This window comes from Larimichthys crocea, chromosome III, assembly GCF_000972845.2.
Source record: "Larimichthys crocea isolate SSNF chromosome III, L_crocea_2.0, whole genome shotgun sequence".
NCBI lineage: Eukaryota > Metazoa > Chordata > Actinopteri > Sciaenidae > Larimichthys > Larimichthys crocea.
In genome coordinates this window covers 42,302,117-42,420,019 of record NC_040013.1, presented here as the reverse complement: position 1 = coordinate 42,420,019, position 117,903 = coordinate 42,302,117, and the positions used below count along the sequence as shown (strand labels likewise).

At 39.5% G+C, this 117,903-nt stretch overlaps 1 protein-coding gene across 2 annotated transcripts; it reads left to right on the top strand.

The window, feature by feature from the left end:
• Positions 1-29,638: 29,638 nt before the first annotated feature.
• Positions 29,639-99,923, top strand: antxr2a (ANTXR cell adhesion molecule 2a). 2 transcript variants are annotated; one of them, XM_010750877.3, is made up of 17 exons: positions 29,639-30,208; positions 34,375-34,446; positions 37,459-37,530; positions 38,678-38,759; positions 38,875-38,979; positions 39,202-39,270; positions 40,730-40,810; positions 43,953-44,013; positions 44,916-45,008; positions 48,093-48,162; positions 55,622-55,700; positions 56,360-56,455; positions 62,327-62,377; positions 62,962-63,051; positions 64,650-64,820; positions 65,212-65,292; positions 97,173-99,923. In XM_010750877.3, the coding sequence occupies exons 1-17, from the start codon at positions 30,036-30,038 to the stop codon at positions 97,206-97,208; spliced, it is 1,482 nt and encodes a 493-aa protein (XP_010749179.2). In that variant the 5' UTR covers positions 29,639-30,035; the 3' UTR covers positions 97,209-99,923. The 2 variants fall into 2 exon arrangements, with proteins under 2 accessions (XP_010749179.2, XP_019127975.2); XM_019272430.2 differs by lacking the exons at positions 29,639-30,208; positions 34,375-34,446 and adding an exon at positions 35,554-35,631.
• The last annotated feature ends 17,980 nt before the right edge of the window (positions 99,924-117,903 follow it).

Here is a 117,903-nt window from a genome sequence, read left to right as displayed (position 1 = left end):
ACTTGCGGTGTAATACGTGACCTAAGAGGTCAAAGGTCACAGTCAACTACAGAAGAGTAACCCCTAGAATGTGGATGCTGACAGTGACCTGCACCTCAGAGGGCTGAGGGCCAAACTGCTGCACCTCAAACTGCACTGCTGGTCTGTTTTTTACTGGATCGTGGCTGTAAGTCACTTCACAGCAGTGGATGACAATGAAGTCATTAAAAGTCGTAAAGTGATGCAGCCGCAAGAAACATGGAGCGAAATCATCTAACAAATCCTCCTCACTTCCTTCTGCTCAAGAGAAAAGCTGAATGATGAACCTTGACAACAACTGATGATATTCAAATGTTATTTCACAATCAAATGCTTCTACCTTAAAAGACAAATATCAGGATAAAATATTTTTCAAAATGTCTCTATTCTATTTGGGCTCATGGCCAAATAGTTGAAGAGGTGTTCTTGTTTTGACAATTTATTGAATTTCTTTTTCTTGCCTGTTTCTTCTGTGTTGCAGCTCCATCCTCAGAGAGAGAAACTCCCACACTGTATGGTCTGCAAAAGAAAGAAAGCAAGAAAGAAAGCAAGAAAGAAAAAAAGGCAAGCAAGAAAGAAAGAAAGACGTTTGCGTGTCATAGGTAAATTTGAGGTGACAGATCAGTTGAACCATTCTGTCATAGTCACAATAAAAACCCAGGAATGGTAAAACACACTCGTCACAGCTTGCTGAGAGATGCTGGTCCTGCACTGCTTGTGTGAAATTGTACACACTTACTTTTTATCTGGTTCAATGAAAAAAATGTCATTGTTAAGGAATGCATTTGTGTAGATCAAGGAAGCGTAATATTGACATCTGAATCTACATTTTATAGGCATTTTCTTGATTATATATACTAAAAGAATTCTAGAAGCCTCATTTTACCAGAAATAAATATTCATGTTATGTGAAACGCGAAACAGTGTGCAGTAGAAATACATTTTTCATTTCAAAATAATATAATATTGGAATTTACAGTGAAATCAGCTTTCAGGCAGTTCATTTGATCACTGTTCTATTGTGAGACATTTGTTTGATTGTCATTCTAATAGTGATTTTTTTATTTCAGATTAGTTTCTGCACCAAAATCTTGAGGGAGAAGAAAAGCTGCGCAGCAAACAAGTTCAAATATCTGTCATGCAAGAAATGTAAGGGAAGGAGAGGATAGTTGTGTGTGAGAGAGCGTATTCACAGAGAGGGAGTGTGCGATGTTGCTGGGAGGGTTTGTATGTGTGTGTGTGTGTGTGTGTGTGTGTGTGTGTGTGTGTTTTCAAAGCTAGAAATTCACAGTTGCGGGTGAGTGTGTCTGTGAATCATCTGGATAATTTGACAGCTGTATTGTTTCCTGAACACCACTCCCTTCGGTCCACATTCACATTTTAGATCGATTCCAGGCACAGACTATGAAGTCAATACTCTCGTGTTTCATTACCGAGGAAATGAAATTTGGTTCAGACAAAGATGGGAAACAGAGAGACTGAAGTTTTTAGGTATGAAACAAAAGAAGTGGAAATGCTTTTCCCATCAGTGATCATTGTGACGATTAGGATTAAAAATCAAGAGCTTATAAAAAGAGATGATGTATAGTCACTACAGTCTTAGCAGTCCTTAGCATTGATCTTAGCTCGATGCTAACGGCAGCATGCGAACTGTCACCATTTGAATGTTCGACATGTCCGAATGACTTATTGTTATTAAATGAATATTAAGCATGAAGCATAGTGTTTAGCAATGTACACACTAACATTTAGAAAAAGACAAAGACATAGCCATGGTAAAGGACCAGTGTGTGCATGAAGGAGAAACTGTAGAAACATTGTGGTGCTACATGGCAGACTTGCCAAGAATATGGTGACGAGTGTGATTGAGATCAACACAGATATACAGTATCCCTGAGAATTAGCCGACATTCATATTCATTCATTCACATAACGATTCAAATCCAGCATTAACGTTCAGTGCAAAAGGTAAGGGTGCAGGTTTTTGGTTCAAATGTTTTAGTTGCCTAACTCTAACTGCACCTTAACTATAAAGCAGTTCTTTGCCGTAATTATAATGTATTATGTAAACATCAGAATTACAGTTACAATTACAGCATTGTCATTGAATGTAGATTTTCTGTTCTTATAAAATGTATCCATGACTGATGTATTTTGATTGGCTCGCATTGCATTTTCCTTTGAGAAAAGTGACTACATGTTCACAGCTTGTCTTATCTTGCAGCTGTGACCTGTTACAAGGGTCACAACTGTTATTTTACTGAGCTTCCTCATAAGGTTTCTTTGTCTCTAGTCATGAGAACTTCCTTTGAGGAGTTTTTGTTGATAACCTTCGTGGCTAAGATAAGGGTCATATTCCTCATTATAAGAAGACTTCTGAGTGATAACTGAACTTCCGCTTAGTCAGGTGCAGGGCAGGATCTGTATAAATATTTGACAATTTCTTTCCCTTCAGATGTATGAGCTATACATGGTGCTGTAAGACAAATTAAAGATGTAACAACTCTATTGTATCAATTGTAAATTATTGTATTGTATCCATTTACGTGATGAAAGTTAACTGCTCTGAGTGGCTGGTACCCCTGTGGTAACCAACTGGACTTCCTATCTGATCAGCGGTACTACCTGTTAACACTTTATGAGGAAAGCAGGTTGATGCCCACACCATGATTAATTCACAGTCATCGTGCAAAGTCTTGTGGAAACGAGCCATCAATTATAGAGAGAGTTTCTGACAGGATCATATTTTTATCATGGATCAACAGGCATTCTTGAATATTTCCTCACAAAAAAAACCAAACAACTTCCAAACTAAACTTTATCTTTTATCTTCTCCTTGTGGTGCAATGATAATGATAAGTTAATTCCCCTCCGTTTCATTTAACATATCACAAGAATGACAACAAAAGCTTTTACAATTGGATTTCAGCAGACAGACATTGGCAACGCTGCGTCCCAGACGTACTGTCATCGCATCTCATCAAATATTAGGCATGTTTTGTGCTTCTGAAAAAAAAAATCAGCTTAGGAGACTAATGCATTGATCTTTGATGGGTAAACACATCACAGGAAATACACATATTCACGAAGAAGTCCTCAGCAGTGACGGTTATTGTTTCAAACAAAGCTTTTTAATAAATGTCTCCACTTTGATACGTGGAGTGGAATATGTCTTTTTAATGGTCCAACACACCCATATGCACACTGTACACCCATACACACACATAAATAAAAGAAAAGGAACATAGAACACTTTTTTCCTTTATAAAACTGAAAACTTTTCCATCTGTATCTGGATCTTCCCGACATTCTGTCACTGGGTGCCTTTTAGCTGTAGGCAATAAACCCTCAGGTGAACCACTGCCTTGCAGCTCCCACGGTAAATGTGTGTATCTGAATACATGTGAAGCAATAGAGATATAGAAGGCATTTAATTAAACTGCATACATTCAGATATTGTTGATATTGTTATTAATTTACTATCTTCGGCTAGTTGTAATGTAGACATGCACTCGTTCCAGTTAACTTTAAATGAAATCACTATTTGATATCTATGTTAACATTTGGTGTTAATATTTTCATTTAGCCTCTTTGAATGGTTGGAATAGGAAGGTGTAGGGTACAGCGTGGAGTATAAAAGAGGTGTTTGTTTACACATTCTGACATAAAAACTTGACGAAAAAATGTTGTATTTTGATTGGCTCATATTGCATTTTCCTTTGAGAAAAGTGACTATGTGTTCACAGCTTGTCCTATCTTGCAGCTGTGACCTATTACAAGGGTCAGCCGTACATAACTCTGTTTACTCAGCTTTGAATTATGTCAAATTATGACTGGTTTGTCTCGTATATAGGCTGATGGTCTGTATCAGTGTTTTGGTATTTGAAATGATGTGTGGAAAATGTGGAGATGCAGAAAATGAGGGGAAAAGGAAAACATAAAGGGTATAGCTTTGCAAGAAAATCACATGAATCAGCATGGACTATATTTAATCAATTTCTGTTGTGTAAGATCTTTTCTAAGATCTATTGTCACTGCCTGCTGTAAATGCTTATCTAAGTGGTCGCTCAATGTAAATTTATTCCTTATTTGCCGCCTGGTGTATATAACGTACATTTATGTTCCATTTAATTTGAGTTTCTAAGTTTTAATCGTAACATTCGTGCACCCTATTGCCTTGAATAATTCTCACAAAGAGGAGAAAGATGTGGTGTCCGTAGCATGTTCTCTTCTTTTTCCAAATACGTGCCTTGCCTTTGATAAATGAAAGTGTGAGACAGCTCAGTATCCTGAGTGGGCATGCTCTTGTGTGCACAGCCATAGCCTCATCCATATAACCGTGCTGAGTGCTTCATTCTCAGCATGACTATAACACCAGGGCTAGAGTGTTCATGTGAAGAGCCTCCACTGAATAATGTAGCCAGAAGATGCTTTTTTTTTTACTTGCGCTATGTTGTGGAAATTAAATATGAAGTTGTTGTGAAGTGATGAAGTTGGTGGTTATTAATGAAATCTGACTTGGGCCGTTGTTTTCTTTTTGCATTTAGCTGTCTATATCATTGATTTTTGTTTAGTTTTTACTGATATAATTTGAGTTTTAAAGATGTTACTATTCACATGTTTAATGTCTGTCTTTTACTGTCCTGGGACAATGTTAGAAATATGTGGAAATCAAAACAACAGTTTCAATTCTCAATCACAAAATCTCAATTTAATGCTACCTATAGATTGAACCATTCCCACACAAAGATCAGATGAAATTTCAATATCGCAGGGTGATTCTGAAGATATTCTGCACCACAAAACTGAAATATCATTGTGGTTGACCCGCTCACAGCTCACAATCTTTACTGGTTTTACTGTTTGTTACAGTGTGTAGTGAATAAGTTATCAAGGGAGGGATTTTGCCTCCAGCCCCTGTATCTTCTGATTGTGTATTAATGACAACATCATTGTTTCATCGATGAATGTACAAGAAGACCCTGGCATTGAGTAGAGGTGTGTAAACGCAGTGCAGATGCAATGAAGAAGAGTTACAAAGGAAAAGCTGACATAATGATGGACAAGCAGCAATGCTGAGACAGGACTGTGAATGAGAGAATCAGGTAGACCTTCCAGTCTCTTTCCAATGGAGGGCAGAAGAGGAGAGGGAAGAGACAGGCAGCGACTCTGAGGCAAAAGCAAAAAGGAAGTGTGAGATGTTTGTGTGCGAGTGTCAAAGAAAGACAGAGAGACACACGCAAGGACACAACTCAAATAGTGGAAGAGAAATGTGTAAGCTGCTCATGTGAGAGAGAGGAGGAAGCAGCAGTATGAAAAATAGGTTTTGTCTAATTTAATCACAAGTTTTTCTAAATAAATCTCAGCACTGCTACTCACTGTCTGTGATATAACACAAGAATGACTCAACCTTCAGCCAGTTCAGGATCGTTCTTAAATTAGCTGTTTGAATCCTCTGCAGTCATAGAGGAAGTGATGTGTTGTTTTTTTTGGCACATATGTGGAACGCACAAGAACTGGATGATGAAGTAAAAGACAGAAAAAACACACACAAAATAAAATGCAATAAAAAGCATTTTAAAGAAGTATGAGGTTGATGATATATGGAAACAAATAAAAAGACCAACACTAAATATATCATTCTAAAAAGTAATGTATACCCAAAGCCTGTTATATCTTATTCCTCTGTGCCACAAAGCTCCAATGTTGTCCAAAAACTATTAAAAACACATCAATGAGGCGCACTGTTACTCCTTCATTACTATGAACACACACACACACACACACACACACACACACACACTGTAGTTGATTTTGACTCAATCCCACTTACACAGTCCTGCTGCCAGAGATACCCACCAGAGCACCATTGTATTAATGGTGCTGAAAATAATTCCCAAGAAATGCACTATTTAGTACTGCTTGAATAATGTTTCCAAAAAACTACAATGCCCAGGTATTTTAGGAAATTAATGAGGCTTTTTTTTTTTTTTTTTTTTTTTGAAGATCGAGTTGTAAAGTGTTATTACAGATTTATGTCTTCAGTGTGAACCAGTGGGCTTGGAGCTGAGAGTCACAGACAGGGTAGAGAAAAGTAGAGATGGACTAACACAGATTAGAAGAACACAGACACCAGTCCTTTAACAAATTCTGCATGTTGGCTGAATTAATTGAAGAAATAATCTATAAAATGACTTTTTTCCCAGACAATAATGTCATAAGAGTTGAGTTTGTTCTTACAATAAAATCAATTTAGTTCTGATGTAAAGCATTTAAAAGCTCATTTGTGCTATAGAGGTGCAGAATACAAACAAGATTAATGCATGAAGATGGACTTCCACACTGGCAGTAATCCCCACATTTAGCTTTGAATTAACCAGGCGATTTAATCCCCACACTGCACGTTAAATTAACTTGTCGTTCCTGTCCTCATAGACATCAAATGTATCTGGATGAAAAATGAAGGAGAATGAGAAAAAACACAGAGGGGAACTGAAAAGGGGAAAAAAAAAACTGGGAAGGAATGAATTAATAATGAGCCACTTTTATACCGGATCCAGCGATTATACAAATGGGGGAAACGGCCAAAAAATATTCTGTATGGCATATGGCACTTCAGCTGCCATATGTGCCAGTTTTCACAAAAATTGGCAATGACGTTCATGATGGTCAGTAGTAACTGCCAAAAACACAGCAAGGCCTGAACAGAGGGAGAGAGAGAGACAGAGAGAGAGACAGAGAAAGAGAGAGAGAAAGAGAGAGAGAGAGAGAGGAATGGATAGAGAGAGAGGGGGGGGAGTAATGCTTCAATAGCTTTGTTGGCTGGCTTGGACTCTTCTCTCCACAGCTTCTGGTCCTCTAACTACAAAGAGAAAGAGACAGAGAGAGAGAGAGAGAGAGAGAGAGAGAGAGAGAGAGAGAGAGAGAGAGACAGAAGAAGGGGAAAAAAGAGAAACTAAGGCTGCGTTCAGATTGAGGAACATTTTCTACCTCTGTTCAGTTTGCTTGGTCAAGTGTGAACAGTGCCACTCACTCCCACGGCCTCCAAACTTCTGAGTGGGGCGGGCTGGTGGACGTGTTTGATTGACAGTTGAGCCACAATTGTCCCTTTTTAACCAAATTGGGTGTTAAGGAGACCCAAGAGATAAACTCAAAAAACAACATCAAGAACTCGAATTCACTTTTGCACATTTCCTTTTGTTTCACCACATCTGGCGTGCAGTGAAAATAAGTCTGATAATGGTTGATATAGATGTTGATCTAATTTGTGAAGACGATAACCTGAGGGTTGAGACTCAGAGAGAGAACACTGGAGCGTTTTCTTCCAGAAATATCGGTACCAGTGAGCTGATTGAGCGTGGTTTCCTAGCCATTTCTATTTGGCGTAAAAACAGCACATGCCAGCTTGAAATCACGTCTTTGTGCAGGCGCTAAATCAAATATCACATGCATCGACGGCATTGTAAACAATACAGACTAATAAAGACATAAAAAAAAAGGGCACCGTATCGTTTACACTCATAAGGTGTAAAAAGATTCAAGTTTATCATGTAGCGTCTTCTGATAAGAGCTCCAACATCTTATCTGACAAACTGAGCGCATGCTGTAGAGGCAAAGTTTGGTTTTGACCGGTTAAGGCTCCTGAGTTCTTAAAATGGTCCTTGGGCCAGTAACACATTTTGTCAGCACTGACTGTGACGTATAAAAAAAACACATCTTGACATTTGCAAAAAAAAAACAAAAAACCTAGCTATCAATAGGTGTTTGTTTGTTAACCCATTTTCCAGACCATGGTGCAACACGAGACATTTCTTCATGCATGTAGATAAGAGAGAAACATTAGCTGGGAAGCTGTTGATCAGTGACCATCTTACCTTGTGGAACAGGTTATTAAAACTCTTATAGGTCTCTAAATGACTTTGTTCTCAAGCTTCGGTTAAGGAATCAAACACACAAATGTAACGTCAGTTAACTCTTCCCAGAAAATACAGTGGAGTTGTGACGGCTTTCTAAGGGCGTTTTCACACTCAGGCTGTCAGAAACTCAGGCTGTTCACCCTGAGAATTTGGTCCAATTGTTTAAGTGTGAAATCTGCTGTCACACCTGGGTGGAGTCCAGGAGAATGGACTTGGGTCCATCACAGTTTTTACAGATACTTAAAATCTATACACAGGATCTTCAAATGTTTGAGGAGGGAAATACTTGCTGCATTATCTATGCTCTGAAAACATACAGAATAATCGACGTTTCTTTGTTTATTCTTTATACTCTCCCTGATGCATATAAATATTCCAGAATATAAATGACTTTTGACCATTTTGTGTTGTAATATTTCCCTTTACTACATCACATCTAATTCCTGGCTGCAGTATGGAATGGTTGGCTTTTGTGTTCGGTGCAGGTCACGTAGCTCAATCCAAGTGAGCCCCAGATCACCGTTTTGACCACCCAAAACAGATTCTTTTGGACCACATCCATGACTCACTCTGTACTGAATCTTGTGTGTTTGTGTGCTCCCCCCTATGCCTCTCAGTTTTTATCCTCCTCTGCTCTATGAACTGTTACAGCGTGTAATCACAGGTTTTACATTGTTTCCCGGTTTCATTCAGTTTCATCAGCTATAGTGTCTCTGTGCCATCTGTGTTCATATTTGATACTGTGACCCTGCTTCGCCCTTATACCACTAGAGATAGACTTGGAGGGCAAAGCCAAAATGAGATCTTATTTAAATACAGTAACACCGATTGTCTGGTTTCAGCTCAACTCATACAAAAGGTGGGACCACTTACCATGTAGTAAGTCTAAAATTAGACTAAACTTAAAGACTAAAAGTCTTTAGTCTTGTGTGAGTGCGAGTGAGGGATGAATCCACTAGCGATGGCCTTAGAGGGCTATGCCTATACTCATGGAATCTGGATTTATGGTATGCAACTATCACTCTTCAGTTTGAAAGAACAGTCAGTGTGAAAATCTAACACTGACTGTCCGATGACTTCATGATTCACTCAGTCAGACTGAGCCCCAATATATCCAGGAGGTTGCTATTATGATCAGCCTTCCATAAGACTGGAAGCACAAAGTGATGATTCTTTTGAAGCGGATGATGTGAGGTTGATTGGAAACTTGACACAAATTCTCAGAATCTTTAAAAACGACCTGGCCAGTGGCGACTCTATACAGCTCCGGTTTGCAGTGACCGTGCAGCACGCAAACACGGCGCTGACCTTGCCTCCTTTTGATGACTTTCTGTCATGTAAATCCTGTTTGTTTGTAGCTTTTCAGCTCAATTCCCAGGAGCCGAGACCAACCTGGCAACTGCTCCATCGGCCATTATTTTGGGACGTTTTCAAAGGGACGATGACACGTTTTTTTGTCTGCATCATGAAGACAGTCCAACAAATGAACACGACCTTGTAATTTGCATCCCTCTTTTAAAATGTTTTAATTCTTGCTGTTCTCTGTTCTGGATGAACACGGTCAAACAAAGGCCACATAGGCCAACTTTCCCTTCTGTGGCGTCTGTGATTCCAAAAATAAAGTAACAAAAACATTTCCATCGGCTTGCACATGGAGAGGGGTTGTGTGTCCCAGAAGAGTGAAGAGGAGCGAGCAGGGGGGCCTTTCCAAACCTGTGCCACCCCTGCCACCTCTACCCAAGGCAAACTGCCAGAGCAGCTCAGGGCTCAGAGCTGCGCTGAGCCACCATGGCAAGGCTTAATGTTCCAGGTTCCTCTGCCCTCAGGGCGTCCTCCCATACACAACCCAACAAACAAAAAAAAAGAAAGAGCGCCACGTCTGCCTCTGTCTGGGCAGGGCAACGTCCTCCAAACTCTTCAAATGCTCTACTTGGCTGTGCTCGCCTTATCTCACATAACTGGGCTAATTCAAACAGACTGAATTCCCCAGTTTGAAAAGTTTGTTAATATATCCCAAATTTGATCCTTGCAGGATGTGATGTGAGTGTAACTTCATAATGACGTAGTAAAGTGTTCCCATAAGTAAATCTTTATCTTATGTAGCAACAACAACAACAACAACAACAACAACAAACACAACACATCTGGTTCTCATTCTTAATTCTTCTTGTATTCTCATGAGGGTTTACAAATGGTTTCCTCGGGTGTAATAATGACAGAATGAGTCAAAACTTGTTTGTGATTACAGAGCTGTAAAAAATAATCTTTTTGAGGGAGTAAAATCAGAAGTATGAATTGAAATTCTGAAAGTTATCCTCTGGCCTTTGAGGTTGTCGTATTCAAAAATGCTGAGAAGATAAATGGATTGGAGATGGTGGAAAGTGAGCCCAAATTATGTTATACTGTGTTAAAATTTGAAATATTCTGACGAGAGATAGTTAAAAATGAAAAAAAAAATGGATGTGGACTGACTCTATTATCAAAATTGTTTGAAATTGACCTCTCCAAAAAAAATATTTTCCATGCAATGTTTCACAGTGCTGAAGCCGCATGGGGCCAGGATTCATGTTTATTTCACTCTGTGCACATGCATCACATAGTTTGTAGGATAATGCATGAATTGCATGAGGTCTCCACATCATTCTCATCCTGTGTGAATACAGCTCATGTCACCAATTTTAATGTTGAACCTCTGTTTGAAAAATGTTGGAGAGCGGAGGGTTGGGGGCTGTTTTGATGTAGCAGAGAACAAAAAAAAAGGAAAAAAAAAACATGTGAGATGAAGATGACAAATGATGTGGAATACCTTGAGGAGAAGCTGTCAGCAGCACAACACCCGCATCCCCCCAACCAACCCCCATTTACACCCCTCCAAACCTGTAGTGACCCAGGACAACTGCACACACGACCGCCGCACAAAACAGCAAATCAAAGCCAGCAGCGGCAAGCACACAGTCGGGTCCCGATGGAGCAGGGCAGCGAGCAGATCAGTGTGTATGTGTGTGTGTGTGGGTGTGTGTGTGTGTGTGTGTGTGTGTGTGTATGTGTGTGTGAGGCTTCCTTTAAAGCAAACAGTGGGACACAGCTGCTGCTGAGTGGAAGGCAGGTTGTGTTTGCGGGTGTGTGGCCCCTCTCAGACTCCCTGAGCAGGGAGAGCTCTGCATTCCATAAGTGCGTCAAAGTTTCATCTCAAAGAGACAAAAACACACAGAGACAAAAAAGAGAATGAGAATTCAGGGGCGCTGAGGGTTAGCTGGCAGATAAAAAAAAAAAAAAAAGAAAACCCATGCAGAATGTTTTTGAGGGATTTTGTCCGCTGAGAACTATTCAAAAGGTGGATTCAAAAAGTTTCTGAGCGCTAACGAAGCGTTATGACAGTGACATGAAAGACGCCTCAGTGAAGAGGACCTCCATCATGGACGCTGTTGAGCAGCAAGTGCAAAAAAATTGCCATTGAAAACGCACGTGGCAACAGATATAGAGATATGTAGCACAGATGTAGCTGTGGTTGAAGTGACACGTTTTTGCCACATTGCTGCTTTTGGCTGTGACCCTAACAGGAACCCATGGAGGAATTCATGCAGTTCGGAATGCAGTCATATTTGACTGTTTTCAAGCTCAGTTGTTTTAATTCATATGACAGACTTGGATAATATATGATTACTTACACCACATTCACATTAACACTCTTAATCTTTAACATAATGCAAACTTAAAAAGCTGTAAAAAAAAAAGAAATAAAAAAAAGCAGCTGTAAAAACTCTGACATAAGTAATGACTTTTAGTTTTCTTCCTCAGTCATTTAATTTGAAGCCTAAATGCTGTTGTGTTTTATCACACAATAAAAGGCTTTTTATTGCTATAGTTGATCATAATATTATATATATAAGTATTTTTCCATGTCTTATATTTCATTTTATAACTATGGAGTGTTTAAAGGGATCTAAACTGTAGGGGGAGAGCCACAATAAAAACCAAACTCACTCCTTTCTTACAAATTGTTTTAGTACCATATGGTTTGCAGGATTTGAGTGGTGGCATTAATGAAAGAGAAAATAAATCCCTCTGGACTTCCAGTGCCTCACAGGAAGCTAAAAGGGGGTGGGGGGCACCATCCTGGGAGATACCGGCAGTCAACAGGGATCCTTTAACTTCTGACCCTTGTTGACATGGATAACCATGTCTGACCATAATCACTCTGAAGCCCCCCTCTCCTTCAAGACGTTTAAGCTGAAGGAAGGATCCCACCCTTAACAAGTGACCCCTGGTTTTAACGAAGCACTGCATCGCCCCCGGCACCTTATTCCCTGGACTTACTCAGGGGTCATGCACCCGGGGTACATCGACCTCATTCTTGTCACGTCAGGGCTAAGCAGACGGCGTTGTCCTCCGCACATTCTACACGGGGGAGATTTCACAGCAGATTTACCTCATAACCACCACCATCCTCCCCTCTGCTCTCTAGGGAATCCTCTAATTCCCACTGTGATCTCCTTTGTCTTTGTTGTTGCACGTCTGAGCCTGGCACGCACCCCGAGCCACCAGTCCTCGTTTGTCTTATGTGGTTTTGGGAAACGGGGTGGGGAGCGTGAGGCTTACTGGAGCAAAGAATGTGCAACGTGTTACCAGGACGCCTGCCAGGAGAGAGGATGGACCCTGCTCCGAGTTTTAATTGGTCTCATATTCTTGGCCTCAAGCATGCAGGGATTGAAAGAGAGTGTGCGAAAGAAGAAGAAAAAAAAAAGGCATCAGAGTGTGGAAGTGGATGTGACACAACTCATTTCAAATCCTGACGGTTTTAAGAGAAATTTGGTAGCCATAAAGAGTTCAGAATTAAACCCAACACATTATCAGATAAAACAATTATACAATGCTGACAAATGTTAAGATCAGACTGGAAGCCATCAGTCAATGCTGGGTAAAAAAAGAAAAAATAGAGTAGTTGTTACACCGGCACAAGAGGCTTCCTAATTTCATGTGCAAATTAAGCAATCTGCTGTAATTGCAGCGGGGGATGAATGAGTCCCTGGTTATTTAACTCCAGCGTTTAGAAAACCAAAACAGCACTCAGGTGTATCCACTCAAACTGCCTGAGGACGTTGGAGCAAAAGACTTTGGGAAGCAGCAAATGTTTTTCTGCTAAGCCAAGTATGTGACCCATTGAAATGTTTGGCCTCGGCTTGAGTCTAAGCTTCTAACGGAGCGTCACACACACACAGACATGTACACACACCTCCCCAACCCCCTTGTATTTGAGTGGCGTTTGGTGTTAAGCTAACATGACTTGAGGCTCAGGCACTACAGCTCAACGTCCGGCTAAATATTGCTGAGATTGGCCCGAGTTTACTGGTATTGTAACTGCGTCCATTTAATGCTGCAGCCTCGGACCACACATCCTCAGCGCTCATTACTGTCACAGCCCCTTAATATTAGATTGGTGACCCTTAAATTAGAGGATGACCAGAGAAGGAGGCTAGAGTGATTGCCAGGAGGGTATTTGCCCACCATCCATCCAAACCTCTTATGTTCGCTTTGGGAAAACGGACGCCGTGACCTGGACTCATGTCATCCTATGTGGCCGGTAATCGCATTAAAAGTTCACACAGTAGTCCGAGATGAAAAAACTGTGCTATGCTGTGGCTGTCCTCAAAGGCATCCCATGTGAAGGGAGATGGTGTACATTACACGGACATGACTCCAGGCTTAAATTGAGCTTGTTAGCTGATGGTCCTATGGATACTCAGAATGATGTAAAGACACTGGGGGGACTTTAACAGGAAATACAGATGCCTGCTGAACTGAAAATTTCTCTGACAGCATCAAACTTTGTTCAAATGACTTTTGTCAATCTATCAACTAGGTGTCACAAGTTAGATAAACACTTGAGTTTGATACTTGAATTAATGAGAAATCTGATAAATGGTTAGCATACAATAGTTGTGAACAACTTCTTGTGATAGTTGATATCAAATTTGGAGGAAATGTCAGAAAAGTAACTGTTTAATATAATGTAATTTGTCCAGGAAACTGATGGAAAATATCTTTATTCACTTTATTTCCATAGACAGAGCCAGGAGACGATTAGTCTAGCTCAACACAATGACTGTAAGCAGTTATCCTGAAAACCTCTTTTGGTTTGCTCTCTGAGCAGCTTCGTACCCCACATGGGACATTTCAGAAGCGTTTTGCCCGCCAGACTTTGTTAACTTGCTCAGACCTGGTCATTTTTCCTTGATTTATGTGCTTCTATCATACATATGTAGCCTACATAGCTAAATACTTTGTTTTATGTCTGAAAATTGACCAAATTCTCCCTATGGTATTTCTGTGTCCGACTTCCAACCAGCTCAATCTGCTCTGTGCTGCATGATTCGTCTGGTCACGACATCCATCAAAAATAGAACAGCCACATGTTCTTTGTTCTTTTTTTAATTTGGAGTTCACATCAATGAGGGGTATGCTATGCTAACTTGGTTCTGCCTAAAATCACCAGAGACTCTTTATATTATTTCCTTTACTGTTGGTCCACACAGTAAAGTATTTCCTCTCCAGACAGCAGTCAGCATGGACTAATTACAGCACTTTCTAACATCTGACATAATTCACGTTACAGGGTTAGGGTTCCTGAAATTCAAATGAACCAGTCTAACACTTTGACCAATCACAAGACATTGTGACATCTGATGTTGACATTTTAATGACCTCTGACCTTCTGTATAGCACCACTGTCCATTCAAAATTTTGACTACCACCAGTTTTGGTCACAGGGAAGGTGAATTCCAAGTAAAAGTTTAAATATTTTGGATATAAGGGGTCCCCAGATGAGTAACTATAATGTTGTGACCTGCTGGCTATTGTTCTATTTTATTAATCATTAGGTCAAAATGAAACACAGCAGCATTGAACACATATCATAGATTCAAAATAATTGGATGAAAAAGATCTAAAACAGCTAGAACATTATATAAATGAGTCCAATAAACTGTAGACAATGAGAACCTGAGGTGAAGAGAGGAGTAACAATTTCATGCCACTGCAGCTCAAATAAAATAAAACTTCCTGAAGGAAAACAAGCAACATGATTCCCATCATGCCACCACCTCCCAAGATTCCAGGTGAGTGACAGTACTGTTTGTCATGGTGTTTTCGGTTTGTTTTTCTGCTTTCTAGGTTACAAGAGTTGATGTTAGGTGAATCTCTGTGTTCTCTGTCCTCCAAACAATAGGTTTCCTAAACAACGGCTGAATTCACTTATGTGGTCAGGCCCGAGATGATTATTCATGAATGCTCTGATACTTGTACAATAACATGTGTTTTCTCTCACTCGGGCTTGGCGAGGAGGGAATGTGCTGAGGTTATTGATTACACTTCTGAGAACTATAGGGAGCAGAGACTCAGCCAGTTTGTCTTAGCTCATATGAGTAGTAACTCTCCTAATCAACACTGTCAGTTTGTCACGGCATGGGGAATTTTCTGTGAAATTTGGCCCAATCTTATACTCAGTTCTTGGCTTGGTCTTTTACTTTTGAGCATCAGGAAATGAAATAAATGCAGAAACAAATATCTGCTTTCAAACTTTTTTTTACATTTCCAGACACATCTGTTGCATCACTTCTTGATTCATGTGTAAGCAGTTATCTGTTTAAAAAAAATATGTATTATTGATTGACAGTGGGCAACCATGCTAATAGCTTTGTGAGGCTACTCAGGCACAACCCTGCTTTGAGCTACGAATGCTAACATGCTAATGATAGGCAGGTATAACATTTACCCTATTCACCATCTCAGTTCAGTGTGTTAGCATGATAATATTCGCTAATTAGTGCCAAACATGAAGTTAAGCTGAGGCTGATGAGAATGTCATGTTGCAAATATGCTATTTGGTCATCAACCAAAGAATCATTTGCAACTTGTGAACTTGTGTATACAAGTGGCTTGAAGTGATCAGATGGGCCAACTTGCGTGTATCCTGGGCTTTGTGAATCTGTTAAATAAATAAAAAAATAATAAAAAAACGGAGAGAGAGTTTCTGGTGAGTCCTGAGTTACAAAGACACACTCACACAGACACTGTTAGTTGACACATCAGGCACACCTGTGATGCAAATAAACACAAATGGTTCAGTGGTTAAATTACACAAATGATGCTTTGCATTCTAACTGAACACACGTTGAAAGCACAGGGGGAAAAAAAGAAAATTGCAAATGAGCAAACTCCATCTGCTGAGGAAAGCTTCAGAAGAGATACTCAACAAACCTTGTCGGGTTTTGTCCAAAACCCACAGATGTTTGTGTCCATCAGAAGACTCTTTATTGATTCTCTGTGGTAGTTTTATTGTTATTAAAAAATACAAATTGGAGGACGGCTTCGGTCCTCTGAAAATAATTCTGTTTGATTTGAACTTGAAGAGGGACGTCTTCTAGTTCAATTAATCATAATCTAGCTTCAGAATTTAACATACATGTAATACAGAATGATACAAATTCATAATAAAACTTTAAATATACTTCTGCAGTAATTTTAGTTCTAGATTTGACAAAAGACATTGTGTGTTGTATGTTTTAGTCACACCAGCTTTTTGATCTTGCCAGTCATCACATCAGCATCTATTGAGCACCAGGCAGAACACCCTCTCCATCTTAGCTTCATTTTTAACTCTGCATAAAGTTCAGGATGTTTTTCATTTCAGTTTTGTGTCTTCTCCAGCTATCACTGAGGGTCGGGCGGAGGCCTGCTGGCCCTCAAGCTAACGCTGCTAATATTTGGTGACACTGCGCCAACTCCCTCCGCTGTCTCCAGTCTGCACTCTGGAAACCTGAACAGGAAAAGGCGGCGAGAAAGCAAAGTTGATGGGGACTTGGCAGTCGGCTGGCTACGAGGGCGAAGCACGGTTCTGAAAATGGCAGCTGTCAAGAGAGGTGACGCTGAGGCGGAGCAGGCAAGGTCCAACCCCCCTCCACCCATTACCGCCCTGGTCTGTCTGACGACTTTGTCACATGCGTTAAATACTCCTGGTCTTCAGAGTAAATGCGGACCGGCAAGCTTGTCAAGTTGAGTGAGGAGGTATGTCTGTGCGTGAACTCAAGTGTGACTGTTTAGGTAAATCCAGCACTGAAAACAGGCGAGAATTTTTTATTGATTCAGCCAAAAGCCAAGGGAACCATTATACAAATATCTCATCACATTTAACGTCTTGCACCTAAATAACTGCAGATTACAAATATGTAACAGTAAAATGAACACTGACTTGACAAGAGATGAAGAATAACATGTAAAAAAAAAGCAGAAATAGCGACAAATGTTGAAAGGTTATGAAATCTTTTTTTTTTAAATAATCCCAGGATTTGCAACAAAATCAAAACACATGTTCCCTGTTGACGGACCTGTTCACAAGGTCCATTTATTAGCTCTGTTCATCAGCAGATGGAGTTTGAATTTCCATTTTTCCGAGCACTTTCAGGGTTTCTTTATTTATTTTGGCCTAATAGCTAAAGTTCTAATAACACCTGAAATAGTAAACATCAACAGAGAAAAACAGAAATGTAAATGTATGACACATGTACTACACTAGATACAGAAACAATAATATAAGCAAGAGAAACTAAAAAAGGCTAGAGGATATCTTAATAATACACATAGTGATTAAAAATAGTACATGTAGCAGATTTGTTTTTATCCAAGCAAGTATAGTCAGTCACAAGAATAAAGTTCAGGAAACTCCTGGATCAGCACCAAAAACTTGGTCCTTGGCAAATTGTCTAACATTGTCAAATTTAACAAAAATCTGTTATTCTCATTCTCCTGCTGCCAAACAAACAAATTGGACTGAAAATATAATCTCTTTGCAAAGAGGGAAAATGGATGATAATCTTTCAATTCTAATTTAGCAGCAATGCAAGAGGATCATGGTTGTCAGATACAATATGGCCTGAAAACTAAGATGAAAAATGAGAGTTAAAACAGAACAGGACTGTTGCTGAAAGGTTAAGGATGATCAAAAGGCCTACAGTGTATCCATTCTTCAGCCATGCATGTGATCCATGCTTTAAACCAATGTTAAAGTTTAATGGTAACCATTCATACTGCATGTTGCGTTGCTATACATTCATTGAAGCACCAGTCCCCGTGTGAGGTCATGTGAAGTCAAAACCTCTCCCAAGCCACGAGAAAACAACAATGTGCCAGCAAGTTTTCTTCTAACGCTGAAAAAGTGCAAAGACTCCCATGACAGGCTGGAAAAAACATCGGCAAGATGAACTGTGAACACAGCAATTGTTTTTCGCTGTCTTGCTCCAAGCACCCGGGGCAGTTTGAACCAGGGCTGGTGGAACAAGGGGGGAGAGGATTGTGGGTTGCACTGGAGGTGACGAGGTTGGATGGATTATTTTCTGCCAACTTAAGTGACAGCAAGGCTCATAGACTTCCTTCTTCTTTAAAAAAGTGTTTCTCCCCCCCGAGGGACAGGGTCCTGTGGAACAATTATTAAGCTGTGAAGAGATGGTCCTCACCAATCAGCCACCGTCAGTGTTCAGCAGGCTGACATGTGAAGCAACAGCTAATCGAAAGCCTCGTCCTCTTTGGTTTCACATCAGTGGCTGCACTCTTTCTGTTTGTTCTCTTTGTCTTTCTTTGTTCCACTCACTGTTTCTCTGCTTCTAATGTACCCATTCAGTCAAACACATAAGTGACCCTAACCCTACTTTATCCATTAACTACTTACATAACAGAACTTAACTCTAAACAACACATTTCCAAGATGAACCTTCAAATCAATTGTAGTTTTGAATCCAAACTGAAAGAGGCAGTCACAAATCCTAAAACAGCGCCAACATAATGAATCTGCACAGGGACTATTTTACTCAAATTTAAAACTTTCAGCACTGATTGCCCAGCCTGTGCTCATCTTTGTAAGAAAAAAATTTGGACCAAAAAATTTGAAGATTCTGCCAATTTTAGCGTGAGAAGGCTTGTAAGTCTCACAGGGTTGTTGCAATTCTAACTGTTTGCCAATAGAGGTTGATAAAGGTTGTATATTACTTAATGTCCCTATAACTCATTGTCCTGTAAACTCATTCTACTGTACTGAGTTGTGAAATGTGCTGTTTCTCATCGTTTGAAAAAGCAAAGTCAGTCATCAACTACGTAGTTGGGACGTGTATGATCTATTCAGGATCCTGAAAATAGAGGAAAAAGGGGAAGTTCAGGACCCCAGAGTTAAGAAACAAATTCTGCATGAGGGTATTTTGTGTTTGTTTTCCCACCACTTCTCATGCTTGTGACGATTAGGCCCCATATTGTAGGAGGAAGTGCAACTGTTATCATCAATGACTATTGGGTCATCTGTCTATCTAGTGTCTGCGTTCTCCTTTATTTAAAGCTCCTTTTCCTGTTATGTTTCAGCTGCCTGTGCATAAAACTGGAACTTGTACTCACATTTGACCAGCCAGTAATGTTCTGCACCGCTAACTCTTCTTATTCATGCCTCAATAAGCATACTAATTTGATCACAATGCCTTCATTTGGAGCACAAATGTTCCACTGCTTTAGATGACAAATAGAGCTTGTGTGCGATGCAACACAAGACAAGTGTCTGAAGAAATGTAAGGAGAGCATGTGTTATCACGTACAACATGTGCAATATCCTCAACCATTGCACCAACATTCTCACCACTGAAATTAAAAGCAATCTCTTCCATTTGAGCTTTTAGACCTAATTCCTTTTAAAACAAGCCACTGAGATGCTTATAACTTCACACTTTTATAAATGAGGAAACACAAAAAATAGACCTTTTCCAGAGTAGCTGGACTTCTTACCTTTTAATGTGATTAATGTGCCAAAATTCATCTCTAATCTGTTTCTTGGTATACTGTATATCCTAATTAGAGTTTTTAAAGAAATGCCAAAATGTAATCGTTCATTAATACATTTTTACCATAGAGAACTCGTCCACTCAACACTCAAGAAAAAGATGAACCAATTTTGACAGAAAAGGCCCCTTAACGGTACATGACTGACAGTTGTGAGTTCGCCTTATAGTCAGTCGCATATTGCCTCATGAATGCTACTTCCAAAAATATAAGTCATACTTATGGTGTAAAGAAATGAGGCAATGCATTGCCCTCTGGATATGTTTTCTACAACCTGTGTTGAGCAGACGAGTTTGATTTCAGAGGGTGTCTTGTACCTGGAATTTCACAGGATCAGCTTTGCAATAATAAGCAGTGTGTCAATCAACAGTCCTACGTTGTGAAATGTCCTTGAGCAAGACTCTGAATTCCCACTTCACACACTCATGCAGAGTCTTAACAAAATACCTCCAAAAATGTGGTAAACGTAATGCAGTGATGAAAGTGACTTTTCCAGAGATGAACATGCCTCAGGATGTTGCGCTGACCTGATCTCTGCACAAGCGGCCCTTCAGCCTGAAAGACATTTCATCGGAGTGGAAGAAAAGAAAAACAACAAAAAAGATGGTGAGAGCAAAACACTGCTGACACTCATCTGTAGTGCTCTGGACAGGAAGGTGAGCAAGGAATCACCAGGAGCAGGTGCCTTTTGATGGACAAAGCTGCCAGCGCGAAGGAAGGCTGCATGTCAGCCAAGTAAATAAAGCTCAGAGAGGGGAGGGGAAAGAGAGAAGGGGGGGAGGCAGTGGGAGAGTGAGACAGAGAACCAAGATGGATGCAAATTGATGGTTTTGTTTTTACAGAATAGCAGCAGCGTCTGAACCGGAAGGGAAATGTAGTCATACATACTCAAACTGTTATAAAACATAATTTTTCTTTACATTTTGACAAGACAAGATTTTGTTAAAGAAAATAGACTGTACTTTTTTCAACCCAATATACTGCAATACTAAAAGTATCCCCTATCGAAACTCAGGACTGCGACACCAAACTCACAAAGTCTCTGTTTATTCAGATGCTTGAAATATCTGATTACTTTGTCCCCCTGATGATTATTCCAGGATGGCACCAAAGTGTCAACCATCCAACACCGTGACAGGAAGCAGGAGTAGCATTCGTGTTATGTGAGATATGAAATGAAATATGAAATCTGTGTGACATGGTCTGTCTCTGAGCATGAGTCTGACCAGTTATGGACTTTGGAAACATTTTGTGGAAATCTGTTACCCAACTGTTGTGATTTTATGACACCGCTGTGGAAATAACTTACATCAAGTGTCAACTCATGTCAAGTATATAAATGGTTCTGCTCCTGCCACAACAGTCAATCCAATAAATATTTTAATTCATTGTTTACTTTTTCCTTCTAGAATTATATGAAAATTAAAATTTTGGGGAATATTCTATGGGGAAAAAAATTCCGCAAGATTTTTTCCAGGACAGAATTTTTCTTTTCATTTTTTTAACCCAAACAAATATTTGACTGTTGTCTGACTTACTGTGATATTTTATTATTGATATTTGTTGCATAGTCCGTATGCCAGACAAGTTTTTTTCTTTGTTACTTGATTATTGTTACATTTGATTGTTTGCTAAATGGGAACATTTAAGGCAATTACAAATATGGTTAAATAGTAGATCAGTAAGATTTTTTTTTGAAGTTATTCATTTTGGACAACTGAAATTTTTTAATTTTTAATTGAAAATTTCAAAGGAAATAAAAAAAAAAATGTCAGTGAAAACATTTTGAAAAAAAAGTCTTTAGCCAAACTAGCCTTGGCTCTACTCACGCAAGGCAGTGCTTTGAGCTAAATGCTAATATTAGCATGCTAACATTCAATGACAATGCTAGCATGCAACATTTCCATGACCTAGTTTAGCACGTTAGCATGCTGACATTTATGTAGTATAGCTGAGGCTTATTGAGATCACAAAAGTGTTCTACAGTTCATCCAATCGGGAACAGCAATACCTTTACCAAAATGTGTTCAAAGGATCAGTGTGTAGAATTTAGTGGCATCTTATGGTCAGGGCCGGTCCTAGCTATGGGCGATGTGGGCGGCCGCCCAGGGCGCATTCTCCGTGGGGGGCGCACGAACGCCCGAAAAAGCAAAAAAACGGTAATTTTCGATACCGCTCATTAAGTTAGCGGAGCGGGCGCCCCGGGAGCGGGGTGTTGACAAGGCAGAGGGGGGCGTCGGACAGACCGATGGGGGCGCACGCATCCAGGGGCGCACGGCGCATCCAGGGGCGCACGGGCGGCCGTTAGGGCGCACGAGAAAATGTTCGCCTCGGGGGAGGGGGGGGGTTCGCCCAGGGCGCAAATGTGGCCAGGACCGGCGCTGCTTATGGTTGTCATTAATTGCAACCCCCTCACCTGAACCTCTCCTGCCTAGCATGAAGGACAATCTATGGTGGTGACAAACACGTGAAAGGCCTTATCACCTTATCAAGAGCCAGTGTTTACTTTGTCTGTTTGTCTGGGCTACTGTAGACACATGGCAGACCAAATGGAAGAGGACCCGCATCACTGGTTATATAAAAGGCTCATTCTAAGGTAACAAAAACTAAATGATTCTGGTGTATACACTCAAGAAAATATGTTATATATTCCATTCTTCTGTACCTTTAAATTCATCCAATACCTGCCTTGATATTTAACCTAAAAGTACCAATGTAAACCTTACAATGGAACTCAATGAAAAGTCAAGGAACTGCCAAAGTCAGTAGGACTGATTATTTAGGGACCATCAATGTCTCTATGAATTTGCATGGCAGCTGATTTAAAAGATGCTGAGATGTTTTCTTCTTTTTTGTTAAACTGTCTGACAGACTTCTGGCATGGTGGAAAAATGCAGTACTCTTATCAGATAGCAACATAAAGTCAGACTTTAAAGATAATAACCAACAATGCAAAACATCCCATCATGTTCAGTCTTAGACTGTCTCAGCCAGAGAATTTAATAGAATCTTACACTGCCCCATCCCTACTGCTGAACATCAGGGAACCACTCAATGTTCCTGCTGTGACATTAATCGGTTCAGTCTAATGTTTCCTGAAATTAATCCATACGCCCTCACACAGGCTTTCACTTCCTCCCATGATACTCCACGCCAAAGAAATCTCTGACATCTTAACAGCACAGTGAAAGAAGTTGAAAGGGTAATTCTGAAACGACTTCATCACCTGTTTTTCCCTTATCCGGCCCTCCCTGCTGCCCTGTCTGAGAGTGTATTTATCCCGATTTCCCTCTAATCCAATTAAACATGGGAGCAGAGGTGCTGTCACTGCCAAACATGTTTCTGCAGGAGCCAACTGAAAAAAAGCCTCGAGACAGATTAAGGCAAAGAAGATCCTTAATTTGTTAATCACTGAACTCTGCTGTCACTGATAGGGGGAACGAGCATGTCTTCATACACTGGCCCTGATATGAATGGGGAGTCAAGCGTGAAACACAAAGGGAAAATCAAGAACAATTACCAGGAGACGATGGGGGGATGAAACGTGGATTCATTTCATTATCTGGACGACGCCTTGCTGCCTGTCCTCTAAATGCTAACGTCTGCCTCAGAGTAGCATGGAGTCAGTGCAGATGTGTGCTTTAAATGAGGGCATGCAGGATGTAGTCGAGGGTAAACCTAGAGGCGGTCAGTTCAAACATACATGGTCATAATATGTAAAAAAAAAAAAAAACTATAAAAACAGCCTTGAAAGAACCTTTTGCAATTCAGATTCAGCAAGTGCATCTTAAAACCTGCATAAAGGGAATTCAGAGATTTATTTCAAATCACATTTCATTGAAAGTTTACCCAGTAAACCGTTTCACCTGTTTGAATTCAAGGTTTTTTGGGTGGACCTTAAATCATGGTTCGATGACAGACTGAAGCCGTACATACATACATTTTTCTTGGATTGTTTGAACATATTATAACCACAGTAGTTAAGTGTCTGATCTGTACCAACAGAAAACGATTAAGCTTACAGTATGTGGAGCAGCTGAACAAAAGATGGTCACTGTGTGCATTATCACCATTCACATTACTCAGGCAGATGTAGGTGCTGTCTAACTCCCCAAAACACCACACTCATTACACACACACATACGCACATTTTTGGCTTTTGTGCGTTTTGACTCTTGGCCTCAAGTCATGATTGATAGATGCTGTTTACTTGTGGGCAAGGCACTCAATTTCAACTTAAGATGCCATTAGTGACAAACAATGCTTTCTCAAAGGAGGAAAAACAAGCTAAAATAACTGTTATTAAGGTAATTATGAGTTATAGATGCTATTAGGGCTCGATGGATCTTTATTATTGTGACCAATATTTCCTTGGTAGCTTTTTTCCAGGTGCCTTGATATTCTGACGCCTCTCCAATTATCGATAACAAGTTTTTTCTCTCTTGATGAAGAATCATCAACAGTAGCAGTTCTGAACTCCAAGGACCTTCAGAGGACAAAGCTGTACAATCAGTAACAGTAAAGAAACATTTACTGTGCACTAAACCACATTGGTCACAGAGCATAGGTAATGTTATCAGTTGGTTTCATCAGTTCTTATAACAAAGAAAACATCTTCTGTATTATCACTGTGATTAAGTACTTGAAATGTACTTGAAAGAGGCCTTAGCAGTTTTTGCTGCTTTCTGTCAGTTAGAGTGGATCACCTCCTCTTGGCTCTCTCTCTCTCTCCCTCCCTCTGTGTGTCTGTCTCCTTTTTCCATGAAGTAGTCTGTTCTCTTCCAGTTTTCCATGCTGGAGTGGAGTTTGTGGTTTAGGTCTGTTGGACAACACCTGAATTTGCTCAACATCTTCCTGGATCCATATTATTTATTATTTATTGTTTATAATCTATTCAATTTATATCATCAATATATTATATTATATTTACAATATTGGTTCATTTTGTGACATAATTTGAACACCATATTAAAATGTCCAACTTTCATAGCAGAAAAAAAAGAAGTTTAAGGCCTGGTACATAAAACATATAGCTAATTTTTCCAATCACTACAATTGTACAGGCTAAACCTAAACTAACAGTTGTATGCCAGCCTACTTTAGCTCTACACTGGGGGCAGGTGGAAACAGTTATCCTCTGTACAAACTAAACATGTCTTTTAACAAATCTTAAATTCACTTAGTTTTCTGTTTATTTTTTGTAGCTAAAAAGATGGCCATCAATTTACTAGATCGTCTGAATTTTGTTCAAACTTCAAGAAGACAAAGAAGATGAAATTCTCCAACTTGTCATTGGGCCTAGCTGTGTCTAATGTGTAAATCAGTTAGCTTTTAAGTTATTGGAAAGCATTTAAGAGCTAGCAGTTTCCCCCTGAATCCAGCATTTGTGCTAAGCTAGGCTAAATACATCCCCTGTTGGATACACAAAAGAGTTAGTTTCAGGAGGTACAGTGTATTTGTTTCTCAATTTTTTGGTTTCTTTGAGAAACAGGTGTGTACAGGTGTGCTGTTTACATTTATGCTCAACCTTATGGTGAACCATTTTGTTTTATCTCATAGTACAATTCAAATGAGTTAGTCATTCTGTGATTCATAGTTGTTCAGGATGAAGGCAATTTTTCAAAAGATCTAAAGATACATTAACGGGAATTAGAAAGAAAAAGGTCAAAGGTTTAGTGGTGTTCCCTATGATCCATTCCATTTTAGGGTAGACTGCTAGAAATGTGGCTAAGCTTCTTAACTATCAACAATATTTGTTTGTTCTTGCACTTTTGCATTTTGTCATGGGTTTATCTCTTGATGAGCTTCAGCACTTCACTGCATCCATAAATTACTGTTTTGTTTTAACTGTCAGTTTCGATTACTCCTCTAGCTTAAAAGCCCCATGACAAATTCATGCACTACAACTATTTTCGCAAGCCACTGGATTCAAGTAAACATGTACATTTGCCAAATAATGGGAAATACATGCTTGTTTGAAATACTTAAAATACATGCTCCTGCACAGGATACACCAAGTTAGGTAGCATATACGGAAACCAAACGGCGTGCAAAAGAATTAACATTCTAATTAAAATCTAATTAGACTTTGATTTGCCAGATAATTATACTCGTGTGTCGCTGTTCTCTGGACTATTCAGATTTGATGAGGTGTGTTAGTGATAATTACCTTGCTGATATGGAGTTGTGTGGCAGTGCAGTTTTCACACTGAGGCAAAACAAAAGAAAATAGATTTAGTTCCTTTGTATGATCTGTGTTTTATTAGAAGCTGTGATCTGGGTAATTGGTTCTCTAAGGTGACAGTACTTCCTTAAGAAATGGCAAAATAAGAGCTTAAAACAATCAGAATTTAAACAAAGTGCAGGCAAATATGGACGTGTTTTTGTGTTAACATTAGACAGTTTCCAATTTTCAGTGTTTACACGGGTGTATATATATATATATATATAGCTCCAGCTAGGTGCATAGTGGAAAATGAACTGGAAACTCATCTGAATAGAAAATAGATAATAGGCTTTAATGCTGGAAGATCACATTCCCAGAATCATCTTGAGATCATCTTTGGCACACATGTATTGTATTTTAGGAGCAGTAAAGTGCAGGAGAAGACCAAGTTCACTGTCTAAGCAGACAACCAGACCAGTATCGACTGGAGTCACATGAATTTACTGACAAAACTTGCAGCCTGACTAACATTTTATCTAATGATTCGTAACTTGGACTTGGGCCTTTTCATTCCGGATGTTTAAATGATGTTATCAAACTAAGCTTAGTGGAAATCTTTTTCTGACTATAAAACAGCACTGAAATCCATCTGATAACAAACATGTGTGAACAGGAGTGGAAACTGTTTGGTGGTGCAGATGAGCATAATGACTGCAACATACAAACCATTCTGCTGAAATATTACAGTTGCTTGTTGCATTACAGGAATAAAACACCAAAGAACACTTTACTAAATTAAAAATACTTAATAATAATAAAAATGTAATATGATGAAACACAAAATGACATGCACGGCCTCAAAAGACAAAATGTAGGACTTGGCATAATTAAAGTCAAAGCAGTTAGGGATATATTAATTTTCAAATTAGAAATAGGCATTGATTTCATCAACAATTACAGTCAATGTCTCCAAATAAACTACTAACAATTTTATTGCTGGATTTACATGGATTTAAATTCTGGTGCCAGCTGTTGCATCACGTCATATGTTGTAAAACCAGTACATTAATACACCTATATGTATAACAGAGATTGCAATAAATATATAAAAGCCTTTAACCGCACCTTTATTGAGAACATATGTTACAGCAGATACGGGTAAATCAGGTAGAGTTTAACAGCAGCTGTGCTGTTTCCACTTTGGGTGCCTGTCAGTGTTTTTACCTAATTCCATAGCCTGAAGTCATATCCTCTACCTGCAACATACACCTTGTTTAAACAAATAATGAGATAAAATCAAGTGTGGAATTTCCTGTATGCTCCTGTATGGAAAATACCACTTTAAGGTATCATTAGTCTTTATTGTAACTCAACGTAGTAGTGAGACACACAGGAAATTATGAAACGTAATTACGCATAGAGTCAATAGATACAACTGTGAGAACATTTGACAAGATAAGGAAGGCTTCAGTTCCATGTGTAAAGCTCTGTGGCACATTGCCAATTTTAGAGGTTCAGCTCCCTGTGTAGATCAACAAGTAGAGACATGCGCTAAGTATGCCAGGTTTGGAGATTTAAATCCCATGCTGATGATGGAGGCACCTGCAGTTTGTGTTAGTGTGCCTGGAATAAAAAAGCTAATTTAATTGAATGCCTAGTAGAGAATTCCTCTTTCACTCTTGTGTTTCTGTATATCAGATCTGTGATGTTCAATGCTTTCAAAGAGTTATTTTTAATTAAAATTGTACATTAAGATACAACTGATCAACTGCTCTGAATCACTGCAGGGAATAGTAAACAGCAGGTAACCATATCCATGATACATTAACCTATGGTGATACCAGATAGCTTTAAGGAATCGTTCAAGAGTTTTACTGTGTTCTGATGTCTGTTACTGAAGGAGCACCAAGTTATTCTTGGTTACATATGAAGGTCATGAAGTCACACTTTTTGTACATTATAAAACTGAAAAAGAAAAACACAATCTTCATAAGACAAGAAACACAAAGAGGCTAACAAGAACACATCACACTAAAAAAAATAGATTTGTAAGAAAAACTACACTTCAGGCTTTGCCCTTATCTAATATCTTCTCTGAAATCAGATCTTTGATTCCAAAGGCCTTTCATATGCAGCCTCTTCCTGTTCTCCTGTTCCCAATGGACTGAGCTACTGCCGCCAGTAGCTTCCCAAGACCTGGCTTGGGAACTGGAGGGTGGTCGGTTCATACGGTTCAAGTCCCGCCTGGACTAAAAACATGAAAGGTGGAAGTTGGAGTGGTGCCAGCCAGTCCTTGCTCAAGGGCACTGCCGAGGTGCCCTTGAGCAAGCCCCCAACTGCTCGCTGGGCGCTGCTCAGGGGGGCTGCCCATCACTTCACCATCTCTCTCCACATTGCATATGAGCCCTTGTACTGCATGTGTGTGTGTGTCTAGGTTAAAATGCATGTACAAAAAATTAATAAATAAAGAGTGAAAAAAGAATTTCCCTATCGAGGGATTAATAAAGTATATCATCTTCTTCTTCAACAGACTTTTCTGTTTCCCCTAGAGTGACTCTTTTTTTGTGTGTGTATTGGGGAAAGAGCTTTGGATGTCTGTTTGCCACATGTGTTCATTCTATTTCAAATAGTGTCTGAAGCCAAGCTGATATCAGTGGTTCAATGAGAGGCTTTCAACTTGGATGCCAAAAGAATATTTAGGGAAATTGTGAAATAATGTGAAAAGGAGAAGCTGCCTGCCTAAGCAACTTGTGTGGTTTCACTGAATTTAAACAGTTACAATAGGTTGAAAAATGGGAAATGGAAATCATCTTTTAGTAAGAAACGTTAGCGTGCAGGCCAAAAGTTAACAAGAACCGTAGGAAGTACAACACAAATGCAAAAAGTTGCCATAGGCACAACATGTTTTTAAACAACATTTCTAGAGATACAATAATTCTTTTAACAAGATATATTAGGTATGCAACATTGGCTGTGGATGTATGGAATATCAGTAGTAGTCTAAGTATTGCCCAATATGGACCCATAATGAATCAAACCCCTAACCCCTGAAGACATAGTGCCTTGCTATTTAGCTACACAGACATACTCTAAATTTGTACAGTCTGAAGAAAACGAAACAAAACAATGACGTGCAGCTTTAACCTGTGTGAACACTGTTAACATAACATTATTAAATGAGGTAACCTTGAACAAAAGATGGTGCAGAAGTTGTTGGGTGTGTGCACCGAGACCACCAGCTCTGCAGAAGTCTAACAGCTGGTTTCATCTCAGACATGCGCACTGGATTGGAAACCGATGAGGCCTTTAAGTGCTATCGGACAGATTGTATTGGTACTTGAGCAAACAATTTGTGAACGCTATGTCGCCACTTTGTTTAGACGTTTAGGTGCATGAGAGTGATTTAAACAGAGAACATGTGAGCTATGTAGTGTCAGAATATGGGGTAACGGGATGGCCAAGTGGGTTTCTGCGTTTGGTAAAACATTTCTCACATTTAGGTACGTTTATATCACTTAATTATTTATTTATGTAATGTATGAATAATCCTAACGTTAAATGCAAATAAAAAAAACCACCGAAGTGATATGACTCCTCATTTTAGGATAATTAAAACTACAGTAAAGAAATGTGACGCCTGCGGCGGTCAGAAGTGCGAACTTCCGAGGAGCCATGAAGGCAGCCCAACTTTTCCCCGAGTGTGTGCGTTAGCACGGTGAAGTTTACAGTCAGCGGTGTGTTTAGGTTATATTTGCTAATAAATAGTCAGTGTGAAGGCAGGGATTTGTTTTATGGAGGATGTGAGTGAGTGAACGGTGAGTCAACAACATGAAGAAACCACACAGCTGGTGACTACTGCACGGTGATTTCCCTGATTTCGCAGGTCGATCAATAAACTTAAGTTGTTGAGGAGGAACTTTGACATGTAGCTAGTTGCTCTCACTGAGGGATGTACACATCGTATTCATCTGCGCGCTGACAAACTCTCTAAAGGCTATTTATTGTTGTTGTTTTTTTTAACACGAGACTTCACTCTTGACTTACTTTGGGGGCTTTGTGGCAAAATAATGTTGGAAAAGTTGTCACGTTATTTCCCCGCGGAGGGTGAACTTTTCCACGGGAAGAGTCGGTGGACTTCGGCGGCGGTTGCTGTGATCCTCCTGGGGTTGTTTTCATCGTCTTGCTGGGCAGAAGAGGCGTCGTGTCACGGCGCTTACGACCTCTACTTTGTTTTGGACAGGTAAGTAAGACAAAAGGGAAAAAAAAACAGTTTGCCAGCCTTTGTTTCAAACCGTGACCATGGCAGTAATGATAATGCTGCACTCTACAGGTCTTGAAATTTAGTTATTTTGCTGGAGGGAGAAGAAAGAGAGTGAGGAGGGGACACACGGGTTGCACCGTCTCTTCTTTTTAGCGACCTCACACTGCAACTTTAGAATTTGCCAAAAGTATGTGGACAGTCCTCTCCATACATGGCAACCATGTGGACAGAGGAGACTACATACGGACCATATGCTCTTAATAAAGGGACACCAGTGCTGTAGTATAGAGTGGCATTTAAGATGATGATTGCAATAGTCTTTTTTTCACAGGAGCCATTTTGACATGAACTAGTAGGTAAACACAGGTGTTTCTAATGTTGCTAATTAAGGTTCAGTTCCATTTATTGGAGCAGAGACTTTCCAGTGAGTCAACATGCAGCACAGCGGCTCTCTGACTCTGTCTGACCTGAATGGAACTGAACCTTAATTAGTATCATTGCTAACACCTGTGTAATAAGGCCTGCTATTTCATATTAAAATGGCTGCTGTGAAAAAAGGTCATAGTTTTGACAATGTTTCAACATGACAGCATCCATGTGCACAAAGCCAGGTCCACGAAGTAATGATTTCCCAGTTTGGTGTTGAACTTAAGTGGACCCCAAACCCATCCAACACCTTTTGGAGCTACACCTTATCACCAAACAGCTGCCTTGTTGGACCTCACTGATGCTCTCTTTGGCTGAATAGGAGCTAATCTGATCCCTGCAGTCAGGTTCTGAAATCTGGTGGAAAGCCTGAAACCAGAAGATCCATAGTTGACCCTCTCTGTGTCACAGATTCCAGTGTAAGATCTCTTGCACATGTTGGATGTGTGAGTCCCTGTACTTCATTAAGAAGTTGCACTGAAGCAAGCTGCAGCTGGGAGCTGAATGACATGTTTCATTGAAAAGACCAAACTGAATTTGGCTGACTGGCTCCAGGTTTTGGTTTAATTTAATAATGCTTTTGCAAAAAAATATACACAACACAAAGAGGATGGATGCAACACAGTAACGGTTATGTAGATACAAAAAGTAACAATAAAACAATAAAAACAATGAATTCTGTAAAACAGCATGGTACAATATAAAACGGTAAAGGGTCATCTTATTCACATAATGGATCCACCACTGTGGTATAGGTCTTCGAAAAAGTTGTGTTGCTCAGTTGTTACATGGGAGAAAGATAATACTGTGACAAACCTGAAACAACCACACAAGTCTCACCATAACCACACTTGCCTTAACAGAGTAGAGTAGTATTATACACATATGGTTAGTCAAGCCTTAACCATGCTGTCTTTGAGCAACAGATCATATAGTGTCATAAGGTTTATCTATGTTGTGACCATGAAAAAGGAAGCATAGACATTTGTCATTTCCTCTCTCACGATAACAAGAGGAGATAAAAATAGCCATGATCCGTCCTATAGGATCAACTAGCAGGAATTTTACCATATCACCTTAACATATGACCTTTTGAGCCCTTTAACGTTACCAAAAAGAAAACACCTTTAAGATGTCCTTGAATGTTGTGCGCTAATCATAGAAGCAAGCAAGAACGTACCACTTCCTGTGTCTTTTATGCAGTGCTGCCTCAGACATTAAACATACAGATACTACACAGCCAGATTCAGTCAGTTCAGCAAAACTTTGTAGCGTTGCAGTAGCGGCATGCAAAAAGGCCTCCAATATCTTATGAGAGTTTACAGCTTTGAGAGCAACTGCAACTGTAATCGTGTCCTCCCCCAGCTTGGAAACGTGCCATCACTCGGGGCCGTAGAATTAAAGCACTGCTCCCCTGACCTGTTTTCAAACTACCCCACCCTCGTGTAAATTGCAAAATTACAGGATGATGACAGAGATTATTGGCAGAAGTTAGACAAAGTGCATAGGCCTTAGTTTGCTCTGCATTTTTGCATTTGTAGGTTTGGGGTCTGTTTGGTTTACATATGCATTTGTGAAATAAAAAAAAAACTAATCACTGCAGTTTAGGTGGTCAGTTGCATGTCTCTTTGCCAAAAGTTCACATGGTCACTGAAGATAAAATACTCCACTGAAGGATTTCCGGATTGGACTGATAAGATTAAGTTCCTGACATCAGCAGTTTGTGCTGCAAGATTTGTTTTAACAGTAATCAGCAACATTTCTGTACAAAGAAATGTCCATTTTGGTGATGGTCTGAGGCCAGTTCATGTAAAGCTTTTTTATTTTCTAAGCTTTCGTAAATACAGCTCTTTCCAAGGAAATACCCTGTCTAGTGATGCTTTCACTATGCCTTTTATTTAGGAAGCCAAGGTCCCCCTTTTTTAGGACACAAATTCACAAGAAGAAGCTGACCAGTACAACCCCAGTCTCATGCTGGTCACTAATCTCCAGTTGAGAGCTAAAGAGCCTTGCTCAAGAGCTCCTTGGTGGTGGTAATGAGGAACGGGCAAGTGCTTCTCTTCCTGTCAGTCCTAATCTCAATGACGACCATCTGGTCACAATAACCTCTTTTATCTTAGAATATATATTTTAATATCACAACAACAATATGCATTTGCTGCAAATTAAGTAGAATATTTGTAATCAACAGGTAAACATCTGGCTACTTGGCATTAGCAATGATAGCCATTGAGCAACAGAGTGAGATCCTAGTGGGATGGAATGTTATGGAAATGAGGAAGTTGAAACGGCAGAATGACTCTGCTGATCACTAACTACGTCAACACAATACAGACATGTCCTCGAGCAGTAAAATTTAATTGTTGCACATACTATATGTAACCACAATTAACCACGGCTAATTGCCCGCTGGTACTTGGGTGTTGTTGTCAAAGTGCAATGGAACTTTCGTTTCCACTCACAGTCGTGTCTTCCCTTCGCTGTGTGACCTTGTCTTTGGACAGCAGGGAGGAGAGAGAGGTGGCATGAAAGATGAGCCTCCTAATGGTCAAACTCTTCTGTTTTATGTTCTCCGCACATACATTGAATTGTAATTATTGGTTTAATTACCTCTCTGTCGTTACATCAAGGGCACATTTTACACACTGTGTTCATTGTGGTCAGATTGACTTATCGAAGGGTGAGAAGGGCCAAGGGCTACAGGTTGACACCCACCTAACATTGGTTTGTCCTTGGTTACTGGGAGAAATTTATGTATAGTTTTCGACAATTACTGAGTCATAATTAGTTTTAATGAGACAAGACAGAGGTGGAAAAAGTCGTTGGTGCTGTTGCTAAAATATAAATGGCAATACCTCAAAGGAAAACCTGATATTTTCAGGCATATACAAACTGAAGAATGGAAAGAAAGAAGGATTAAAGGAAGAACACATGGAAGGACTGAAGAAATGAAGAGAAATACATAAAATAGGACAAGAAAGAGTTGTTAAGATGTGAGTGAAGAAGAAAATAATTAAAGAAGAAGAGCAGGAATAAAACATAGTCTGATAACCCTAACAACTATGAACCTACGAATACATTCTATGGAATTGTGCTGAATACTTTCTTTAATGTTTTTTTTTCTATTTTGGGAAGTCATAGATTGGATTTAGTTCATTATGTATATGGCTGTTTGTGTTTTTTCATGTTACGCATTTCCTGATCATCTTCGTTTCTTGTTCATGGCACCTGTCTGTATAGGTAACATTTGTTCTTTTTTTTATTTGAAGAGTTGTTTATTGTTCTTTTTAAAGAGCTTGGCTGGATTGTGTATCTAGTATTGGCCTCTAAGCCCATTGAGAGCATGCATGTGTTACTGAGTTGTACAGATGAACTTGAATCAACTCAGAACTGTATGAGAAGTACACTAGTTAGTCACCTCCAGCGCTGTCTAACTACTTCTTGTTCATTAGATGTACTTTGATTTTCTGTTAAACATTTTAACTCTACTAGCCAACCCGATTTGTCGAAAGCGCCTGTGAACATTTGAGGATTGTAACAGCTGAAGTGGCTGCAATAGAACACAGACTTATCAGCACAATTATCCAGCATGTGGCTGGTGTTAATGTCCAACTATGGTTGTGGTACAAAGCACAAATACTGTACAGTATTTTACTCCCCAGCACACAATCTGCTGCCACTGACGAGCTTGCAAACTGACTGTTGTTTTCTTCTTTCAGGTCTGGAAGTGTCGCTGATAACTGGATCGAGATTTACTCGTTTGTGAAGAACCTTACAGACAGATTTGTGAGGTCAGTACAAAGTCGCCAGTTACAGGGTTTCATTTCAAGGTTTCATAATGTTCATATTTTGAAATAAGAAAAAACATGAAGTGAAATGAAGCTCCCCAGAACTGCAGCGATTACATGGAAGATTTAATGACATCTAGCAACATTGAGCAATATCCCACACTGAAAAAATAAAGCAACAAAAGTGGAATGTGGGAGAAGAATGATCTTCCAAATAAAGATATTTACCATTTCTTAAACATGACAGTATTGGTTTGTGAAAAATTGCCATCCATGACAAAACACGTTTATTTTACATTATATTGTTTACATTTTATTAGATAAGTGTCTATAAATAAAGAAGCTACAATGTCACTTGCAGCCAGTTACACAGATTTAAAACACTTCCCACCTATTTTACAAACTATCAAAATTGCAAAATCAATGACATCCTTTTTGCACATAATTCATTAAAAAGATGAAACCAGAGAAACCGGCTTGAAACGTTCAGCTTGCATAACGTTTGAGTCAAACAGCGCCTGCCAGCACAGTACAGACGGTAGCGACCCAGCCAGAATGAAGTGGTTGGTTGAAGAAAATAGCAAAGGCACCAGGTGGGAGTGGGTGGCAGAGAGGAGCAGTCTTCTGGGCTGTGAGAATGGCCATTTGCACCGGGGGGGTCCGGCTCCACACTTATCCCCTGCTTCCACCACAGAACGGCTGACAGGCAGACAATGTACAGTAAAGCAAAAGAACACTGGAAGGCGACGAGGACAATCTGCTAAACAATGCTCGCTCACCAAGAGCTCTTCTGTTCCGCCATGTGGAGCAAACTGGACTACTTCATCAACCCCCCCGCCCCCCAGTCCCTCTAAAAGAAAAAAAAAATCCCACCACCACCCTCTGATTTGTCCTTGGCATCACTGCTGCTTTATCTGTACTCTTCCTTTGAAACAGAAAATATCTCAGCACTGCTTAAGAGGTAACATCTACACTCCACTGAACACCTAAAGTTCGCCGTTAAGTCAACACCCACGATTTAGCGTCTGTGACTTGGGCGTGGTTAGTTTTTAGTCCACATATGACTCTGAAACTTGCAGACAGGATGTGGATGTATATGGCTGCTACTGCTCCCTGCCAAATCTGGCCGTGTGGCTTAAAGATTGTGCTATGTTTGCGGGGGAGGATCGCGACTGGGCCGTGTGTCATGTGGGTGAGAAATATCGGCACCTCTCCTTATGCTCCGAAGGCTTCGGATCTCTGAAGGAAACACTTGTGTGCTTAATTATCTGAAGTTTAACTCGCTCTGTGGGATGGCATCCGTGTGCTCTGTGTTTGTAACGGAGGTGGGAAGTAACTGAGTACATTCACACAAGTCCTGTCCTTCAGTACTTTAGTGCTTTATTTGATACTTTACTTGAGTATTTCCATTTTAGGAGACTTTTTCCTTTAGGGGGAACACAAAGCTCTAATGGTGTAGCTGGAGATGTTCATCCAGTTTCTTATTTTATATTAAGTGCAACATAAGCTAATAAAATAGGGCTATAGTCTGGTAAAAAACCATTAAGTAAGATTGATTTCAGGAACTTTCTACATGTCATCTTGAATCTTAAAGTTATCTGAAGGGAATTTTATTGATACAAGAGCATTGACTCCTTATTAATTATGTCAAGTTAGTTGTTTTTATACAGCCCAAAAGGGTTATCATAATCCTCAGGAAACCTCAGGAGAATCTGTCCCCCCAAGCAATACTTGGGGGGGACAGATTCTCTGCAGATATGTTGTGAACTGAGTAGACTGAAATGACAAGGATAGAATTATAATAAGAAGAAACAGGATGACAATATTAGTAGATAGATTGTAAACATGTAAGAAGAATAAACAGAAATGTAATGCCGCTTAGTTCTGGGTTACTTTTTGAGCATGGATTAAAATGTGTCAGTAGCACACAGTATTGGAAACTATCATGTACTGAAGCTGGCACTCAGTGCTTGTTAAATGCTTCTTTAGATCATAATTTTGTTAATTAATTAAATTTGTCTTAACTTGGCAAAATTGTTGTGCAACATTTTTGTGTTAAGAACAAATTGAAGACTAAAAAATGCTTATTGAATATTGAAAAAAGTTTTTAGCAAAACTCAGGTATATTGTCTATCCAGATTGTTATTTAAAAACCTTTTCGTATGCATCTCAGTTTAGTTCATTATTTGTTAAATTGTCTATACTTTTTCTCGTTTTGGAATATTTTCTTTGTGGTGTGTTTCCTTTGGTGGTGTAGTTCTCAAGAACAGTTTTATAGTGGGAGTTGGACATTTTACTCCTCTCTGTGCTGATTTTAGTTTTCACAAATTTCAGCAAAATATTGGCTCTGAAACCAGCTGTGTTTGCAAAAAAAAAAAAAAAAAAATGTTGATATTCAAAAAAAAAAAAAAAAAAATGTTGATATTCATAGGAAAGTGGGTAACACAGAAACACTGAACATAATCAGTACAGGTTGTACAGAGAAGAGTCTGATGCCGCACTGATGTGGTCATAGACACACCAGTGTTCACACCCTTTTAAAAGTCACAGGTACAAAGTATATATCTGTGTAACAGGATGTGTGTGTGTATGTGTGTGTGCGTGTGTTTATGTGTGACTCATCACCACAACATGTTTCCTGTGAATTGATTAATCACTTCCTTTAGTCCCACAGAAGATGCTTTAAGTCACACACTAATATTAGTTGACATTAAAACAGCCCCTTCTGTTTGGTTAATTACTTATGCCTTTTTCATTCTCCTGAACTGAACTGAGCTCATGGAAAAGCTTTATATAAAACAGACAGTCACACTGACTCGTGTACAGCTATTCTGAGTGTTTTACATATTGTGTGGGTGGTTGATAAGGAGGATCAAGGACATAAGTGATGATATTAAGGAGAACACCTGAACAAATGGTACAATATTGTAATATATTGTCTAAGTTCAGTGCTTTTGAATTTTAAGGATGAGAAAATGTAATATTTCTCATGTGTTTTTTTGTTTTTCTCTTCAGCCCCAGAATGAGAGTCTCATTCATCGTTTTTTCAGCCAGAGCACAAATCCTGCTGCCCCTCACCGGAGACAGGTACTATGACACTGTTGTGTTGTGTGTCTGTATTAGCAACAATCTTGCAGTACAATGCTGCTTCCAGGTTATTGTACCTCACCTTAAGAAGTCTCATAGTGTAAATAGGGTTGTCTGAAGGTGTCTTGTCATAAGAAGAGGAGAGGCAAGGCAGAACAATTTTGTCTTTTTACATTTTGTTTTACATTTTATGTTTTAACACACTTTTTGCTGTGATCCTTCAAATATAGTTGGTAAACATCTATAACAAAGATATGGTATGGTAGGATATTTTACAGTTAAACAATAAACCTTATTGTCCAAAATGACAAGTGTATTGAAATAGTAATCCTCACTGGGATCTAATAATAACAATGATAACTTTCCTTTAAAAAAAAAAAACGTAATTAGTTTTTATTGTAATAAAAAACAAAAAACTTCATATCTTCACATATCAGACACCACATATACTGATATATCTGTGTGAATAGGCTAATATCTTCAGATTAAAATTGGCATATGTATGTTTGGCAGCAATACTAGATTTTTCAATGATTTTTGTGTCATTGTAATTAAGTAACTTTAGTTCAGTTGCAAGATTAGCCAAAACACACATCCCTTAACACATTAACAGCCTAAACTGAACTAAATTTTAAATCAAATGTTCACAATACACAATGATATTGCGAAATTAAATAAATAAATATGTTTTTTTCCCCCCTTATTGGCCAGTCTTACCACTTGATCGTGATATAGATGTGTGTTAATTTGTGTGATGATTCATTATTTCCATTTTAAACCCAGCAGACAAAGGTTCTGGCTAATAACCTTAAGTATCTTTGCTTTGACATCAAAGTGTATTGGTATATTTGTGTATCTTAGATTCCTGTAACTTACTTCTAGAACCATAAATGAACTGAGAAATAATAAGAAATGATCAAATAAATAACATAAAATAGAAATAGTGCAAAGATTGTTTCCTAACCAGTTTAAGCTCAGGGTAAAATGTATACACAGTATATTGGGGAATAAGTTTTTTTTTTTTTTTTTTTTTGTCTCTTTGTGTTACTTTTTGAGATTTTTCAAGAAAACAGAATATTGTAGTCTGGTACTGCATGTGTGGAGCAAAATGTAAATCATTTTCTTAATGATTTCTTTTCTTTTTAAGATACGAGATAGAAGAGGGTCTAAAACGCTTACGGGAAGTGAAACCTGCAGGTGAAACATATATGCATGAGGGAATAAAACAGGTGAGATTACCCTCTCAAATAAATCAGTTAACAGCTCAGTAACTTTTTACAAACATTTACATTATCGTGAAATTGAGATCTAATTAAATGTTTGTCATTCGTCTCAAACCTGTAGGCCACAGAGCAGATACAGAAACAAACAACCAAGTCCTCCAGCATCATCCTGGCTTTGACCGACGGCAAGCTTGAAGTTTACATTCATGAGCTCACAGTGACAGAGGTGAGACTCATATCATCAAACTGTTGTCAGCATGCTGATTACTGTACCTCACTTTAGTTTTACGTCTAGTGAGATTAATTTGACTGCAAATATAAATTTGAAATCTCAATATTGTTTTTTAACATTTAAGAAATGTGACTTGTTGCCTGTACATCCTGCATTCTCTTTATTTATTCATACTCAACCTGTTGCACATCATGTACACACTTGTTTGATTTGCAGGCTAATGAGGCAAGAAAATATGGAGCCCGTGTTTACTGTGTGGGTATCAAGGACTTTGACGAGCAGCAGGTAAGAAAGCTTTAGTCTTAATCTGCAGCAGTCAAACACTAGCAAGGTCTGTAACTGAATGTGTGCTGATTGATTACATTTTATAAGAGGAGGCACCATGTTGGAAGGTTTTCAAGAAAGGTAAACACATGTAATGTGTAATATGTGAGTGATTGATTTTCCCCCTAAATTTAACCCTTTCTATTTTGTAAGAGCCATGGGCAGGTTTTAAATCACAATAGTTATATTTTATTTAAATGACATGCAGGTAAATAAAAATGAATCAATAAAAACTCCTGCAGTATAACAGTATAATCCATGTTTCAGATGTTGTTATCTGCATTCTCAGTATACTCCAAATAGTCAATTTTTTTGCCAAAATAAGATGAAATATGCTGCTCTCAGTGGAGTTATGGAATTTCCAGGGAAGTGTGTCTCAGCTAAATATAAACATTATTTTTAATTTAATTACTTTAGAATGACTTTTATATCTGCAGACACCATAGATCCTTTTGCATGGAGTCCGACAAGCTAAACACTGGCTCGAGATAGCGTCTTTAGCTATTTGCGCTGCTAATGGCGACTGTGGTTTCTCCATTACACTAGGAAGGAAATGGTGAGGCGAGAGGGTTGCAAACAGTGATTACATTGTTAGATGCAACTAAATCCTACACACTGATTCTCTAACCATTTAGCCACAGGGGCACTCCATGATTAGCGGTTGCAAATTTTCAATTTTCAAAAATGTATTTCAGCATATGAAGTAATAATCTAAACTAAACATAAGATTTCATCAGTTAGATAAAAACAAAAAATAAATAATAATTCTAGTTGTTTGTGTTGGATATTATTTGTACAGGTCAGTAGGTTTATGTTACCAGGAATCTGTTGAACACTAAGCAGGGGAGTGTGACCGCAGTGAACATTTGTACTGTATACTGTTGAAGGCAGAAACTATGGGTTAAAGGCATAATTAACACTGGCTGATAAATCAGTTATGGCGCCATCACACTGTTCACACTTCAATAAATTTAATTGATCACATAAAATCTGATCACCACTTTATTTATTTATCTTCATATCAGATATTCTTCATATCAGAGTGAATGTTCATGTCACAAAATGAGCTGCATCAAAGTCACAATCTTTCCTTGTTATGTCTGTGATTTTTGCAGTTTTACTGTCTTTCTTCCAACATGGTGGCCTGTCCCTTGTAACCATTGGTAACCACACTGTGATGCGCTCTTATTAAGTCAAAAACAAAAGGCAATATTGCTCCCAGTTTGTGCTGCAATGATTTTTTTTTTTTTATGGTTGAGCAAAGTGTTTGCCACAGTCATGCCATCTGCTATGTCTCCTCCTGCCCATGATATGAAAGGAAAGACAGTGCTCAGTCATAAAGAGGAAAAGAGAAAAAGAAGAAAGCAGCATTAAATCAGCAGTACTTCTTGTTTACTCAAAACCTTCATGATACCAACAGCTTGCTGATATTGCGGACACCAAGGACCAAGTGTTTCCTGTCAAAGATGGCTTCCACGCACTCAAGGGCATTGTCAATTCTGTAAGTTTGTCTACTTTCTGTTGCTGTTTGTGTGTGTGTGTGCATGTGTTGTTGGATTTTGAGTCGGTCGATATATGAGGTAAATATGTGGCTTTTATGCTATTTTTTTCTTTTTCACAACCAGACACTAGTTGTCATTTATTCTTTTTTTTTTTTTTTTTACCCTTGGTTTAAAAAGATTTGAACGTGGCAACATAGTGCAGAGGATTGGTAAATTTGGGAATCAGGTGAATAAATGGGCAAAGTTGTTTTTTGCCTTGGCTTCATTGAAGTTTGTCACAAGTTAAAGCAAGACATCATTGAACTTCCTGCTAAGCTGCATGGAAAATGTCTGTGGAAATAACTGCTCGTTGTTTTCCAAGTTTGTAGACAGAGAAGGAAATGTCTTAGCCACTCTCTAGCAAATTAGACAGTGTAATGGGAGCAGCTTGACAGCTAGTCACTGTCCATATGACGTCCTCTTCATTGCTTTTATTGTGTTGAGTGACAAAACTCTTTAGTATAATTAATGTTTTTATTTTTTATTTTCTATGAGAAATTCAGAATAAAAAGCAGTGTAACACATCAAACCCATCTTGTTAGTGAAATGCCGTAATCAGTGAATAGCCGTCAGACTATAGTCCATTTAAGAGTGTTTCTATGTTTCCCATGCAGCCTCCTCGTCTGCCAGCCAATTAGTGATACTTTCCATTTGCTGTAGCTTTTAGCCTAAATGCTGTCAGCCAAGGCGGGGGTTTGTATGGCAACATTTTAAAATGAATCTAAGCCTGGAGCACTGCGGAGCTCACTGACCTGAGCTGGACTTACATCTGTGTTATAGCCAACAAGGCCAGCAGTGTTTAGGGAAAGAGAAGAACTAGACAGAGCTGTCAGACATGCAGCTGGAAGGGTGCAAAAGCCAATGGGTGTGTCTTGTTTCTGCTGTGTGATGCAAAGTACAACAACTATAATTAATGATGTTGTTTTTAATATGACTGTCAAGTAAAAAAGGCTCTAAAACTGTGGCTCTCAGTCTGTTTTGCGAGGAGACAGCCATTTTTAATCTCCTCATGTGTGTCTTAAATAATTCAAGCAAATTATCACTGTGATTAAAACATGAATGCATATATGACAATATATGCATTCATGTATATATTTTCTTAAAATTCATGTATACATTTTCTTCCCTAGATGACCCTCAAATGTCATCTAGGGGACTCTCAAGTGAATATGATGCATCCTTTATGTATTTTCCAGAAAAATAAAGGGAAAAAAATCAACTAGACAACTGTGTCTAGCACCCTGAAAAAGGAAAAAAGTGACACACTAGGTCTGATCTAGAATATTGTCATCTCTAATGAGCATGCAAATCCAGCTTGTATTAATTAACATTAAAATGTGCTTGGATTTCATTATTGATAATTAGAAGAAAATATGCTTCTAATCGTTTTATACTGAGCAAAGAAAATCTTTTATCTAGGAAGAGGACTCACACAGTCTTGTGTATGAGGTTGTCTGTCCCATTAAAGTATTGTATACATTTTTATACAACAACACTTTCCAAAATGTTTTAAATCCTGCACAAGAATGTCCAGCACAAAGAAAATCATCCCCTCAGTCCTCAGAGGCACTGAGCACAGTGACGCTTCCAGCATCCAAATGAAACGCAGAGCATTCTTCTCTGATTAGTAATACTGGATTCCTGACTAGTTGGCCTCCTCACTCCTCTGTTGGATTTCAAGGATTTGAGATCATCTGTGCAGCCTTTTGCTGCAGGAACCACGCTGCCACTGTGACCAGCATGACAAAACTCACAGAAAGAGCTTGTGGTGTTTCTGCACCCTGTAAGGCCATTTTTTCCTTGTCTTTCCTTTTTTTTCACTTCACTGAACCTTTGTTGTCTGAGCTGCGGGTCTTTTGGGAAAACCCCAAATTGCAATGTAGCCACATCGTTATTGTTAACTTCCTTTCAGCTACTGAGCACACTTAGCTCAGTTGGACTTAATCTGGACAGTATCGCTGACTTCAAGATTTTACAGGTTTTATCTTGTGACACACTCCTGTTCAATAATGAATTACATCAATGCACTCATGGACCTTTCCACCTAATCATTTCCACAAAATGACTAAAACAACCTCATCCTTTTATAAACCCCACCACTTTCAACGCTGGCTGAGATATTTGGATGACTTTGGATATTTGGACGACTGCCTCCTTTTCCCCCTGCAGCCTGTAAATAATGTTTGTCACAAGATCCCAGAGAAATGAATAGCTGCTGTTTGAGTTCAGGCCTCTAATCTCAGTGTTCAAAGCTTATATTTTAATATCTCCAAAACACAGAGGATCTAGATTTTCCATCCCTAACAAATTACTTAATTTACTAACATTTCTTTAAAGAGTGCTATGTTTTGCGATATTTAAAAGTAAGTTTCTTCACTTAGTGGGAAAACAATTTCAGTCCTCACTTCCCTCTATCATTTTAATCAACCAATTTTGTTTTATTTTCTTTGTTTCCCTCCTTTTTTCTTGGGAACTGCAGGAAGTAATTAGACAGGGAAAATAGTGGCACAGAGGAACAGCAGCAGATCCTTTTCCTCCCAGCTGTCATCTACAACCCTCTCCCCTTTTAACGTTTCCATATCAAACCATCATATTTAATAAGGCCGCTCTAAACAGTTCCCTCTTCCACTCCTCAGATTGAAGTTTCACCCAACATCAAATGAAAGGTTCAAGTGTCCTATATTGCAGTTAATATGCTTCTTTTTACAGACTGTGTACTGGGATTTGCATAGTTTGTCCTTTGTTGATTTATTGAATCACAGCGGATAGTGCGGCTCCATGACAGTGGGCTCACACAGGCCTCTTTATATGATAATGCAGGATCCCGGAGGTTTTTAATAGAACTGAGAAATGTAATAGTCTTGCATAATTTTCCCATAAAGGCTGACACAGCTGCCGTTTCTCCCTCTCGTACTTCTTGCCGCTGATATTCAGCGCTCTCCTTTAGCCGCCAGGCCCTGATCAGGAGTGAGACATTTCTCAGGTGTTGCACCCTAATCTGTTTTCTAAACTTGACAGAGCCGATAACAGCCAGGACTTGATGTATTTATTCTTGGCCCTCAAGCAATAATGTACCCATTTCATTTTTTTCTCATCCTCCAGATATTAAAGCGGTCATGCACAGAGATCTTGAGTGTGGAGCCCTCCAGTATCTGTGTGAATGGTGAGTGGATCCTCCTGCTGCAGTCAGCCCCTGGTGGTCTGCACAGATAGTCGCTATCCCTCTTTTTACTGCTTGATTACTGAACTTATAATATCTTTAGAAGCGGAAATATCTCAGTTTTAAGCAGTGTTGAGGTAGCGAGTCTGCTTAGAGACAAAAAGTAGATGAATGTGGGCCACTGAAATCCATCTGACAGAATTTTGACATCACAGGACACTTTAAAAATTTTAATTAAAATTTCAGACTTTGGTTGGTTCCCAGTGTGTGATGTGTAAGATTTTAAGAGATTTAAGATTTTTTTGTTGGCTTGCTAACATAATCCATTATACTAAATGATGTATTAAGACAAACAGTGTATATTTTTGCCAGCAATAAACAGTGTTTAAGGTGTATAATTGCTATCTACTACCCAAGAGTAATGCAAGGCAAGGGTGGCCAACTACCTAACCTAAGCTAAGCTGGCTTGGCTGCAGGGCTTGAGTCTGGTATTGCTTCATGCATTTCCTGATGGTGATTTGCAAATGGAAATATTAAATATGGAATATTAAAGTTAGGAATGTTATTCTAAATATGATTGTAATTTGTTTTCCACCATTCAGGGTTAATTTCATTGTTAACTTTTTTGGTCAATGTCCAGGATGATGCTCACTATGGAGTCCTTGATTTTAGAAAATAAATAAAATAAATAAAATAATTTAATTTGACTTTGATATGATATATCACATTAATAAAAGTCTATGAAAGCTCTATATAGTGGTAGTTTCCATGCCATTTTACCAGTGGCTGGTAAAATGGCATTCAAGTGCCTAAGCTTTGAAATTTCAGATAAATGTAAGAAGAAGCTCTAACTATACGCATGTTGCTCCTTCTAGTGTTAACTCCTATTTGTTTACATTCCACAGAATCCTTTGACATCGTCCTCAGAGGGAATGGCTTCACCATCGGCCGCAATCAAGATGTCGTCTGCAGCTTCATAGTGAACCAGCAAACCTTCAGTAAGTGGTGAAAATCACTAGTAGTGACACACATTGCACATTATCCTAAGCACAGCACTTGTCTATGATCAGCTTCTGTTGGCTCAAACTCCATTCAGCATGGCTCAGATATTTTCTACTCACTCTGAACAGCAAAAAACAAAAACAAATCTGGAGTTGCATAATAAAAATAATAATAATTCCTGTTTGGTCCTCCCTGGTATGTGCTCTAAATCGATATCTCAACGCATTAATTCAGTATTACGAATTAAAATTTGTGGGGTCGCTTTGACAATAAATAAATCATAAATCTCACATCAGGCAAGGCCAGTCTTAATGAAAAGACAATAAAGCAAAGAAACATTTAATTGTGTCTATTAATCCAGGCATATGCTCCACATTGCCACACATAAGTTACACAGATCCTTTAGTCATGACGAACTAACTAACTGACAAACATTCATTGCTACTAAATTCTACCTCTGCAGAAATGTCTGAATGGGATTCCCCATGTTTTGTAGTGTCCTAATCTTATAAATGGAGAGTACAGGTTTACATGCACACCACAGCAAGCACTGTGTCCTTTGTCTATGAAGGTGTCATCACCATGCACCTTACCTTTGTAATGGTAAGGTAACTGAGCTAATGGTATGATAAATAATTTCACAAAGTGCTGTCTCATTCCACATATAGTGTCTGGAGCCATTGCATAATTTATGATTACTACAGTGACTTAAATCACATTTTTTTCAGTTTGACAAAATAATAAAATCTCAACTCAAGGTCAATTACAAGCTTTTTTTGAAGCTTTCAACTACATGTCATGGTCAAAAGCTGAACCCTCACATTCACACCTAATAATTAGTCATTTTAAATGGCAGCGTGAACATTATCTTTCAGTCATTAGTCGCACCCACAGTGCACCACATATATCAGTGCAGGAATGTCACCAGAAATAAAAACCCACTACACAGACACTAATGAGGATGTTGTGTTCTGGATCTAAGTGAGTGTCACGGCACTCTGAGGCGCCTTTAGGATATGCCACAAGATTTATCATATTGTTGTCATATATGTGTTTTTAATAACATTTGACCATCTAAAAACAAAAATGTACATGTTACATTTTCTAACATATCAAAACAGAAGAAAAAAAAATGTAATACATTTCAAAATCACCAAATTAAACACTTTTTAAAGAGCTCAGCACTCAAAAAATAGTGACAGTCAGAGAAAGTATTAACATGGTAAACAAAGCTCAAACAAGTGCTGATACATCTCACCCCTCAACCCAGTCTGTCAGATAATTGCTTAACAGCGAGGTTTTGGCTTCTTGTGGAAAACACATATTATTGTTGCTTCATAGCCCATCCATCATTCCACATTAACCAACAGGGTCATGCTTTCTCGAGGGTCTAAGAACAGAGGGTGTCACTCCCTGTACAGATTGTAAAGCCCGCCGAGGCAAATGTACTTTGTGACTTTGGGCTATACAAATACGATTTGATTTGATTTGATCTTTGCGCATCAAGAGCAGCCTCACATATTTTTTTATTTTAATTAAGAAGGAATTGGAAGAAAAACATATTTCACATCTTAGCATATTTAATTGTATCCATTCTTAATTTATGAGTTAAATAAGTTTTATCTGTATTTATCTGTATACCTGGAGAGAAACTATACTGTATAATATAGTATAGTCTGATATAATAAAGCCACTAAGTTGCTGACTTGCAGTAACACACTCTCCACCCTCTGAATGTCGTACATGTTGATTTATATCAGGAACCGTGGGGATTCATAGTGTTTTATTGCATTTTATGTCCGTGGTGTGGAGTTACAATACGTCACGTCTCTTGCACAAATCTTAAAACTGAACACATCATATCCAACTTACTGCGACATGAATTGATGGTGGGTGTTCAGAGGAAGGACGTGGCAAAACAAACTCTTGTCCCAACATATCTGTTCTCTCATAGCAGCTCCCTATCTATATGATCTAAATACAACAGAAGAAAGGAGGGTATGTAGGTCACTGTGCTCCTTATTTTGAGCTTGCAGTCTGTTCTGCTGAGAAATCCTTTTTAAGGAAGCAAACGGGATTTGGCACAAAAAGCCAATCTTTTCAAGCTCTCATTTGGCCGTGGGATCTGTGGGATCGACGACTGCCAATGACAACACTTCCCTCCTTGACAAGTTATTTTTGATTTTCAACATTTCAACTCGACTAAAAACACTTGAGCATATTTTTTTTCTTTTAAATAAGAACTTCATCCGAATCAGGAAGTGGCCATTAGCAGATGTCTTCCTGTTAGTCCTTTCTCAGTTTAGGCTGTCTCACATTCGCCCACTTGGGGCTATTTATTCCCTTATTGGCTTTTGCATGTGTTCAGCCCAGACCTTTTTAACAGTGGGGCACCTTATAATTATGGACAGGCATCATGGCAACTATGGAACACACACCACATATGTGGAACAGATGCTACAGTCTTCTCCATCACCAAACCAGTTGGAGCCCTGAGCAGACAAGCAGAAAAGAAATATCAATAATCTGAACGACCTCCATGGCTGAAGATGGTTTAGATCTCAGTCAACCAAACCCACATGTACACACACACACCCGCATACACACACAGACAAATCACAACTGATATTTAGTTTAAATAGAAATGTATATGATCCAAGGAGAGTTCACATGAGCATTGTTGGTTCATTGTACGGACAGATGATCATCAAATATTGCTCATAATTAATTATTAAATGATATGTAGGGTTAAATTCATGTTTCAAAGTAAATAAGGCATTGTTTATTTTATTTTTTTAGCTCACAAAATGTTAAAAAATAAGCAAAATATAATTTTTTAAGGTTTAATGCTGCTGTCGTTTACAGTTACAATTCTGACTTGTTCAAATGTTGCAAAAGCTTATTTGTCATAAAAGCAAATTGCATCAGCTGTCTGAAGGCAAACACATATACAGACAAATAAAAATGTTACAGCAGCAGAAGTACATGTGATCTGTTTCACTAAATGTGTCACACGGTCTGGGAAGTTTTGTATTGGAGTCATCCAATGAGTTAATTTGTCTTCTTTTCTGTTTTTACAGATCATAAGCCAAGTGCTGTGCGTAATGACTATCTGCTGTGTCCGGCACCAAAGCTCTATGAAGTTGGACAGTAAGTAGATTGGGATTTCTGTTGGAGGGTAGTGCTGGTTACTCGTGTTGCATAAAATGCAAAATATCAGTAACAGATATTGGCCAATCACGTAGTCTACTGCTGATATGCTGCAGGTTTCTTCATTTCCAGTTTAATTTTCTTATTAGATTTTATTTATTCTGTTAATTGATTGAATTCACCGTTAATTCAGTTGTGTTCTTTATATCAATTCTTCATTTTACACAGTAATGTGTTGCAGAGTTTTGTCTGCATTGGTTTTAATGCACCTGAGAAGAAGACATCATTAGTGTCCTGCTTTTCCATCCTGACATGATTTTGTTTTTGTCACGGAAATGGCAAATAATGGTGGGATGACAACCAAAATAAAGGGTTTTATACAAAATACTATGTCAGAATAGTATTAAATAACTAAGAAATAGTGTATAATACTTTATATAGTTGTGTGTAGCAACTCATTGATACAAACAACATTCTTTGTTTTTTCAAACTGATCACCACATATTATGCCAAGATAGACCAGTGATAGTGAAAGCAAGGTTTTGCTTGTTATGTAATCACACATAAAAATAGAAATAGAGAAAATTTGTATTTTTCAAGCAAACTAACACAGTAAACAGTAAAGACCCTAATATCCCATATTTCATTTTTACCTGATAGTAAGCGTGCATAAACAACAGTTAAAATTGACACGTCTGCAAATATGTAAGGTATGCAGGAAAAATATAGCAATAGTACGTTTTCCAAAATAACTGATATGTAGCTAACATGAGGGCAGTGTGTCTGTAGATGTATTTAAGTTGTGATCCTGGCATGTGGACAACAGGAAATGTGTGAAGTTTTAATGACAGGCATCTCTCTATGAACTCTTCTATAAATGGGACCATCTAAAAAGATTGAATATGTTCTCCTGCAAACCCTTATGTTGCCATAATATAGTGAAATAAAGAAAAGGAGTGTAGTTTGTTGAGTGTTGCTGCATCTAGAGATGAAGAAGCTTGTATCAGTAGAAATCGGTGAATCATGTCATGTCTTTGCAAAACTACACAGACTAACAGATACTTCAACTTTATTTTTACTTCTTCAGGCATTTGTTGTTTTTGTGCTGCTTTCCTGTGTTTGGTTTTGGAGTTGTTTTTTATATAAAACACGCATCTGTCTTATATTTAGATAAGATGTTTCAGTCCTCTTTGCGTCTCTGGGTTTTATATGTACATTTTTTTTTTGTGCAGATAAACAACTTCTAAATCTATAAATCATCTGTATGTTAAAAAAGTAGATGAAGAGATTAAGAGCTTGGCATAGCATAAAGATGTAGTAAACATTGTCGATGGAGGCTGACAGAATAACACTCCATACATACAACCCACAAAGATTTAAGTGAAAACAGTGTAAATATGCATATTTTTTCCTGGCTGGATAGCTATTGTTTGATTTTAACATCATCTCTTATAATCTCAAACCCTAACAGATGATCGCTAAGGCATTCTAGATGGAACAACAGATTTTAATGTCCTCGATGACTCTAATCCAATCAAAAATGTATGATTATGAGTGCCGCTGGCTCCTGAAGGTCTTTCAGCTCTAAAACAGATTATGTATCATATGATGAAGGCGATGCTGTAACTACTCCAAATCAACTTGAACCTCACCTCAGATAATCCTTTCATATTAACGTCCAAACTGCTCATGATAACATGTTTTTCTGCCAGAAGCTGACAGACCCTGCTGAAAAAGGAGTTTTTGAAAGGATGTAAAACAGTGAGACGTGCAGTCATGTTTTCAGTTCTAGTTTTTAATACATAAATGAAAGAGTGATTAACAACAAATACACTACACTATATAGTACACACAACATACGCACAAATCTTGCACAGAAATGTGCTCTTCTGCACCTGTATGTCAAAGCAGTACATACAGTCCACAGAAACATGCATTTGAACATGTTCTCTTTTGTCCATTTATTTTTTTCCTCTGAATTGAAAAGTCTATCACGTTTACTTGTATTGTCCCCGTTGGATAGCATGCATTTAAAAAAAAAAAAAAAAAAAAAAAAAAAAGATTTGCTATTATTTCTAACTTTGAGAATGCAGATATTATAAGGATGAGCTTTAAGCAAGTCCATTAAAATGATGATGATCACAGAGTAAGTATTAAATATTAGTTAATATATTAATTAAAATATATTTTAAAACAATTCTAAAAAGATAATGGTATTGTTGTTTGGCATTTTTATCTAGGGAGTACTTTGCGTTTTTCTCTGTCCACCATGTTTTAACCACTTAACATCTCAACATCTATTTAAAAAAATTTTTTTCATCTAATTTATTTACCATTATTTTCAGTCACATTTGCAACCGAATGCAGATAATAAAACAACTAATTAAAAAGATTGTGAATCCTCCTGCTGCTAAAAAAACTACATTTTATCTCCCAGCTGACGTAATTTTAGTAATATAGAACATTCACACAATGCAGTGGGAGGGCAATTGATTTTTTTTCACTTATCAGTGTGAAGAAAAAGCAACATTTTAAACACAGCTGGTTTTACAGTAGCAGCTACTGGAGAAATTCTCCTTCTATCCAGATTTTCTCTCTTGAATAGAAATCTGAAGGACAAAGCAAACCCTCATATCTTTCAATCAACTCGCCAAGGATGCAGTAAAAAGATGAACTTGAGCGACTACATCTGTAAAACCACAGGCCTACAACGCCTGCTACGACCTGATAGGACCTGAGCTGATGCTGCTGCTACGTGCCTGCCATTTGCAAAAGGCCTGCTTAATTAACTCTTGGCTGCCGATGGTGACCCATTAAGTAGTTAGCTGGTACGGGCGGTGAGTAAACACATCTGCTGGAGGGGCTTTAAAAGGATGTGCGACAGATGCAGCCATTCCCTTTTCCACGCTCCCCATTTAAATAATTCACCATGCACTGACAATCCCTGCACCCAGGACCACCTGCGTGCAATGGCGGAGCCTGGAAACTTCTGTCTCCGTCCATCTGCCTGCTTCTGCTCCATCACCGCTCCCGGCACACAGGGCGCTCCGTTAACATGGCTCTACTCAGCCGAAGAAGAATCGCCTTTTCGTCCTCCTCCCCATTTCCCATTTTTAGCCATGTCTTGTTACACATGAGACCTTCTCCTCAGCGAATGCTACTTGAGTTGCCGTGGAACATATTTCAGATACAGCAGTAACCTGATTTGAGGTGCTCAGCTGCAGCTTCATGTCCCATCGGGAACTCAGAACAGGCAGCTCCACATCGAGCCTTGATGTCCAGGAATCACAGTGTCCTCAGTTGGTCATCGAGCTGTGTAGAAGCACTCACGGCAGAGGCATCATCTGTGCTGACAGCTGCGGCATCAAGCTTGAAACACTGGCATCTGCTGATGCCCTTCCTTCCCTCCCCAACCCGGCCCCTCCTCCCTCTGTATATCCCCATTAGGAGACCCAGTACACCCTGCTGGGGCGCTGATTGAGAGGTTAAGTGGCTGTGCTCTTGCAGCAGCATGTCCTCACCTGGTGTTTTCACAATAACGGTGGAGGACAAAAAATAACTGAGGGGGGAGTCGACACCTGCTTTACAAAGCAGGTACAGTAGCTAATGCTAACGATCGTCAATAATTAAAACGGGCTGTCCCAGGGCTGCTGCTAGCAGCAACATCACTCCATCTGCTCCAGTAGGGATGTGAAGATGTTCAGGACAGAACTGCCCTGTTGTTTGATTGTCTTCCATATTGGGGCACAAACATGTCGGGTGTGCAATGATTTACTGTTAAATGATGAAGCTGGAACTGGCTCTCTTTGTAATGTCTCATTTGGCACTGGACAACAAAAAATAAGCGATAAACTGAAAAATACAATTCAGAAAATATACTTCAACCATTGATCCTAAGTGACAAATATTCTTTAAGTCCAACACTTATAGATCAACTGAAGAAATTATTTTTGTGCCTTCAAGCCTAAAAATGATTTGTTGATAAATACAATCTGACACTGTGTGCATATTAATTATTATTTCAACCAAAGAGTGCTCTTTTTTGATTTCTGTATGATCTGAAAATGTATCAGCAATTTGCTTCAATTATGTGTAATTGATGATGTTCACTGAGACTGATTACACAACTCAAGAAAGTAAGTCAGTAAATTGATACAGAAATTAATAAAATAAATGGCTAGCTTGATTGGTAAGACAAATGTATACCATGTATCAAAATAGTATAGGGAAGAAAAGTATAGATTTGTAGTTAAGGAATTGTATGGTGCAACAAATTGGTCTGGTCCTTCAAGTGACCAGCTGCTGTACCAGAAAATCATTAGATTTTAATCTTGTAGCATTAGTCAGTTTTGTGCTTGTCACTCTTTCCAAATGGTGGATGTCTCACTCTGGAACACAACTTCTCATCTGGTCCCAGGGCTTCATGAGGCGATCCCTCCTGTTGATCGAGTTTCCTGCCCTCTGTCAGATCGTCTGCCACGCAAACTCGCAGAGAGTGATGACTCCTGGATGTCAAGTGACAGGCCTTGCATATGCTCTGCTGTGTATTATTCACTCTCTTCAATTTTCACATCTTTAAGGGAAGTTTGAAAGCCATTAGCATCACCATTGTCAGCCACTCCAGCTGTATTGCATCACCAAAGCTTAGTGTCATGGCAGGCTTACTTTCTGACAGATTACAGCGAGCCCGGGGACAGAAGTTTTTCCAACATGGAGCCAGAGATCGGCAGCAGGAAGAAGCCTTCTGCTATTCAACTGGTGTCCCTGGGAGCCTGTGTCGCTTTCTACCCTAATTTTGATTGATCCCTGTGCTCCATGACAGTCTGCCCTCTCATCTTCCATTTATTCAAACATAACAATCGACCCAACAAGCAGCTGCAGCTCTCTCCTCAGTGTCACTCACTGGCTTTCACCATGGAAAAATTAAATGACAGCGTTATTTTAAATATTAATCATCTGATCCTTTTTTAAAGTCACTCACTTGTCTTTTTTTCATTCTTTTGAACGGATTTTGTCTCCTTTATTTTGTGTTCTGCTCGTTGTTTTCTGAGTAACATTCAGTAATGGTAGTCACAAACATAAAAAATTTAAAAAAAATTGAATTTAGGGCATAAACATTTTCAGATATACAGTGTTAGTTGATTGACAAAATAGTCAAAGATAATTTTATGTCAACCAACTGATTTCAGCACTACTTGAAATGCACACAATAACCACTTTTGTAGATGTTGTTATCTGATTACTAATCATCCTTTTTGTTAATATTCCTGGAAAAAGAGAAGTGTATGACTTATGCCTCTGTGCTGGAACAGATTCTGCCTACTCAACAGTAACTCAAAATTAGCAGTCAGAGTTTTCAGAAAGGAAGGAAAAAAGGCCTCGCTGACTATGGTTAGGTTGTGGTGCATTAAGGATATCTTGGGGGGGGCGTTCGTCAGTGTAACTCGCTTGGGAGCTTTCCTCCTTCACACGCCGGGGTCCACACTTCGAGCTTGATTAACAACCTGCCCACCATTATCACGGATTGAGGGTGTCAGCTAAATTAGCCTCTCCCTTCACCCATTCAGCACAAGCACTTAGTTAACATGCAAGGACCTGGAACGGCTTCGCTGAGCTGCAGAGGCGTGCAGCGTTTTAGTCATCCATATCGGACATAAAGGGATGTTTTTTGATGGAAGCAAACTGGTTCACACTTAAAATCAGGAGTTTTCAAATCTTTCAGATTGCACATTAAACTTAAACTTTTGTTATTTGTACTTGATCAAATGTAACATTGAACAAAGATGGATGCTAAGCATACACTCTCATCAAAAACTACAGCAACACAGTCCCTATTATTACTCACTAACCTTGGCAGTTTTTATAACTCTACATTTTATTAATTGTTTTCTTCACTTTCTATCTGTTGTCTCTTGTAAGCTGGTCATACATTTGTCAGATTCTGAATGTTTTTTTTTGTTTGTTTGTTGTTGTTTTTTTTTTTAATTTGGGGATTTATATAATGCTTCAGGATCCCAGGCCGGAATTATACTTTAACAGACTTTTGCTTTGTGCAGCAGAGTATTAGTGCTCATAGAGTAATCTGCAATATCATCAATCAAAACACTTAAACGTCTAACTTCAAAAAATATTTTGAATATTCATCCTCTACCTGCCTGCTTTTATTGAACCTGAACTTTGTTTATTGTGTTTTAATAATGGCCATCTAAACTGTCCCTTACAAACAAAGATGAATGGTATAAATGTAAAAAAAAAAAAAAAAAAAAAAAATCTCACTTAAATATGGAGGATCGCATCAACATGTCGGACGAGAAAATATGGCATAGAATAAAGAATAAAAAGGTTGAAAAATTATCATTTGAGGCATCAACAAGTTGAAGGAAGTGTCAAAAGTACATCTGGTTTTAAAGTTCCTTGAACTGTATGTTAAATATTTAGTGTGGGTATATCAGGAAAGGTGCAAAGGAGTCAGTTAAGAATATTTAGAATACACTGCATAGTAATGGACACATGGTCTGGTTGCTCATCTGTTCTGAGCCACAGGAGAATTGGTGGCCCAAGGCACTGCCTCAGGCAAAATCCAAAGCAAAGCAAAGAGCTCTCTTGTTATTATTCTGCAGCACCAGTTTTTTATGCAGGCCTCCCCTGTATGCTACCACACACTCACAGCTGGCCCCTCACACACACAATGCCACTCCACGTACTTCTTTCTCTCGCCCCTTTTTTGTCGGAGAGAGGATTTCAGGCGTTTCACTCGTTCCATATCCTGAATTCTCATTAAATCTGCGGTAATTGGATTGGGCGTAATGGACATATGGAAATTGCGGTGCCGTTCATCATTAGGGTTTTAATTGCGCCCATTTTGGCTTTGCATTTTTCCTTCTAAATAAGTCATAGGAGTTCACAAGCCTTGTTACCGCTAGTCAGGTTACTTCATGCACTCATGCTGACGGATGTGATAATGAGAGGATTTCCTTTCTGAGTTTGACCATTTAGGTTGTACCCATTGTGTTTTTTACTGAGCACTTACGTGGACTCATTACTCATTTTAAAACCGGATTTGCTTGTGAAATTTACCTCTTTGTTCTATCACTGGAAGTCATGAGAGATGTTTTGTAGAACCCCACCGATGATTTCCTTTTGAGAAAATACCGATATTGAAAAAAGTTATGTTTTTATAGTTTAAAATAAAAGTCAAAATAGATGAAAATGCAGCATAAACAAACATTTTTGCACTTATCATATCTGCCGACATATACACCTCTACCAATAAGCTGATAATGGGAGACAGCAAATGTTGTTATAAAGTCAGTTTGATGGTGAGTGAGGTTAATGTTTAGAGACCAGGAGAAGTCTTAAACAGTTGTTTTTTTCTCTGATGTCAGTTTAGTTTACTTTTATCATATATTGTTATTGTTTACAATTTTTACTGTGACACTCATTAAACTCTGCTTTTCAGGACTATGGATGTTCTCATCAGCCTAAACAATGGCAAGTCCTTCATCTCCAGCGCCTACACCATCACTGCCTCCACATGTGTGAGTCTGAATTACTTTTAGATATGAAATGTAATGGGAGCATCAGATATGATCCTGAACTCTGATCTTCGTTCCTGTATTTTCCCACCCTTACATGTTATATAACTGACTCATACAAAAGCTCTCTTTAACGGACACCCCTCTTTCATAATCTGAGCCTGATTGCCTCAGTTCATGTTTTAGCCATTGTTGCTCAAATTGCGGTTTGAATACGTGATAGTTGCCAATTTCTTGTCCCAATTAGCAGAACTCTCGCTTCCTCCCTTGCATATTCATATGATGAGTCTGTTTTTCTCCACTAGTGACTTCAGTAGTGTTAAAATGGAAGCACTGAAACCTGACTTGACCTTAATACTTAAGTTGAAAATAGCCAAATAGTAATGATAATAAAACCTTATAAAATAATAATTCTATATATTTATATTTTTTTACCATTGACTTGTATATTATTTTTTGTAATATGTACCATTTTGGTTCTCATTGATGACTTCCACATTCATTGTTTTATTGAAAGGTTGTATCTTTGTATTCTAACAAACTTCTGTCCTGTCCATTTTGTTTGCTACCCAGTAGCAACAAGCAGTGATTTGATTGTCTCATTTCATCGTCACCAAAATTAATTTTTAAACTGATTTACTTTTTGTCATTTTCTCCTCTAGTCAGATGGTTTGGTGGTGGCGATAGTCTTCCTGGTGCTGCTGAGCCTCTTAGCTCTGGCCCTCATGTGGTGGTTCTGGCCTCTTTGCTGTACAGTGGTGAGTGTTGCTGCACTGCTCATAACCAACTGTAAACATAAACAACTTTGGGCAACCAGAGCTAATGATTCATTCACTCTGGGTTTACACAGAAACAACAGCAGCAGGTTCTGTACTGGCACAACATGCCTGATAACTCATATGCTTCCTGTTTTGCCTGCCATCAAAAATAATATAAATTACACTCACTGCTGCCTTCTCTAGATCGGATGACAGTAACAGGACTTTAAATGTTGAATTTGTCGAAGAGCAAAAACAAGCCGTGAGAGCACTAAATATCTTCTCTGGGTTACAGTTGCGGCAGATGTAGCAATAAAATTATAGTTGAGGAAGTGATCTAAAACATGCGTCTTGGGTGATCAGATCACAAGTGGAGTGTAAATCCAACTGTAAACTAAGACTGTAGTGAGACCAAATCAGGCAATGCAGACATTTTATTTATCTGATTCACTGTCTGCGTCATTTAACTAGAGCTCTATCTCTCTGCAGTCCGCACCTCTGCATTCTAAACACACTACCCCCATTCAAATGAATAGTAAAATCGGGTCTTAATGGGGCCTAATACCAAAACACATTGTTATCAGATCACTCGTACTGCTTGAAGAAGTCATCTGGGGTGTAATTGACCACATATATTGTTGTGCCTCTTGGGCCCCCGTTGAAGGACTGCGTACTTGTTTGTGTACTGTAACCGTTTCTTCTTACCTGCCAAGATAGGTGGCAGAACACATTGTCTCTTTCAACTGATTTCACCATCAATCTAGTAACTGCAATATCCTCTTATAAACTAGTGCAATTTTAGTTGTTAAGTGAAGACTGGCTGAATAAACTTTGTGAATTGACAATGGCAAATTTTTAATCATTCATTCCTATCCAGTACCGGGGGCTCCGTGTCTCAAGTGAGTCTAACCTGCCAACGTTTAGCAGCTAGGTGTTTTCACACAAGTTACACTAAATTTATGAAAGATGACAGTTTTTTATTCCTGGCAAATTTTATGAATACAGTGAACAGTAATATAGGCCTCTTCTTTGTTGTCCCCAGACTCACTTTAAAAAGGGAGTGAGTTGTTGAGGTATACGCACTCATACACAGCAGGTTTTGCATTGCTCACCAGCTGGCTCTGAAGGGAAGTGGTGTCGAGCATATGTTTAACCCCGTCACCTCCCGTTTACCTCATCCATCCGCAGTGGCTTAGCAACCACAGAGGAAGAACCTCAAACAGGAAATGGCTGTGGCTGATGGCTGCATGTGATCACAAACAAGTTCTGAGAAGTGGTGAAGTGAAGTGAACAAAGACAAAAAGAAACAAGACAAGAGACAGATTAGCAGGAGAAGAATGTGAGTGACAGATTGCAAGAAAGTTAACAAAATCTCTGTTTGCCCTGGACTAACATTAGGCCTACCTGGGGACTGAAGTGATTCATACTAATCACAGGGATTGTTTATGGTTTAATCACAGTTGAATCTGTCTATACTGCAGCTTAAAATATTTATTTTGTTTTGGTAAACAGAATTCTTCTTTTACTAATCCTTTCATGTTTCATTTCAGCAACACTTTATTTTTGCTAAATCAGAGTTGGACAAAATATAATAGTTTTAACAAAGCTCTTTCAAAGTCTTATTGACTGGCAAATAGGATCAAAAACGTTTCACTATGAAGTCAAGTATGAGAGTGAGTGAGTAAGACTCTGTCAACTAAGATTGTTTTTAAGCAGTACTAGCGCCATACAGTCAAACTTGACCTGGGGCAGGTCAGCTTGAATAGAACAGTTTTTTTTTTTTTTTTTTTTTTTTTTTTCAGAGGTGATTGGTTATGCCAATAACGATCACATGATTCATATATTGTTCAGTTTGGTGCACAGAGGTACATGTTTTTCCTTCAACCCCGTGAGAACTGCACAGAAGAAAACAGCACAAAAATCTGTCATGTGAAATGACCAAAATCATTCTAACTTTGCCAGAAAATGTTGTGTTCTTGTGGGCTCCCATCGCTCATACTGTAGTAAAAAGCTGATTGAGAAAATATGTTTTCAGGGATAAAAAGTATAAAAAGACAGTAAAAACAAGCCAATATTGGCTGCAATTCTCATCATACAGCTCATTGACCTTAATTTGTATGAATGCGGGGAGGCGCTGTTGCTGGACATTATGGTTTCACAAAATTAATTCTACCTCAGGAGTAGGAATGGGTACTGAGGTCCAACTGGACAATTTCTTAATTGATGGAAACTGTAATACTGACAAGATTCAGGGCAGAACCTTGTTTGTTCATTAATTTAACCTTTAGCAACATTTTTAGTTTGCCTACTCCAACTACTACTACTTTCCTTATGTTTAGTTATGGTTTACATTCTGTGGATAGTGGATAGTTTAAATGCAATGCAGAGCACTGAAGTATATTATCTGCATTTTAAACCTACTAGATTTATAGTGGAGTATCAATGAGAGCACACATAAGTATCAATCAGTCGATACGGTGTTGATAAAATCTCAATGATACCTATGATTAATCTGAGACTGAGTGGTTGTGGATGAGTAAATGGCTATGTGCGAGAATCTTGAAGGAACAAAATGTAAAATCTTGACTCATGCAGTTGCAAGTTCTGAGGCTTTGGTGATTAAAGGGAAATTCATTAGTAAGTGCAAATGTGTTTCTCTAAATGTGGAAGTTGGAAGGTTGTTCCCATGTGAACAGGGTGTTTGTTAAAATGAAACTTGAGTCTCAAATCTGCATTTCAACTCAGAGCTCTGCTTTATTGTTCCCTTTGAACAACTTGATTGAACTTGATGGAAGTTTTTTAATCCTTTAATCCATTATTTAAACTTTTCTGTAGTCCTGGATATTCATTAAAACTACTATTGCAGACTCCTCGTGCCCTCAACCCCTTCGGAAAAACAGTCTCACCCACTTTTACAAAAATCCACAACAGATTATCGTTTGGGGCTATGAGAGAGGGGCTACAGATGGTGCACCCTGGTCTTTTTCTGTTTGTCTGCTTTTTTCTACTGAGATCTGATAAAGGCAAATTTACCCTCCTCTATTGCCAACCACCCTCCCCGCTGCACCTCAGTTCCTGCTCACCCACACCGCCCCTTAAATGATAGACGTCACCTGGCTTTGTGGACCTGAAGGGAGCCCATCCAGGATGAGATGGAAGCATATTTTGGAAAACCAACAAAGGCATTAAAATGTAAACCCCCTGCAGCATGTCTGGCCGTGGACGTGTTTGTCTTGGTGGAGAGAGCTGCTGTTGCCTTCCATCGAGGGACGCGGCAGAAGAGGAGGGCCATGTGTGGCTTGTTAATATTTAAACCCCCAGTCTGCCAGGTTTCAGCATTCGGGATGAGGCCATGCACGCACGCACGCACGCACGCACACACACACACACACACACACACACACACACGGCCAACCTCTTTCCCACAATCCCCCTCTCTCTCTATCTCTCTCCCTCATGGATTGATGCCAGGAGAGAGGTCATACAAGCTGTGGAGTGGTAATTTCTTTGTTTATGATTTGTTTGGAAATTAAACTCAGAATGGCATAGCCTTTAGTTCAAATCACAGGATTCAGGATTGGAGATGCAGTTTCGAATAACATCTTCAGTTTATCCAAATTACAAATGATTCACAGCTAAATTGGATGCACTTTTGGACACATTTTCAACTCAGTTGGTGCTTAATATGTTAATAATCTCTGATTATTTCCTGTTATTTCATGTTAGAAGTTGTCAGCGTTGCTCTCAGATGCATATCTTCTCTTGTTTCTTTTGCCCTCAGAATGATTTATTTTCTAGAAACAGGTTCCCTTTCCATAGTTAATAGCACAAATTATTTTTAAATTTCCAAATATGCTACCTGCCGCCAGTCTTTCATGATAAGCCGCCTGAAACAGCTTGACACAACACGGTTTGAGCTTGAAGCTGGGAATGAACGGATTATCAAGTCCAATTGGACAGTTACAGAGACAACCATATGGGGACGTTGCCCTGAAACGCCCCTGATTGGTCCAATTCTTCCTGGTGTTGTGGTTGTGCTGGCGAGCTGCTGTGGCTGATGTCAGGTGACCTGTGGTTTAGGTTTTAATTACGTCGCTGAGCGCTCCTTTTCACATCTGTCCATCAGGTAGCTGGGAAAGAGCAGCAGAGCCCATCATTTGTGTAATGCTTTATTTATCCCACAATATGTCCAGGAAATCTGTTACATAATTACTTAATAAAAAGAGATAATCCTGTCAACGTAAGGTGTGGCTGAAATGATGTTAATCAGCGTATGGAGAGGCTACGAGTAGACCTTTACTGGATTTGGTTACAGCCAGTTGTGTGTCAAAGAGCAATTAATTAACCTGAATTGATTATTTTTCATTATTCTAATGACAACAGTATGTGGAGAGGTATTCCTGCACTTAACAGTGAATGAAACAGCTGTTAGGATCTATGATATGCCATAATTACATTGCTCTTTTTTTTCCCCTCCAAAACCAATTTAGCAAATGCATAACCAGTGATGACAGTGAAGTATCTGTCTTTGATGACTAATGGGCAAAGGTCTGTCTTCCACTTTGCCGCACACCTTAGGTTGAGATATATCCTCACTGTAATTATATGTACAGTATTTATAGGCCGGCTACTGTACTCTATGTGCAGTGCTAATGTCCACTATTGTGTAAGAGGGTTGAAGACAGTTCAATGAGGCCTTCTCTCACGCTATTTCCCTTGTTGTCAACCTCTGCTGATGAGCCTTTGAGCAGAGTACTAAAGCTCATTTTCATTATAATTGAATACTGAACAGATGTTGTCAATAAATGTGATAACCATCCAAAGATAATTAGTTTACAATGCTAATATGTAGAAAAAGGAGCAAATGCTCATAGTTTTCAGTTTTTAGTCAATTGATTGACTAATAATTTCAGCATAACACAGGCATCTTAAATGTTTTAGAAAACGGAGCCAGGGAGCTATAGCCCTGCTCTCTGTAGTGATGATTTACCAGAAGATGACTCACAATTCCTGAAACGACAGAAGAAGGAACGTGCTCTTCCAGCATGATCCCTTTTATGGACAGAGTGAGTGGCAGTGGTGTCTTCAGCAGTCCTACAATGAAAAGTTGGACATCAGTATGTGAAGCGTCTGACTGACACCTGACAAATGTCACTGTCAGGCTGCTCTTTGCTTTGCATTGCACATCTGAAAAACCCAGTAGAGGCATCTTGTCTTTGAGTGGAATCACATTGTGAGCAACCTGCTCCTCAGGTGCCATGTCATCCAGTGTTGTCATGAACGATGCCGCCGGGCTGGTCACTCTGCTGTGGGAGAGGTGTGTTTTGTTTGTTTTCTAGGGTTTTTTCTGTGTGTATGCTGCCACTCATCTCCCACGCAGGCTGGGTTTGGAGCTGAGCCTGAGCCTCCTCCTCTGTATCTCATTGGAGCTAATTAACTCCTTAGGACTTTATGATTGGGGGGATTGCTTAGGAGCACTGAACCCCATCCAATTAATTAAGAGCTAAACGGGCAGCGGCGCTGGCCCTAAAGACTCCCCTGTCAACAAGTTGATTTTCAGCTTTTCTTTATTTTGCACGGGGGGCCCCTGATGTTAGTTTACAAGCAGAATCCTTGTAATCAGTAGTCAGCGGGGCAATGGGGTGCCAGTTGCTGTTACAAAGCAGCCTGGCAGCGGGAGCGTCTCAACCATGTGACGTGACGAGCTGAGGGACGTCTCTCTTTGACTCAGTCACCTGTCACGAATCACCTCTGTCAGCCTTGCCTGCACTTGTCTTGACAAGGTTTGAGTGTGTGTGTTTTTGTGTGTGTCTGTATGCGTCTCTTGATAGACTTTGTGCTGACGCTCTTTTGCTTTTTCTATTTATCCAGGTCATCAAAGACCCGCCACCACCTCCTCCACCTTCCCGTCCTCCACCACCTGTGAGTACAAGTGTTGTCACAATAGTAGAATATTTAAATTGAGGCCAATTAAATTTTTAGAAAATAATATGTGGATGGAAAAAAAAAATCAAGCACAGTCACAGAACAAATATTGCACTTTATTACATCACAATGAAAATAATTTAAACAAGAATATCATCTTCAGAATCTAAGCTTTGAAATCTTTTCACTCTGGAAGAAAGTGAAAATATTGAGCTAATCATTTAGAAAACTTTTGAGAAGTTGACAGTGAAATTTAAGATAATTTGTGTTTTTATGGCCTTTTTAATGTTGAATAAGCCATTTGTGGAAAATCATATCATTTGCAGGGAACTAAAAATAGGATATTTCAGGAAATCAGTTGTTTAGTTGATCAAATGCTTGACATTCATGAATTGTAGAGAGAATTGAAATAAAGCAGCGCAATAGCAATTACAGTCCCGCACTACCTTCCTCTTGTCCATGCAGTAGGGATTATAAATGTTGTCTACAAGAAGAACTTTTGGATATTCCCCAACTGCAGTAGGCCTACACATATTTACAACATTCATAAGCATGTGTTCAAATTTTCCTGTCTTTTTAAGGAGCCAGAGCAGCTTCCCAAGAAAAAGTGGCCAACTGTAGACGCTTCCTACTACGGAGGAAGAGGAGCTGGAGGGATCAAACGCATGGAGGTAAGAGCTTAATTATCATGCCCCTACATATTACTTCAAGGAGCATAAAACATTTTCATCGCAGTCACAAAGTCACGCCACATTCAAAGCATTTGACACATGAATCTTGAAGTTGTCTCCATGTGAAATGATTTGAGCAGCAAGTTTTAAAACACAAGGAAAGTATTTTATTACCAAATCTTACCAGCAAAACAAGAACTGAAATCCTACAAAGGTAAAATGTTGCAGGACGTGACACGTTTCTGACAGCTGTTATCCTGTGAAAAGGCATCATGTTGAGAAAAAACTGCTGACATTCAGTCTTTTCTCTGAAGCTACAAGTTTGTTGAGTTACACAGGCAGCAGGAGGAGGGACTGACTGACTGACTGACTGACTGACCGGTCAGGCTGCTGTCCTCATCTGTCCACTGATGCCTTCGACATGACAGGCCCTGCCATGTCGTCCTTGGCCGTGCAGGCCTGATTGGATCAAGTCATTGCCAGGATGAAGGATTGAGTGCTGCTGTCAACTTGACATATCCGCCTCACCCACCTCTCCTCTCCACCTCCCGCTTCTCAACTCCCAAACCTTGGCAGGCCTTTTGTTATTCACCTCCTCCGAAGGGAATCCAGGTTTAAAGACGAGCTCCCCTCCTCCTCCTTCCTCCCCCCTCGCTGTTGGACCCCATACCGCTTCTCAGCCCCGAGGAAGTTAGTGGCATTGCAGGGATTTCCCAGCATCCTTAGGGAGCTCCTACCTCATGACTTTTCCCCCATGAGTGTTTGCGAGCTGCAAGCTGTCTCGTCGCTCTCTTCTTCCTGTAGCAGGTTGATTCCCACCGACAAGCCCGTCTCAACTTCTGAAGCTTTCCCCCTGAGGATGGCGGACGAGGTGCTGGTTAAGATCAACATGCTCTCTCCTTTGCATCCACATTTAAGACGCCATGCTAAGAAAAACCACCTCCACCTCCACCGCTTTTGTCGCTGCCAATATTTCAAACATGTATTGAGCCAGCTGAGGTGACAACGTATCTTTTATTCATTGCAACCCTCTCTTTTCTTGATGCGGCAGGCCAGGGATGTATCCCAGAGATGATTCTGAAAAGCTGTTCTATATTGTCACGGCTTAACCTACAGCTTGAAAACTGTGTCACTAATTAATCACCTCTCCCCATTCATGTGACGGTGGATTTTTTTATCTCCTCCTTGCAACAGATGTGATGAATTCAATTAAAAAGCAGGACAGCTTAACTAACACAAAGGCCGACATTCACACACACTGTCACACACACATACATATAAGCACAATAACATGTTATACCACATGTAAATGTGCTTATTAATAAAAGCAAAAACAGGTTTTCAGGTCATTTTGTTTTCTTATGGATGTTTACTGACAGCAGTGCCCCAACTTATATCCATCTTATTATCATCATCGTGTTTTTGCATCCTGTACTCGTTTGCGCCTCAGTGCGCCTAATTTGCGCCTCATTTGCGCCTAATTACTTTAATATCTTCATGTTAAAGTTTTTTAAAGTCATTTTTGTCAGTGATGATTGAAGAAGAACACAATGAGTTATTTTTGTCTAAATTGGTGCTGTGTGGTTTTACCTCTCCAGGTACGCTGGGGTGAGAAGGGCTCGACAGAGGAGGGTGCCAGACTGGAGAAAGCCAAAAATGCTGTAGTGTCCATACCAGAGGAGTCAGAGGAACCAATGATCAAACGTACTACCCCGAAGCATGCCCCCACCTACCATCACAATGAGAACAAGTGGTACACTCCCATCAAGGTGAGCACTAACAGTCATGTACTGTACCTGGTACTGTGACTGAATACATTTGGACTTTTGGTGTGTCAGTTCTCTTCCCTCTATTTAATATTGTTTGTACTCATGTTATGCAATAAAATTGTCTAAGGTTCACTCACTAGCTCTTTAAAACTTTTATTGTGACTGAGTAGTCACATGTAACCTAAATGTGGAGGTCAAGTGCTCGTTTGAAGGAGGAGATCTTTACTTCAGAGATCATCTTTGAATCGAGACAGAGGTTATGAAAGTTCATATGTGGTCCTTTTAAACTCTGTTATTAGTTAATATGTTTTTTGTTGTTTGTTTCTTATCATTTCTGCAAATAAGGCAGACAAACATGTTGTTGAGCTAAAACCCATTTTCTGTTTTTCAGGGTCGTCTTGATGCTTTGTGGGCTCTAATGCGGCGGCAGTATGACCGAGTTTCTCTAATGCGGCCCACATCTGCAGACAAGGTAAGTCAGTGAAAAGAACCTTAATGTTTCTCAGCTCTTGAGACTTTTGTTCCCAGTGGAAAGTTTATTCACAGGGAGGCCTCAACTACAAACCATGATGAAGAAAATGCACAGAGGCATGCCAGATTGACTGAACAGTGAAGTGTATGTGGGTGTCTTATCTGTAGAGTGTGTGTGTGTGTGTGTGTGTGTGTGTGTGTGTGTGTGGGGGGGGGATACAGTAAATCATTGTCAGGGTCTTGTTGTGTTTTTAGTTGTACAAACTTACAGCCTGAGGGAAGTGAGTCAGTCTCATCAGTGGTCATCGCTGCAGTTTATTGTATTCAGGGTTAAAAATAGACAATTTCCTGTCAGTCAGCAGTGTGGATGATCATCTTTTTCTTATTAAAGCCCCAATATGACTTAATCTGAGTTTGTTTTATCCCTCCAAAATGTTTTGATTCACAAAAATTATAGGTAAGAACTTTTTTTAGCAGCACTGAATAACAGCTGTTGAGGAACAATAATATGTGTGCTGCCTCTTAGTCGAGGAAGCCACTGACACGACTTTAGCATTGTGTTGTTGTTACCTAACTGGGCTAATGTGTGCTGCAGCTGCAAGTGCTCAGCATGACACGGACAGCCGTATATGGTCACGCTCTGGACTTTTCTCAACATCCGTCAGAGAAGTTCCACAAATTGACACTGAAACCCAAAGCCCTGCATGCGGTTACGAGAGCATGCTGCTCACAAACCGCCACAAAGTCCACATGTTATGATATGTTCTTAGCTTTCTAAGGCAGTAGTTAATCCAACAAACCACACCATCTGCTGTTGACACTAAAATATATGCTTAATCTCAAAATGAATAGCATAGATTAGAATCAGTTTGCAGACTGGTGTAGAGTGAGGGAGCATTAAGATTTCATTTCTGAACCACATTTCAGACCAGAAATCGTTTTTAATTGGCGTCTTCTTATGAAGTCACCCCAACAAACTTTTGTACAGTAGAAGCCAGTGTAGATGTCCCACTTTGAAATAGCAAAACTGCATACATGATATCAAAAGTGAGCATTTCATTAAGAATCCACAAAATCTGAGTAAAACGAAACGTTCATAACTGTTATAAAACCTAGTTCAAAACCTGCTCAATTTGTTGTTCAGACCGTTTCTCAAGACTGTGGAGGCGTGGCAAGTCCCCAATGAGTGCCTGCATAGAAGCTAAGCAATGTACTGCTGAGGAGGGGGGAGCAGCAAAATATATTTTAGCCACCAAAAAAGTGTATGCTATATTTAGAATGTTTTCATCAGTTTCCTTGCTGTTAGATGTAGAACTAAAGTCATTATCTCCGCTTTCTTCAAAGCCACCAGACTATTAGAAAAATATTAATTTTTCCAGTTCACTCAGTGAATTGAAGCATTATATACCTGTAGACCAAACCAGAGCTGGTGATTGTTGGAACAGCGGAAAGACTAACAAGGCCTATTTAAGATGAGTTAATTAGGCAGTTAAGATAATCTTTGTCCATTATAAGAGTAAAACTTAAATCCAGAAGGTATATTTACACCAATATCAGGAAAGTTTACAAAAACTTAAATGGCAATATTTCGAATACGGTCGAAATTAATTCCTATTAATTCTCAGTACTTACTTACTGCATAAGACACTATGTTACATAGTTAGAAGGCTGATGTGAAATTGAGTTTGCAGTGTCTTTAATGCTGCATACGGATCTCTGTTTTTTTTTGGGGGGGTGGGGGGTTGCATATAGCCAACTTAAAGAATAATTCACATTTGAAGTTGAAACAAAAAACAAATATTGACTTTTTGAATCACTTCCCCTTTGTGAATGAAGTAAAACATCACAGAGGCTGTAGTGGCAACATTCATATGGTGGGTACTTCTGACCCTCTTTACAGAGCTGAGAGCAGGAAGCATAAGATTCTTTTTAATGGTTCACAGAGTGATGTCAGACTGCAAATGTCTCAAGTGGAATAACTTTCGCTGCTGTGAAAAACATGGAAAAAACTGAGCTGGTGGGCCAGCTGTGAGCCTGCCAGTTGCTGCACAGGCATTTCAGTGCTGCTTAGCAGAACTTAGAAAGTCAAAAGATGACCACATAAACTAAACATTGTCAACATCTTTCCCCCCATCATTTATAGGTCCAGATATCCCAGTTAAATTTGGTTAAAATGTCAATCTTCACATATACACATAACCATTGTTAGAACATCTTTTCAATTACTAAATTTGACCAAACTTGCATATTTTCCTGGAGTATGCTCGTTGGAAAGGCTGCTGTTTTCAGAACTGACAACAATTCTCCTGCTCAATATTTATCCATTGTAACCCTTGAGTTGAGCAGTGAAGAGCAGAATGTGGAAACCTCATGGCTGCAGCTCTCGTTGTGTAAAAGATGATAGATGCTACCACACAACAGGTCATCACAATTGCTCCAAGCAAACAGTTCAGAAGCTAAGAAATCCGAGATTAAAGCACACTGGTGAGTAAACCAGTTGTGTCAAAGCTCGTAGGATAGACAAGGACATGGGAAAAAAAGCTGCCAGTGGAGTCCCCAGCACCGCTGGCTCACTTCATTCATATGCCGATCACTGCGCCAAACTCCTCTTTTAAGTCTTTGATCAAGACTGTACACAGTGGACACAGGACAGAATCAAACAGGAGTCCACAAAGGCTGTGTGTGTTTGAAGTTGCATATTAACAGAGCAGTAGTCGATGGTGAATGGGGAAAAAAACAGAAATCATTCATTTTTAAGTTATAATGTTTTTTAAATCCCTAAATGTTTTTTTTTTAACACAAACATCTTAAACAGTTAGGAATGAATCCAACTTTATTTGCTGACTTTGACTCTTTCTGCAAAGAGTAAATGTACTGTAACCCCGACTTTAATTAGATTCCGTTTGAGTAGAATTTTTTCTGTACTTGCAAAAGCAGTAATCACTGAACAAGCATAGATTGTCACTAAAGTCATTGTGTCAACAATATTTCAACCCTATACAAATCTTTACTGAAAGCACTTCTTCAGAATGACATTTATATTTGCAGCAATTCTCGGCAAAACGTTTACATGGCACTTTGGTTTGGTAGTTTGTAGGTTGACAAAACATTGTGACCTTAATGTTCACTCAGTCTCTTTTCCTGAGTTACGTGGTTCGTGGATCTGATTGGTTGAAATCTGTCCATGATCACCAATCTGGTCACTTGCTAAGAATTTTTTTGAAAATGCCTGTCCTTTTCTAAATAGTTTAACAATAACTTGACTCTAATATCCTCAGATGGTTTGTTACACATAACTGTCTGGAGATATTGTCTTTCCAGTATTACATTACAACTGTCTGTATAGCTGTGATTTTGTTAATATATCATTTTCCTTTTTTTTTTTGTGTTGTTCCTTTACGTCTTAGAGTGCTAATGTTGGGTCTGTTGTTGGCCTTCTCTAGCCTGGCCATCTACAAGACATGTGTATGATATTGAGCTGAACAGATAAACTTGACTTGATCAAAGTGAGAGGAGTCTGAACCGTCCGGTGGGATGTTAGGTGTAGATGGCAGAGTGGGCAGTGTTGGCTTGGAGAAGAGAGAGGAAGGGGAACAGCAGCGGGAGTGGAGGGAGAAGGGGAGGGAGGGCAGCGGTCTTTGATGGCGGACAGGAAACCTCCAGGGTCATGAATTTTTCAGCGCTGCATCCGCAGGGTTACAAGGACTCGTACAGGTGTAAGGAAGCAGGTTGTCACAGACATCTGTTCAGCACGGGGACCCGGGTGTCCATGCCACCCCTCACCCCCTTCCCTCACCTCCCCTTGCTGAGCTTCCATCCTCCCTCGGCAGTCTCCTCTAAACCCCCCCCCATCCCTCCCTCAGTGCTGCCGCCCGCAGCCAGACTGCTGGATTGTCAGCAGATGCAGAAGAGAGACAGAGAGACAGAAAATGAGAGTGAAACAGTTTTTTTTTTTTCTTTTCTTTTTTTTTTTTTGTGGTCTCACATTTAGCGCCGGAGGGCCTTCAACACCAAAGGTAGAGCGGGGGTGGACACAGCTGCAGTGCCGAACTTGCCCCAGGCACAAATAAAGAGATCTAATGTGGTTTGACTGTGTTATCGGTGAGACAGGGGAGCCGGGGAGGCACTTCAGAGCCAACTTAGCACAGCAACATCTGCCGCCAAGTTTTGCTGGGGATCGACTGGGGACAGCAGGTAGAGGATGGTGGCAGAGACAGAGAGGGAGGTTGGCCTTATTCTGGTGCTCACTCAGGTTCTTTTTGAGGAGGTGGGGTGTGTGCGCTTTTTTTTTTTTTTTTTTTTTGAGACATTTATTCTTTATTTTTTTCATTCACTGCCCTCCCACCACTTCAGGTATTGTTTTCTAAAAGCAGCTGTCCACAAAATGTCCAAAAAAGGTGTGCAATGAATGATGCATCACCATACAATGAACGCTGTTTCCTCCTACAGAGAAAGACGCAGAAGAGTAAACGAGACAAAAACAGAGAACAGGTGTTGGAGTTCATTTGATTCTGTGTGGATTTCCATTCGTTCTTCTTGCTCTTGTCCGTTCCCCACCAGGGGGACGTGTGGGCTGAGTATGCTGGTGTGTGTGGAGGTTAATAGTATTATCTGATGGACCTTTATACCGCTGTTAAAGCATATTTGCCATTGAGTTTATAAAAAAAAATCTGCATACTTTTGTGGGGAACAGTACAGTTCCTTCTTAAATTTTGAGATTTTAGATGAAAAATAATAATGAGGTTACAATTAAAAATGCAAAAGAAAAATTCCACAAGGTTCTTGGATATTGCTCAAGCAATTTTTCTCGACCCAGCCTGTCTCTATCACATACTATTAGTTCTTTTAAATTAACTAAGTAGGAAAAATGTTGAAATCATTTTATGGAGTACATATCTACATGTGCATACTATTGCAAAGCGCAAGGCTGACTGGATTTTGGAGTAAGACAGTTGGGATTTCCCCTTAAAATGCCTCTAAAAAACAACACAGATGAAGAGCACATGTGAGTTGTAGAGGCAGCCTCCCACCTCTCTGTCTCTCTTTTTCCTCCTCCCTTCTCTCATCTGGTTTATCTTTTCTTCACCCTGCCAGTGCCCTGGCTGCGACGGCGTCTTAATTTAACAGCCGTCGGTCACGTTGTCGATGGTGCTGTGGGAGCGTTTAATTAAGTGACTGTGAGCAGAGGGACTCCACGGACCTGCTCTGAAAGAGTCCCGTCAGATGGAGGGAGGAGAGAAAGAGAGATGGAGAGAGAGAGAGAGAGAGAGAGAGAGAGAGAAAGAGGGATGGATGTAAAAGGGAGGTGTAAAAAGAAAAAAAAATCGAGGACAAGGCTGGCATAAGCCGTGGGCCACCGAGGGTAGAGGTGACAGTCTGCTTGCTGCCGTAGCCTGGCATGGCCCGGCATGCCATGGCATGGCAGGGCTGTCCTTGGAGGTCACAGCAATACATGCTTGGGTTTATTTTCTTTCCCCAGCAGCTCGGTGTAGTGCCTCCCGGTTTCTCAGGGCTCAATTAGGATGCTGCGAGGTGCTGTGAGGTGACTGTTTGCATGGAAATAGAGCCAACTGAACATTTGACTGGAGATTTGATGAAGATATTTGCTTTTTAGTTTCAATTTGACTGGCATGAAGGTGCTACATGTAGCATTTTAACATCAGTAAGTCATTAGTAATTATCACATTCATTTTGAGACATGAGTATAATTACTGTAAACAAACAAGACTGTGTCTGAGAGGATTGGCAGCCTTTTTCTGGCCTCTACACTGCATTTTTACATTGTGCGACATGGGGTCACGTTTTGTGGGAAATGTTCTTCCAGCGCAAATGGAGCTCAAGTTTCTCTCAGAGTTTCTGTCAATGGCAGATGGTAGAGGAGTGAACGGCTGATAGGGGGGGGGAATCATTTCCAATATGTTTATCATCTTCAGAAAAGCCACAGAAAAAACATTTGATCAGAACATCATCTAGACCTAAGGGTGGAAATGGGAAATGTATTTATTGTGGACTGAATGCACTCAACATACAACACCACTGGTATTTACTGTGGAGAAATGCTAATAATACCAGTACTGATATATAACATGGTGTCATCTGTCAAATGAAATTTCACTAAGATATCCCATCTGATATGGCGGTATTGTGAGATTTAACCCATCCCAGTCATTCAGAATGAATTGAAATGTTGAAAGCAACACATAGACTGCACAAAGAATTGTCTAATTACTTATTTAAAATTGTAAAGGCAATCAAATCAGTTGTTTAAAGACCAAACTATCACTGATTTGCTGAGACATGCTCAGAGAGTAATTGAGTGAGCCACCAGCAGAAGACTAGATGGACCCAACTCACTACACCACTGAATTAGATTTAAATACAGATTTAAATATTGGACTGTATCCATGCCAGAGGATCAGTAGTAAACTGGCATACTGGTTGTACTGGTGTATCAGTATGTACTGGGCAGGCTGGTCATATGGAAATGATCCAAAAGAGGAAATGGCTGCCTCACAGGAAATCAGGCCGGATGCTTGTGGCCTGAGAGACACACAATGACCCATTTAGATAATACAAGATGTGAAATAGCTGTGAAGGCCACAAAATCTTAGACGACTGTGAGAATAGATGGTATTGAACATCTTAAACTGTGCTCAGCAGTGAAATCCACTCAACAGAATGTTTGTTTAGTCTTATATATAGATGTATTTAGCAGCTTCTTTCATTGCATCTTTTGTCTTGATCTCAGTATGTAAAGCGGAGCAAACATTTGCTTGGCATTGTTAAAAAAAAAATGTAAACAGATGCACACATACTCATCCTTTCACGCTTTTCGCTTGTTGCTTTTATCTTGTTGCATTACAATGCCACACTGAATATGGTGAGAACATCTTTCTTGAAGCTAATAAAAGCTGTCAAACTGTATTGTTGAGTAAATGACAGTAAATTACTGCCTGAAAAGAGCCAAAAGATGACACATCCTTGAAGGTTTTCGACATTGCAGAAGACCCATGTTTTAGTCTCCACAGCCGTTGAAAGGAATAATTTGGTACCTAAACGTCTGATAAGACAATATGCTAATGTGGTACTAATATATGCCTAAAGAAAGAGTTGACAGCAGCACTAATGCAGAATAAACAGGGTAATGCATGCGGGAGGCCTTCTGCATGTTGACATCAGTCAGGATGTTTACCATCACACAGATAAATACCTCGTTGAAACAAATGTAACACTTAATTTCACAATAAAAGGCTTTAATCGAAAGTAAACAACCTGGCAAATGACATTAAGTTGAAATGAACCCCTAGATCAGAGAGCATGAGATTTCCTAATTAACAGGGGTAATTGGAATTAAACCAGAGCGTCACAAATAATGAAGCGTTGGGATAAGAGATGAGGCTTCATTGGAATAGGCTGGAGTTGACTCTGAAAAACAAAGCTCAAAATAACAATCAGACGTTACTCATGCTTGACATATAACCACTGACATCACATTAATATCTCTAGCTGAAGGGGGGTGAAATTTATTTTCTGTGTTTTTTTTAATTTTTTTATCTTTGTTGCACTGTTCTTTACTCAAGAGGGAGATGGTGGTACAATCCTGAAGACATTAGATTCACTTACTCAAAAGTTTGTAAACTTGAAAGTATTTGAGCGTATCTCCTCCAAAAATATATTTTCTGTTAAATAGTGCAGCCATTTGACCTCTGGATTTTCTGATGAGTTGTTTACTACGTTAAAAACTGAGACTAATCGTGGCTATTTAGAGCCAGGCTTTCTGCAGATATCAGTGTAAAAATGTAAAACAAAAGTTGTAGGTAAGAATAACTGAAAATGCTGTTTCGTTTAGTATTGATAGGCATATAGTAGATTAGCTGGATGTTTCCTTATGCTTAAAAAAGTGACATTTTCTTGATACTTCATGTCCAGTGATCTGCTTTATTTTAGTGTTTCAAATCTTTTAATGAAAATCCCTGAAACAAGGGAAACTGTGTCTGCACCTGTGAACTGTTCACTGTGAAGTGAGATTTTTTCCCTTCTCAACATGAGACTAGAGGACTTGTTAAGATGATCGTTTCTGCTGTGCATTTTGTTTTTGTTTCTGATTGTACCTAATACTCAGAATTGATCAGCGTTCCTTTGCACCTTGATGCTCATCATACATTATATAGCACATAGTACAGCCGCAGCAGTAGTGGTAGCGGTGGGCTGTGCAGGGTAGCTGCGAGCCCTGGGCCTCATTAGTCCTATCAGTGGACGGCCTTGTTAGCCCTAACAAGTAGCCAGCTGACAGCTCCATTCAGCCGCTGCTCCCCCACAAGAGAAGTGACAGCTTTAACTATGGCGGATAGCAACGCCGATTTATGAGCCGCACCCGTGCTCTCTTAACCAGATTAGTTCTTTTTACATTAACCGAGGAAAAGTAGGGCAGATGTCTGTATGACTGGTTGTAAATTTGATAATGACCGCCATGTTAATCCCCCCCATCTCCCCTCCTCTCCTCATCCATGCCCCCGCACGGCAAGTCCAGGCTGGGACCTGGCTGGTAACAGGATTACCAACGAGGGGACCCTCCCCATGTGTGTCTCTGTGCGTGTGTGTGTTTCTTGGACCAGGAAAAAGGAAGCTAATTGTTTGTGGTAGTGACTGGTTGGAGGAGTAAAATGAAAAGTAACCTAACGTGGGAAAAAGAGAGGAATAATGAGAAAATGATTAGCGAGACATCAGGAGCAAATCCGCTCTAGTTCACTTAAAAATAAAAGAAAAAACTAAACAGCTAGTTCAAATATTTCAATTTCAGAATGCAATCAAAATTCTATAACTAAAATTTTAACACTTAATTTTATAATTTATTATTTTACAGAGCAGCTAGAATTTAATTTAGGGCTCATTGAAACAGATGAGCAGACAGAGTGATCCTCCAATGTTTATGTACACATACAATACACATATTTCCCAGCTGTTAACTGTTTGTGAATTAAATAGACACATATGAAAAAAAAACAGATTTGTTTATTTCTATTATTATTATTATTATTATTATTATTATTATTATTATTATTATTACAGAGATGGATTTCCAGCAACAAAGCAGAACAGTTTATCAAGCAACCCCTCCCAAACACAACAAGCTGTTTGTTAGATCTTTTATTATCCTTCCTGATTGAAGTCATTTTATGTGCATATGAAGATCCTGACTGTGATCTCTTCTCGGTCAGTTTTGGATTAGCTCTTGTTTTTCTTTCCTCTTTAAATCTCATCTGCAGTGAAATCCACTTGAAACACAGCTTTATAAAAATGTTTTTTGTGATTGTCCTTGATGTTGTTTTGGACTATCCTGCCCTCCCCTGTGTTGAAGGTCTCCCCTTTTCTTCTCCATTAGCTGATCAGTATTTGGGTGGCTGGGGCTGGTACCTGCACCCACTGCCCTCCCCCCTGTCGCCCCCTCTCCCTGATACGATTGAAACTGATGTCCTGCCGGTGCCTTTTTTCCCAGAACCCCCTCAGACTGGTTGGCGCAGTGGCGGCGTCGCCGTGTGCCGAGCCTTTTCTTCATCACCTATTAAAATCAAAGCCCGTCGTTTGGCGAGGACCGCTGGGATCTTGGCTTTAATTAAATTACATTATTGTTAACGTCAGCTTTGCCGAGGCCGGCTCTGTCGTGTGCACTTTGCCCTCCTCCTCCTCCTCCTCCTCCTCCTCCTCCTCCTCAGCTCACCTCCTGACAGACATATAGAGGGGAAGGGGCGGGGGAGATCACACATACATGTAGTAATGTATTCTAATGCTCCCCTCCTCTCCTCACATCGATTTGAATTTTTAAAAAGATGGAAGCAGGGAGTAATGTTATGTAGGGAATATGTTCACAGTGAATATTCAATTAGCCTGCTTGTATTTTGTATACATAAATGTAACGGTGTGACGGTGCCGGCTAATATGTAGTGAAGGGCCCTCGCATGAAGCTATGTTATATGATCTAAAATGTTTGCTTTTGATAACAGACGTTTATGAATAAACATGTAAACATGTGCCGCTGAACCTCAGATGGTAATTCTCATACTGAATGTACAACATGACGGTTCTGAAGTTTTATTTTTCTTTAATTCTTTAGTTCCTTGTACCCTGAGTGATCTGATTTCACCAGCAAAAACACTGTCATGACTTATTATGAATATTATTATTTTGATCTGTTTTGGTAAGAAAATCCACAGAATGGCTTCCTGAAAAGACCGTCAACATCTCCCCACTCGCGCCTCCATTGTGAATAGAGCAGTGAAGTGTCACTAATGTGTCTCTATTCATTGGTTTGCAGTCTTCATGACCATCCTGTTACACACGCACCTCCTCCTCCTCTTTACTACTCTGTCCGCCTCTCTCTCTGTCTGCTGTTGTCCTGTTGCTCCACCACTGCTGTAGGTGATAAAGCACCTACAGGTCACTTTTGAAACAGCAGATTGCAAAAGGCCTGGTCTGTATGCTGGACTTCTGTATTACAATATTCTTCATAATTGATAATAATTATTATAATTGATACTACTGTATAAATGTACAAAAGAAAGGTAAATGATATTTCAGAATTGATAAGTGATGCTGGAGATCGCTTGTTATCAGAAAATGGCCTAATATCTCTGAATTGATCGGCGTGTCACTCAGCCCAAGATCTAACATGGCTTCTTGGTAGCATCTTTTTCTTTATTTTTATCCAACAACAAAACAGATCTCCAAGACATTTCTACAGGAATGCTAGGCTGCCAGCACCAGATCAGTGCAGAGAGTTAGATACCAACTTGTATCTTCTCAGACTTGAAGAGTGACTGTCTAGAATTGAAAGCAGAAATGACATCGGGTCAAAGACGGGTGACAATGAAATGATAACTCAAACAAAACTTTGACGTCCAGTTCTCAATAACGCTGAACTGACTAAATGTTTTATGTGCAAACCTCCCTCATGTGGTTATTTATTGCTTTAATTCTCTTTATTTTTTTATTTTTTTATTAACAGTAAGGAACCCCAAGTTGCTAATTGTCTCTGTTTGGATCGGCCTCCTGTGACCATTTAAGTGAATTAGCGGCATCCCCGTCACTGGCTGTGAAAGGGTCACTCCTCGTCCAATTACTGGCTCCACCTCGTTAACTCCTTCAACACCAGGCCTTTGCCATTTTTTAAACATGAGCTTAATTATGCTAATGAGCTTAAGCATGCAAATGGGTCAAGCTCTTTCATCCTAAACTATGGGCTTAACACCCATTTGAAGACATTTTTTAGCGTCTGCTAAATGCAATGTAATGTAATGTAATTTTAATTCTGATTTAAAGAAGTAGAAGTGTCTGAGAGATGTCCCTGCTTCCAGCCTGGATTGTGTGTTGGAATTATATGTATGCTGTACTTTAGAAAAGGGGCTGAAAAGATGCAAAATCTGGCTGCTCTAAAAATTTTGCAGTTGTTGAAAATGCATCAGCAGCTGTGCGGTCACACATTTAAAAGGGGTTTTATCTAACTAAAAGCAACCTTTATGCAAGTCTTCACTGTATGTCTTGTGATTTAAACAGATGTGTACTTTAAGGACGCTGCTGAAAGCTTTTTTTTCTACATTTATTTTCTTTCTGTCATTCCCGGGGATCGAATTCGTCTTACAACTGGAGCCTGAGTATCCCATGAATAAATTACTGTGTTTCATAATTGATTGAGAGAAAAGATGCAGATGTGACGAAAGTTGGCAAAACAACACAGTGGTTAATTGAAAACATTCTTGAAGAGGTTCCAGTTGTCATTTCTTTTTTCCTACAGTAAAGTGCAGAATTAAGAATTCATCTCAGTGAGACTTAGGTTCGCTTGTCTCTGTCTCATTTGTCTCACTTCGTCCATGCCACTGTACACCATCTTGGAAGAAGACACCAATTTTACCACCTATTTTATCAATATGTCGTTTATCATTATAATAGATGTATCTGATGTTAATGACGATAGTTTATAAAACAGCTTATTAACCTTAATGACAGTGTGATCTTTTACAATTGATAGGTTGTCTCACCTTCAATTATACTGAGTAATGATGGTAAAGATTTAATTAATGCTTAAGTGCACTAATGGCTTTTTTCATGGCTGTGTGGCAGCTCACCAGTGCAGCTTCAGTGGGGTTTTCCTTTATTGTGTTGTTTATTTATATTACTGTTTGTCAGGAACACAGCAGTTATTCACCCACTGACAATCAAGAAACATGGACTACTTTATTCTAAGTTAGAGATGCACAAGGCACAACTAAGATGAAATATAGGTGTAATTCTGTACATGCAGTTAAAATGCCATTCAGACAAGGATGTCAAACAACTGAAAAACTGTATTAAGTGAATTAAACCATACTGCGATCATCTACTTTCATTATATTAAATCTTTAATTCATCTTAAAGCTGTTTGCTTATGAAATTCCCAAACTAATGAAGGCATCATTGAAGTGTAGTAACCAAAAAACAAACAAAAAGAATCTGTGTTCCTGATTCCCTTTGCTTCTCCCTTTGCTTCTCTGCAGTCCGTCTGTCTATGTATCTGCGACTGAGTGAACGCCTTGATTGCGCTGTTCAATCCCACTGTTTGGGAGCACAGATGCACATTCAGTCCTGTGTTCTCTGCAGTCTTAATAGTGTTAACCCGTCAGCTGTCCCCAAACTGAGGACACAAGCGTCTCCAGTGTTTTCACCGCTAAGCCGGATTTTCACTCTTTCTCACTGAGCAAGTAGCCAACACAACTTCCACTGAAACCCATCCTCCGCCTTCTTTTCTCTCTCTGTACTCTCCCTCTGATTGTTGCTGTCTTTGACAACACCCACATGAATATATTTCTTTTTCCAGATGAGAATATTTTCTTTCTTTTGTATCTAATCACATCGCAATTACCATTTTTTCCAACTTCAAGACCACCTTAAGGTTCCTGGACTATATTTGAAACTGAACAATCACCTGGAGCCCTGCATTTTCATTTTTCTGTGTTTAGGGGACTGTTTTTGGCTTTTGAATGTTTAATATGATTTGGATTTATGTGTGCCTTCAATATTTTTGGAAAAATTGGAGCTTGCTTAAATACGGTTGGCTATTAAATCTCAGTACTTTGTTGGTTTTAACTAAAACGTGCCTGTTGTATTAAGTGAAAACTGTCGAGTACCGAAACACGGCGTGGAATTTCCGATCAGAGCTGTAAACTTGTTTTTATATTCTTTGATCAAACAGTTACCGATTTGTAGAGAATTTTGCCAGTTGTAGGCTAAAACAAACTTGTATGGCTGCTTGTGTTTAGACAACATTAAACAAGTTTTTGGTTATATATTTTATAAGTAAAATATATATATCAAGCATTGTTCAAGTATTCTACCAAAACTGGTACAATACACAACATTTCAAATGCCCAGCGTTACATATTAAGTTTTATTTTTATATGTATATGACTGCATTTTTTTCTGATGCGTACCTGTATACTTTCCTCTGTAATCACAGCAGCCTGGTTATCGACATTTGAAACTTTGCTTCACACAAAATTCTTTACCAACTTCCATCTTAGTCCTCCCCTCGTTTACCCTCTCTCTTTCTCCTCCACTGTACATCTTTTCCCTTCTTCTCTCTTGCCGCCTTTGTCAGCTGCCTCCGTGTCTGACTTTGTCCTCCTCTGCGTCTTTCACACTCCCTCTCCATCTCCATCCCTCTCTGTCCGTTCACATTGGGACGAGGGGCGCTGGGTACCTCTGACAGTCCTCCTAATTAAGACGTAAAACTGTGGGCAGCAGGTTTCTGAAGGTTACACTGTCTATACCGCAGAAAGTGATAAAGAATGGAGTCACTGATGACATGTGACGTTTTCACCGGGGATGATGTAAACCGCTGCTAATGAAGCCGGGGCTATGGAGGAGAAAGCGAAGGGGACAGGGGGCCTCTGTGTGTGTGTGTGTGTGTGTGTGTGTGTGTGCGTGTGTGTGTGTGTGTGCGTGCAGGTTTTGCTCCAGAGGCCTTTGGGATTCCAGGGCAGAATATTTGAGTCAATTAGACAGATCGAGTACGTGAGAGTTGCTGCCCTGCACTTAGACTGAAATCTATCTTCTCATAGACTATATCTGATAGTCCTGCTGTCTACTGCTCATATATACAAGTATTCTTATCTGGATGAAATTCAATATTGTCATTTATTGAGTTTCAGTGGAATCATGATGTGATCATATTTTACACTATTTTGTTATTCAAATGCATAATTCATGATTTAAATTCATGTATGCACATTGTGACACACTGACACCAAAAATTGTCTTTCCGATACTGTGAATAGAACCGTTTTTTTTCAAACTAATCCTTCCTGATCCTAACTTTTGGATACATTTAGTCAGGTTTCTTTAGTTAACACTAATGCAGTTAGCAGTTTGGATTGTTTTGTTAAAAAAAAAAAAAAAAACAGACATTTAGGCTGACCAGGACGGAATAGTTTGCCGCACAATTGTCATTGTGCAAATGTTACACTCTTCATTCATGCTAATTTACAATAGCCCTTCATCTATACGTAGAGCACACGCATTACATTTCCAAAACTAAGATGTCAAAAAAGCAGAACAGAATGTCTTTTAAGATATTTGTATACTGAAGTCAATATGTCTGAACTTGTTCTGCTTTTCAAGTAAACAACAATTCCTCTTAACTCTCTCTCTCTACATAAGCATTCTAAACTTTTTCCAAAATCCAGAAAAGTTACAATCACAAAATATATTATTCAAGAATATGTAAAGAAGACCTAACAGCATTAAAGCCAGCTTACTGTGCTTGATTTGATTATTGAGCTTAGAGCCCTAAAAAGCAGTTTTAAGTCTGACATGGTTCAAAGTTCTACTTTGATTATAGACACTTTAACCTGTCTAGTTATTAAACTACATAACATTAATATCGTTGAATTTGTAAAGTTCACTGATCAGACTTATATTTTTTCTGTCAGAACAGAACAGTTAGACTTTCAGTGTGTATTATAAAAATTAATTTTTTTTTGTTAAGGTAGATGAATTATTCATTGACCCAGAACAGCATGTGCGCTTTATCCAGTCAGGAAAAAAAAACTCACAGTCACAATTGTTTCAGTTAGATAAAAATGAAACAAAGCTGTATCCCATCAAATACAGTACACTCCCACCCAGACTCTACATTGGTGACATATTCCATCACCTCTGTATGGACTCTAGTCCGCTGGCATGCACTCGAGGCCTAAGCATCTGCAGTGAATGTATGAAACCTGTACACTATAAAATATAAAAGCTGAAGCACAAGTCAAGCTGCATTTTGCAACAGCGTTGTGAAAGAGAAATTTAACTGAAAAGTGAATGCATAAAACATGACAGCTGGCGTTTTCCTTCAAACGAAATAATCTTGACACGCTTGTGTTGAAAATCGCATAATAAAAGACTAGAGAATGAGGCGTTGCTGATTAGCATGCATGTCACCCTAGCAGTACAGCTTGACTCCCCAAAAAACTTGGAAACTTGCAACGAAATGCTCTCGGCCAGTTAATGTAACATCATATGTGGGTCCTCCTGGTGAAATATCCTCTGAGACTTACAGTATGCACATAGTAATGAATTACATGGCCACCAACCTTGCCATTAGGAAAACAGCAGTTATATTAGCCTTTTTAATGCCGTGCAATAGAGAACGGAGCTGCTCCACACTGGTGAATAATTACACTTAATACTGAGTGTTTGAGATGAGGCTTCAGGCAACTGTGAATGTCTGCGGTTTCCAACATATGCAAATAAATTAACATAATGCAGATCGCACTCAGATTTGTGCTCATGGCAGCAGCAGAAGTTGAAACAAGTGTTGACCCACTGCAGAGCTCGAAAACCTGCCTAATTAAACAGTGCAATCAGTGTTACTGCAGAGATTTACATCACGAAAAGAGCAATGACAGAAACCTCTTTTTCACAGGTTGAAAGGAGATATTTGGAGATTTTGAGTTGCTGACCAACAGATTTATCAGATATTCTGCGCCTAAAGATGTTTTTGTTATTGATTAATCTGCTTTTTTAAAAAATTGATTCATATGTTGTCGATTATGATCGAGCTGTTAAATTTACTGACGACAGCGGACATTTTGACATGACATAGTAGGAGAGGCACAGGAAAAACAAGACTGCCCTCACAAGACACACAACACTCAAACGCCTAAAGCAGCTTAATGAATGTGAGGATTCTGACTATTGGCTTTCAGGAGCATAGTTGGAGGTAGCATGGTATGATTATTAATGCCACAATACCAGCCACATGATAACCACATTTGACAGTTTTGGCTACACACTGCTACAACTGCAGCATCACACTCTTCCTGTTTATCAGGCTTTACTGTTTGCAGGAAAGAGAAGAATCTATGAAAACATTTTTAAATATACCCCACTATGTATTAATCACACCAACTTACACTATAGCTGCATCACGTTTCCTCATTGTGCTGTATCAAAACACACCGTCAAGCGAAGCCCTGAAATACAGTCATTTGCTTTGAGCAGATTAATGTTGGTCTGTTGATTGCACACTTCCGAGAGAGAAAAAGAAAGTCAGACATGTTGTCAAGTATGAACAGATTCATTTGGGTATATTTGAAACTAGAAAGTCAAAGTGAGAAAGCCTCCATCACCTGAGAAATCACTTGGTGGTTAGTTGATGTGTTAAGTTGACACTGATCTGGAAAGGATCCGAGCTTGATTATTGACAGACAGGAATACGACTTCCCACATCCAGGATCACTGTGAGTGATACACAAAAATTTGAGTAAACTATGACCTCTTGGAGCCTTACACAAGGAGATAAAGGTTTTTTTTGTTGTTGGTTTTTTTTTTTTGCATTATAGGATCTTTAGTCATTTTGCAGGTGTTATAATTTATACAGTTGAATTGATAACTGCAACTGCAACATTCCTTCCCCGCTTAAACCATGCTGATTCTATGGACTCATAAAATGTTTTTATCTCACATTCACCCTGCATAAATACTTTAGAACAGTGTTTGTTAGCATAATAGCTGAAATATTGAACATAAACACTGTCTGCAATACTAAAGAAAAGTTGGAGGATAAATGTCTGGAGTTGGACTTGTGTATGTCAATGTACATGCAGTGCTGTTTTCTTCTCATCGCTTCTAAGCTGGTAAATCTAACCCTCAAACATGGCCACAGCTCGGCCGTGTTGCACTCGACAAACCTCACGACTTCATTGGTGTGAGCATCTGAGCCCAATGTGAACTCTAGCCCAAATGTGACACACTGGCTCTGGCCATATGCAAGCTTTTCACCCCTCCTCCCTGCGCTCACACTGGTGTTGTGAGTACACGAGTCATGACTGTTGGCTATGGCAACACTCTGACTCACATAACCCCTCACAAAAGATCGGGCCAAGCTCCTTCAGCCCAGGCCAAGCCAGGCCGTCTCTGCGTAAGACTCTAATTGATTTGATGGACTTGTACGCTGTTCACACCCCTTCCCCAAACAAACAGTCCGCCCAAGATTTGTCTCCATTGAGACAAAGAGGCAGTGCCTGCCCTCCCCTCGCAAAGAAACACTGAGACTACCCAAGAGGGCAGCGTCAGCCTGCCAAACTTGTTAATTTCACTGCTGGGCCTCGGGGAAGGTTTGAGCGTGCCGTGCAACGATTCATCATACTGCAAATCAAGGCCCCCACCCCAATTCTTCTACCAACTTTCAGGTCAATCAGAGTTGAATCAGGTTCACACTCATTTTTTGTAGCCAAGAGTGTTAAGGACAGTTGTGAGAGCTGCAGAGGGGTGGTCCCTTCAAAAAATCAGATGGACCACAAAAGTACAGTACACCACAGTTGTTTCTATATGGATTGATTTCAATGTAGCACACCCCAAGACATTTTCACATTGTTTTTGCAAGTCAAGCACATAAGAGTAACTATAAAGATGACGCAAATAATACCAGTTAAAGATTAAAATGTGACTGTTTCATTTTAGATGTAAGGCTTGCAATATATATTTTTCACCCAGGAGCTAAAACTAGAAGTACTGTTTTACAGTCAGAATTTCAGATTTTAAAGTTCCTGTGGTAGAAAAAATGGACTACAAATGTAACTTGGACATAACAACTGTTTGCCTTTCCACAACAATTTTACATATTAAGTAAATTGGATGGATGTTGGTAGATGGTGATTGTTGGAAAGGGGACCTGCAGACATGTGAACTAAGATTGCAGGTTCATGAGTTCCTAAAAAGGTTCCTGCAGTGAGAAAGAGTCTCTGTGCTGGATGCATTTTGAGTATGTTGGAATCATAGGACTTAAAATGAGAAGTCCCAAAAATTATTGCAGAAATTACGTATTTCACAAAGAAATGAGTTGATGAAATTGAAACCTAACACCTGTGTGCCTCAACTGTTGATGTGCACTTTTGAGAAGCTTTCAAGAAGCTCACGAGGAAAGACAATTCTTCCCAAGGAGTATTTACTTGCCGTATTCGATTTGTTGGTTTGTTTTAATCAAAACTAAAGAGCTCCAGTCTGTTCATTTGTTTTTCTGTTCTTTCCATTCTGTGATTCTTTGTGTTATTTTCTATTTAGTGAGACTTTAAGAAAGCTGAAAGGAAGACAGCATGATGGAAACACACTGAGTGGAAAAGTTTTTAATGCAGGACTGTCTCTAATGCCAGCAGGGACATGACGTGTGGCTAAAGAAACAGAGAGCATTCTTTATCAGCTCCTCTGTGAATTTGTAAAAGTGGCCAGTGCCGGACACGGGACATGGCTGGACATTTAGCTGTTGTTAAACATAATGTAAAATTATATTTACTGTTTGTCAACCATACGCAAAACTGTGATAATTAGCCTGAAGCAGACAGTACAGTATATGCTAACAGCAGTAATGATTTGTACACCTTGTTGAGTTTTGAACACCTTGTTGTTTAAAACACAGGAATAACTTCACAACTTCAAAAAACAAATACTCACAGACTCATGAACATGGTGGATCATATATAACATTACTTGACAGATTAATAATAAACTTGTTCCTCTCCTGCTTGCATGTCTCTCCTGTGCACGCCTAAACAAATCGTGTCTTCACCACACCAGAGTCAGAGTCCTGGACCAAGGCATTGTAAATCAACTCATTATCCATCATCAAACTGTTGGTCTTAGAGGCAGTCTTTGGTCGTGCTTGACTGCTAACTAACTACTGGCAGGTACTACGGCCATTTTACCAGAAAGTAACTTAACCTGTATTACAAGAGAAAAGGTCCATGTTGCAACACAGTAACTATCTGACCAATGAAAAATTGGTCAACTCTTCTGATTGACTATTGTGACTATTGTGAGGGATAAGGATGATGTTTTAAGGTCTATGTTTAAAACAAAGACTTAACAAGTTATATACAGCTTCTTGTCAAGCATTAATTTAGAAAAAATACATTTGTGAAACGATAATATCACAAGATCATCTCGCTTTATATGATTCGGCTGAAAGATGAACAATAACATTTCTGGGCTTTTTGCCCAGCCCTAACATGCATATATACTCAATCCCACAACTGTGTTTACCACAACTGAACATTAGATGTTTCAGTTTTTAAAAAATGTGCATATTAGTTTATTTGTTTTTGTTCACCTTGCAGCTTCACTTCATAGCACACCTGAATTTTAACATTGTCCAGAGTCAACAACAGACGTCCAGTACAAACTCTCACTTAAAGATCTGTTTCTGTTTTGTCTTGTGCATTGATTTCTTATTCTTGTACCCTGCCTTTACACAGCTGTGTGAGGTTTTGCAAGCTCTATGTATGTGTGTGTATTTGGTAAAACGCCTGTTGTCGGTTCACCCAGTGTGTGTTTCTGCTAATGTCTTCACTGCTCAGGTCACATTAACCCAGTTCTCACAGTTTGTAGCCCATGTTTAAAAAAAACACACACACAACACCTCCCTGTAGTCAGCATGGCTTCAGGCTCCTTCACGCTGTTATATTTCCAGCATCGCTGGCCGATGATCACATTATTTACTGCTTGTATTAACATGCGGCTTGATAAGCATATTTTCCTCAGTAGAGCTAACAAGATGCTTTATCACCGAGCCTTTCCACCCAGCATAGCAGGCCGCTGCCGCTCGCTTGTATTTCCACCCTATTAGTTTACAGCCTCGTAAATAACAACTTTTCTCCTGTTAAGATTTAAAGCTGGAGTTTTTTTTTTTTTTTGCTGTAAAATCAGATTTAACTTCGAACATGAAGACAGATTTTGGTTGTAAATTCTGAAGTCTTTACTGTAAATCAACTATGAGCTCTGCTAAATAAGCAGAACACCTTTGGGATACACAGCAGAACAAGATGGGGATAATATTCAAAATACTTTAAAAATATCAACACGTATCTGTCAGACATGTATGTATGTATGTATATGTAGGTGCTTCTTAATTTTTTTTTGACAAGGAACAAGGTATCATCGTCTAAAATGACGGAATTGTCTTTTGTGGGTCAAAGCACACTAAATAATAAAGGAACTATGCAAATGTTAAGATTGCATCTTTTCACAGATCATGTGTAACATTTCAGGTTGTTCACACTGATACCAAACGATGAGTAAAACTGCGTAGATCTTAACACCTTAGTTCACATCTACACGTTTTAAATAGTATCTTGTCGGTTGAAAAATAAAAATAAATATCAGTTTATTGTAGCACAAGAATAAGCAGGTCATTATTATTATCAAAATAAGCTAAAATAGGAAAACCTTAAATAATGAACCTCAAATATTCAAAATGACACAGACTAATTTTTGCCTAATTGTTTAAACAATTTACTTGTTGTGTTTCAGAAGTAACTTTTCTATCTGTCAGAACCTAACACTAATAAGGCAGCTACAGATGTTCATGTGCTGGCAAAGATAAAATTAACCCAAATTGTCAGAGAAACTAATAATAACTAATTAATCAACCCACAACACAATTATCTCTTTTGTGTGTTTGATTAGACACAATTTTCCATTAATTCTTTTGTTTTACCTTTTTTGTAATTGTAGTTAATCATGTCAACTGCAGAAAAGTGTTGCATGTTTTTGGCAGTTCACGTCCACACGTCATTAGCTGCAAATCTGCATCTTTTAATTTGTTGATTAACTCTTAAAAGGGAAACGAGGGCTGTGATCTTTCTCTCACTAATTGCGTCTGAAGGATCAATGATTCAGTAATGATACAAATATGAGATGTTGCTTTTTTAGATTCGGCAAATAGAAAATCTTTTTTTTTTTCCTTTTTTTTTAAATAAGATCATTTGGAGAAAAAAATATGAATATTCATAACAAATTAAGGAACAATTAAAAAAAACTGAACAATTCCAAATTAGACACATGAAAGATGCAAACAAATCGTCTTCTGCCTTTCTGTCTTTCTTTTTTTTCCTCGCACTTGCTCCACATTCATTTCAGGTCATGGTTGACCCAGACCAGCGTTCCTTTTCACCTCTTGACCGGGCGCAACGCCAAACCCATTTCCTCCTGCATTAGTCTCATCAGGGACTTTAATATGTGCCACCCTGTAGGAGGGGAGCCTCCCTGGCACGTGCACAACACACACACAAACACCGCCCCGTCTTGACAGCTCACTCCAATTACTGGCCCTCCCTGTCGCATGGCCTGCATCTCCGCTAAGAGCCGATCACATGTGACCCCATCCAGCATGCCGCTGGTGGAGGGGGAAGAGGGGGAACCATGCAGGGCACAAGAGTAGTAACACACACCCACACACATTAAAGGGACACTTTCCAAAAATTGAGGCCAATCAAAGAGTTTCATTCCAGAAAGAGATCTTCAGCACTTGAAAATATATCTGCCTACTCTGACAAAAACACGGCTGGCATCGAAGTAAAGCACATTGCTGGTAATGAGTCATCTTAAAACCTTTGTTTACAAATAGGTTTTTGAAGATAGAATCATCTGTGTTTTTGAAATATTGACAGATGAATTTAAGGCAACAAAGTTTAGACCAAATGGATATTCAGCATATTTAATTTTTGGAAAAAAAAAAAAGTCTGTTTTGATTTATTTATTTATTTTTAACTTTGACTTAAAATAGAAGGGATTGAATAATCTTATAGGCTGTCTGATTGAAGACGCAGACACTAACGGCTGCTGCTATTGAAGAGGTGTATTCAAAAGGTTGTACAGTATTAATAGGTCAGACAGTTGAATGAAAGCAACAGCTTTTCAAAAAATATGATTATTCTTGAAATGTTTTGGCCTCCTTGTCACGTCAGAAATGTGACTGGAAAGCAAATCACTGAATTCAAGTCTCAAAACAAGCTTTAACCATCAAACACACTTACTGTGTTACATAAAGGCAAACATGATCCTGACAAACAACTTAGTACTTGCTTGATTATGTATTGTTTTGTTTAGTATTTTCCTCTCCTCTGATATGTCCTATGTTGCTGTTTATGTTGGGATAAAAAAAAAAGCTAAAGCTTCTTAAATCTAATATCTTCTGCAGCGGTGAGAAAAGACACATTACTCTTAGGACTTCCTGTAATAACGACCATCAGCACATTGTGGACTGCTTTCATCACAGGAGAGGCCTTACTGTGCCCTGATGTTCAGATTTCACAGACAAATTCTTTAGCAAATGTCACTGCATGACAGTTTTATAAGTTGTTGCACCTGATCATCTAAAAACCCTGAGGTTTATTTCATTCCATTTAGCATTAAACAGACACATTTTATGGTGAAGTATGAACAGGCGAATATTACACAGACTGTATTTAGAGCCATTTGTTGATTGGGCCATGACCTGGAGACTTGATGTGAGCTTATGTTTTTAGTGCAGTTGTAAGTGCTTGTGGCGTCTCTCCTGGCCTTTCTGGGACGACAGTTGTGGCGATGACACGTAATTTAAAAGTACAGATGAGCCCACCGGCTCTTTGCGGACACTGATACACTGTGGCACGCAGAAGAAAATTTAACAAATGGCCTACTCTTTATTTTTGGGTTGGGTTTAGAATCTCTGCTCAGAAGGGTCGCACATGTTGTCTGAGCATGTTGTACGGCAGGTTTTGGGACACTGAACAGCTGTGCGTCTACTGCAGAACTGCATTTTCTATTGCCAACTCTTGTTTGAGAAACTTTCACAGTATGTAGTGCTGTTCTGGTCATTTGCAGAAATTAAAAATGTCATGCTACAATTTTTTTCAATCTGCCCACCTATGCGTTTTTCCCTCTCCGCTTTGAAGGCCGCTTCCATTTTTAGAAACCACACAGTTGGCTGAAAAAGGCTCGAACTTAAGTTATCGTGACCGTCCAGAAGTATTTAAACTTTTATCAAAAGAACACACCGCTCCAAACAGGTTTTCAGTGGCCTCTTAGCGCCACTTAAAGCTGTGACTAGTTCTTCCTACAAGCATCTGCTTAGCACTACTAGCTAAAAGAGACACTGGTGCTTACAGGAATGTTTTTGTCAATGCTTTACACAACAAATGTTAAGATCTGCAGCATGTGGGCATCACGTGGGAAATGGAGGGAAAGATTCAGGCGACAAAAAAAAGTCTAAATACAAGTCTATCGCCTAACAGGTCGTAAAACAGGCTATCAGCTGGCTCACGTGTTGTACAAAAGTACTATTGTACCAGGAGAAGGTGCAGTCTGTAAACTGGCTCTCCCTTGACAGAGTGTCTCAGTCAGTCCATTAGCTGTAAACCCAGTTGTCTGGCTGGAGTGGGTTGACTTGGATGAGGTCTGTCTAACTCACTTCAGCACATATCTGCCCAAGAACAATCTCTCCTCTGTCTGATCCTCCTGGCACCGCTCCACACCGATCCTCCCACGATCTCCCTCTCTTATGATTATTTTATCATTTTAAATTCTTTATGCCGCATTGCCGTGGCATCATCCTCGCTAGAGCAGAGCGACGCGTTGGCCATACAGTACATTCACACTACAGTTATTTGGACGGCGCTCTGGTGTGGCTCTGTCCCGGTCCCTCGGTTGGATTCTGCTCGTCCATTAGTGCCATCTGTGCCTTCCTGCGCCGTCTGTGAGGGCCCTGTCGACGCCAAAACGATTGGCATTTCTCTGGAACAACCAGAGGGATGGTGCCCAGAGCTTTTAGCTGCCAATGATGTGCACTTACTCTGACAAAACCAGAGAGGGTGGGGGTGATGGGGGGGTGGTGGAAGCAAGCAGGAGGCCCCGGCAGGAAACAGCTGCACCTACAGTACTGCAGCCTCCATGTTCAAGCTTCAGGAGATACCACTTATCCCTGCACCAACAGACAGCTGATACAGAGTCAAGAGCTGTTTTAATTTTAGACATTCAGCTGGCAGTATTATGCAAAATGACTGGGTTCATGAGTGAACAGGTACAGGTTCACAGGAAACCAAACAGAACCTTTGTAAATTATGTGAGGCACAAGGGTGGCTGGACCTGACCTTTCAAGAGCAAAGTGAAAGTGAACTACAAGAGCATAGTTTATCTCAGGATCACCACCAGCTCTGATTAGTACCTGAATAATGACATAAACAAAGAATATGATCTTGCTTGCACATACCTAAATTAATAAATAAAAGGCAAAAAGCATCTGATGCTTTAATTCAGCTGTCTGTCATACAGTTTGGACTGCTATAAACAAACCACCACAAAGATTGTTCCACTAAGAAGCTGAAGTTACATGGACTGGTCCAACCATAGATGCATAATGTGCCAGACCAAAGAACCTGACCTTTTTCTTCACCATCATTTTCTCTTTTCTCCACTCAGTAAAATATTCTCCTGTCAACAGGAAGTGGGAGGCAGCGATGCTCTGACAGTCTGTAGACCATATGCTGCTGCCTGCTAGCATAACTTTTTACTGCAAAGCTGTCGCTCACTCCCTCTCTGCTCTCTGGGTCAGTCAAGTAGCCATCAGAGCCGGGTTGCCCATCAAACACCACTTTATTCACACTGAACCTATTGGAGGCAGTGTTGCTGTTTGTATGTAGATACGTTGCCTGAGGTTGAATTTTTAAATATAAGTCTGAATTATCACTAACATCACATATTTGCTACACCATGTACAACCATGTTGAAACTGGACCCATCATTAAATTTGTCTTAAGTCAAAGTATTTTTAGTAAACTTTAGTCAAACTTTAAACCACAACAATTCCAATTAGTCCAATTAAGGACTGAACGTTGCCACTGGATACTGAGCCAATCTTTTGGTCTCGTTGTCAACAGATTAGTTGAGTTATTTCTTGTTTAAATACCAAGGCCTCAGAGCCCTGTTTGAGAATCTCTGGCCAGAGTATTGGTAGTGGCGTCAGTGAAGTGTTGGCCTGTGGTAGTTTGGGCTCAGCCCCTTAGTCCCAGTGAGGGTAACTCTTTTGCATACAATGATATTTTAGGCAATAGTCTATTTTTATCTTTGTTTCTACAGTTTCTGTTTATCTTTCTTCTCTTTCAAAATGACAGTGCCTTTGTCCACAATGCCAGGACCATAAAGAAATGGTTTTCCCAGTTTGTTGGGGAAGGACTTAACTGGGCTACACAAGTGAAACACTCACTGTGAGCCAGACTTTATCACCCAACATCAGTGTTGGACCTTACTAATGCTCTCGAGGCTCAGTGGGAGCAAATCTCTGCAGCCAGGTTGCAAAATTTGGTGGAAAGCCTGAAACCAGAAGAGTGGAGGCTGTTATAGCAGCAGATTAATGAGCATGGCTTTGGAAGATCAACTATCACAAATGGGTGTAATATTGTTGGTAGGTGTCCATATTCTCATATACTTAGGACTGTATCGTTTTTGTCAGTATAGAAGTTCTTAACAATACCAAGTCTTATATGTGTTGTAGCACTAATGTATAAAAACATGGAGACATTTATAGCATAGATATTAAGTAGATGAAATAGATGGAAACTCTTTCCTGTTTGTGGAATGTCATCGTTTCCAGTTCCTCCTCCAGTTCTAGTGAAAGGAGTAACTATTTTTTTTATTTTTTTTTATTGTTGTCCTCCCATGTACCTTATGTGCTTGTATAATCTTTATTCATCTCTTTACAATGAGAAGAAATGCCCGAGTTGTCAGCAAGCATCATGTATTTGGCTGAGTCTCAGGTGGCTCTGATTTCCCAGCAGGCCAGATGGCAGCGCTGTGTGGGCAGTGTATCTGTGTGTGTGTGTGTGTGTGTGTGTGTGTGTGTGTGTGTGTGTGTGTGTGTGTGTGTGTCTGTGTGTCTGTGTGTGGACGAGGGGCTGTGAGAAGAGGGCCAGCAGCCTCGTGGAGGGAGGATTGCTCACACCCTGGCTCTCTCCTCTGTCCCCGTGCAGCTGTGCTTCTCCGTCCAACTTGAACTTTTAATTTGTTCAATATGTGGCAGAGGACACAGAGTAAAACAGAACACATGTCTGGTGGCTGAGGCTCGACAGGCAGGGACAGTTCACACTTTTTTTTCTCCTTGTACTTAGCATAGATTGGACCAGCAGGGATCTTTCTTTTATTAAATGATTCACGCTGATTTAAAACGATCAGTTTAAGTCAAATCTTAGAATGGTTTAAAGTTCAAGTTAAAAACACCATTATTATCATATAGCCCAGGATGAAGGAGTACCAGATGGAAATGATCACGGACAAAAACTCATAAATGGCATCATTGATGCTATGTTGCTACATCCTCCAGAGTACATACAACCTCAGCAGCAACCTCTGTCCCCTGTTTCGGTCTGCCTTTGCTCAACAATATAGGCTCAAAATGGCCCCCAAAAGTAACTTTAAAAAAAGGTAATAGTGAACCAGAAATTTGCTTAGCTTTTGTGGAACTTTTTTTAAAAATTATGTCTTAGACTTATTTTTTTTGGAGGACAGAGAAAGATTTAAGTAACGATAAAGAATTATGTCTTGCTGGAGAACTCCTGATAGATGAATTATTCCTTGATTTTTCTCCAGGAACTTGCAGAAATGCAGCCACTGATGACGTTAAACGATCTTAGCTGTTAGTTCCAAGAGATCAGGAGATCTGATGTTTAAAGTTCCCAGCTTTCTTTACTGTTTACAAACCCTGTAGTACAGTATGACTAAATGTTTTTTTGTTTTTTTCCATGAATGTCACCACTTCATCAAGAACTGATTCTTATTGTGTATCATTACCTGGACTACCTATAGTACATACTATGGGTAGTTCATGCATTAAAAAGTGGAGCATCTTCAACAGCTATATGAGTACTTTGTTTTATGAATTTGCTGTTGAGCTCATTAACATTTTGTCAGAACAACAGACAAGTGTTGGAATAATTTGATGAGTGTTGCAGTCGTCCTGTTGCTGTTGGATTAAGTAAGCCCTAGATTAACTAAGCTACTGTATAGGCTGCAAAGCTCTAATGTGGAAAAACGTCTCTGTTCTGGTAATAAAATCTTTCAAAGCCTGTAGCTTATCACTGCAAAATAAGCATCTTGCAACTGGATTACAACTCTCATGCTTGCAAGTGTTTTCACACTACAGTCCAGATGGGAGATTCGTTCTGTAACCTAAATGGATGCCTTCTTTCGTGCATCATTTTCGTCTTTGATATTGTAAATGTGACAAACTATACAATCAATTAATATGACAATCCAATACAAACATTTGGAAGTGAGCTAACACACCATCAGCTGTGTTTATTTCCTGTTATTTGTCTCCCAAAAATTGTTGTGGGGACTAGTTGGGTAGGCTTCATGAAGAGACAAACACACGGCAAATTTATTTTTCAGTTGTAGTCTTGTTTAATCTATATATTATAGAAGGTTTCTGGATTAGTAATCTAGAAGTTTCCTTTAGGAAGAAACACACATGGGTGTAACTCCCATGGTTTGACTCATGCTCTGGATCAGATCATTCCAGACTATGAAATTACAAAGTTTTATAATTGTGTTGGTTTTAAATTTTAAGGTGCATTGACAGTTTGGGCACCATCCACTATGGAGCCACTGTACTAAAAACATTCAGATGTAGTACATAATGAATGGATTCAATGCTGAATAAACAATATGACTAATGTTCATTTTCCATTTCTTTGGTGAGTTGCAAGGCGTGTCCAGTTGCATCCTAAACTTGAGCCCACTCACTAAAAGCTTTTTATGCACTGTGGAGATGTCAGAACATTTCAAATACTTTGAATTATTCTTTAACAGTATCCTTGTCAATAAGCAACAGGCCCCGTTCACTCGAGGTTTCATTTCTTGGATAATTCAGCTACAATGGGAGAATTTGGTCAGACCTCGAAATTTCTAGGTGTCTGAATCTCACCATCTCGTGCAGCAGAGCTCCTCAGAGAGCTGCTGCTCAGGGTGCCGAACACTGCGTGAGATGAGAATCAAAATCAAACACATACAGTCACACTCTCTCCACTTCACTTCTGGAGCTCTGCCTCAAGTTACAAGCCAACAGTCCTTGTGACAAACATGTTGTCGGAGGACTGGGCAAATGTGGACCTCTGCAGCTCCTGTCAACACGCAGTGAGGGCCTGCTAACAAGACTTTGGTGTAAGTGGCTAAAACTGGTCAGATAGTGAGGTATGCTACAACACACAGATTTGGTTCCCGGACTTTGTGGGGATTACTTCAATGACTGAGATTATTGACTTCCCAGTAAATAATTCAAGACAACAAATTTGGAATAAACTTTGCAAGAATCCTAAATTCTTTGGCAGCATTTTAGCATTTATTTGTGCAGATTGAAACTGTTTTTCTTAGTCTTGCAATGCAGAACCAATGACTTGATAAGAAAATGAATACCCAGCTTTAATAATTGATTATATCATCATCATACTAAATTGTTCTTAAAATCAAAGCATGTTTTATCTTCTTCGTGTGACAACTTGCTGCTTTTTTCCACCTCACGTCATTTCATACTGAATATTTTTTTACTTTTTTAAACTCCTATTTAGACAAAATAAGCAATGAGTTTCATACCTTGTTACAAACGATCTACTTATGTTTGTTGGATATCAACCATCGATAGAAAGCCAGTTGAGTGTCTGTAATGAACCTTATTAATCACAGTCTTCATTTGGAAGTCGATGCCTCTCGCTGACCCCTCCACCTCACCCCCTCCTCTTGTCTCTTCACCTCTCCATCTCCCCACCTGACTCATCCACTCGTCTATCTGCAGTCACGCTCCCATCCTTCTGATGAGATTTCACTGACATTTCATGCTGACATATTCAGACTATTGTTCTGCCGCTCCGGGTGGCACAGGTGGGCCTCCATCTCTCCAACATGGCCCAGTTACAAGGCGGCGCTCCCTGCCAAGTCAGGCCCCGCTCATCCGGGAACAGGGGAGCTGGAATGGGTTTGACCGTATTGTGCTGCACCTGCTTCGCCCTCGCACCAGATCCCCCTGCTTCGCCTGCCATTCTGCCGCCGCTGAGAGCACTTCTTCCCTCACCGAGCCCCCGCACCGTAAAACCCGTAAAATCCACTGAACTTAGCCGCTCTGATGGCCGCGGCCAAAACAGCATCTGATGTGCCTTATTTGTTGACTGTGTGAGATTAGTTGCAGAGGGTACACGTCGAGGGGCTTACCATGCAGAGATGGAGCGAAGCCCCCACCCCTCCACCAAACACCCACCAGCCATGCCAAATAATGAGAAATGGAAGATTCTCCAGCTTGTCTAAAGCCCTCATCACAGTCGGTCCGTGCACACTTCTGCTCCTGAGCCAGACTGTAGTGCAGATACTGTAAGAACTCCCACACCACAGGAACTGGCTCCTGAGTTCTGTGTTCACCGTGCAGCTCAGCAGCCAACGTCATTTCTGTCAATAATACCTTAATGGGATTCATCCACATGGACTGTGTGAGGCCTGTATGTGCAAGAATGATGTGCAGAAAAGCTTCTTCTCTCAAACAGAAAACTCAAATATGTGCACATTTTATGCAAATTCAGTTGAGCACAGGAATCTGTTGACACAATGACACATTTTCTGATCACACTGAAATTGAACCCGCATTTTCAGTCGACCCCAGAACACTCATTGACCAAATAAAATATCCATCAGGTCTAAAAAATTGTGTAGTTAACCAACATAGTTGATCAGCAGATTCAGTTACACAGTTGAAGTCACATTTTGGGACAAGAAGCAGAAAACGGCATACCCTTTGTATCAAGGTCTGCATTATTACTTTGACAACCAACGGTATCATCAAATGCGTACACTTGACGAATCACAGTGATCAAGCTGCAGGCGCAGAATACATTCACATGAGAAACCAGTTTACTGCAATCAGGTCAAGTAGGAAATCAGAAAATGTATGTATAGTTGGTGGTAGAGCGTTGTAATCTGTTGTTAATCTGTTGCTGTGTTGATGACATGATGTCATGTCATGGTTACCATGGTCAGGATCAGAATGGCGCCTGCTTTTCTAAACACAAACACACTGCTGCTCTGTTTCAAGGAGCAGAAGTTTGAGTCTCTCACAAAATTCCCTCACAGTCAGTCAGTCGTCACATTTCTCCCCTTCCTCTTATTCCTCATACCCGGTGTATTTGGTGCTGCCCATGGTGCTTTGTGGGGGGCTGACAGGTTTTTGGACCGACAACACAATGAAAGCAACGTTTTTTCATCTTGAGATGTGGCCATCTTTTTCAGACTGATTTATTACAGTTTCAGTAGGATTGTTTTACCCACACTCACAACAAAGAAAGGTCCTTCTTTGTCCATGATTGCCTCTCACCCCAAAGCACATTCATGTTGCGCTTTAAAGGGTCAGTTGGCCCAAGTTACGAGAAAACATCGTCTCGTATATCACTGGTGTATTCAAACTTTTACTTCTAATCAAGAAATTGTAAGAACAGTTTACAGTGAGGTCTGTTTTCAGACTTTTCAGCGTCCATTGACCCGGTTTGCAAGTGAGCAAATGTGGGTTTTTCTGTTTTCTGTTGAACCTATTCTTGAGGAATACTCCCCGCTGTTGCTCGTTCAAAAATGATGTTCAATCAATATTTATCCCAACAAGGAATAATGAATAAAGTTTAGCTGACTGCCCTTAAAATGTTGGAATGAGCTTACAGTAAGCAAATGTAAACACACTGACAGAGCCAGAGAGAGATGAAGAGGTACAAAGAATCCGAGCTGTGTGTGAGTGAGAAGTTGGAGGCCTGCTGGCTGCTGGAGATTCGCTGTGCGAGAGCTCCCTCTTGGTGCCAGTCGGCCTACTGTTGGTGAACAGGCTGCCGCTGCACTGAGAGGCTCAGACAGCTGCCTGGGCACACACACACACAAACACACACTCATGCACAGACTAAAGTGAGATGTCTTTTTTTTGGTCAGTATTCTCAAAAAGGTAGTGAGAGAGTTTCTTGTTCATGCTTCGTTTGATTGTTTTTAAATCAATTTTATGCTGATCAGAGTATTGATAGATTTATCCTGAAATAATATTTATCAGTGAAAATCTGTCTTTTCTAAATTTTATATTATTTCAGTTTGAAATAACATATAATAATATTAATTTAAAAAGAATCTGAGTGTAAAGATGATTTTCATTCTGTGTTGAATATACTTTTTTGGTTTGTCTTGGTGGTTTGTTTGTACCTGTGCTGGAATGTATTGGAAGACGTGCATGAATGTTTCTTTTTCATTATTATTATTTTTTAACTTCATCTTTAGATTTTCTTTATTATTCTGGAAACGGTTTTAATTTTTTTGTAGTTTTAATAGAAATGTCTGAAATCAAAGAGTCAATTATCAAATCATGTATGTAATATGTAACATATGTAAATTTGATGCTGAATAGGAACAAAAAGAACAATTGATTAGTTTTAAAATTACAGTATATACTATAATATAGATTAATAGAGTATGTGTGACTGCTGTACAGTATGAAGTGGTTCTGAATTCTAAAAGTTCTTAAAAGCTATTCTTTCTTTCTCTGCCTTTCAGGGTCGGTGTATCAATTTCAACCGTGTGCAGCGTTAGCAGAAGACAAGGACGACTGTGTGAAAACCAACGTGCTGATCGCTGTGGACAAGAAAAGAATTTCAGGGTTTTTTTTTTTTTTTTTCTTTGAAGATCTGTAATCCTGCAGCTAAAACCACTATCTGTTCACTCTGCTCTACTTTGTGCACAAAGTTTCCCTCCTGGTTTGTTGTCCTTATACCATCAAAGCACACAGGGTGAAATGTTAATATTAACTCTTATTCATTAAGTTATTTACTGCCTTCTTCCATCAGCAAATATTTCTTTAATTAAGAAATTAAAGTTGAGCAGAAGCACAGGGCGCTCCAGAACTTAGTACTCAGTGTCGGTTAGCTTTTCATGCGCACCAAAGGCTTAACATATTCTGACCATATTGTGCCTTCTGTGGAAAACCTAATTTCGTGGACACAGACGGAAGCCATCTAAAAGAAAAGCAAAAAAAAAAAAACATGGAGAAAGGGGCTGTTTGCCTTTGGCATAGAAGTCGGAATAATCCCAATGGGCCTCACAAGTGCATAAGTCCGTTGCCTTTTGGCAATGTCTCATCACGAATCCTCTCCAACTTCGGCGGTGCTGGATGCCTGGCGGCTGCCCTTTGACTGGCTTATCTTGTCATTTTAACACTGAGAAGTGCACACGCATGACAAATTGTAGACAGGATGCCCCAAGGTATTGGAAGGCACCGAGACTTTGCCTTTAGTTTTTTTTTTTTTTTTTTTTTTTTTTTTTTTTTCTGAAGACACCTTCCTTTCATTATGCACTCGGGACAAGAAAATTAATAGAGCGTTATTCGACCGCAGGACAGCCTCCTGACCAGTATGATCTCCAGCTAGGTTTGAGGGATTGATGCCTTTAAGACCTTGACATGACGCTTGGTGTTTTTTGCCCCTGTTTTCAGCACAGTCTGCTCTCTGCTCAGCAAGGCGTAGCACATCACAGCCCATAAACAGGCCTATCAGTTAAGACTTTTAAGATATAGATACAGCTGCCTCGACGCTCCTCTGACCACCGTCTCAGTCCTCCGAGGGCTCCCCGGCTGCGTCACAACTCAGTAGTTCTTTCAGTACCAGAATATCAAAGTTTAATTAAAATAATTAAAGGCAACAGCAAGCAGCAGCCTGTGAAGACTTGGCTGTCTCTTTTTTATGCCTTTTGACATTGAATGACCTATTACTGCGTTATTCACAGGAAAAAAGAGGACACGGCACCACAGTGACGATGCGCCATGTACAAAACGTAAACTCAAAGCAACGGATGCGATGGACGGATAAGTATTGTTCATTTCCAGAAATTATGTCTCCCTCCCTCCACCCCCAACTCCCTCACCCCAAAAAGCAGGGGATATATATTTATGTATATGGTGGATTTCTCAAGCGTGCTGTCATGATGCCAATCCCAAATGATGTTAGTGTGAGCGGAAACACTGTGGGGGAGGAAAGGGGGCAGCAGCTGAAGAAAAAGGCTCGAATGATCCAGTCACTTCGGATACCGTACTTCAGATGCGAAATGGATATTCGAGTCGAAACCTGACAAAGCGCGCCGGCTTTGACGGGAAGCGGTATAGACAATGACCAGTGGCTGGGTCAGTGGGATGTCTCTGTGCAAGCAGGGAAGCTTATCAAATGACACTAAAAATAAGTTCAACAACCATCAAGTTTGAGGGGGAATGGGTGAGCGTCTCACATTCGGTGGGCACAAGAGCGCGGAAAGCGGGCGGCGTGCAACACGCCAGTCTAATTATTCCTTTGTTTAGTCTTCGTCCCGATCGCAGGGACATAAATAATTCCAAATCAAATCCTCAGGGTGTGCTGGTATTTATGTCCGACTTAAACGCTTTTAGCCTCTTGCATAATTTTGCAGGCTGACATTTAATAGGCTCATCAGCCTCTTTCTGGACGGGCGGTGGCCGAGGAAATTTTAGCACTTAGATCTTGTCTTTTTTATGTTGCAACCAAGAGCACAGGAATGTTATTAACCCGAACTAATGAGATATTTACATAGCAGTCACAACACGAGTCGCCCTGCGAAAAACACGTCACATGTCCCCTCTGCATCCTCTCCGCACATTGTCATACACCATGTTATTCATTTTTAAAACCAATTGTTGAGTTAAAAAAAAAAGAGATTGTTAAATTTCTTTGTGCCTTCTTGTAAATTGATGCTTTTGATGAAAGAAAAAAGTATTTTTGTATTTCTGCACTTCTTAAATGAGACTGTTTTAAAAACCAAAAAAAAAAAAAAAGTGTTGATCATTCAATCATGTATCCACTTCAGCTAAGTTTTTCAGCTTTAACACTTTAAAATACAACTTAAGCTTTAAAAAAAAGTCGATCACCACAATTACTGATGACTGTACCTTTGTTTCAATTTTTGGATTTCATTTGATTTGCATGCAGTACCTTCTGCTTAGTACATTATTATCAGCTCATTTAAGGTGCAATGATTATAATTTATCATTTTATTATCTTTAATATTGTACAGTTTTTTATGCCGCCTTTTAATATTCACATAGCACCTTTATGTCCAAGTTCAAGTCACACAAGCTGCACACACGTGTGAGTTGCAACTAAAATATCTTTTTTACAGAGCTTTCCTTTTTTCACGAGTTTTACACTGTTTTTTTTTTTATATAATTATTATTTTCAGTCAAACAATTCCTGTTATTGTTTTATACTGCAGTCTGTTGTGTCAAATATACATTCAATGAAAAGTGAACCGTGTTTCTGTTTTTCTCTTTTTAACACGTGTGTGTGCTGGTAGGGGTGGACATGCTAAAGGCAATCTTTAATTGGGCCCTTGCAGATTTATAGGGCCCGACAGGGAACGTGATTATACAGAGTGTGTGTGGACAGAGGAGTGGACAGTGTGCAGCCTCTCCCCCTGTGAAGTCAGTCACCGGAGGCACTGTATACACACACACACACACACACACACACACACACACACACACACACACACACACAAAATCCCTCCAAGGTCTCAACGCCCCAAAAATGGGGTCTTGCATTTAGTAAAAATATGCGCTTGTACACCTTCTGCTTTATCATGCTGTGACAAGATGCCAGCTGAGGTGTGTGTGTGTATGTGTGTACATGCAATAACTCCTCCTCTGTGTTGAGACAGGGAAAGTGACGCCTTCTTGTTTGAGAAACTCTCGTATCACGTTTTTGTTCACTTCATTTCTGCCGCTAAAAGAAATGATCGTGTGTAGTCCAGACACACAGTTGTTTTAAGATTGTCATGTAAAGCTGGTACAGTGAGGAATAAGGCTTGAAAGCATGACTTTTACTGTGACGATCAGACCTGCTGCAGCTTTGTTACTAAAATGTCCCGTTTGCGTCTATACTTACAGCATACAACACACTTGAACATGTACAGGTTTTCTATATAAACCCTTTTTTTTCTGTAACTTAAGAGAAATACTTAAAACAAAGTTCTCATTCAGAAAAAAACGGATATGATGAAAATATATGTGCTAAAAATTATAGTATTATCCGTAAAGTACTTAAAAATGAGTACAAAAGTGAGTCATGATGCAGAATAGCCCTCACTTATTAGGGTGCTATAATATGCTCCTGTTTTTGATGCATTAGGATGTAAGTAGCATTTTTCAGTTTATAAAATGTAAATCTGCAAAGTAAGCAGTAACTGTAGATGTCAGACTTTCAGGGCAGAGTTAAAGAAGTTTGTCCACAGTAACAGCTGTTTCCCAAGCAGTTAACACATGTAATGGTCAAAGTAAATAACTTCTTGAGTAAATGTCAATAATGTCAAAAGAACAGTATGGAATTATCTGATTGAACCATGAATTATCTAAACGAAACCTGTGATTAAGAATTAACACTTTAAGTAATATATCTAGTAATACATTAAGATAAATGTTTGATGTTTGAGGATTTTTGGTTCAAGCTTTTTCAGATTTTTTTTCTCTATTGCATATCTTATTATAAACTGAATCTTGTTTGTGCTTTAAGACCAGATGAGATAAAATGGATCAATCCAGTGCACAGAAACAGAAACAAACAGAGCAATTTTATCCATTCAGACAAAATGAGCAGCACCTCTTGAAACTTGGGCAGTCAGACTTGTATTTGTTCAGACTTTTTAACAATCAATGATTGTTGGTTGCAGCCTTTCTTCAGAGGCAAATGCATAGACTTTGTATCAGCTGTACTGATGAGCAGTAAAGAAAGTCATCAACTCATCGTTTACTGCCTGTTAGTTTGCTGAAGTCTTGATTACAAATATTTGACTCAGCTGCATGAAACCAAAAAACACCAGTGACTCACTGTGTGTTCAAGGTTTCCTAAGCTTGAGCTGGTGATTCTGTATAAATTGGACTAAATACATCCTCCATGTGTCATTCTGATCCACAGACAGTATGGCTCCACACTAACTGAATCATCACCATAAGCTGATCTCTGCTCTCAGCTGACCACATCTTTCAGAGCACCAAAATCGGCTCCTGGAGACGCGAGGGGCCGAGTGTTTAAAATCTGCTTTTCTGCTCTGTTTACTGTTGTGCTTATGATCAGCAGAAGCAGCAGCTACGCGCCATGTTTCTTTGAACACTGCAGGAAACACACGAGTTCAGTATTCATCCTGCAAAAGCTGACGTTTCTAGACTGAAGTCTGGTGCACGGCCTCTGCCCAGACAGCAAACATGAATGGTAGAAGTACCTCTATGTATGATGTCTGTAACACTACACACATTTATTACCAGTGACTACTTAAAGGTCTACGCTTGTCATGACTTCTTTGTAAAATATTCATTTAAAAATGTTTGTACCACAGGAGCAGTTTTAAATTCATATAAGTACATGGCACACATTTCTTCCTGGACAACCTTTCAGGCTCACAAATCTGTTTTTATTTTAAGCCATGGTGCCAGTGTTGGCACCTACAGGAATATATCTGTATCAATTATAAATAAATTAATATAGAAACTCCAGAGTTGCATGAGAACATTGTATGTTTTTAAGACAGACGAATTATTTTTTTGCAAAAGAGACACATTCTATACTTAAACACATAACTTCAGCGTTATAGATTGTAATGTTACAAACTTTTTTTCTTCAGGTCTGTGAAAAATCCACTGAAACGAAAGAGAGTGAAGAAAGAAATGCAAAAACTAAAATGAAACCACTTATTCGCCCTCAAAAAAAGTTAGAATGCTAAAATTACTAAACTAAAACTGTAACAAACTTTCAGTTCCACTAACAAAGATTTCTCTCCAGTCTACAAACACTGTGTTGGTGAAGTGAAGTGCCATTAATTGCACACTGGATCCTTGCTCATATACCATGCTGCCATTCAAGCTTATACATCGTGTGATATGTAAACGGTCTCAGTGCATAGTAGCACGCTGCCATGCTTGAACAAACAAAATAGTTTGGAGATGAAAAGACTTCTGAAAGGAGAAATAAGGCAGCTGAATTACCCGAAAGATGTTGTGTGTTTAAAGAGGCTTAGACGCTGCAAATATTCTTTATTTCAGCAGGAAAGGAATTCACAAATATGATACAAAAGAGATACATGAATATGAAATGAAATCTGAAGATGAGTTTCATGACTGAAATTTGATGAACTTCACATCTCCTCGCACATTAGGCGTCTCTGCAGCAATTTTCTGAGTTTTTGTGATTCTGAGAAGAAAATAGTTCACTATTGTATTTTGTTGATCAGAAGTCTAACGTACTGATTTGAATAAAAGTGGCACATGAGGACAGCAGCATCCGAAGGTCTTTGCATTCTTCTATTTTTATATTAACACTCACAGCCAAGAAAACGCAGAATAAACTCCTAAATCCATCCTGAGCTGTGTCACAAGGTTCTGTTTTCGCAATTTGATGGAGGGGGCTTAGCTGCCATAAAATTTCAACCTCCACTTCCCCTGATAAAGTTTCTCTGGCAGGCATTGAACGGACTTAAGCAGCTGTTGCCCCATGAAAGCCCGTCTGGCTTCCCAGGTTATCCCGATTTACACAGTTGTCTCTGAAATTTGGGTAACTGTGGGATCACATGCTGCAACTCTGCACGGCCGCTAACCTTTCAAAGCCTAAGCCCAGACCCTGTCGGATCCAGAGGGCAGCCCATCCGTCCTAAGAACAGCTTGTTAGAGTTGACACTTGATTTTATGCATTGTATTTCTGAGAGCATTACAACTAAATCCCCTTCTCAGGCGATATGGAGGACTGCTGTTCAGCGACGGCTGTGGAAAATGCAGGTGGGGGGGATTAGGAGGGCTTGACGGTTCGGGATTTCAGAGCTTTATGTTGATGCTCTTTTCTGTGAGCTCCCTGTGAATTTTAAAGCCCAATATACTATATATGCTGATAAAGATTTAGGACTCCTGTAAGATGATTAAACTATATGTCAGTGATGGTGTACAGTTATTTCGAGAGAGCGGCAAGGAAGCGGAAACCCACATGTGTACATGTAATATAAGACCAGTCATATTACATGGAAGATTTGTGTGCACTCCAGTAAAAACGCGATCATAATGAACCATGAGACAATAACATGTCTCTCCAAAAGCTTTAAAACCTACACACTGTGTTAGCTAAGTACATTTACTCAGCTATTGTATCTCCACTACAAGTCATAAAGTATGATACATTTTTATAGATTATAACTACCCAACAATAGTACTGAGTATTGGTACCTATAGTGCACCTTAAAAAGCGGCCACTTGAGGCTGGCTACAGAATAAGTCAATCTTCATAGCGACCATATTCAAATAAACATAAGTCTGAATTTCTATAGAACTCACCGGTTCGAGTTACATTAAGGCTTAATGTTATTCAGCCCGCCTCAGATCACCAATGATCCACACTGATTTTTAGACAGGAGGCGTCAGAGGCAAGACTACCAACATGGCGGTGGCCAGTGCCACAGATTTTGAGCTTCGAAACAATCCTCAGAAACCTATGGGTGACGACATGCATACCCTGTCCATTCTTTATACTGTCCGTGATTCATATCCATATTGATCTTCAATCAGATTCTAGATTTAAGTGAAAATTTTGCCAATTTTCTTGCTTGTCTGCGTGCTTTTCTTTAGCAACATTTAGCATTGGAGAACTTATATAAAAAAAGATTCTTAAGGCCAACTCACACAGGACGCGGATCAGAAGCGGCTCTCCGCGCCACGGCGCGAGCTTTCCGCAGGATTTCTATTTTTTCCACGAGCCGCGGCTAAACCTCATAAATTTCAACAGAGCACTGCGCACCAGACAGGAAATCCGACACAGAATCAACATAATAAACTTCCGCCCCCTTTCAAAATAAAACACAATACGCAATTCATGCAGCTTTTTAGAACTTCACATCAACGTGACGTCATGACGGGTGGCACCAGGTGATCAAAGATCGATCAAAGGGTCTCAACATGAACGATGAGAGACTAATTGTTGAAGTGGAACATCACACAATAATTTATGACACAACAGATACTTTTTATAATCTCCTCCATGTCAGAGAAGCAAAGTCAGCTGTTTGTTGTTGTTGTTTTCTTTATACACAGTTTATCGCGGGGTCTCGGGTATGTCCAGGATTCTCGCGTGAATACGGCCGGCTCGCTCCGCTGCCGTTCCGCGGCTGATCCGCTTCCGGTGTGAGTTGGCGCCGGGTAAAGTACCGTTCCGCTGCCGTTCCGCCTCCTGTGTGAGTCCCGTGTTAGAGAAAAACAAGCCAAACAAAGTGAAGCGTCAAAGAAGATCACTTTGAATTGGTATTAGTATCAAAAGGGTTCAAACAACTGACAGAAAAGTGAGAATGTAAGTACTAAAAAACATTTCTTTCAAAATACTTTCATATTTGAAATACTGCCTGAAATGCTCTTAAATGAACAGATGGCCAGCACATGCGAGAAGCTGCAGATGCCATTTTTGCACTTTATTTCCCTCCCCCGCCCATTGCTACACCAAAAAAATGGAATAACTCCTACCACAGCAACCTGCCTTTGCACCTAAATCTGGGCTGACCTGCTAGGTATGAAATAATGATGCCACAATATGTGTGTTGAAGCTCCGCGGGGGCATATGTTGAGTCAGACGGCCGAGCGAGATCACCTGTCCGGCCGGAGGGGTCGGCAGGCCGTCTGGAGCCTGCTAATGATAAACCTCCAACATACTGACTGTCAGCTCATGGCAGGCCTTCACTGAGTAGCAGATCCACACAGGCAGCCACGGTCACTTCTGCTCCGCGTCTGAACCCATATTGACCCGGCACTGCGTCTGACGAAAAGGGCCCTCTGAGCCAATCGCATGGGGCCTTGTGAGCCCGTGCCGGCCCCGGTGGGGGTGGAACTGTGACGGAGCTGTGGTGGAGTCACCTTGCCAGCAGCGCTGTGCGTCGTGCTTTAATGAAGGCAGAGGGAAACTTTGGCTGGAGGTGTTTGTATGTAATCATGTCAAATTTCCAAAGAGGCAGAGGAGGCAGCGGATCGCTTCTGACTTCTGCAGCAGATGTTTGGAAATGGTGCTAATGTTGGGGATTATGTCTGTGGGTGAACAAGCAGCGAGACGCTCTGATACTAATGACAACTGAGTTAACTTGAGCTAAAATGTGCTTTGAACAGAAAAAATATGCATAAAATATGTCTTCTAACCATTTTTATGGAAGTATTACTGTAATCATATTAGCTGTTCCAGTGATGCATTATATTTGATTTAAGCTCACTTACAGTTATTGCAGGTAAAAGTTGTATTTATTACATCATACATTTCCAAAGGAATATTATTTTGCCTCATTGCTCCCTTGGGTGTCAGAACATGCATGTGTGCAGGGACGATGAAAGCAAAGGGAAGCTATGAATTAACTGGCTTGGAAACTCTCACATGTATCATGCATCAGTGTAAAATCAAAGTTATATCCAGGCCAGAATCTTCAGTCTACAGCAGCTAACTGCTATGAAGTCTGTCACCAAGAATGCTTTATGTGGAGTTTTCAGATTTGTACGCAGAGAAAAGTCAGTCATACAAAGTACTGACTATCTACCGTCAAAGTAAACAACCTCCCTGGCAGTTTATTTGTTGTAATTTGATTTAATTTGAGTCTGTTTCAGATCAATGCAACGTTAAACCACAACTGAGTCCAAATCTTGAAGCCTGCGTCTGCATTCTTGCATCCACCGCTCGAGCGATTGTCGTGGCGAGCAGGCGGTTTTCAACAACCTCTACCAGCATCAGAAAGAAAACACAAGCTGACCCATCACATCTTGTTGTCTCACCGTGGTATCTCTTCAGCCTTGATGTTAAAAAGTTAACTCTTTGTGGGAGTGCACATCAGCTGCATGTGTAGGCCCGTCACTCCTTCAGGCTGTACTCAGACCGATTTCAGCCGTGTGAAAAGAACGCAGCTGCCTCGTTTATTTGAATGGAGTCAGCCCGTTGACGTAGCGGGATCACCAACGCAGGGAAACAACGGACAGGTTGTCAAGCAAAAAAGCACGACGTCATGGACATGGACCAAACACGTGCAAACACTCGGTGGTACATTATTTAATGTCTCACATACTCGTGATCATCAAGACACATCTTTTTGAGAGTTGTAAAATCTTTAAATCTCTAAAAACTTTTCCATCTTTCTCACACCCACATTTTCACATTGCTTATGAAACACTAGTGTTTTGTGGTTTGGGGCCTGTTGTCTCCCTCTCCGTCCCTGTCTCTCTATTTTCACCCCCCCTCTGGAGATCGTTCTTGAAGCGCCCGCTCCCTGCGCCAGTCCCTAATCGAGCCCGGACCATAGGAGAGACGACAGATCCGAAATGCTGTTTACAACGTCAGCTGCTGCGTTCGCTGGGCCGAACAAATACAACCCTCCCACACGCCCGGTGCCACTTTTCTCCATGGCTGGCATCGTTTAACATTACGATATTTTCCTGGTGTTTGCCCATGGATGATGAGGCTCTCATTGCTATGCCTGTGCCAGATGAATCATAAACCTATACCATATGCCATTGCAATTTGCTGATGGGCCCAAGCTGTTTTGGTGGATATAAAATCCGGGGATTATGGAGGCTTGATCCTCAGTGAATGAAGAGAGGGAAGGACAGGGAGATGGAGAGAGTGAAAGGTGGAGGGTGATGCTCCTTCTCTGCTTTGTCATTGGTCCACAGGTCAGTGACTGTGCAAAGGTAGAAGGCAGCGCTGCTGATTGACACCTCCCAAATTGTTTAATCTACCAAAGGCTGTGAGGTATTAGCTCAACCTGCTGGTTTGTGAAAGCAAACAAACATTTTCATGTGCTCACAGACAACAACATGTTTGTCACCTTGTCCCCAGTGTCATATGGTGGTAATTGAAGTAGCTGTCAAATACAAAGGGATGAAAGCCTTCAGGGAATCACTGTTGTTGTTATTCTCCGCTCTGAAATCGAGAGTATTACACGTGGGCCAATCATCATTGTTGTTAGCAGGAGAGCTAACATGAATTTTGACAAAAGGTGAGGCATTCCTCATTGTGGGAAGATCATTACAACTGTTAACTAAAAACAGGAATTAAAAGCTTAGTTTGCATCCGTGATGTTTTTGTTTTTCATCACAGAATACCTGAAATCTGTCTGAACAATACCTGCATTCAACCTGATGCGCTTCCCGTATCCTGTTGAACATTTGTTGTTGTAGAATGTCCTCAATGTAGAAAATATATTATGTTTAGATTAAATACAAATGTCTCTTTATAATCTATAATATTTTGTGTCTTGAATAAAGATGATTTTAAACTTAAATATGCAGCAGGTTTTCGCTGAGCGCCAGTGAGCGGCATTTGTCCACGCCTTTGTGGAGATCTTGTTTGATTTTTATCATTTTGTGAAATAAGTAAACATGACAAATATATATTTCAAAAATATCATTTAACCCCCCAAAAACATAAAAACACATCAACCAAAAGCAAATTTGAGATGTTAGATTTTAAATCCAGGTTTGATTTTAGACTTAACAGAAGTGAGAGGGAAAATACAGTAACACAGCTGAGCACATAATGTAAAACATTTAACTACAAACTGTAAATAATTAATTTTTCATATGAATGCCTCATAATGCTAACAACATCACTGCATTACTTCTACAATTTTCCTCTATTATTCTATTGTTTCCCATGTATGATGGTGTTACTCCTATTTTTGTAGTGTATTTTGTCTTTTAAAAAGTAAAGTTGTGTTTGTTTTTATTTTGTCTTTTAAATTATTTTTTTATCTGTGTCTGTTAAAATTGAATATTCATAGCCTCAGTATTTAGTGCAGATTAAACAATCACGTTTCGAGGAGGCCAGTAGGAATCAATGAGGCTACTGTTTACACTTCATATTTATCCTTGTAGGAAAAGGTAAAAAACAAATCGATAAACAAGTAAAGAGGCTTAATTCATTTTCAGGTTTGGATTAATATCAATATTTGGCTCATGGACTAAGAATTCACGTCACGCTCTTGACAGTGGAGGGAGGCTTAAGGATTATGTGGCGCAGCAACATCTGAGCAGTTTAAATAGAAAAACCCTACACAGCTCAACTTTCTATTTAACTTTACTGCACTTTCTAAAGGTCACCTGAACTGAAACCTGATACTTTTTAAAGGTTTAATGTATAATTTCTTAAGTAATTGCACAGTAGACTTAAGAGCACCAGTGACGAGAGACTGTGCTAACCACCATAACTCAAACTAACAGCATGTATAAGCGATTACCTCGTACTTTTTAATTGAGTGGGTTCAGAGAAGCTCTAACTTCCAAGTTTTACGAGTCGGGGGTCTTTTAATGGCTCGGCCACAGTAATTCGATAATCATTTTCATTTGGTAGAATGCTGGCGATCAATCTGATGGATGACTTCATCAATCCTTATAACACGGCCGTATAGGACGCAGAGTCTAAGTGTAAGTCGAGAGGCCATGAATCGTCCCTTTATGAATCACATTCCAACTAAAACTTGATTAGTGAGCTATTGCAGGAGGGAAATACAGCCACACTTGATATTCATTAAGATAAGGTGTTACTGCCAGCATTACACGGTTTGTGACAATAAATTTCCCATTTGCATGAAAATGGGCTCAGAAATTTAAATGGCAAAAATAGAGTCTAGCTCATTGTAGCACAGTTTGGCAGTGAGGAGTAAAATAATTTATTCATGAGGCTGGCAGGATGGTGGGTGCTAACATCTGAAGTGTGTGGTGAAGAGTGCTGATACTGAATTTCACTCTGTTTTGCAATATTTCTTTAGAATATATAGATGAATCAATTTCATTTCATATTTAAATCAACATTGCAGATGTTAGACTGATCCCAGAATCCACAGAAAGGACCTGAAATCAAACATGTCAAGGTCAAATTCCCTGATCAACAACATAACAATTGACCAATAGCGTATTTCAGAGCCAAAAATGTCCAAACAAATCACACTGTTGATCCCAGATTGAGTATGTTCAACACATACATGATAAATCCCTGGCTGCCTTCCCTAACCTTGCTGGCCTGCCTTTGTTTTTCTACAGCTCTGTTGTGTGTTCAAACAATCGGTCAGTAAATCATATTTGTACCATCCTATTAAAAATTGAGATTATCCTCATGATTATCTTGTTTTGCAGACAAGCTCCCCAGACCAACTGATTATGGAGAAATAGTTACAGATGACTTAGGTATGCTTGTAAATATTTAGAAAAACTGGGATTTATTCAGCTTTGAGACTAAATATAAAGATCAAAATCCATGTTTGTGGTGACCAAATTCTTTATTAACTTTTAAGAAGCTTTCCCCTGCTACACAGCTAGCCTGTCCGCCTCCAAAGTTCAAAAAATACTGGTGAAACAACAGCTGGACACAGTGACTTAGTTCTACTACTTAACTAATACCACAAAGTCACTCTTTACATTTTTGTGTACTTGCTGAAAAAAACAAGATACAGCCAAGTGGCAACCTCCAGTGCTGGGAAATGAAGCCAAGTGTTATAAACTGTAATTCCACGAGTGGACACTTGAGACAGGCTGCAGAAGTCAATCTCCATAAGCGGCCGTATTAAAATGTCCAGCTTCACAGTAGAAATAAACATGTTTGCAGCCTGGTTCAAAAAAACTAATATCCCAACTGCGAGGAGGAAATTTTTTTTCAAACTCACCCATTCAGATGATATTATGGCTTAAAGTTGAGCATAATTAACAGCGTGACCGCTTGATTGACAGGTAAGTGCCGTCACAGATGGCTTATTTGAGAACCCAGCTGTCATTCGGCTCGCCTCAGGTCCGCCCAAGATCTACGTCTTTGCTGATATTTAGATTAACCGCGAGGCGGAAGAAGCAGTACATCCAACATGGCGGCGGCCAGAGCCACAGATATTCAGCTTCAAAACAACACTTCAAAAACCTACAGGTTACATCACTCATGCTCTGTCCATTCTTTATACTGCTAGATACAACATTTGTACTTTTATGCTGAGCTAGGCTTACCATGTTCTGACTCCAGATTTGTGCTTAATTGGAACAATTTGTTCATCTAACTAATTATATATGAGGGGATTTCTGTTATATATTTTAATCTGTAATTTCTGTGAAAGAACAGCCAGTTCCTGTTTGGTATTTCCTGTGATTTTCCCCTGTTAATAGACAGCAAATAGATTTTTTTTTTTTACAACCATCCAGCTGTCACAATCCCAGTGACTGTGAATGTTTTCCTCTTCAGTATAGTTCTCCTCCTCATTGACTTCTTCTATCAAATCCCTTTTGGACAATTGGCCTGGACAGCCTCAATCATCTCATCCGCCCCGATGGATGAAAGAGAATGACGTTAAGATAAAGTGAGAGTGGCCCCTGCGGGTCCATATGGCTCTGTGGTCAAGAAATCCATCTCCAGTACTAGATTCCCTTGACATCTTCTCACCTGAGGAAGCCCCTGGGCACAGGTTGACCTTATCTACAATCCGCTACAGGTTTCACTACTAAACCTTCTCTGCTGGGAAGAAACACAGTCACTGATATGAAACCTTCACTGTAGTCCTGGATAAAGCTCTGACACCAGCAGTATCACTATATCTATGAAACAAATGTCAGGGAAAATGAAAATAGAATAAAAAATATTGTACTTTTGCACCCCAAAAGCAGCACACATCAAGTACAAATGAAATCATATTAAGTTTGGTCCAGCTACTAAAAAAGTCCACCGCTTTCCAACAGTACCATCCTCTGTGCTGTATTTTAAATCATCACTTCACAAGTAACAAACTCTCTGTATTAGAGTGCTACTAATCTCGACTCACTATTAACACAGTGTTGATGGTCATGGTGATAGAGTCATGGAGCCAACACGGCTTAAAAAGAATAAAGACATACAGAGTGGATGTCTTACAGAAGCTCATTTTCAAGAAACAACTGACTTACTTCTGAATCAAACTCAAACATGCAGCAATTTACTCAGTTGCCCAAACATAAGGATTAGTTTTTAAGCCCCTTTCACACGAGGAAAACAACACCATTTAATTCTTTATTATAAGATAGAAATTTAAAATGGGCTTTTTGAAATTATGAGGAGCAGTAAGCTGCCAAATGGCACTGCGATGTAATTCTAGTTATGCAAAGAAACATCACCGCAGAGGAGGGTTTTGTGGGTAACTGTAGGTAACAGAGGCTTGCAGAGAATGTTCACGCTTTCCAGATCGCAGCATTGCAGTGTTCAGCTCAGGCTGATTTAAAACAGCTTCACAACCGTCTCCCCTACACGCAGTTCTGAAAAGCATGTTTTGTGCCTTTAGCCTGCGGCCACTGTGACCTGCACGCAGATGCTGTAAGAGGTGGAAAACAGATCCTAGCCAATGGGATCAGTGAAAAATAAAAAATCTTGACTGTATTAAGAATATGTTTGCCCTCTCAGAGAGTTCAGCCAATGCTGTAGAGAAATCAGAGGTGTCTCTTGGGGTATTGTCTAACAATAAAATACAGGATGCAATGAGAACACATGCATTTTCATTTATAGTGTATGTACTCTATAATCCTGCATATGTTATTTGTCTGGAGATATTGGTGTAATCTCCAATAGCGTGACCAAACTTATGTGACCTCCAAACTTACACTGGAGGATCAATAGCTGTCAGGTCACTGATGTTGTCATGAGGGCCAAATGAAAATCTGTCAGGGAATATTACACAGCTTAACTTCTGCCCTTCTTACAGCAGGGAGTGGTGATAGGAAATCACGCAAGGGATGCTCTGCAGCTTATCCAGTTTCTAGTATATTCTTAATACTGTAATGTCTGAGAAATGTCTGAGAAACCAGAGAGGAACAAGTTGTCATTTGCAGGCACATGCTGCTTTTGTAAATACACACAAACTAGTTTAATCATTTACATTAACTTTTAATTTCTGTTCTTTCATGTTCTTCAGCTCAATACAATTCAATGGCAGCACAAACTACAGCTTCCAAAATGACCATAAATCAACACTCTAAAACTGATATTGTACAAGACTGCATTAATTTAGATAGTTAGACCAAACAAGTTGGAAATGTGTATACATATCCATCCAAAATCAGTCTATCAGTTCAGTTTAGTTGTATTTTGACTTATGAGTGAATGCAGATGACAACAGTTTTGGTCTCTATAGCTAATTTACCCGTTCATGACAACAGTGGAGACGGGGTGAATTCTGATATTATTGCCGATATCTGCTGATATTTAGATGAGCCGGGAGGCGAAAGAAGCAGTACAGCCAACATAGCAGCGGTCAGCATGGCATATTTTGGGATACACACAATACTAGGAGGTTATTTCTGGAGTGGATACACACATTATTTTTTAAAATGGCCAACTCACTCATCACTTTCGAAAGGGAAATAGTTCCTACACTCCTTCAAGTTATGGCTGTTGTTTGTAGAAAGAATAGTAATAATGGTAAGATGAATTTATTGTTATTTTAGGTCTTTTCATTGGTATTTGTTAACAATAACACATAGACAGTCACCTTTCTGGTCCTTTAATTATGACACAAAATGAAATTGCCTACAATATATACAGTACTAATGCTGCTGGCTCAAACATGTAATGAAGTCATGTGCATTAAAAGCATGTCAGTGCATCACAGACATCTCTCTTGCACACACACAATTATAGGAAGCCTCAGGGAGAGAGAAGATGGAACTTTTTTCTCCATCAATCAAATGTTACAACATGGGGGTTCAGTTCATTTAAACAATCATAAATACATAGAAATAATGTGTACATGTCAATACTAACTAAATCTCTGTGTATGTTCTGTGTGCATGTATAAACTAGTACATGTAGATAATTAAGTACATAAATATAAAATGAAACACCTGAAGCTCTTATCGGATGATGCCTCAGTCATCTTGTGTCTTTAAGGCTGTGCACATTAATTACAAAACTCACTCAGAGGCTCTATAACACACCCAGTATTAATACAGCATGTCATTAATAAGGAAGGGAGAGTGACATGTGAAGGTCTCACATTGTGAGTAATTGAAAAGGCATCAATCATCCGTGGCCATTTTACTTGCCTCAGCACCTGCTACTGTATGGAGGAGGTCACACTTTGAACAGGATCAAGACAACTTAATCTAGATAAATTAACACTGCAGACTGTGCCAGGAGGATACCTGCCATGTCCCTGATCTCATCCTGCTCTTGCTTTAATTTACAGATACTCTGCTAAAATTACATGAAGTGAGATGTAAAGAACAGAATTCTCAGCTCCATTATCTGCTCCTGTAAATATACTGCATTATGATCATTCACGTGGACAGGGTTATAGCCAGCATTAAGGGTCTTTAGAAGTCAATCTCCGCAAGAGCAACAGCAAGAAGCCCAGCTCGGCGTCTGTCTTTCAGCCTTTTATTTCACAAAGCTCTCACCAGCGATTTAAAGTCAGTCCCAGATTTATTCTTGTCCAGCGGCGTCTCACTCGGTCACGCTTTCCCTTTCTCTTCATAGCTTCTTCGATTGTCTTTCTTTGTCTTTCATTCGTAAATGCTTTGATTCTGATTCATGGAAAAATATGAAGTATATTTCTATGAAGTGTAAAAAAAGTAAAAGTATTAAAAACAGTAAATTAATAATAGGGTTGATCCTGAAACTGTGCTGACTTTGTCTGGTTTTGTGTGGCCTCAGCTGTTCTGACTCTCTCCCATGTGGTCTTTGAGTATCTCACTTGATCTGCTACTGATATGTTTTGACTAAAGCTGTTGTGGTATACAGAAATATAGTCATTTTAGGACTGTTTTTTGGGTGCTGTGTGTCGGGTTTTCCTTAGACACATTTAAATTATGACATTGATTTGAGCCCTACCATAGTCTGGCCAAAAAATACCCTACTGCCACTCATTTCCTACTATATTTTAGTTATAAATTATAAAATAAACAGTAGGCTAGGCTGAGATTAAAAGTTCACTAGTCTGTTATGTCATCTAAAATTGGATACCCCCTCCTTCTTCAAAACTCATTTGGGCACCTCTGCAGACTTCTACATGGTAGATGGATTTAAGGGCTCAGCTTGGTAGATCAAAGACATCTCTGTTTTCATTTTTGGATCAGTTTAATAACTTTAAAATGTCCCTGCTTGGTCTGTCTACGTTTCTATTACAATATCTGGTTAGGCTCACGTTCAGTACTTTAACACCAAATGGAAGAAATATATATTTTTCATAGTTCTGATATTACATAATGTTAGTCTTTATTCCATTATCTTTTCTTGAAGGCTACCAACATGAGTGTATGCTCTCATCCTGTTATTAGGCTACAAGATAAATGGAATGGAGAATAATGCTGCTTATTTAAAAAAAAAAAAAGTCATGAATTTTTCTCATCCGATAATCATTTTATTTATAGATAACTTTATTTTATACAGCATTTATATTTATATATTTATATTATAATGTTTATATTCAGCATTAATTCAAAACAGAGAGCTTACATGAACAAAGAATGCAACTATTAGAATGTATTTTCTAAAGCAGCAACATTGCGTGCAACCATAAAAGAGTAATCAGAAATGTATGCAAGACCCTCTGACCCTGGAATTATCATGCAATATGGAGAAGTTATGGGAAACCAAATAAGAGAGATAGCAGCTCAAGAGACAGGATGGAAGATCATCAATAACCCACCGCCCTGAACTCACTTCTGTGTTTTCTTTTCTACACTTGCCATGTATATTTCATCCTTGCATCCCAGCGGCTAAGGTCACTACTGAGCAGCGCTCCACGGAGACTGTGGCTAAACAGATGTTTGGAATGGCAGATGAACACAATTTAGCCCTCACATATGCTGCACAATCAGGAGTTGGGAGTGATTTATTTATACCAGTGAATAATGTAAACACACTTTTTAGCGGGCAGGGTCCACTTCGGGTGTGTGCGAGTCACGACAAACTGATGTTTGTGTCACAGGAAATATCAATCATGTTTCAGTGTGAGGTTAACTATGGATGATTGTGCAGATAGACAACATCAGTCTCTTTTGAAGTTTATTCTTTTTACAGCATGCTTTTCAACCTTTGAAACAGCACCATAGTAAAAAAAAAAAATCTTTTAAATCATGTTTCCTGAAGGACAGTAAAATAAACTGCTGTGAATTGCAGCTGCTGTTAGCTAATGTTAGCTCAGTTTGTGAGCTGGGCGACCTGGATTGTGAGCACTGAGGGAGTGTTTGTGTTTGTACCATGGGTGATTTGGACATCCTGGAAGAGGAGGAGCATGTGGGGAAATGCAGATGGGAAGGGGCGCTGGAGTCATGCCAGAACCTGAGCTGGGCAAGTGGGCAATGTAACCAGGCTCAGCAGCCTCAATGAACAAATCAATAAACAAATAAAAGGCTGAAAGACTGGTGCTGAGCTGAGCTTCTGTCTGTTGAACTAGTTAGTAATATTAGCGTAATATTAGCTTGATATCATGTCTTGTGTTGTTGCACTTGATCAAAGACCGAATCCAATTGGAGCTTGAGTCCAGATATATATATAGTTCCTATTCAGTGTTCTTCATACTGTTGTCTTACTGGTGTTTAAAGAGAGTCAACTGTGATAAACCCTTAATGACCACTATTAGGTACACCTATACAGTTAAATGCAATCAAATTGCGTTGTATACAACAGTAGCAAATGAACTCCAACCATCAAAAGCCTTTTTTTTACAATTTGCCTCCCAGTCACCCATTTAGCTACCCATGAGCTACCATGCAAGGGTCTGGCCTGACCATCAGGAACAATTTGGTGTTCAGTGCCCAAGGACACTTGGACAGGTGGACAGGAGGAGCTGAGGATCTCACCGCTTTACCTCCTGAGCCACAGTTCCCCCCTGTAAAGGATTATGGAGTTATTTTTCTTCCCAAAACTGCTAACTTACATTGTTACTTTACATCTGAAAATCAAGACATGTTTAATCTGTTTAACCAATTTGTCGGGTGATTAAAAGAAAAGGACAGGGTTAAAACAAACAAATAACTTTCTGGATGTCTTTGGAAACTAAAAAGGTGAAATTTTAGAGTTTTAGAAAATCTAATTCAAAGAAATGACAGTTAACTTCCTCTAAATATTACTGTTTATGCAGCTGAGGTTAGCCATACTCTCCCATGACTGTAAAATTGCTTGCTGAAAGTCTCTGTTTGACATATGCCTGCATATCAATAGGATAGAAACCAGCACTGAATGAGTTAATTTTCTGTCTCCCATCTAGTTAAGAAGACTGTGATGGTGAATGGTGAATTAGATATCTAAAATGACCAGTGTGATTGTAATGACAGCTCTCTGTAAGAATCATTTCATCTGCCTACATTACTTTGTAGGACGTGATTAATGAAGCGCAGCGTCCTTCACATTTCTCCTCCGCTCTGCGTCTCATTCCCAGATATACTGAACTGCTGACATTTACTTAAGTTTGGGCTAATGTATTAATTCCAAAGATAATTATTCAATATACTTTTGTCACTGTTGATATAGCTCAGCGTCACCCTGCAAGCTCTACTCTGAAAGGCTCTATATGATTTTACCAGATGAGAAAATGGCTCCAAAAGAGATCTCGTTCTTTGAAGAAGGCCATATGTGAGAAGCAGCTTGGAGAGATAACCAGGCGTGAGACAAATGGTTCTCTAGGACACAGACATACATTGTCCTCTCTGATACATTGTTCACGTACTGGGCATTCGATTAGACAACTCTACATACACAGTACATATGATGAAATATGGATTAATATCATGCAGTTAAAATATTTGTTTTAAAACCTTTCATGAAGTTATGCAGTGAGATGAGAAATCAAATTATAACATAGTGAGCACCCCTTTAGAGACATTCCTGGACGCCCTGTTTGGCATGATGTTTGGATGCACCGTTGAAGTCAGGTGTAGTATGGAACAGAGCGAAGTCAACATGTGGAGGAGAATGGGTCATACAAATACAAGACTTTCATCCAGACTACTGGTTTCATCATGTGTAAAATCAAGAGTCAAGATTGGCTTGTTTTTAACTATTGTTACTTACGTATGTACATTATGCTACAAAATAACCCAAACCAAGAAGTTTATCTGCCTAACACGGGACTCACACAGGAGGCGTTACGGCAGCGTGACGGCTGCGCCGCGTTTTAACTGCGTCCTTTGCCCGGCGTCAACTCACACCGGGCGCGTGTCAACCGCATAACGGCAGCGGAGCGAGCCGGCCATATTCACGCGAAATCACGGGATCACGCGAGAATCCTGGACGTACGTGAGACC

Excerpts from the sequence above, each read along its gene's own strand:
- antxr2a (XM_010750877.3), top strand. The coding sequence starts at position 30,036 with ATGTTGGAAAAGTTGTCACGTTATTTCCCCGCGGAGGGTGAACTTTTC. Across the intron at positions 37,531-38,677 it reads CTGCCCCTCACCGGAGACAG|ATACGAGATAGAAGAGGGTC; the intron begins GTACTATGACAC and ends TTTCTTTTTAAG. Across the intron at positions 48,163-55,621 it reads AAGCTCTATGAAGTTGGACA|GACTATGGATGTTCTCATCA; the intron begins GTAAGTAGATTG and ends TCTGCTTTTCAG.